Genomic DNA, 144,179 nt, shown 5'->3' with positions numbered 1-144,179 from the left:
CAAAATAGTGCTTTATTTTAATGGCAAACTCAATAGTAAATAATTTTCAGAATATAAAAATAAAAAAACAACACTAAATTGGTCTCATGATCCAACTCTATTAACACAGTCTTATCAACTATCAGCAACTCAACATGTTTGAAATATATTGTGTGAGCTTATGTGTTGCAGACATCTAAAATGGAGTGAATTATCTTGTGGTGCATACTTTGTGTTCACAAAACAAACTTCAGAGTATTCAAAGCATTAGGGAAAAATAAAATGGTACGATAAACATGCTGATTTCAAATGCTAATATTTGGTTCAAACAGATGACATATTGTCTGTGAACAACTTTGTGCAAAAACGGTCACCTGAACCAAATAACTTACAAATACATTTCTTTGTACAACTCTCCCAGACATCTTCCTTTTCCAGATAAACACAATTCCATAAATTCCATCATCTTCCTCTCTGACTTCTTCATCATCAAATTGGACCATCTTTTCTTCTTCATCATCTTCTGTATCAGAACTGAAAAAACGATTTTATAACACAATCATATAACACGTCTGAGATTTAAATATCACTAAACCAAATGACTGTAATAAACAATATCAAATATAACTACCAACACATGCAACAATGTAATAGTTACCTTTCACTGTCGGAAGATAGCACAACGAGGGTGAAGGATAGAAAAACACTTAGAAATGGGGGGATTGAATAAGTGTATCTCAAAAACTTAGAAGATAAAAACAATAAACACAATGATTTTTATCCTGGTTCATTGTTAACCAAACTACTCCAGTCCACCCCCTTAGAGTGATTTACCTCAACTGAGGATTTAATCCACTAATTCAACTGATTACAATGGTTATCCACTTAGAAACACTCTAAGTCTTCTAGAGTATCCTGATCACAACTTGATCACTCTAGGAATCCTTTTACAATCAATGTAAAATAAAGTTTACAAGATTTTAAATGCTTCTAATAAAGTTGTAATCACAACTGTGATATTTCTCTTAAGTTCTAAACTTAACACTCACTAAATATTACAAGAGTTTGTGAGGTTGAAGATGAAGTTCGTAAGCTTTTGAATTTGACAGTGTTTCAGTATGTTTGTGCAAGTGTGTTGTATTCAGCTTCTGATGAGAACTTCTATTTATAGGCGCTGAGAGGAAATGACCGTTGGGAGCATTTAATGCTTTGCATGAATAGTACAATGTTGCATTTAATGTTTCACACTTTTGTCAACTACCTCGAGCCTTGCTTTTGCTGCCTTTACTGACTTTGCCTTTTGTAGCTTCTAACGTTCCTTTTGTCAGTCAGAGATTAGACGTTACAGCCTTTCATCTTGTACTTTCTTCTGGACTCAGATTTTGTAGATAACAACGTTTGAATATCAGTGTCATCATCTTTGATGCAGAGCATCTTCTGTCTTCTGACTTTGAAGAGCTTGAGCGTGATACCATCCGAACTTCAGAGCTTGTTCTTCTGATTTCCATTCTTCTGATGTTTTCCAGTTCATGTTCTGATTCTGCATGACCATCTTCTGATGTCTTGCCAGAGCATGTTCTGATGAAGCCATCCAGAACTTTCTGAGTCAGTTGCTTATGAGCGCTGATTTGTGCATACTCTATATATATTTCCTGAAATGGAAAATGCAAAGGATTAGAGTACCACATTATCTTATACAAAATTCATACATAATGTTATCATCAAAACACAGAATATTGATCAGAACATTTCTTGTTCTAACAATCTCCCCCTTTTTGATGATGACAAAAACATATATAATTGATATGAATTTGTATCCATAATATCAGATGAACAAAGACAATTACACAGATATAGCATAAGCATATAATCAGAGTGTGTGAATATGTCTCCCCCTAAGATTAACAATCTCCCCCTGAATTTAATACTAGAAGAATTTATAAATAAAAGACTTCCCTGAGTATTTTTCCATTTCAGTTGAGACTTTTACTTTGAATAGAACTTCAGAACATTCAGAGCTTCTCTTTAGAGCTTCCATTGGACAGTTGCAGAGCTTTGAATTTCTCTATGTGATCACTTGTATAAGAGCACTTTATGACTTCAGTCTTCTATGTTTCTGATCCATCAGAACTTTGAGACTTCAGCATTAGAGCTTCTTGGTTTGATCAAAGCATTTCTTGCTTCTGGACTTGAAGCTTCAGAGCACTCAGCTTGCTTCAAATCTTTAGGAGCTTTAGAATTGTTTTTCCCTATGTATTTGCTTCTCATTTTTAGCTTTGTCCAGAATGTCACATTCCTGCAAAAACTATCAAAGACAAAAAACTTGTAATATATTTTTTAGGAATGTTGAGACTTAAGCCCAGCAACTGATATTATAAATCAATTCAATTATCACATTTCTCCCCCTTTTTGTCATAACATCAAAAAGCATAAAAGATTCAGATGAAAAAGACATACAGAGTGAAGAAAGAAAAAGATAATATTTCATTGATTAATCATCAGAAGAAAACAATACAGAAACAAATGCAATTCAAGCTGATGCAAAAAACAAAGAAAACAATCTAAGACACAAGACAGACTATGACTGGCTAAACTTAGAAGCTAAGACGGTCAGAAGGTTCTTAATCTCAGAAGTGTCCACAACTTGCTTCTTAGTAGCTTCTTCTTGAGTATTCATAAATGATCTGAACTCAGCATTTGTGTCATCTTGCTTATCCAGACGACTAGCCAGGGTTGCTTGATTCTTTTGGAGCGCCTTCATAGTGTTCACCAGAACAGAAATAGAAGAACCAGCAGAAGCAGCATCAAAGTTGTTGTCCAGAACAGGATGATTTGCATCAGCTTCAACCATGAGAACATCTTCATGATTTTCGTCAACAGGAATATTTTCAGCAAGATGTTCTAGGCCTTGAAGAATGGCAGCCAGATTCTCTGGAGCAGTAGGAGTCTTAGGCTCTGGAGGATACTCCACTTCTAGGTAAACCATTTCAGGAGATTTTTTAGAAGGGTTCTCCCTGAACCAGTTGAACAAAGCCTGAAAATCTCCAGTCAGAACTTTGTATGGATGTGGCTTCCATACAGCAATTGCCAGAGGATTTTCTTCTTCAAGTTCATCCACAAACTGCTTCTCTTCTAGAGGCTTCCAGTTGGTGATGGGGTGATAGTACTTGCCATCATCATACTGCAGAAGGAATCCAGAAGGACCAGGAGCAGCAGCTAAGCACTCTTTCTAAGGATCCAGAAAGTCAGCTTGAACTTCTCTTCCAAAAGCTCTCCAGAGCTTCCCAGCAGCTACATGATCCATCTTGGAGTCATGAGCAACCTTCAGAGCATCTAACCCTGTCCGTACCTTATACTTTAGTAATTCAAAACACATATCAACAGAGGGTTTAGGAGGGTTGCTTCTAAAATGGGTGATAGGGGAGTCTGGGTTAAGAACAAAATAGGGTTCAGGTTCTCTAGAGAACAAAGCAGAGGTGGTAAAAGAGAATAGAGAAAATGATGAATCTGCTGTGGAGGTGGTTGAAGGGTCAATTAATTGTGAGATTGCAGAAGTAATGGAGGTGGTTGAGAAGATATTTTCAGATGAAATTAGTGGAAAGACAACATTTAGAGGTTGGGGGTCAAGAGTTGGTTCAGAATGAAGTGGACGGCTTCTTTTAGTGGTGGTGGATGAGGATGGAAGATCAGAAGGAGGTGGTCTTTTCTGAGGGGGGAGGTCAGAGGAAGAATGTAAATTGGAGGTGTCTACATTATTTATATCTTTTATGAGCTTCTGAAGCTGTTCAGAAGTTCTAGGAACTTTGAGGGAATCTGTTGATACGTGTTTAGAACTATTAACAGGTACAAAGTCAGAGATAACAATACCTGAAGGTTTCTTCTGCTTCTTGGCTTTCTTATCATCAGGACCTTCTTCTGTGACCTTTCTCTTCAGCTTCTTCTATTTCTTCTTCTTATCCTTTTTCCTTAACTCATCCAACGAGGGAAGAGTTCTTCCACGAATCCAAGCAGGATTAACAGTAGATTATGCTCTAACACAGGATTTCAGATAGCGTTTAACTGATTTTAATAAATCTTCCTTGTACAATTGATAGAAACCAGCAACAAGGGTTCTTCTGATCAGAATATCTGGAAACACCTTTGGAGGGGTGGTCACCTTCTCAATCAACTGCATTCTTCTCAAAGACTGAGCAGTCAGAATACTCCCACGAATAGCAGTCAGATATTGAGAAGAGCCAACAGCTCTCAGAGTATCTATCAGACCACTCTCAGTCAGAATATCTGATATCATTCTTCCAAAGGGAATATTATTCTTCTTAAGCTTGGGATACTTCAGGCGTTCCTCTTCCCTTGATTCTTCAACATTAGTTTTCAGATGTTGAAACAGAATATGAGGAAGGTTGACTCTCATACCTTTTCCAATGCAGAACAAAGTGAATTTCTGATCTTGACTGATGTAGGTTACAGAGTTTGTTGATTTTTTGTGATATAGATATCCCAGAATGATCTTTGCCCAAACTCTATAGGAAGGCTTCAAATATGTGGTGTGAGGAGAACTTTTTCCAGAAGTAAACAACTCTGGGTCAACTTTATCCCAATCAGTTCTACCAGGGAGAGCACCAGTGATTCCACCCATACCTTCAAGACTGTACAGTTTCCTTAACATTTTCTCAGAGATAACCACTTCATGACCTAGCACGAAGGAGATGATAGCAGTTCGAGTAATAGTGGCATGAGTCCATAATTCATTAACCAAGATAGGGTAAACTGGTCCAATTAAACGTTCAAAGAAGTTTACCCATCCTTGTACCAACATTTCTGTTTTTATTTTGAACTCATGGGCTAGAAGATTTTCAAAATCCACCATAGTTTCACAGAGAACTTCCAGTTCGTCGTAAGGAATCAAACACGTCTTCAATGGAGTATTTGCATATTTCTTTTGATGTTCTTGTTTTGTAGACGAAACCTTGCGTTGAACATTTGATGAAGAAGCCATTGATTCACAACTGAGATTACTGGGTTACGTAACTAGGGTTTGTGAGAAGAGAGGAAACGAGGCACAAAAAAATGCAAACACAATGAACAGTGAAGATGAATGGAAAGAGATGAAATGATGGAGAGATGCGTTTATATAGGCACGGATTTGAAATGATATGCAATAAGATTTTGAATGAGAAAGATTACAGACAATGAATCAATTTGCATTTAATGTTGAGTGACGTTAGGAGAAAATGTGAGATTTGAAATGATTTGCACAGTTACCTAGGGCAGCGTCTCATCAACTGCACGCATGCTTGTCCCTTCAGAATGAACACGTGTTCATCATCTGGAATAGCTGGTGACAACTGTTTTGCTTTAAAAGAAATTCTGAATCAACTTAGACATATGAAACGTTAGCAATAACAGAATCAGAATATCTAAATGATAAACAAGTCCAGAATATCTGCTAAGAAAAATAAATAAGCATTTAAAATCTAATCCATATATCAGATCTTCTCATCCTTTTATTCTGGGCATAAATCCATACTGATATTCTTCAAAATGAACTTAAACCTATCTTCAGCAAGGGGTTTTGTGAAGATATCAGCCCACTGATGTTTTGTATCCACAAAGTTTAAAGAAAGAACACCCTTCTGAACATAGTCCCTAATGAAGTGATGTTTAATCTCAATATGTTTAGCTTTGGAATGTAAGATAGGATTCTTAGATAAACGAATAGCAGAAGTATTATCACAGAATATAGGAATGTTACTCTCATATATCTGATAGTCTTCTAGCTGACTCTTCATCCAGAGCATCTGTGTACTACATCTAGAAGCAGCAACATATTCTGCTTCTGTTGTAGAGAGGGCAATTGTGGCTTGTTTCTTGTTGTACCAAGAGATCAGATGACTTCCCAGAAACTGACAGCTTCCAGAAGTACTTTTCCTTTCAACTCTATCTCCAGCGTAATCAGCATCACAAAATCCCACTAAGTTGTAATCTTCAGATCTTTTGAAGACTAAACCAACATTAGTAGTACCTTTTAGATACCTCAGAATTCTCTTAACAACAATTGTCATACCCCAAAATTTGGCCATCATATTCACTCATATTTCAGTCCATCTGACTTCCAAATGCTCAAAAATACACAAGAAGGAAGCATGCAGTCTCTCTCCTAAACAATAACCCACAACTAGGGTTTTGATTCTCTCCAAGTAAAATCAACTTCTGGTGCCTCAAGTGGACTCCATGGCCTATTATATGATTCAAAGGATCCTCATGCCAAGTTTCAAGCTCTAATTTATAAGATTGCTCAGTCAACAGTTCAAATGGTCAATAGTCGACTAGTTTGACCTAAAAGTCAACCATGGTCAAACTACAGTCGAAACTCCTGATTTTTGGTTAACATCAACATCTTGAAGTAAAATTCATCATTTTATCAAGGGTTGATCATGATACATCAAGAAAAGATCAGAAATCCACAAAACTCCAAGTTTCTAATTTAGAGTTTTAACCTAAAAGTCAACCTAACTTTGACTGATTATATCTCTTTCATACTTTATCAGAAATTCTCCATCCAAAGCTTATTCTCAAGGAAATTCAATTCTCTACAACTTTGATGTTGGACCCGAGGTCAAGAAATGCTTCCGCATAAGAGATATAAGTCAAAACATTACAGGTCCTTCTAGAGGTTCGCAAAAAGCTATTTTTTGACAGGAGCCATATCTTCAAGATAAAATCTTCAAATGGAAAAAAGGTTCCAAAGTGGCTTGTATAGGACATCTTGGGCTTTCCAAAAAGTCCTAGATCATCTCCATATGATAAATATTGAGAGAGTTATGCATCGTTGAAGTTGGGTAATTTTGTGAAAATGCATGAAAGTCAAAGTGGTGAATTTTAAGTTTTTGACTAAATGGGTCCAAGACTTTGATTCCAAACTTGATCCATGGACCATCCACGACCCATAAGGCCTTTATATTCATTTTTATTATTTTTATTTATTTTTATTTTGAATTTAGTTACTTAAATTCAATTTAAACTAAATAAAATAGTAAAAATAATCAAAGATTTGAATGGGATTACATTTGTACCAAATATTGAGAAATATATGGGGATCAAATCAAAGGAAATCGTGTGCAAGGAAATTGGAGCAAGATTGGATACAAAAAAGCAAGTTTTCAATCAAAGATTCAATTAAATCTCTCATACTCCAATCATCTCCAATTATCAATATTCTTCCATATATGTTAACCTAAAAGCTTCCCCTATTTAAATACAAGAGAAAGAGAGGCTGAGGACGAAAATTTGAAGGAGGCAAGGGTTATTGAAGGTACAAAGTTTTCAAATAAGAGGCATAATTCATTTTTGAACATACAGCCAGATTGAAGTCCAAACAGCCATCATATCCTACTCATAAGGTAATATAAGGTAGGAATAGGTCATTAGACAAGCCCCATGCTATATAGATTTCGTGTTTCACATTCACCATAGTCATTCATGTTCTTGAATTCAATATTATGAGTTTTAATATGTTTCCATGGAATATAATCGTTTGCATGAGTTTCTGACATGATATGGAAGAATTTTGGATCATTAGACTAGCGCTTTGAGGCACATAGTGTGAATCACCATGGCTAGGGCATGGAGCTTTGGTGACTCGGTTTGCAAGACCTAGGCCGTTACAGACCAAAACAATGGCACCATTAGATTCGTGGACCTCCAATCAGTAAATCTGGGCATTCATATGTTTTGGATAACACCGTTTTGTATAGTTTTGAGTTTGTTGCAGAATTTGAAGGAAAAGTGGTAGCTAAATCCGCAGGAATCGTGGAGAAGAAGATGAATAGTGCATGGGAGAGAAAGGAATTCACGCGTGGCTTTTTGGTGCAGTGGTATTGGTCAGTCAACAATGTCTATATCTCTCCCCACGCGTGTCGCACGTCTGTTGGCCAGTCAAAGTCTTAATTTCCTCTCTCCAGTTTCTATTGGCTACGGCAGAGTCCCAGGGTCCCACTTGGACTTTGCTTTTGACTGACGCCCTCATTACACTTTTTGTTTGTATTTCATATTTTGCAGCCAATTCATTTATAGTTCAAACGCAAAGCTCAGTTGGCCAGCCCTCTTCTTGCAACGTCCAGAGCCTGTGTTCGAATCCAGACAAAGACACCTTATTTTCTTGACTTTTTCTTTCACAGGATCCCACGCACGCAATCAATACAAGACCATGATACACCCTCACGTGCCAGCCTTCAGATCTCATCAAAGCCAGATCCAAGGACACCCAGGCGCTAGTCCACCATGGACACTCAAGGATGCGCTGCATGGAATCAACGCCAGGTTTTTTTTAGTTTTTTTTCTTTCTAATTATATGAACCTCTTTTATCTTTCTTTCCTTTTTTCCTTTGTTTTTTTAAAAATTGTTTTTTTTTCTTTTAAAATAACTTTTTATTCTTCATACAACCAAAACCTTTTTTTTATAAAATTAAAATTAACTTCTTTGTAATTAGTCTAGTTAATTTAAATTAATTCTAATTAGACAAAATAATTAATTTAATTAGGTTAATTAATTTAAATAATTAGAATTAATTCAGGATAATCATTTTTAGGTTTAAGTTAATTTAGTCAAATTAGGTTTTTAGACTAACTTTTAGGTTTATAATATTTAACCTTGATTTTTATTTTTAGGCTTGTTAAAATTTACTATAATCATAATTTTAGGTTTCCTCTTAACCTGTAAGATTTAAGATTTATCACCTTTTTAAACATTGAATTTCTTAATTACCTCGCGAATTTCTCTTCTTATCTCATACTCTGTGATTGTCGCATATTTGTTTATTATTTTGCTTTTATCTTAATTCTGCCTTTTTTAATTATGCTATTTATTTATTCGCTTTCTTTAAATTCTATAAATTATGTATAGGTCGCAATAAGTTTTCTTGTAATAGTAATTAGGTTTATTTTCTGCCTTTATTTTTCGCCTTTTATTTTTCTGCCCTACAGGTGTTTATTGTAATAGCGTAGGAACTTTTAATTCTGCCTTTATTTTTTATATACTGCGTGGTTAGTAATGCTAGAGAGTGCAAGCCTTGAATTAAATTAGAATAACTAATTACAAGATAAATATTCGAACTTAACCACATGATTGTGCCACACACACACCTTTAGGGTAACCCTTCTTATGCTTCCTGTTGCCTTTTAATTGCGATTCTAAAATAGTCAAGTCCCTCGATTCCGAGGATACCTAAAGCAAAGGTTGTCTTTAAAGATTGAAATCATCATATGAGATCTAGTCCCTCGATGTTGCCTCGGAAAAACATGATGATTTTCCCAATTGCTAAGGTATCCTCGCCTGTTGCCTAAAAGATTAAATGACTATTATATCCTTCCCTAAACACTACCTACCCTCTATATGGTAGGGACAGTTTTATGACAAACGATATTTCCTCGATGACCCTTTACATCCAATGAAAGGACTTCCTACCCTCTTATGGTATGGATAGACTTTTCAAACCGAAAAGCTTAAAGAACAGAAATCTTAAAATTAGGGTAGTTGCTACTAATTGCTTGATCTGATTTAAATTCAAAAATATTTTTTTCACACTCTCTTCAAATACTTTCGAGCAAGGCTACGCTTATTTACAAGCTAAAGTCCTTAACAATGTTTTTACTATTCACACACTACACTTCAAACATTTTGAAAACAAAGTGAGCTAAGAAATTAAGAGCCCATGGATAACCATGGATACAAAGGGTGCTTACACCTTCCCTTTGTATAACTTACCCCCCGAACTCAAAATCTTTTTAAAAGGTCTTTTCCTGTTCTTTTAGCCTTTCTATATATTGGATAAAATAAAAGTCGGTGGCGACTCTTGCTATCCGCAACATGTTCTAAAAGTCAGTTCTCCCACTGTGTTACAGCAGTTAAGTGAGATTCTCTAGGATCTGATTGGAATCTAGCACAGAGGCATACACTAAATAAAATATCAGGTCTAGAAGCAGTAAGATATAGAAGAGATCCAATCATACCTTTGTAGAGCTTCTGATATACCTTCTTACTTACCTCATCCTTACCTAAAACACACGTTGGATGCATAGGAGTCTTTGCTTCTTTGCTTTCTGAAAGATTAAACTTCTTCAGAAGTTCTTTCACATACTTGGTCCGATGAACATAAGTTCCTTCAGAAGTTTGATTGATCTGGATCCCAAGGAAATACTTCAGTTCTCCCATCATGCTCATTTCAAACTCTGCCTGCATAGACTTAGCAAACTCCTTTCCAAGTGTAGCATTAGATGTTCCAAATATAATATCATCAACATAGATTTGGCAAGTTAAAATATCCTTTTTAAAGGTTTTACAGAAGAGAGTTGTGTCCACTTGCCATCTAGTGAAACCATTATCCAGAAGGAAAGAACTTAATCTTTCATACCAAGCTATGGGAGCTTGCTTCAGGCCATATAATGATTTCTTTAATTTAAAAACATGTTTTGGAGACTTAGAGTCTTCAAAACCAGGAGGTTGGTGGACATATACTTCTTCATCTATATAACCATTTAAGAAGACACTCTTAACATCCATCTGATACAGAGTGATGTTATACTGAGCGGCAAATGAAATTAATAAGCGAATAGATTCTAACCTGGACACTGGTGCAAAGGTTTCTGTATAGTCAATGTCTTCTTGTTGACTATAGCCCTGAGCAACCAGTCTGACTTTGTTTCTTACAACTTCTCCTTTTTCACTTAGCTTGTTTCTGAAGACCCACTTTGTTCCAATGATGTTAAATCCTTTTGGTCTTGGAACCAGATCCCAAACATCATTCCTTGTAAACTGATTAAGTTCTTCTTGCATGGCAATTATCCAGTCAGCATCTTCCAGAGCTTGATCAACAGAAGTTGGCTTGATCAGAGATACTAGACCAAATTGACATTCTGCATTGTTCTTAAGGAATGCTCTTGTTCTTATAGGATCATCCTTCTTTCCAATGATAACATCTTCTGGATGAGCAGAGTTAAGTCTATAAGATCTTCTGGGTGTTGGCTCTTCAGATATTCTGAGATTCTCTAAAGAGGCAGCAACTTGATCTTCTGAAACTTTGCTTCTGGGTTCTTCATGAAAAGAGTTAGAGATTTCAATATCTGCAAAATTCTCAAACTGCTTTGGCTTTTCAAGACCAAGCTTATCATCAAATCTGATATTGATTAGTTCTTAACCTACAAGAGTTTCAGTATTGTATACTCTGTATCCTTTTGAGCGTTCAGAATATCCAAGTAGAAAACACTTGTGAGCTTTAGAATCAAACTTATGCAGATAATCTTTAGTGTTCAGAATATAGCATACACATCCAAATGAATGGAAATAAGAAATGTTGGGCTTTCTGTTCTTCCATAATTCATAAGGAGTCTTATTTAGAATAGGTCTTAGAGATTCTATTCTGAATATAATATGCAGTATTAATTGCTTCTGCCCAGAAATGCTTAGCCATATTGGTTTCATTGATCATGGTTCTGGCCATTTCTTGTAGAGTCCTATTCTTTCGTTATACAACTCCATTTTGCTGTGGAGTTCTAGGACAAGAGAAATCATGGGCAATACCATTTTCTTTGAAATAAGTTTCAAAGAATATGTTCTCAAATTCACCACCATGACCACTTCTAACCTTTATAATTTTGCATTCCTTCTCAGATTGAATCTGAGTGCAGAAGTCAAAAAACACAGTATGAGACTCATCCTTGTGTTTCAAGAACTTTACTCATGTCCATCTGCTATAGTCGTCTACGATGACTAATCCATATTTCTTCCCTCTGATTGATGTTGTTTTGACTGGGCCAAAAAGATCAATATGCAGAAGTTCTAGCGGCCTGGAGGAAGAGACAACATTTTTAGATTTGAATGCAGGTTTTGAAAACTTTGCTTTCTGACATGCTTCGCAAAGAGAATCTGATTTATATTTCAGATTAGGGAGTCCTCTGACCTGATTAAGTTTGTTAATCTGAGGAATCTTTCTCAAACTTGCATGACCTAATCTTCTGTTCCATACCCACTGCTCTTCACTAGCAGACATAAGGCAAGTAACCTTTTGATTCTTAAGATCTAGAAGATCAATCTTGTAAATGTTGTTCTTTCTCTTGCCTGTAAATAGGATAGAGCCATCCTTCTGACTAATAGCTTTGCAGGACTTTTGATTGAAGATAATGTCATAACCATTGTAACTTAATTGACTTATGGACAATAAGTTATGAGCTAATCCATCTACTAAAAGTACATTAGTTATAGAGGGAGAGTTACCAATGCATATGGTTCCAGAACCAATGATCTTGCCTTTTTGGTTCCCTCCAAACTTGACTTCTCCAACAGATTTAAGCTCCAGGTCTTGGAACATAGACCTTTTTCCTGTCATGTGTCGCGAGCACCCAGAGTCCAGGTACCATGACATGTTTTCCTTTGTCTTTTGAGCCTTGAAGGAGATCTGCAACAGGGATAATCTTTTCCTTAGGTACTCACATTCTCTTGGGTCCTTTTGGGTTAGTTCTCCTCAAGTTCTGATTGAACTAAGGTTTAGCAAAAGATTTATCATAAGATTTTCTGGTGTGTGCAACATATTTCTTGGTGTGTGTTATGTGGAAACTCTTAGAGTTAGATGTGTGCTTTATATCATGAGAATGACCAAACTTGAACTGATCATACAAAGGTTTGCATGTAATAACCATCTTATCAACTGGTTCAAGTTTATATGGGGTTTCACCCTCATAGCCTATGCCCATTCTCTTGTTTTCACTTACACCATATATCATAGAGGCTAGCTGACTTCTGCCAATACCTCTAGATAGAAACTTCCTGAAACTCAAGTCATATTCCTTAAGAATATTGTTCACACTTGACATAGACTTTTCTGAACTTGAAGATGATTCAGCATCTTTAGATAGTTTTAAAACTTTTTCTTTAAGTTCAGCATTTTCTATTTCAAGCTTCTTACTTTCAGATGCAAAGAGCTTTCTCAGCTTTTTGTATTTGATACTAAGTTTAGCCTTGATTTCCAGAAGTTCAGTTAAGCTGGAAACTAACACATCTCTAGAAAGTTCAGAAAATACCTCTTCAAAATCTAAGTCTGATGTAGATTCTGATTCTTCATCAACAGTGGCCATCAGTGCTATGTTTGCCTGCTCATCTTCAGAGTCTGACTCTTGATCAGAAGAATCTGAGTCATCCCAAGTAGCCATGCCTTTCTTCTTTTCAAATCTTTTCTTTGGCTTTTCCCTCTGAAGCTTTGGACACTCATTCTTGTAATATTCAGGCTCTTTACATTCATAGCACGTCACCTTCTTCTTGTCACATCTTCTGTGTCCAGAAGATTCTCCCTTCTCAGGTATTTTTTTGAAGTTCTTGAAGTTCTTGAACTTTCTCTGCTTGCTCTTCCAGAGTTGATTTACTCTTCTGGAAATCACAGACAGTTCATCTTCTTCTTCTTCTTCTTCTGATTCTGACTCTTCAGAATCTTCTTCTTCAGCCTGAAAAGCGTTAGTGCATTTTTTATTATTAGATTTTAATGTAATGGACTTACCTTTCTTCTGAGGTTCGTTTGCATCCAACTCTGTTTCATGACTCCTCAGGGCACTGATCATCTCCTCAAGAGAAACTTCATTCAGATTCTTGGCAATCTTGAATGCAGTCACCATGGGTCCCCATCTTCTGGGTAAGCTTCTGATGATCTTCTTTACATGATCAGCTTTGGTGTAGCCTTTATCTATCACTCTCAATCCTGCAGTCAGAGTCTGGAATCTTGAAAACATTGCTTCAATGTTCTCATCTTCCTCCAACTTGAATGCTTCATACTTCTGGATTAGAGCCAAGGCCATTGTCTCCTTTACTTGAGCATTACCCTCATGAGTCATCTTTAAGAATCCAAAGATATCATGAGTTGTTTCTCTGTTTGTTATCTTCTCATACTCAGCATGAGAGATATCATTTAACAATATAGTTCTAGACTTGTGATGATTCTTGAAGTCTTTCTTTTGAGCATCACTCATGGCTTGTCTAGAAATCTTGACACCTTGAGCATTTACAGGATGTGTATAACCATCCAGCACTAGATCCCATAAGTCACCATCTTGACAAAGAAAGTAACTTTCGAGTCTATCTTTCCAGTACTCAAAGTTTTCACCATCAAAAACTGGTGGTCTATTATAGCCATTAAAACTATTGCTTCCATTACCATTGTTGTTTTGTTTAGGAGTAGGAGTAGATGAAGTTGTTTCAACCATTTTGACTTTGTGTTTTTCTCCCTGAATCTTTTATCTAACACGGTTAAGTGCTTGCACCTAGAACCGGCGCTCTGTGTAACGCCCCAGACTGCTTTCAGGATGATCGACTGACCCCACAAACCAACACGGGTCTTTTCAGCATGCTTTGACCTCACTCGCATGCTTTCCGGGAAACTTCCTAGAAGGTCACCCATCCCAATACTACTCCAAGTCAAGCACGCTTAACTGTGAAGTTCTTATTGAACGGGCTCCCGAAAAAGAAGATGCATCTTGTTGGTATATGTAGTACCTATCAATCCTTATAAGCTTTCCTTCAACCATGCAGTCCCATACCTGCACGGCTTTAGGATCCCTCTCATTCCGATGTGGCGACCACCCTAGCCCCAATTGGCCCCAGGTGTTCCATGCGGTGCAACCACCCCTCGCCTTCTTCGGCCTCGGGTGTTACATGCCCACCAGCTTCCGCATGGTTCGTCCTTGAACCACATCATACTGGGAGAGGTCTGGCTCTGATACCATTTGTAACGCCCTAGAATACTTTCAAGATGATCGACTGACCCCACAAACCAACACGAGTCTTTTCAGCATGCTTTGACCTCACTCGCATGCTTTCCGGGAAACTTCCCAGAAGGTCACCCATCCCAATACTACTCCAAGTCAAGCACGCTTAACTGTGAAGTTCTTATTGAACGGGCTCCCGAAAAAGAAGATGCATCTTGTTGGTATAGGTAGTACCTATCAATCCTTATAAGCTTTCCTTCAACCATGTAGTCCCATACCTGCACGGCTTTATGATCCCTCTCATTCCGATGTGGCGACCACCCTAGCCCCAATTGGCCCCAGGTGTTCCATGCGGTGCAACCACCCCTCGCCTTCTTCGGCCTCGGGTGTTACACTCTGATGCCAATTGAAGGATAGAAAAACACTTAGAAAGAGGGAATTGAATAAGTGTATCTCAAAAACTTAGAAGATAAAAATAATCAACACAATGATTTTTATCCTGGTTCATTGTTAACCAAACTACTCCAGTCCACCCCCTTAGAGTGATTTACCTCAACTGAGGATTTAATCCACTAATCCAACTGATTACAATGGTTATCCACTTAGGAACACTCTAAGTCTTCTAGAGTATCCTGATCACAACTTGATCACTCTAGGAATCCTTTTACAATCAATGTAAAATAAAGTTTACAAGAGTTTAAATGCTTCTAATAAAGCTGTAATCACAACTGTGATATTTCTCTTAAGTTCTAAACTTAACATTCACTAAATATTACAAGAGTTTGTGAGGTTGAATATGAAGTTTGTAAGCTTTTGAATTTGACAGTGTTTCAGTATGTTTGCGCAAGTGTGTTGTATTCAACTTCTGATGAGAACTTCTATTTATAGGCGCTGAGAGGAAATGACCGTTGGGAGCATTTAATGCTTTGCATGAATAGCACAACGCTGCATTTAATGTTTCACACTTTGGTCAACTACCTCGAGCCTTTCTTTTGCTGCTTTTACTGACTTCACCTTTTGTAGCTTATAACGTTCCTTTTGTCAGTCAGAGATTAGACGTTAGAGCCTTTCATCTTGTACTTTCTTCTGGACTTAGATTTTGTAGATAACAACGTTTGAATATCAGAGTCATCAACTTTGGTGCAGAGCATCTTCTGTCTTCTGACTATGAAGAGCTTGAGTGTGATACCATCAGAACTTCAGAGCTTATTCTTCTGACTTCCATTCTTCTGATGCTTTCCAGTTCATGTTCTGATTCTGCATGACCATCTTCTGATGTCTTGCCAGAGCATGTTCTGATGAAGCCATCCTGAACTTTCTGAGTCAGTTGCTTCTGAGCGCTGATTTGTGCATACTCTATATATATTTCCTGAAATGGAAAATGCAAAGGATTAGAGTACCACATTATCTTATACAAAATTCATACCTAATGTTATCATCAAAACACAGAATATTGATCAGAACATTTCTTGTTCTAACAGAGGGGACGCTTTCTACCCCGATCAGACACAAACATATGTTCCTTGCGACCATGAGCACCTTCAGCAACTACGCCTTTTCTCTTTTCCTCCTTAACCTTGCCAAGATCTCCATGCAACTGGGGTTTTGCAGAAGGGCCGCCTTTTTCTGTCACACTCTTTTTCTCCAGAAGAGGAGATGATCGACGCAATTCCTCATAAAACAAATAGACCTGATCCAGCCTCATCCTCCTCCATGCTGCTTCTCGATCCATCTGGGCTTTGAAAGTGCAGAAAGTCAATAAACAGTAACTCAGGGGTACAGTTGTTGCTACCGAAGATGGAAGAACGAAACCCTAAAATATCAAATATGTAAAAATCAAACACACCTTTCGACTGGAGATGTTGAATCCTTATCGTTTGACATGTTTGCCGAGCGTTGAAGTTTTGGTAAAGATTGGCTACACCGTTCAACTTCTGCAAAATAACAAACGTTTAGGTATCAGCAAAATAAATGTGGGTTATATTTTTCTAGTCCTGAACTTTTATGGAGTAAAAAAAACGCCCCTTCAATTACTTGCTTTTACTTAATGACATTGGGCCTTCACATTATGGATCTTAAGGCTGCAATGTTATAATTGGGCCCAAATTTCATTGGGCCGTCCATTATATTAATACATCTATTTTCTACTCAATTTTATAAATATCAATTCTCCTTATTATAAAAAAAAGGGTTAAATATGTTTTAGGTCCCTGTAAATATCCCAAAAAATGGTTTTCGTCCCTCTAATGTTTTTGTTCAAATAATGGTCCCTCTAATATTTTCCGTCCCTATTATGCATCCCTGCCATCATTTCCACTTAACAGATGCTTATGTGGAAAATGACTTGGCATTTTTTTTAATTAAACCGTCAGCTTCATTTTCCACGTGTGTAATCAAATTACCAGCATAAATGTTCATAGCCCTATGCCATAAACGATATTGCTTTCTTCTTCCCCAAATTCGTTACCATTTTCCTGTGCTAGGGTTCCTAATTTCTCCTTGCTTTCTTCTTCTCCAGAAAATTAAAGTCATACAAAGTAACATTCGTCTTCTTCGCTCAATATTCACTGATGTCTTATTCCAGAACCTCAGCTTCAAATCCCATGAACAGTGGGTCTCTTCTGTTCGCGGCAAACGAGGAAGGAAGTGTGGATGTGAAGCACGAATGGTTCCATACATTTGCAAGAACGATCGAAACAAAGGTAGGCTCTTCTGGAGGTGTCCATTTTGGCAGAGTGGAGATACCTGCGATTTATTTATATGGGACGAAGATCTGGCTGAAGACGACAGTGTTGGTGTCGAATCGGTAGATGTCAACAAGCTAAAGGAATTGGAGATTGTTGAATTGATGAGAGAGTTGTATCAAGCTTCCAAGAAGAAGAACATGAAGCTGCAAGGGAAGTTGAAATTAGAGGCATGGACTAGAAAAATCAAGTTGATGCTTTTGTTGGTTTCTCTTCTGATTAATGTTTACCTACTATGCAAATGTAATTGTTGAAAAACATCAGTAATGTAATCATTGTGTCATTGGCAATGTAGTAACTCTGTTATTGTGTAAGATTTTGCTATGTGAGATTGTCCTATAACTAGATTTTGTAAGATTTTGTTATGCTTAATGAATTCTTGGTTATGTTCTTCATGCTAAAATAAGCTTTAAATTATAAAGTCTCTTTGGAATGTGGACATAGTTTGTACTAAATTCGTGAAATTATAGCTAAGAATTCAACAATAGTGCTCAAAATGACATTATAGGTTTATCATTTAATCCAAAACAGATCCATTAAATGGACTCAGATTGTACATTGACCAAAATAAGAAAGTTTGCAACTTAAGACAGTATGGTGGACATAGTTCCTCCTTGCCTCTTTTAGAGCTTCCACCGAAAAATACATACCACAGTAGTAACCATAGTCAATACCAGAAATAAATTACAAAACAAAAAGAATGTAACAACATTAAGTAATTATAGTAACCATAGTCACTTACAGGATCTTTGAAAGCTAGTTTCACATGAGATTTTTATACTTTTGGTACAGACCCAAAAAAGGTTTTTGGTCCATATTTTTGTGCAGCCTGATTTTTTATAGGACTTAGGTCAACATTCAGTGGTGGAATGTCAAGGACAATTCCTTCCTCATTAATGATATCATTGAGAATTGCATCCAAAACATCTGGATCGATTTCATCAAGGTATTGTCTTCTATCTGGGTTTGGGAAGCTCAGTTCCAGTTTGACTTGCTTGTGTGGGAAGCTCAGTTGTATTGACATTTGGGTTGCTATCTAGAACAATCTGTTTGTTCTTCTTACATGATTCTACCCTTATACCTAACAACTTTTTCCCTTAAGGCTGCAAACCTACCCATTAGATATGATATAATCCATTCAAACATAGTTATGATTGACTTATCCCTTTGAAGCAAGATAGTTGCATTAAAGGATTCACTTAAGTTATTCATCAAGACATCACATTTACTATACAGAGGAAAAACATGCTTACACCACTTAGATTTTGGGATTGCTTCCAACCATTCAAAAGCATCATTGCTGGCCTCTTTGATCTTATGCATGTATTGCTGATGAGCCTCCACATATGTAGCCTTTGCTGCAGCCAGTATGAGATCCCTAAATAGGGTTCCACCTCCAAACTTTTTCTTAAAGTTAGCATACAAGTGCCTTACACAAAACCTATGTTCAAAAGCTGGATATTGCTCCTCAAACACTTGTACAAGACCCTGAAAAAACAATGAAACCATTAAAACATTTCATTAATAATGAAAGCCAATAAAAGGAGTGATAGCCAAAAAATATACATGCCTTTTGTTGGTTAGAAATGAAGCACCATCTTTTTTCACCAATATCCTAAAGTAGAAGCTCCATAAACCAACTCCAAGTGTCTTTTTACTCAGTTTCCACCACTCCAAAAGCTAAGGGTAAATACTGGTCATTTGGATCTCTCCCAACAACTATTACCAATATCCCACCATACTTGTGCTTTAGATGACATCCATCTAGTCCAATAAAAGGCCTACAAGCTAACTTCAGGGCTTTCTTTGTTCCATCAAAGCACAAATAACACCTTTCAAACCTTGGTAGCAAACCTGATCTTGGAGATTGTATGTTCATCTTGAAGGTGTTTCCTGGGGAAGCCCTCCTCAATTCAGCCCTATATGACCACAGTAGATTGTACTGTTTGCTAGAGTCGCCTTCCACAACCCTTTTGGCAATCTTCCATGCCTTAAATGCCCTACATCCAGGGATTTCAGTTGCATATCTCACTCTTACATCTTCAATTACATCATTCAATTTCATTTTGCTGCAATTTTTCATCCTATCAACAATTACTTTTGCAACCCATTCAGCTTTGGCACTCTTGTTAAAAAATTGTCTTCCACACTTGTGTTTAGCAAACAATGTCTTGATTTTAAATTTAGTTGATGTTAACACTTTACTACACAGCACAGTGTAATTGTACTGTCCCTTCTCCATAAATGTTGCATCCCCTGTCACATGAATCAAAGAACGACCATGACCAAGTGTCTTGACCAGTAAAAGCATAAACTTCCCCACCCTCATAGGTTAGATTTGGATCTTTTGCAAAACGGCCCTTAGTGTAAAATATTACCTTAAATGTACCCATCCCTAAAAAAAACAGTGAAAACGACAATAAACATTGGACCAACAATGAACATTTTTTATAACAAACCAAGATTTTTAAAAGGGAAATATAATAATAGACAACTGGTCCTACCTCAGATTCAATATCGAGGGACCACAACACTATCACCTTTCAACCCTTGTCTAGGACCACAACACTATCGTGAGCAGCAAACTGTAGATTCTGCAACCATGACAAACTTAATCAAGTTAGCATATATAGAACAGAGATTGTTAATGTTGGCGAAAGTGAATGGAAGTGTGGAGAGCAATTTCACCTTCTCTTGGGAAAAAACCCTAGCAGAGAAATCTGGGAAAAACACAAACCGTAAAAGAGGAATGAAGATGAAGAGATTGTAACTTTAGGTTTTTTTTTACTAAGTTACTCTTCTAATTAACAGCTCAGCATATGTTATTTAAAAAATTAAAAAAAAGAATGTCAAATCATGATCCACGTAAGCGTCTGTTAAGTGGAATTGATGACAGGGATGCATGATAGGGACGAGAAATATTAGAAGGACCATTATTCGAACAAAAATATTAGAGGGACGAAAACCATATTTTTGGATATTTACAGGGACCTAAAACATATTTAACCCTAAAAAAAAATTCTCAATAAGTCAGACCGGATATTATTTTCGCATATTTCCTCGTGTTAATTTTAATTAACATGGTTTTTTTCTCTATTTCCATTGCTTTAAAATTTGTTACTATTTTTTTCTTTACAATTTCTTTATGTTTTTTATAAACAAATTAGTATAATTATTTATTTTAATTATTTTTATTAGACAAAATTATATTTATTAATTTAAATGTATATTTGCATCAAATGCGCGTCCCGTATCAGGACCCGTGCGAACGCATGAGTTTGTTACTAGTTTATTTTACGATTGATTCACATATATTATAAAATAAATTCCTTATATCCACCATTACAGCCCGAGTCACATGCTCCAGCTTCCTTTGTATCACACTGCACGAATTTTACCCATTAATTCATAATTATATTCACCATATGATTGAGAACACATGGAAATACAGGAAGCAAGGGACATGAAAGCAAGGACACCCATGTTAAAATTTAAAACATGAAGACATAGTTACATTACAAAATTGTTCTTACAAGTTGTTTTACTTTGAAGAATATAAACAACTAGTAAAGTGCGGCAACACGGGTACATTTATTTGATATTATATGTACAATTTGTTTATATTTTTATAATATTAAATAATAAATATAATTATATAAAGAATAATAATATTCATGCATTTGCATAGGTTAAAATGATTTTGTATGGTAGTTTTATTCTCAAATGTATATTAAAAGTAATATAAAAAAATTGCATAAATTTAAATGATCTTGTCCCGTTACATATTTGTTTAATATGATATAAATTTTATTTAAATAAACATGTATATATTTTATTGATAGTGCCCCGTGAGAAAAATAAAAATTTTGACATTTAAAAATAAGAATTTTGTGTCTCAAATAAAAACAATTGTTAATTAAAATAAAATATGTATTTTACTAATAGTTTACAATGAGAAAATCGAAATAGTGATATTTGAAATATTAATAGTATGATAGTAAACTAAGAAAGATACAAGTCATGCCAAGTGGTACAACTCCGCCTTCCAAGATAGAATAATATCCATATAATTTATTCACTGAAGAATGAAATATAAACTAAAATGATATGTGAAAAATTATGTTTTCGGTCAAAAATGAAAACTAAATACTTATACTCTTAACATAATCTTTTAATTTACATTTTATTATGAGGATGCATATTTTATAATCGTAGAATTTTCAGCATTTAGACAAGAACACGTTACTATCCATATAAATTACATAATCCAAAGTGAAATATAAGTAACAATAGTATATAAAAATGTTGATTTATTTAATTAAGAGCTAAAACCAGTAAAATCTTCTTCTCACATAGTTTTTTTATATATATATTTCATTCTAAAACGTGTTTATTTTATAATCATAGAAAATTTCTGTTCCAAAAAAAAAAAAAAAAACTTTTACAAAGTAAAAAAAATTATGCTTACAATTTCCAAATCAATACAAATTATTAGGTTTGATCTTCTTCGAATTATAAAACTTATTTCATCACATCAAAAAAATAACCAAACTTAATCAAGAGGTTGGCTCAATTCAATTCAATCTAACGGGTGTGTATAAAATACATATATCCTTGTACAACATGAAACCAAAAACATAGAAGGAATTAATTTTATAATACACGAATGATTTTTAAAATTAGGGGTGTTCAAAACCAAACCAAATCAATAGAAAATTGTAAATTAAATCGAAACCGTAAAAAACTATATTTGGTTCAGATTTGTTTGAGTCATCTTTTAACAAAATCGTATGGTTCGATTCGGTTTGCGGTTTGTATTTTGTAAACCAAACCAAACCGCATTATGTTACAACCTAACTTTTACTTAACTCACATCCAATCCAAACTTAAACCTATTATACCCTAGCCTTATGATTACAAACAATTTTCTCATCCTTACACATATAAAAAAATTATTAGGTTTGATCTTCTTCGAATTATAAAACTTATTTCATCACATCAAAAAAATAACCAAACTTAATCAAGAGGTTGGCTCAATTCAATTCAATCTAACGGGTGTGTATAAAATACATATATCCTTGTACAACATGAAACCAAAAACATAGAAGGAATTAATTTTATAATACACGAATGATTTTTAAAATTAGGGGTGTTCAAAACCAAACCAAATCAATAGAAAATTGCAAATTAAATCGAAACCGTAAAAAACCATATTTGGTTCGGATTTGTTTGAGTCATCTTTTAACAAAATCGCATGGTTCGATTCGGTTTGCGGTTTGTATTTTGTAAATCGAACCAAATCGAATCAAACTGCATTATGTTACAATCTAACTTTTACTTAACTCACATTCAATCCAAACTTAAACCTATTATACCTTAGCCTTATGATTACGGACAATTTTCTCATCCTTACACATATGATTTCAATTCTGATCTTCTCAAATCTCTAATAGCATTATCGCGTCTTCTTTGCCACATACATCTTCCCTCTTCTCTAATCTCTACTCTCTTATATTCTTTCTTTTTCACCTTCTCATTTTTATACAAATGTTCCATATTTCAGTTTCGTTTTTATCGCACATCTTCTTCTCTAACCTCTCAACTCTTTTGTTTTTTCTTCTTCATCTTCACTAATCTTTCGTCTCTTCTATTTTTTTCATTATAATTTTGGCTTAATTGTAACTTTAGTCCCCCCATTTTGTCTTTTTCTTGATTTTGATCCTTCTATTTTAAAAACCACTATTTTAGTCCCCTTTTTAAGTTTTTTGTGCAATTTTCGTCCCCCTATTTTGCTTTTTTCTGCAAAATTAGTCCCTATTGTTGTCCCTTTTTCAACGTAAAACTCAAAAGGGGACCAAAATCGTGGTTTTAAAAATAGGGGGACCAAAATAATAAAAAACATAAAATAGGGGGACCAAAGTTGCAATTAAACCATTTTGGCTTAATACAAAGTTAAATATGAAAAGTTGTTGTCAAAATATGACGAGTTTTATTGTTATTTGATAGTGTATGAATGTCTAAATACAAAGTTATGTTCTCATCTATATGTGTATGTATGGTTCAATAAAATATTTGTAAAAAATCGAACCAACCGAACCGAACTAAACCACATTGATTTAGTTCGGTCCGTTTTTTTCTAAAAGTCAACCGAATCAAACTAAATCGTACGATTTTTTCTCTTGCAATTCGTATAATTTTTTTCGTCAAAACCGTTCAAACCACACACGAAGACCCCATAAAACTTGTAAGGAACATGATGTAGACAGGTTGTAAATTAATTTCTAAGCAACCATAGAGGTCATGGTTCGATTCAGTCTAAAGACCAGACTATAAAAGGTATTTTGCCTTTTTTTAATTATTTTTCTTTTACTAAATAATATTATTATTTTTATTGCATCACGTTACTTTGCAAAGTTTGAGTTCTTCCCATTCCGTTTAACCTAGCAAAATATGCAGCAGCCTCTGTAATTCAAGCACTCAGGTTAGTATTCTGATTTCAATTCCTTCTTCACCGTCCCTCCTCCTTCTACTTCAATTCTTCATACTTTTCCGTCTATTTCATTTTAATTTTCAAAAAAAATTCCATTGTTGTTCTCGTGAAACGCATCTGAGGCCGCCGCGACAGTGATGCGCGCCGCACATAGCATCACTGGCCGCTCCCCTCCGTCCCGCCGCGATTGCCTCACGATTAACCACCTAGCTTATAAGTTATAATTCTGAAGTTGATAATTTTTTTTTTGCAGGAAATTATATAGTAAAGAGTGTTGATGATTTGGCAATATGAATAAGTTATTGGACTTTGGGAAGAAAGCCCTGTTTTATGCCAGGGTACTTTCTGGATATGAAGAGCGGAGAATTCGGAAATTTAGGATGCAGCTTGAACAACGGGTTCAACAGGTTTAACATCTTATCTTATGAACCGTTTTACATTCTTGATTGAGTTAGTTTTGTTAACATATGAATGTTGTTAGTTGGGATTAGTTTTGTTCTCTTTTAGAAATCATATGAGATGATAACATATGAATGTTGTTAGTTGGGACTTGGGGGTTTCATATGAATATGAGGCTCTTTGCAAATTGCAATAGCTAAGAGGAGAGTCTCATTTTAGAGACAATGGAAAAACGAAGGAGAATCTACATTAGTGAATTGAAGTTGTAATGGATTTAATGGAGTAAGTTGGTGCATTTTCTAGTTTCGGGAACATTTTTTATGTTTTGCGTTGGATGTGTGGTAAAATTAGACATCATAAAATTAGAAATGACAATATTAGAGAGAGTGTTGGGATAACAACGTATTGTAGAAAAGATGATAGAAAATAGACTTAGGTGGTTTAGGATGCAGATAGAAAACATGTAGCTTTGGTAGTAAGGGGAGTAGATCAGATGAATGAAGAGGAGTCAAAGAGTTAGAGGTAAAAGAAGACCTAGAAAAGCTATTGAGAAAAATTTAGAAATTAACATTGTGGAGAGAAGCATGATTCTAGATAGAACATTATGGCGGTAGTTGATTCATGTATCCGACCTCACTTAGAGTTAGCGGGATAAGACTTGGGTGTTGTTTTGTTTTTGTTTTTGTTTTTGTTGTAAGCATGTGTGATCAGTTAGAGTCGTCACAAACATCTTAACCCATCATCATTTTCATCCATAGTCTGATTAAGGATCAACTTTTGTTTGAGCTGCTCTAACAATCTTATTAAATAGATATAAATAAAACAGGGTAGTTAAGATATTAACTCATAATATGTTTCCTCCTTGTTTCGAAGTTCCTACTTACTTACCTTGGGAAAATATGAATTTGACCTCATTTTTTGCTGCGGTGAAATGGGATTTCCTAGTTCATGACCATCTACATGAGCTCTAAGACTTTCTTATATTTGTTGTCTTACTTGATCAATTTCTGATGTGGTATGATTTTCTCTGATCAAAAGGCACAAGCAAAGAAAGCAGCCATAAACAAAGTACCTGAGCAGATCATATTATCTGAAGTTCGTCGTATGGTTGAAGAAATGCAAGCTTTGAACAAGAAGCTGGAAGAAACGGTAAGTTGTAATCTCATGAAAATCTGAAACTTTAAGCATTTTTTTTTTTAATTTGGAAATTTTCTTTGAAAATTTCAATCTTTTTCCTTCACTTGCGAATATGAAGGCACAATGTCTTCTAAACAAAAACATTCATTTGTTCTTGAGAAGATCTACTACGCCATTGCAAACTTCAGGATGAAATTCAATTTTTCCATAGTTATGCTGATTTTGAATTTGGATTATTCCTATTCTTTCATTTTGATTCTTTTTAGGGGTTAAAAATGGCATATTGTGATCTTTAGCAAAGTGCATGTTGTGATCTTAAGCTGTTAAATTAAGTTGTCATGTGGTATATGGTTTCGGTTCCTTAATGTACGCACTGCGATTGGTTCATCTGTAACAGGAGGTAGCCATTGAGGAATACTTCAAGCCTCTTGACCAGGAGGCTGAGTTTTTAATGAAAATGCAACTACAAGGGGAAGAGAAAACGTCGGATATGATGATGAAAGCACTAGAGGAACAAGCTATGCGTCGACAAGCTGAGGCAGAAAAAAGTACAAGTGTGCCTCAAATAGAAAATGTTGAAACCAACCTGAAGGAATCTGAGACTCTGGTGCAAACATGTATAGAAGAGGGAGAAAAAAATTTGAAGGACAATACACATTAAGTAGAGAAAGAAGAGAGAACTTCGAAGAACAATCTATTTGTATTATTTAAAATCGCATCTTGAGGTGCGATCATGTTAACTTCAACATTTTTTGAGGTAAGGAATGGTTAAATAATAAATTTCATGCATGTTTTAAAACATTTAAATTTTGTCACAGTACCTATTTGAGTTCCTGGATGAACATGGATATCGTAAGAATTCAACTTCAAGTCTCGTCCGATTTACAACTCTTTGAGACATTGGGCATGTAGAGGCATGGCATAGCATTTTAACTTTGAGAAAATGGCAATAGCAATCAATCTTTGAGATCAACATGGGGGGATAACTTTGAATTTTGGTGATTTAGCAACTTTCTCTCCATCTCTTTCTTAATCAATTAATTTTCCCATTTAAATAATTTATTTTAATTACACATCTACCTTCTGAATACATTACCAAAGTTACCCAATGCATTTCCCCATCCTTTAGAATTGGTATTGGTCTTACCATAAACATGGAGTTAGTCTTCTCAATTTCTCAAAAGTTATAGGGATCTCTCCAGAATTGGTATTGGTCTTACCATCAACAAGGAGTTAGAGTCTTCTCAATTTCTCAAAAGCTATAGGGATCTCTTCAAGTTTTGATAGAGAAAAATACACTTCCACTTGGTTCTCATCCTAACTATAAATTAGATTGGTAGTATGTAATGAAGTGATAAATAATTAGATTTCAACGTGGAATGAAGTAGAATGTAAAATAATTTAGTAAATTAAATCTTCTATTTCTGTTTCATCCAATTTGAGACGTAGGTAATAGAAGAAATATTTAAATTTTAAAATTTTAAATAATGGAATGAATTATTGTTCGGTTCTGCAATGCTCCACTTCATTTAATTATGCTCCATTTTAATTTATTAATCCAAACACAACCTTACTCTCAAGTGACTGTTCCAACACCCAATCTAGAAAACACTAAATTTGTCACACTCATGAGTCGTGAAGGAGATATGTTTAAAGTAACAGAAATGATATAGCTACACCAAATTATGACACATATACCGTAATTTATACTATTCAATATACTTTTTTTAATTATATTTACCTGCATTGGTTTTTGAGCCACACTTGAATTGAAATTGAAATTATACAGTGTAAATCATACGGTGTAGCAATCTAGGTGTAAATATAGCACACTTGTTAAACTAACGATGGTAATTACATTTAGTGGAAGCCAATGATGGAAGACCACTTGTATTTATATGATTCGCATGAGCCAATCACTTAGAAGGATAAATCCGAGGAGAAGACCGACAAAGATTGGGTGACATGGAATCAAAAAGCAGTAGTTGTGATAAAGAAATTGCATTGATTGAAGCTTGTTCGAGCATGTATCAACATATATTAATTCATATGCGTTATGGACAAAGTTTGAATTGTTTATTCAAGAGAAGATGTCTAAAAATAAAATTCGCATTGTTAGACAATTGGTGATGGTTGAGTACTAAAATGATCAAAACATGACTGAACATCTAAATGTGTTTAAAAGTATTGCAAATAAATTGAAGAAAATATAAATGGAGATAGATGACGTGTTAAAAACACTTCTACTTCCTAGTTCCTTACTTGAGATTTGGGACATCCTAATGGTCACTCTCCGTAATTCTCTTTTAGACAGAATGATTAACATGTATTTGTTATTGATTATTTTTTAAATGAAGAATTAAGACGAAGGGAAAGAGTCTTGAACAAAAAGTTTGAAGCCAATGTCATTGTAAATAGACGAATGATTAGGAATTTCAAAAAAAGTGGTCATAAAAAAATAATGAGGTAGATCAAAGTTTCACACTAGACTAAGTTATTATTATCATGACATAACATATCATAGAGAGTTTGAGTGTAGATTCTTAAAAAGATTAAGATACTAAAACACTCCATCCTAACTATATCAGCCCAACAAAGAAAGAATATGAGACCGTTATTGGAGTTGTACCAATTAACGAGGATATATTTATTAAAGATGAAAGTTATATATGTTTAGTGTTGAATTATTGTATTTCAATAATTGACTTAGGAGGATCCTTTCAAGTAACTTCTCATGAAGGATTATTTTCATATAAAAAATGAGACCTTGTCATGGAAAAGACATGCAACCATGTCACAAGCAACATTGTTGGCATTGATGGGGTGACTCGAGTTCTAGAGAATGAAAATAAGCTCGCGTTGAAGGATGTGATACATGTTCCAGACACGCATACAATTCTTATATTGGTAGGAAAGTTAGATGATGTTGGAATGACAAATCAATTTGAAGCTGGTATATGGAAGCTCAGCAAAGGAATCATGATCGTTTCTCATTGGACAAGTAAAAGTCTATGTACATTATGCAGGGAAAGATAAATAATGTAAAGACCAACATTGCTCAAGACATAAGAGACTAGGTCACATGAGCAAGAAATGTTTAGAGATTCTTACTAAATGCCAACCACTTGAATCTCGTGAAGATTGTTTAAAAGGAAAACAACACATAATATCTTTTCAAAGATTAGGCAATGCAAGAAGAAGAAAAAAAAGCATATTATAGATCTTATTCATTCATATGTATTCTCAACATCTAAAAGGTCCCATGGTGGGACATAACACTTTATTACCTTCATTGATGATCACTAATAGCCTTATTTTGGTGAATAATGTTAGTTTTATGTGTTTTTAATCAATCACTGATAGCTTATAGTTGATAATAATATGTGCCTTGTCTATGCATTTCACTTGGTTTGTATAGTGTAATATCAATTCTTATGACGAGTGGTGTCACGACAATGCTCGAGTGTTGATTCTTATTAGAATTAAGTGCCAGAAGATGTTGTTGAAATCGCGACACTTGAGAAATAGATGAATGTTGGAAGATTCTGGGATACATGTTGCGCTGGCAAGAACAATTAAGGATGAAAAAACTTCAAGAATAACGAAATTTGTCACTCATGTGCAGTGTACTATCATAGTACTCCCTTAAAAAAATGAATATAGTTCATTATTGGATCAATGTTATTGGATAAAATGAAGTTGGACCAAGGACCAAAAAGAATAACTATAAAAAGAAAGGAACCTCTATAATGAAAAAGACATTGAAAGTTGAGAAGGAATCCACCTAAAGAAAGAAATGGTAGAACAAGAGTTGTTATCATTATCTTTCCCCCATATCCAATTTTGTGCAATCTGACGATAAGAGGGGTGAAACCAAAGATCACATGTAGTTGGAATGTTGCAAGGGAATTTGGTTTCTTCTTTAGGTTTGTCATTTTTATTCTTACTTGTTTAAGAATGTGTAACTTATTATATCATTATTCTATTTTTTTATGCTCACTTTAAGTTAATCCTATTTTGTTGGATAATGTAAAATTCCATGAACAAGTAATCTTTTGACTTTGAATTAATGTGGTTTATGAATTATTAATTTAGTTCTTGTAAACTATTTCCATATGTTTAATTTAGATTATGATTATCTTAAGGTTAAATAAAAGTTTATTAAGATGTGTTAATGCTTAGTAAATGGATCTCAAGAACTAACATGGTAAAATAACGAGTGAACACACGTTTCTAACTTAATCACTTTTGACATAAAAGATTAGGGTTAGAAGGGTAAACATGACAAGTTTTACTTGTAGTGCAATGATGCTAATGAGAGCTAAAATATTAGGTAACCTCAGTGATCTATTGCATATTTTCACGTTATTGGAAAACACCACGAAGTTAAGCCCTAGCTCACTTGACATGACGCCACTCATCACCATAGGCACTAGATGAACTCATGGGATGAATCACTGCCAACATATTCACATACTATGTTTCACACTCAATATACATTTTTTTGTTCTACAACCTAGTTACATGATACTTAATAAAAATATTTATTTTATCTCATGGGTTACTTTGTTAGTTTAAAATGATTTATCAAAATGTATAATGTAAATTCTCGTGGGATTGATACTTTTCTTATCATTTGATACTAGTTTGATTGTATGTATATACTTAACCATGTGAAATTAACCCAAGAGATTTTTGGCGTTGTTATTGGGGATTATGTCATTAAGCTTTGATTTTTCATTAAATATAGTTGGACAATTCATCTCATCATTTTATTTGTTTTATATCCTATGTGAAATGACAAGTTGAATCAGAATGTGCACGTAGATTTCCCTTAAATATGGAGTCGACTCCAAGCCATAAAGAACATTCAGAATCCTAAAGCTAGTTCAACAAACTTACTATATGTTTGAGGGACACATTGTTCCTAAGGTATAGCAAGTTGAACAAGAGGAATTAGAGGATTAAGTAGTTGAAGAAGTCATGAAAAATTAAGACATCATTGGCATCACCAGTAATAGAGCAAGAAGCATCAATGACTTCATATTTTTTTTATCCTAATTCCATGAATACTTATATCATTAGACTTAAGATTGTTGCATCACAAATCTAGTTTAAACCCATGATGCTTCAGATATTGAAAACTATTGGACAATTTTCGTGTGATGTTATAGATGCCCCTCATTTAGACACGGCAACATAACTCGTACCCATGGATACTCACTTGAATCTTTCCCGAGTTTGATAGGGAAAACACGATTTGATTGAAATTGGATTTAGGTTTTCCCCAATTACAAAATATAGATATGAGTCAAGTAATGGAGACACTAGTACTCACCCAAACTTGCCCCTAAACTCGCCATATTTATATTAGTATGTATTTTATTATTTAGTTTTAATATTTTAGAATATTAGTTGCATAATCAACGCTTTGATATTTTGGTTCGTATGTTATTATTTAAAATATTTGAAATGTATGTTTAGAATTTTTTGGGGATTGTTTTAATTTGTTATTTGTAATATAATTTAATATTGGAGAAATATATTATTTTTTATTAAAAAATTGATGATGAGGATGGGGATACCCGAACCTAACCTCAACCTACTTGAGAAGGGTTCGGGGTTCAATTTTTCATCCGCGGTGAGGATTGTGGTTAGTAACAGAGATTGATTAGGGATTCGAGCTTGGGACTGGGTGAGATAAAAATAGTCTCCACCCTACCCCATTTCCACGCCTACTCTCATTTGTATTTGAAACAAATTTAGGAAGTTGAAATGAACATCAAAGTGTCCGGGATCACTAATGACGCCTTCATAATCATATTATTTTCTTATTCTCTACGGGATCATGATAAAAGTTAGATAGAGGGGGAGATAAGTACTTCTCTCATGTCCAGAATGTCAATATGAGGAATGAGGTTGCTTTATTTCGATAAGGGGGAGATTAGTCATTATTTAACGCTTTGGTAAGATTCAAGAAGTTGTTAAGGAAATGCCTCACCATGGTATTCCAATTTGCATATAATAAAAAACATTTTTCAATGATTTAACGCCATCTTCACAGAATATATCTTCATAGAATATGTTGGATGCATCCTCGAATGAAACCTTATTATACAAGTCATATACTGAAGGTTTTAAAATAATCAAGAGTATATCGACAAACACCTACCAATGGCCAACAACAAGAACTAGACCCAATACTACTAACAAGACGCCAACTGGATATCATGAAATAAATGAGAAAACATCTATTACAACTCAGGTGACCAAACTTCATAACAATATCAAAGGAAAGTGTAACCTTACGACTAGTGCTCTTTGTGGTAGTTTCTCTACAACTGATGAAGGTGCACTTTATTGCTTAAGGGATTGTTACTTTTTCTTATTCTCTTTGTGATAAAAATAATTGGGTACTAAGAAGAATTGTCGAGGATACTTGTTCCCTATCTCTACAACTGATGAAGGTGCACTTTATACACTAGCATAAAAATTATAATTACATTCTAAAAAAACTTCTATAAAATCTAAAGAAATTTTCAATAGACACGTCAAAATTAAATCTAAGAGCTCAAAAATTCAATAATCAAATTTATAAAATGTAAGGAGAAACTCGTTTCTAATAAACGGTATACAAAATCATTACTATATAACATTCAGCAAAATTAGCCAAACAAAATAACAAATAATAAATACAAAAGAAAAATGTAACATCAAGATTGAATAATAATAACCTCAAGGTAGATGAAATAAATAATTTCAACACCATAAAAAAATTGAATAACAACAAGAAGTAATCTATGATAAATAGAAAAATTGATTTTAAAAGTAAAGTTTCTCTAAGGTAGATTAAGGAATGCGAGGGGAATTCTTAGGATTTTCAAAGTTTCATATTTCGAGTTGAGACATAAAGGATGTAATAATTTCAATTTCAATTTTTTCCACTTCTACAAAATGTGTTAGTAAAAAAAGTGCATTTTACATGTTCAAACAAATCAACCAATACACTAGTTTGTCTGGTAAATCGTTTGGGTCATACTAGTTGTCATACCCCAAATTTGTCCTACCCCTTTATTTCTATCTGGCTTTAGCTTCTCATTTCACATGCATTCCCCATTAGGTCATCTAACACTTTGCATCCATTCATTAAATAAATTCCTAAGGCATGGGATCAAGGATCATGGAATAAAACAGTGTTTGACTTGGTTTGAAATGTCCATATCATGCAAGCTTTAATTCCAACGGAATTCTCTATGAGCATGGATAAGAGGAACTGAGGTTATGGCTCAATGATCAAGAATTGGGGTTTATTTCCTTAAACTTGAGATTGACTAATCAATTGGAGTTTGGTCCTAAAATCATCCTGAACTCCTTCTCAATACTTGGGCATAGTCGCCAGACAAAAAAAATTGGTCCATGTTGTTACTTGTGTTGCAAGACATTCAAAAGAAAACATTTCATAACATGCCTAAGATTTTTGAGACATCGAAAACAAAAAACGGCCATACAAGTCACACCTATCCAAACAAAGCATCACAAACACCCCAAGCTTTAACATTCATTCATGAACCATTCAAACAATTTCCTTTCAAGAACTCTACAATTTATCAAAAATACAATGTCCATCATTTTCCAAACATTCGTTCAAGAATCCATATTCCTATTACACAATTCATATTACATTCGTTCAAATACCGTTTCACAGTCCATTACAAAGAAAAATTCCAAGATTCAACTACAAAAGAACCACACAAAAATTACTCTACCCTATTATTTTTAATCCTAAGCTTCCATCAATGGTGTGCTTGCCTCCATGGTTCATCCCGTAAATGCACCGTCAGCTTGCAAGACAGTTGAGTTTCCAGACCAATCTTCAATAAGTTTCCTTATTTCACCATGTATCATGATCATGTCGCTTCTTAGTTCCCAAGTATACCATTCTTGCATCATAACCATACTCCCGGCAGCTGCACAAAACCAAACAAAAGGCATTCAAATTCAGCCATCATATTTCAAACCCGCATTCTGTTTAGCAAGATTCATAAACCACATGATCAAAACCATCATCAAACCTACAGTTTCCACCACAAATGCATTCACATACATAGCTAATTTCAAACAGTCTCGCACATACCATAGACAAACCGGTCCCTGCGTCAAACCCGCCGTAATCACATCAATTGTGCAGATCCGTGGGGAAACCGTTTCACTGCTAGCCTTACACGCATCAGCCCTGCAATTACATTCAAAATAAAAACTCAAATAAACCTGCTGCATCATGTACCTGTATACACATAAAAATTCAAGCAGCATCACTACCAGTTCAAGACATATTCACTCACTGCACACACATTATCTTAGCCTGTTCATTCAAATTCAAGATACATCCGCAGCATACTCACCATGTACAAAATATACCAAACAGCAGCCCAGCTAATACACATACCTACAGTATTTAAATCCCATTTTTAATTTCCTTCCAAGTTAATTTTAGGTTCTGCATTCTAGAAAAAAATCAAGTTCAGTCCAGAGTATACCAAAATCCAATTCTACATACATACTAACAGAAGCAACTACTCAAAACTGTCCTAACAAAAAAAACTTTCAAAACCAAAACAGAATTCTCATAACCACCAAAACAGATTCGTAACAGAAAAACTGAATTTAGTAACTCGCCCCTTAACTAACCACAACAAACTTCAACCACTTTTCAAACCAATAACCAATAAGTAACTAGTTCAGTTACAAACCTAAACCACTTCTTAACCAATTGCAACTGACAGTTAACAGAAAAAGAAGAAGAGTAACTAACCTCAACTGAATTCTCCTCTTCGCCTTCAACTATAAAAACCAGTAGCTCCACCACTCTCAGAACTCTCTGTCTCCACTTCATTATCTCCAATTCTCCACAAAGCTTCTTCACCATTGCTCACAAACTCAGAACCACCATCACCTTCAATCTCAGTTCTTCTTCATCTTCTCCATACTCTTCTTCAATCAACACCTTCATTCATCCCTGCAATTTCAACGTCTTCATCCTCTTCTTCAACCTTAACCACGATTCATTCAACCATCATCTTCTTCAATCCTCTCTCCAATCTTCATTCACCCACGTTTCATCATCTTCAACAATAACAACGCACCTTCTCTGCATCAACGGCAACGATTCAGAAACGCAAACGAGTGTGAGAAGAGAAGAGATGAAGCTGTAATCAGAAAAAAGAAAGACGTCTTACCTGGATTCACCGAGAACCTCCGAATTTCTATTTGTCTTCGTCATGTTGAAATCGCGTCGGACGAACTCCAGTCGGTATCGCATTTCAAATTCACGCTCGTGTGTTCGTCGGTAAATTCGCATTTGAAAGATTATTGAGACGGAGAATCCTAGAAGGTTGACGTCTTCCGCCGCGCACCGTCAAAGCTCAGGTGAGCCGTCGTCGTCTGTTCGTGATGCAGAAGAAGAAGTTCTTCGAAGGACTCCAACAGCCATATTGACAGGTAAACCCTAATTCCCTTTGTGTTTTAATCTTTTCTTTTTATTTTTTAGTAAAGTCTGATCGAAAACTGAAAAATCTGAATCCATGGATCAAGCTTTGGGCCATGTACGAATTGCTTCCACACCCCCCATAGCCCAATGCACATCTTTCATTTTTATGCTGAATGTTTGAACAAAAAAACAATACAGATGGGCCAGCATCCATGGGCCCTACGCCTGTTTCTAACCTCACCACTATTTTCAACATTACACCCCTCTGTTTCTTTTCTTCATGACTAGAATTTAGGTTTTGCTAGACTTTGTCCTATTTTCTTTTAGGTGATAAAATACTAATTTTTCTACTATCTTTTTAGGCTTCGATACTAATTTTGACATAAAAAATGTTCATAAAAAACATTAGTTTTAGGCTTATTATTTTAGTCTCCTTTTTGCTTGATTTAGAGTTCATTTCTCTTTCGTAAAAATCAACATAAAAAATAGTAGGTTTTTAGGTTAGCTCTGACATTTAATTGATTGAATTCTCCCTCATAAAAATTCTATAAAAGAATAGTAGTATTTTCTAGTTTAATTTTGCACTAACACTTGAACCGTTTTCTTCATTTTTTACCATTTCCATGCTATATTTTGTATAATTGATGTGTGATTTTGTTACTTGTTTTTGGCCATATTTTTGGCCTATTTTGTTAATATCTTTTATATGCTCCTTTTAGATTTTATTCCATTACCATGTTAACATTAGGTTCAGATTTCCTCTTGTACATAAATAGGGATTAGAACAACTTAGATTAGAAATAGGCTTAGTTCCCGTTCGCATTCATTTTCTTTTCAACTTTTAAAATACTTAATAAATACCGATGAAGATCATACCGTTACTATATTTCATAGTAGGAAGGAAATGATTGGGGTGTAGGCCCCGATGTATGTTCTTTTCTACTTAGCGGAGAAGAAATGATTGAGGTGTGAGACCTCGGTGTATTTCTTAACCGTTATTTAGAGAAACGATTGTGGCGTAGGCCTCGATGTGCATTCTCTAAATATTCATAAAAAACTTCTTTTTGTATTTCCTTTACTTAGCGGAGAAGAAATGATTGAGGTGTGAAGCCTCGATGTATTTCTTAACCGTTATTTAGAGAAACGATTGTGGCGTAGGCCTCGATGTGCGTTCTCTAAATATGCAAACCAAACTCTTTTTGGTATGATCTAAGTCACAAACAAATTCCCTTAAAAAACACCAACCAAAAACACTTCAAAAAAACCTAATAGATGGTCAGATTTAAAGCAAAAGTAAGGAAGTGATGCGAGACCTTGTAGTGGGTTCTCGTCATCATGGAATTACCCTAAAAGACACAAACCAATCTCTCTTTTTCTTCTTTTCTTAAGGGCAAGTTATCTCCGCTCCATTGCATCCTAGGCTGTCCCCTTGTGCAAGAGCGTGAGCGTTAACGCCGCCCAACTAAAAAACACAAAAACAAACAGAAAATCTTTAGCCGAGCTACGGTAACTCTGATTCCTGAAAAGGATACGTAGGCAGCGGGGTAGGGCCCGTGCGAGTACAATTCTTTATTTTCCCTACATTTTGCATTCATTCGCATATATAGACATAGACATAGATATACACCCTTTAGATAGAAACAAACATAGGTGGATACCATCGAGTACGATGGGCGTGAGGGGTGCTAGTACCTTCCCCTCGCGTAACCGACTCCCGTACCTTGATTCTCTGGTCGCAAGACCCTGTTCCTTCCTTTGTTAGGTTTTCTGATATTCCTTTCCCTTATGGGATAAATATATTGGTGGCGACTCTGTTCATTTTTTGCGAGCGTGCGACAGCTGGCGACTCTGCTGGGGATGTTGATAGACCTGTTGCTGGTCCATCCTTAGCGAGTCGATCCTAGCCTGCGTTTGTTTGTTTATTTACTGGGTGTTCATTTGTTTTTATGTCTATACCTTGTATATATGTTTGCATGTTTATTCTTCTGCTTGCATATCATGTTTATTTCTGTTTGCACATCATGCATATGGATTATATTCTGTGTTCCTTGGGGTCTTCTGTTCTGTTTTGCAGGTTGGGTGGGATGTTCTATGAGGTAAAAGGCCCAATACCCAGGCCAGAGTGACACATAGGATACCTAGGATAGAGTGGATAGTCATGACGCCGATGAGATGTCAGGTCTTGTCTAGTGCGATCATGAGACCCACGCCCAGTCGAGGTCCAAATGGGGTATCATTGTTGGCATGTAGATGCAACAACATTGGTGCCTCAGGAGGACTGATAACGCTGGTTGCCATTTTGACCTACCCTGACCTAGACTACACCTGTGAGTGGGGAGGGATATACATGACAGGTACCGTTGGTGACTATTCTGTTATGATGGTGACTATTGTTCCTATGGTTCCATGATACAAGGCCGAACCTTTGATCTCATGACATCTAATCTATATCAGTTATTCAGAGGATTGTACAGTGGTTACTAAGATTATGTGGACCGTTGACCCCATGCTGTTGCATCGCATAACATCATTTCTTTATCCACTTCATTTATGGGGGATCCAAAAGTCTATTTCCAAAAAAGAGAAAAAGAAAAAAGGAAATAGAAGAATAAAAAAAAAAAGAAAGAAAAGATATTCTATACAAAAAAGGAAAAGCTTTGATTCCAAAAGAAAAAAAAGAAAAAAAGAAGGACAAAAGTGTATGGAAAGACTTTAGGATCCCTTGGAAATGAAACATTGCATTCATATCATGTTGCATGTCATGGTTCCGTATCAGAAGCTAATTGGGGTCCCTTTCAATCCAGATTTCTGCTTCATCAACAAATTTGACTTCCCTACATCTGTATCATACAAGGATTAATCAGAGGAGAATCATGGACCGTCTTGAACAAAACCAGGCTGAACTTCGTAAGGACATGGATGTTATGGGTGAGAGGATGACCCAACTCTTGGAGACTCTCAATGTTGTTACTCAGGGGCAAGAAGAGCTCAGACAAAGTGTTGCTAAGCTGATTAATGATACTCCGACCACTGTTGCTAATGGGGGATCAAAACTTGTGCCCGTGGAAGTTCCTAATAAGGATGGTTCACATCATGAGAACGATTCTGAACTTGAAACTTTCAAGTTCCCGATCGAGGAAAATGAGAGAAAATTCCATCTCCTGGAAGAAAGATTGAATGCTTTAGAAGGTCGAAGCTCCTCTGGTTTGAATGCTATTGATTTGTGCCTAGTTCCTGATATCAAGATTCCTGCTAAATTCAAAGTCCCCAGTTTTGAGAAATACAAGGGTACCACTTGCCCGATGAGTCACATCAAGGCATTCTGCAACAAGATGGCACCATATGCAGAAAATGATAAGCTTCTCATGCACTTCTTTCAGGATAGCCTAAGTGGGACATCCCTTGAGTGGTATACACGACTTGAACGAACCCATGTTCGCACTTGGGATGAACTAGCAGAGGCTTTTCTCAAGCATTACAAGTACAACAGCGATATGGCTCCTACTAGACTACAACTCCAAAGTTTAACTCAGAAGGTTGATGAGTCTTTTAAAGAGTATTCACAAAGGTGGAGAGAATTAGCTTCCAGAGTCCAACCTCCTCTTTTGGAACGAGAGCTTGTAGACATGTTCATGAATACTCTGAAAGATCCTTATCTGAACATGATGATTGGGTGTGCTTCCTCCGAATTCTCAAGTTTGGTTGTCGTAGGAGAACGAATTGAAAACGCCTTAAAGATGGGTAAAATCCAAGATATGGCCAATGCTTCCGAATTCACAGAAGAAGAGAAAAGTGAAACAAATGCAATTTCAGAGAATAGAGAAGAAGAACTCCCTGCTTATCCTCAGGTTCATGTTCTTAACTATCACCAAAATTACCAACAACAAGGTCCACGAAGGCCGAGAAGACCACCAAGAAAGATTGACCCGATTCCTATGACCCACAGTCAACTACTCTCTCATTTACTCAATGAATCCTTGGTCGAACTAAGGGAGGCTAAGCCCCCTCCAACACCGATTCCTCAAGGATATGACTTAAACGCCAAGTGTGAGTACCATTCTGGGGCATCTGGACATTCAACTGAGGATTGTAATATTTTGAAACGCAAGGTCCAAGATCTCATTGACTCCAAAGCGATATCATTCACTCCAAATGGTCTTCACATAAATTGAAGGGTTCATGGGGCTCCCGCACGAGGGATAAGCAAGACATACTCTTATCTTGAGCATTGCATCACTCGCATTGCTCGAATCCCTAAAGTAAGGCAAAAGTTTACAACTCTTGGGTGACTTCGTCGGAGTTTTCTTTTGAAGTAATCTGAAGTGTTTGTAAGGAACTGCAGAAAGTATTCAAGATCAACAAGTCCAGACGGAGTCAAGCCTCCTCAACTATGGCAATCATCAATTCATTTTTGCATTTTCATTTGTAATTTTCCTTGTTTTGTTAAATGTTACTTCCATGTAAAACTTGTTTGTTTTTAATAAAAATAAAAATGCACTGCATATGCTAGTGTCGAACCAATCCATTCGTGTTCACTCATATCTTTCTGTCTATCGATATCAAACTCTTGACCAAAGCAAAAAACATCAAAAGGAGAATGATGAAAAAAAATAAAAACGCAAAATCTTTAATCATGTGCTTTTGAATAAAACCCCGCTGAGGATGTACAGGCATTGTTTCAAATCCCCAAACACTGGAGATATAAGGGAGATAGACCATCGTTAACCCCTTTGAGCCTTGAAGTAGGAGTTTCTTTTCTATACAAAAAAAAAAACCCTCACATTTAACCCAGGGGCAGGGTAGCATTCAATTAAGCTGATCGAGCATTCAGAATTCATCAGGAGTATACATCCAAGGATACAACAATGGTTATCTTTCAAAAGGTTGAGGAAACTCAATACCACGACGGTACTCCCTCATCAATCAAAGAATGAGGCAGTCACAATCACCTCCAACAAATCAGAGATCCAGGATCACACGACTTATTCAAAAAAGAAAGGATTGAAAAAAAAAAAGAGCCCGCTAAGTCAACAACTTGAAAACAAGTGACTTAGGCAAAATTAGGGCATCCCGCTGGACTCCAAAATAAAATTCAAAAAGAATTTGTCCAGGCAAAAGTTAGGGAAATAAAAAAGAAAGGCAAAGCAAAAGCAAAAAACGAGGATTACAACATAAAGATCCTCATCAAAGGAACGAAGTCGTGTGATCAGACACCAAAAAGAAAGTGAGTGACTGCCATGTCCAAGAAGGCTTCATTGGTTCCTCAATCATTTCAAACTCCTCTTGAAGGATGGACGCTCATATCAGGTTAAATTGAACTTAGGACTGGAGAACATCACGAAGAATGGGTGGGTTAGGTTAGACTTTGAGCCTTAAACCCTTTCTTTCTAAAACCGTGAACCAGGCCACGTTACAACCCTTAAAAGACCTAATTGAAGCAGGGTTTATTTCAAAAGCAAGCTGTGTAAAAACTGACTCCTAGATATTGCTTACCATTCATGTTGATATCGATGTGACAAATAATTCAAACACTGAATGTCACAACTTTGTTTCAAAAACTTTGATCTCGAAGCTAGCATAAGCATTGCATTAGGATTATCATCTTCAAAACAAATATCTTTTACTTGTGAATAAACACTTGACATCAAGGAAGATCCAACAATGAACAACTGCAGAAAAAGTTGATCGATTCCATGAGCCTTTCACTTCAAAGGCTAATCACTCCAAGGGGCAAGTTATGTGAAGACTCTGTCAACTGAGGCATCCATTCACCGTTGGTCAATCTGGGGCAATCAAGTCGAGGAATCTCTCTTGAGTTCAACCAATCTGGGGCATTTACGTCGAGATTCGACAGATCTCTCCAAGGATCCCTTGGGGCAAACTCCTTAGTTCACGAAGCTTGGGGCACAATCTTCTGAGTTTTATTGTCTCTCCATGATCATAGGAGTTAATTCCTCCTAGAACCTTGGCCTCTCCCCAAGCACATGAGTTTATTTCTCATGAGAGTTGTTCCACTTCCCCAACCTGGTCTCCTTGCCTGTATTTCTCATCCTCAACATGGTGAATCGAGGGAATCTCCTCAAACTCACCATCCCCAAGCAGTTCAAGATGTGGGGAAAGTCAGATGAAGTCACTTCCTCCCCAACGAAACTACATTCCAACCCTCAGTGCAGTTGCTAAAGATCTTTGGTACTGCATGGTTTCCAACACCGATTCATATTGGCACCTCAAGACAATAAGCAACGGACCCCAATGATCCTCCTCCTATCACTAATGCCTTTATTTGGCACTTTGCATATAGAATTCATTGCATATAGCATTGCATTCTCAAAAGCGTAGCATTTCCATCAAGGTGGAGCATTACGCCATACAGAAAAATTCAAACATGCATACAAAGCATAAGCCAGATAACACAAATCAACATTCAATCAAGACGATGATACATCCCCACAGAAAAGTTGTCCTTACAAACTCTGATTGATATCTGCTACTACATCACAAATCTCCTCAAACCATGGTGCCAATACCTGGTATTCTCAATCCCAAAAAGAAATCTTATCTTCTCTCTCCTGGCCTTCTTCGTCAGAATCGTTGTCTCCGAGGTTATTTCCCGTGTGCTGCGTGAAGATTAGAGTGCGAATGAGGGTGGGCATTCAACCCATCTCATTTTTCAACCGTTTGAATAACCATACTTGGTGTGTGGCAATTCGAACGATTGCCACTCTTGATGAGTTACACCCCGCCTTTGGCCTGAGGGATTAATGTAATTCTTATGCTTCGCAAGCATCAACATCTTCGTGATTATGTCTTTTGATCGAGTCTAGTCGTCACTAGTCTCCGTGGTCCCTTCCCCTCGTACGGAAAAACTTTTAGATCCAACCCCCGTGTTGCGTATCCTTTACCTTCCGTCCCGGCAAACCATTTCAAAACCAATCCCCAACCTCAGTATTGATATTAATTTTTTCTTCCCTTGACCTCAGTGTCGATACCTTTCTTTCCCAACCCCAGTGTTGATGTCTATCCTTTGCTTGTCCAACCTCAGTGTTCATGCCTATCATCCCTTCACCGACCTCTGCGTCGATGCCAATCGTCATTCACAACCTCAGTGTTGATGTTTATCTTTTCTTGTCCAACCTCAGTGTTGATGTCCTCGACCTCAGTGTCGACGCCTTTCCTTTCACAACCTCAGTGTTGATGTCCCCCATCCTCAGTGTTGATACGCTCCAACCTCAGCGTTGATGTCCTCCAACCTCAGTGTTGATGTTCATCACTTCTTTCAATTCTTGTGGATCGTAGGTCTGTCAACCTTATCCTCGTCTTTTTCATTTCTTGTGGATCATAGGTCTGTCAACCTTATCCTCGTCTTTTTCATTTCTTGTGGATCGTAGGTCTGTCAACCTTATCCTCATCTTTTTCAATTCTTGTGGGTCGTAGGTCCGTTGACCTTACCCTAGTTTCGAGTCACAGATCGTAGGTCCTACCTTTTCCATCAAACCCGTATTTTCCAACCACAGTTTCATACAACAATCATTTCCATTGAGAACCTTGTATTGGCACCTTGGCTACGTTACAAGCTATCACCATCCAACCATTGCTTACCATAAACTTTTCCACCAAAAAAAAAAAACATTTCTCTTTCCCCAGCAGATATCAAAACAAAAACAAAAAAAAATAAGGATAACACTCATACCATCTTCTCTTTAGGACAAATTTCGGGTACTTTGATATTTAATCTTCTTCTACCTCGAATGTTCGAATGGCTAGCGCCAATCTCACCTTCAGGTTTAAGACGATTAAATAGGGGCAGCTGTCATACCCCAAATTTGTCCTACCCCTTTATTTCTATCTGGCTTTAGCTTCTCATTTCACATGCATTCCCCATTAGGTCATCTAACACTTTGCATCCATTCATTAAATAAATTCCTAAGGCATGGGATCAAGGATCATGGAATAAAACAGTGTTTGACTTGGTTTGAAATGTCCATATCATGCAAGCTTTAATTCCAACGGAATTCTCTATGAGCATGGATAAGAGGAACTGAGGTTATGGCTCAATGATCAAGAATTGGGGTTTATTTCCTTAAACTTGAGATTGACTAATCAATTGGAGTTTGGTCCTAAAATCATCCTGAACTCCTTCTCAATACTTGGGCATAGTCGCCAGACAAAAAAAATTGGTCCATGTTGTTACTTGTGTTGCAAGACATTCAAAAGAAAACATTTCATAACATGCCTAAGATTTTTGAGACATCGAAAACAAAAAACGGCCATACAAGTCACACCTATCCAAACAAAGCATCACAAACACCCCAAGCTTTAACATTCATTCATGAACCATTCAAACAATTTCCTTTCAAGAACTCTACAATTTATCAAAAATACAATGTCCATCATTTTCCAAACATTCGTTCAAGAATCCATATTCCTATTACACAATTCATATTACATTCGTTCAAATACCGTTTCACAGTCCATTACAAAGAAAAATTCCAAGATTCAACTACAAAAGAACCACACAAAAATTACTCTACCCTATTATTTTTAATCCTAAGCTTCCATCAATGGTGTGCTTGCCTCCATGGTTCATCCCGTAAATGCACCGTCAGCTTGCAAGACAGTTGAGTTTCCAGACCAATCTTCAATAAGTTTCCTTATTTCACCATGTATCATGATCATGTCGCTTCTTAGTTCCCAAGTATACCATTCTTGCATCATAACCATACTCCCGGCAGCTGCACAAAACCAAACAAAAGGCATTCAAATTCAGCCATCATATTTCAAACCCGCATTCTGTTTAGCAAGATTCATAAACCACATGATCAAAACCATCATCAAACCTACAGTTTCCACCACAAATGCATTCACATACATAGCTAATTTCAAACAGTCTCGCACATACCATAGACAAACCGGTCCCTGCGTCAAACCCGCCGTAATCACATCAATTGTGCAGATCCGTGGGGAAACCGTTTCACTGCTAGCCTTACACGCATCAGCCCTGCAATTACATTCAAAATAAAAACTCAAATAAACCTGCTGCATCATGTACCTGTATACACATAAAAATTCAAGCAGCATCACTACCAGTTCAAGACATATTCACTCACTGCACACACATTATCTTAGCCTGTTCATTCAAATTCAAGATACATCCGCAGCATACTCACCATGTACAAAATATACCAAACAGCAGCCCAGCTAATACACATACCTACAGTATTTAAATCCCATTTTTAATTTCCTTCCAAGTTAATTTTAGGTTCTGCATTCTAGAAAAAAATCAAGTTCAGTCCAGAGTATACCAAAATCCAATTCTACATACATACTAACAGAAGCAACTACTCAAAACTGTCCTAACAAAAAAAACTTTCAAAACCAAAACAGAATTCTCATAACCACCAAAACAGATTCGTAACAGAAAAACTGAATTTAGTAACTCGCCCCTTAACTAACCACAACAAACTTCAACCACTTTTCAAACCAATAACCAATAAGTAACTAGTTCAGTTACAAACCTAAACCACTTCTTAACCAATTGCAACTGACAGTTAACAGAAAAAGAAGAAGAGTAACTAACCTCAACTGAATTCTCCTCTTCGCCTTCAACTATAAAAACCAGTAGCTCCACCACTCTCAGAACTCTCTGTCTCCACTTCATTATCTCCAATTCTCCACAAAGCTTCTTCACCATTGCTCACAAACTCAGAACCACCATCACCTTCAATCTCAGTTCTTCTTCATCTTCTCCATACTCTTCTTCAATCAACACCTTCATTCATCCCTGCAATTTCAACGTCTTCATCCTCTTCTTCAACCTTAACCACGATTCATTCAACCATCATCTTCTTCAATCCTCTCTCCAATCTTCATTCACCCACGTTTCATCATCTTCAACAATAACAACGCACCTTCTCTGCATCAACGGCAACGATTCAGAAACGCAAACGAGTGTGAGAAGAGAAGAGATGAAGCTGTAATCAGAAAAAAGAAAGACGTCTTACCTGGATTCACCGAGAACCTCCGAATTTCTATTTGTCTTCGTCATGTTGAAATCGCGTCGGACGAACTCCAGTCGGTATCGCATTTCAAATTCACGCTCGTGTGTTCGTCGGTAAATTCGCATTTGAAAGATTATTGAGACGGAGAATCCTAGAAGGTTGACGTCTTCCGCCGCGCACCGTCAAAGCTCAGGTGAGCCGTCGTCGTCTGTTCGTGATGCAGAAGAAGAAGTTCTTCGAAGGACTCCAACAGCCATATTGACAGGTAAACCCTAATTCCCTTTGTGTTTTAATCTTTTCTTTTTATTTTTTAGTAAAGTCTGATCGAAAACTGAAAAATCTGAATCCATGGATCAAGCTTTGGGCCATGTACGAATTGCTTCCACACCCCCCATAGCCCAATGCACATCTTTCATTTTTATGCTGAATGTTTGAACAAAAAAACAATACAGATGGGCCAGCATCCATGGGCCCTACGCCTGTTTCTAACCTCACCACTATTTTCAACATTACACCCCTCTGTTTCTTTTCTTCATGACTAGAATTTAGGTTTTGCTAGACTTTGTCCTATTTTCTTTTAGGTGATAAAATACTAATTTTTCTACTATCTTTTTAGGCTTCGATACTAATTTTGACATAAAAAATGTTCATAAAAAACATTAGTTTTAGGCTTATTATTTTAGTCTCCTTTTTGCTTGATTTAGAGTTCATTTCTCTTTCGTAAAAATCAACATAAAAAATAGTAGGTTTTTAGGTTAGCTCTGACATTTAATTGATTGAATTCTCCCTCATAAAAATTCTATAAAAGAATAGTAGTATTTTCTAGTTTAATTTTGCACTAACACTTGAACCGTTTTCTTCATTTTTTACCATTTCCATGCTATATTTTGTATAATTGATGTGTGATTTTGTTACTTGTTTTTGGCCATATTTTTGGCCTATTTTGTTAATATCTTTTATATGCTCCTTTTAGATTTTATTCCATTACCATGTTAACATTAGGTTCAGATTTCCTCTTGTACATAAATAGGGATTAGAACAACTTAGATTAGAAATAGGCTTAGTTCCCGTTCGCATTCATTTTCTTTTCAACTTTTAAAATACTTAATAAATACCGATGAAGATCATACCGTTACTATATTTCATAGTAGGAAGGAAATGATTGGGGTGTAGGCCCCGATGTATGTTCTTTTCTACTTAGCGGAGAAGAAATGATTGAGGTGTGAGACCTCGGTGTATTTCTTAACCGTTATTTAGAGAAACGATTGTGGCATAGGCCTCGATGTGCATTCTCTAAATATTCATAAAAAACTTCTTTTTGTATTTCCTTTACTTAGCGGAGAAGAAATGATTGAGGTGTGAAGCCTCGATGTATTTCTTAACCGTTATTTAGAGAAACGATTGTGGCGTAGGCCTCGATGTGCGTTCTCTAAATATGCAAACCAAACTCTTTTTGGTATGATCTAAGTCACAAACAAATTCCCTTAAAAAACACCAACCAAAAACACTTCAAAAAAACCTAATAGATGGTCAGATTTAAAGCAAAAGTAAGGAAGTGATGCGAGACCTTGTAGTGGGTTCTCGTCATCATGGAATTACCCTAAAAGACACAAACCAATCTCTCTTTTTCTTCTTTTCTTAAGGGCAAGTTATCTCCGCTCCATTGCATCCTAGGCTGTCCCCTTGTGCAAGAGCGTGAGCGTTAACGCCGCCCAACTAAAAAACACAAAAACAAACAGAAAATCTTTAGCCGAGCTACGGTAACTCTGATTCCTGAAAAGGATACGTAGGCAGCGGGGTAGGGCCCGTGCGAGTACAATTCTTTATTTTCCCTACATTTTGCATTCATTCGCATATATAGACATAGACATAGATATACACCCTTTAGATAGAAACAAACATAGGTGGATACCATCGAGTACGATGGGCGTGAGGGGTGCTAGTACCTTCCCCTCGCGTAACCGACTCCCGTACCTTGATTCTCTGGTCGCAAGACCCTGTTCCTTCCTTTGTTAGGTTTTCTGATATTCCTTTCCCTTATGGGATAAATATATTGGTGGCGACTCTGTTCATTTTTTGCGAGCGTGCGACACTAGTTTCCATCAAATCAATTGTATTTTTCAATTTTTTATCTTTCTAGTCGTTCTACTTGTTAGGGAGTCCGATGAAGTCGGGAGCACCAATATGACTAATGCTCCAAAACCACACGAGAGGGAGACACCACATCTCCACCTAAAACCTTAAGGTGATAGGTGAGTGGGTATTCATAGACAATGTGTGATTTTAATCACCCACACTTGCACCCAACGTTCTGCCCCACAAGTGTGACTCTCCCACATCCTATAAGTGGATCCTACAACGGATCCAGCTCCCGCTCTCCCACAAAGCCGAGTCATAACTCTGATATCACTGTTAGGGAGACCGGTGAAGTCGGGAGCACCAACGAAACCAATTCTCCAAAACCACAAGAGAGGGAGACGCTACATCTGAACCCAATACCTTAAGGTGTTAGGTAAATGAGTTATCTCTCTTATAAATCCAACATTTCACCCATTCATAGACAATGTAGGACTTTAACCACTCACACTTGCACCCAACATTCTCCCTCACAAGTGTGAGTCCCCCACGTCCTAATAGGATCCAACACCAGATCCAGCTCCTGCTTCCTTGAGAGCACCAACAAGACTAATGCTCCAGGACCACAAGAGAGGGAGACGCCACATCTCAACCCAAAACCTTAAGGTGTTAGGTAAATGAGTAATCTCTTTTATAAATCTAACATTTCACCGTTCATAGGAAACATGAAACTTTAATCACTCACATTTGCACCCAACATTCTCCCCCACAAGTGTGATCCCCACATCCTATAACATGATCCTACACCGGATCCAGCTCCTGCTCCTCCACAAAGTCAAATTACGACTTCGATACCACTGTTGGGTTGTCCGGTGAAGTTGGGAGCACTAACGGGACCAATGCAACTCTCGCTCCCTACACCAAACCGAACCACGACTCTGATACCACTATTGGAGAGTCTGGTGAAGTCGGGAGCATCAATGAGACCAATGCTTCAGGACCACAAGAGAGGGAGACACCACATCTCAACCCAAAACCTTAAAGTGTTAGGTTAATGTGTTCTCTCTCTTATGAATCCAATATTTCACCCATTTATAAATAATGTGAGACTTTAACCACTAACACTTGCACCCAACACTAATCTCCTTGCCCGATCAAGCTGAATTTTAAAATATCTGTTTTATGCATATAGTTTACTACTTTTGATGATAACTAGTCCGGGGAATCATTTTCCAAACTTCGTCCTACATCATATATTTTGAGAAACCAATAGCCGTGCCAATTGGTTAGAAAAGTATGAGATTTCTTCTTCTACGGGGGTAACCACACACATGTCCTCTCAATCATAACTGCTTAGATAAGGTGTTTGGAGACGTCTTAGACACTTAATGCCCCAATTTTCTTTTCCACTTTTGTTTTGTATTAAATTAAAACACAAATATTAATAAATGATGTTATAACTAGGAACGAAAACAGCAGTGAATAATCTTGCCAAAGTCAAATTCAGTTAGGCCTAATTATGATTGCTAGCATACTTTTCTAATCAATGCAGAAGAATCAGGTAAAATAAACAGTGATTGACTAAAAAGCCAAGGAATTGGAATATGAAGTTGTAAACAAGTTAGAAAATAACACCCATGTTATCATGTGAAAATGGCCCTTGATTCCTAATAAGTTGGCACCCGTTATCATGTCTGTTGTTGGAATTTGTACATTCAAATCTTTGGGCTCACGTATATTCAAATCTAAAGAATGGAATAACCAATGAAATTTGGGACCAATCTTTTCAAATTTGAATCCAATTGAATCACTTAAACTCAAGAATTAAGATAAACCTTTTAAGTTGAAATGAAAATAAATCAAATCAACTAACAGAAATTTACGATCTAATCTACCTAGACTTAAGTCAAGTCAGTTTTTTTTAAAATTAAAAATAAAACATAAATTTTTTAATTTGAAAAATCTATTTATTTAAAAATATTAAGCCTTCCGCTATAAAAATAATTATTTAAACTTATCAAGCCCACATATTAAAATAAATATGATAATAATTATTATATTATATATTGAATTTTGAATTAAAATACAAAATAAAACTTAATTACTTTAAAAATTTTATACTAATAAACTAAAGCACTTTATGAAAAGTATCATAAACTATTTTTATAAGTTTTCTTAAATAAATACACAAAATTTATATAGATAAATTCATATAAATGAATGCAAACAAACTATAGATATTTTATATATTAATTGAATTTTTATTCACGTATATTTAAATAAAATAAGATTTTAAGTAGGATGATAATTTGAACTTTAAACCTAAAAATAAGTCTATATAAGCTTCATATCAGACTTAGGCATTAATATTTTTAGTAGGCCAGACTTAGACTATAAATTATATCTCGGCTTAGCATATTTTAACCCCTCTCCATGGTTAAAGACAAAACTGGAATTAATTTGTCGAAATAATTGATTTTCAATTTTCTTTTTTTAATTTATACCATTTTAAAAGTTCAATGATATATTTATTATAAATTCATCAATAATATTATTAATTATTTGTTATATAAAGAGAAATTAATGAAATAATAAAAGAATAAAAATATTATAAAAAAATAGTGAATAACTTATAAACTATCTCATTGCAGATGAACATTTAGCTGATAATTTATAAATTATATAATATCAGAAAACTTATAAATTACTTGATTGAATTAAAATATTTTCAATTGTTTGATAAATTTTTATAAACATAAAATATTATAAAAATTATTAAAACTTTAAATTCTGATAATAAATATAAATTTGAGAGAATCGTTCTGGACCATTCGAAATGGCAATGACGAAATGTCCAATAGTAAGTGTCGCGCAAAAACGCACATGGAATAGAAGAGAATCACCCAAATTAAGGGCATCAAATTTCGATCTCCAGATTTTGATCAAACGACCAACCAATTAATGAGGCGTGTCTCATGGAAATGGTTTTAACCATTTGTCGTATATAAAGTACAACGTGCGTCATTTCATGTATTCTCTCATTCACATACGTAAACTAATTTTTCTCTCATTGATTGACTTGAGTGTTTGAGTGTTAACCTTACAGGTCTACCTCTGCTTTACCGTACCTTAAGTTCACTCCACCACATCAGAGCTCAAGTCTGTTTGATCTACACATATATTTGGTTCTAGTACAGAACAATGACACTGGCCATGGGAATCGACTTCTAATTCTCACAAATTCTCATGAAGAACCACCATCTCTTCACCATGATCTTAGATCATCATTCTTGTCCCTTTAGAGAATCTATCTCTTCCTATCAAAGGTCATCGATTAAATCTCCGTTGTCATAGTAGCATTAAAAGTGACCTACTCAATCGGCATATGCAACAGGAGTTCCATATCTCGCAAGGAAGGTTCCACTTCTCCCATAGATTAAAAATTCTTTGCTTATAGATACCCCTCTTACGGTTCCAACGTCGCAAAATTTAACACCGCCAACAATGGGATAAGGAGCATGTCAAGCTCTTCCAACCTTTCAACCTCTTTTACAACCTTTCTAAGGTCATACTTTGAAGTAGCATTTGTCACAACCTATAGTTCCTGGTGTCACTACCGCGAAAAACACAGAGTCGCCACTAAACTTTTTTTATCCCAATAAGGGAAAGGAAATATCCAGCAAACCTCAAAAAGAGAAATGATGATCTCGCAACCAAGAGAATGGTACGAAAGTCGATTATGCAAGGGGAAAGTATTAGCACCCATCGCGTCCGTAGTAATCTACGGGATCCACTCTTGTTGTTTCTAATCAAATGGTGTGTTATTTGATGCTTACTTGCTAAGGGAATGCATGCAGTGAGTTATGAAGGGAAATAAAGGGTTTTAAATAATTGAGTTCGCCAAGATTGTTCGAATCCCGTGCCTACGTATCGCTAACGTGCAACAGAGAAATCAGAGCTACGTAGTTCATCCCTTCAGTTTTTATTTTTTAATAGGCGGCGTTAATATTCGCACTCTAACATTTGGCACAATCTTCGATGCGGTAGAATGGAAATAACTTGTCCCGAAACGAGAAAAATCAACGAGCCAGAGAGTTTATGTTTGTTGGTATTTTTGTTAGGAAAATACCTCAAGTGGTTCTCTTAAGCAAGAGATACATTAGTACTTTTTCTTTAATTGTGAAAGAGTTTGAATTTAGTTAAGTGTTTTAGATTTGTGATTAAGAAAAGAATTTTAGTTTTATGTACAAAAGAAAATAATGTGAAAAAGGAAATTTCTAGCTTATTGTTGTCATGTACAAGTTCTGAAGGATAGAAAAACACTTAGAAAGGGGGGGATTGAATAAGTGTGACTTAAAATCTTGAGCGATAAAAATAAAATGCACAATTATTTTTATCCTGGTTCGCTGTTAACGAAGCTACTCCAGTCCACCCCCGCAGAGATGATTTACCTCAACTGAGGATTTAATCCACTAATCGCACGGATTACAATGGTTTTCCACTTAGCCGCAACTAAGTCTTCCAGAGTCTTCTGATCACAACCTGATCACTCCAGGAACAACTGCTTAGTTCACTCCTAAGACTTTTTCTAGAGTCTACTGATCAACACGATCACTCTAGGCTTAGTTCACTCCTAAGACTTTCTGCTCAGCCAACTGCCAAGACTTCCTGCTCAGCCAACTGCTAAGACTTCCTAGAGTATACTGATCAACTGATCACTCTAGTTCCTTACAACTTAATGTAATCTATTCAAGAGTTTACAAATGCTTCTTAAAAGCGATAATTACAACTGTGATATTTCTCTTACAATTTAAGCTTAATCTCACTAAGATATTACAACAGCAATGTAGTGAGCTTTGATGAAGATGAAGATTCTGAGTTTAGATTTGAACAGCGTTTCAGCAAGTTTGATATGAGTTGTTTTGGTGCAGAATCGTTAACCTTGCTTCTCATCAGAACTTCATATTTATAGGCGTTGAGAAGATGACCGTTGAATGCATTTAATGCTTTGCGTGTTCCGTACAGCTTTGCATTTAATGTTATACGCTTTTGTCAACTACCTCGAGCCTTGTTCACGCTGTGTCTACTGACGTAGCCTTTAGTAGCTTTAACGTTCCTTTTGTCAGTCAGCGTAGTCTGCCACGTGTACTTCCTTCTGATCTGATGTTTGTGAATACGACGTTTGAATATCATCAGAGTCAAACAGCTTGGTGCAAAGCATCTTCTGATCTTCTGACCTTGAAGTGCTTCTGAGCGTGATACCATCTTCTGATCTTCAGTGCTTCTGATCTCATGTTCTTCTGATGCTTCCATAGACCCATGTTCTGATTCTGCTTCGACCATCTTCTGATGTCTTGCCAGACCATGTTCTGATGTTGCATGCTGAACCATTTGAGACACATCTTCTGAGCGCTGAATTATGCGTACTCTTTATATATTTCCTGAAAGGGAAATTGCATTGGATTAGAGTACCATATTATCTTAAGCAAAATTCATATTATTGTTATCATCAAAACTAAGATAATTGATAAGAACAAATCTTGTTCTAACAATCTCCCCCTTTTTGATGATGACAAAAACATATATAAATGATATGAATTTGCGATCAGAAAGAGTAGACGGCAAAAGACAAATTACACAGCTATAGCATAAGCATATGAATATGTCTCCCCCTGAGATTAACAATCTCCCCCTGAGATAAATAATCTCCCCCTGAAATAAATACTCGAAGAACTTTGATAAAAGACTTCCCTGATTATTTCGGTAGAGACGATCATATAAGCTTCTGCCTTCAGAGAATTCATAGCTTCTGACTTCTGCTTCCATTGGACAGCTTCAGAACTTGAATTTCTTTAGATCCTTAGAACACTCACAGCTTCTGATTTCTGCTTCCATCGTGGACAGCTTCAGAACTTGAGTTTCTTTAATCTTCAGAACATTCACAGCTTCTGACTTCTGCTTCCATTCAGGACAGCTTCAGAACTTGAATTTTCTGGATCTTTTAGGACATTCACATCTTCTGATTTCTGCTTCCCTCGGATAGCTTCAGAACTTTGAATGTCTACCAACATCACTTCATGCTAGATTTGTATCAGAACATTGTTGAATGTACCAGAGCATCATCTGAGCATCTCTACATCCTGAAATGTTACAGAACAAAAACTAAACGACAAAAGTCAGCATGAACGAGTTAGAACATAAAATGTATATTCAAATACATGATATGTATCAGAGCCAAATGTATCAGAGCATTTTAGGCTAAAAACATGTATCAGAGCAAATAATGTATCAGAGCCATAACATTATATGTATCAGGGCAAATAGAATTTTGTCATAACAGGATAGACAATGATATTCAAATTCTATTATCAGTGCTTCTGATTCATTCTTCTTTCTTGCTTCTGATCTCTGAAGCTTGACAGCACTCAGCTTGCTTCAGTTTCCATGGTTTTGCTTCTAGTGTTTGCTTTGAAGATTCACACTTCACTTCTCTGTACCTGCAAAACACTTAAACCATATAGAACTTGCAGTTCTTGTTAGTGAATGTGTGGGAACCTTTACCCAGCAACTGATAGATTTAATCAAATCATTTATCATTTATCTTCTCCCCCTTTTTGTCATAACATCAAAAAGAATATAAAAAAAATTCAGATGTATAAAACAGAACACATGGAGGAAGAAGATGATCTCATTAAGGTTCAACCAATGGGTACAAAAGTACAGGATGAAAAGATCAGATGCACAGAAACAAAACAGATGCAAAGAAAAGAAAGAAACAACACAGACTCAATCTAAGATGGCCCTAGTCTTGATAAGATCTTGGCCAGCATCTGTTTAACATCGTTGTTGTGTCCTTCTTGCCTCTCAATGAAAGCATCATACTTCTCGTTGAGTGAGCTTTGTTCATCCTGTCTCCTCTGAATTTCTTCTAGAGTCCTTGCAAGACGAGAAGGTTCACCAGAGGAAGCTTCACAGCTTTGATTCACAGGAATGACAACTTGATCTGCAGCTTCCATAGAAGTATCATTTGCTGGGATATCCTCAACAGGGTCTGATTCAGCAACATGATCTTCAGCATCTGCTTCTTGCATAGAAGCATCTCCATACTCTGCAGCAGGAATTTCAGAGTCTCCATTCTCTAGAGCCTGAAGAATGGCAGCTAAATTCCTGGGAGCAGAAGGACCTTCAACTACTGGTGGATCAACAACTTCTGGAATGACCAAGCTTGGGTCTTTCACAGACGGGTTTTCCCTCAGAAAGTCAAATAAGGTCTTGAAGTCTCCAAGCAGAACAGGATACTCAGGAATCCAGATAACCATGTCCCTACATGGGTTTGCTTCCATTGCAGCAGCCAGTCTCAACTGTTCCAATTCATCCACAAAGGGCTTCTCTTCCAACAGATATCTGCCTCTGAGACGAGCAAACCAGAAGTCTTCGTAATTCCGCAGAATTCCACGAGGCCGTGGGGCAGCAGCTACACAGGCTTCCTGAATTTCTAAAAACAGAGCATCTGATTCTCTGCGAAAGATCCTCCAGAAGTTCCGCATAGCAACATCATTCAATCCAGAACCTTCAGCGAGTCTGAGAGTATCAAAGATACTTCTGAGATTCCTCTTTATGTTTTCAAAAACTACACCAATAGGATATACAGGGCGGGATTTTATTTGGGTTTTTGAAAAGGCAGGATTGGAGGTGAAGTATGGAAGAGGTTCTCTATCCAACCTATAAGAAGATTCTGCTTCAGTATCAGAATCTAACACTACCACTTCAGCTTCAGGACGAGGCTTGGGAGTGTAGTTGCAATCACGGAGCAGTTGCTCATGTGATGCAGAGGTTGGAAAAGGAGAATCACAAGGATTGTTTTGAGAGGTGGAGGGAGTATGTTCAAGAGTGGTATTGGGAGAAGGTTGAGATGGAAAGAGAGTTTGAAGGGGTTGTATGTTCAGAACAAGATTGTCAACAGCTTGGTCAGAGACAAGATTAGTGGAGGGTGAGGGAGACGGAATGGATTGAGGAGATGGTGGAGATTTTGTGAAGGGAAAAGGTGAGGGAGGAAGAGAATTGGATTTGTTTGCATGTGAAGAAAGAATGGGTATAGGGGAAGACGGTGGTGTAAGAATATGGACAACAACGGGTGATTCTGATGAGGCTTTTTCTGGTTCAGGGGTAGGTACAACCTCTATTGGTGTAGCTTCTGAACAAACAACAGGAACAGAAATAGGTTCAGAAATGCATATACCTTTTGAACCCTTCAGAAGCGCTTTGGTCACATCCTTCGTTTTCTTCAGCTTTTTACTCTTTGGCTCTTCAACAATCTTTGCTTTGCCTCTAGAGATTTCTTTCCTTCTGACATAAGCCTGAACTTCTTGTTGGTTTTCAGCTTCTTGAGGAATATTGTCTTCATCAGAGCTTTGAATAATCATCTTCCTCTTCTTGGTTATCTTCTTTTCAACAACTTCAACCATCTCATTATTTTTGTTTGACTTCTTCTTCTTTTTCTCTTTCTCAAAGTCATCAGATACGGCCTTAACAACATTAGCAATCACCTTTTTAGAAACCTCTTGTTTCTTAGAGACAGCAGAAGGATAATCATGCTTTCTTTTAGTCCTTTCTTCCCTCTTGCGATTTACTTTGAAAGGGGCACCTTTGTCTTGATCTTTAAAACTCTTGTTCTCTTCAAGAGATTTCAGATAAACAGTTTTGACTTCAGGTACCTCACTATTGAAGAAGGTTTCAAAGTCAGCCAGTACTGGTTCTCTTATGGTTCTTGTTCCAGCTAGAGGTTCAGGAACATTGAGAGCAGTGTCAATGATTTTCATCTTCTTTAAAGAGAAGGCATTCAGACAAGCCCCAGTGGTGACAGCAAGATCTTTGATGATACCTTCAGACTTCAGACTTTCAACAATCTTGGAATGTACCAGAAGGTTTGTAATAATCCTACCAAAAGGAATGGTTGTTCCAGCATTTTCCTTTCTGAAAGCATTCCTGGAATCCTTTACTGCTTTCCACATATGGTTGAAGATAATGTAAATCGCATCAACCTTCTTCTGAGTGGCAATGCAATAAAGAATATACCTTTGATCATTACTGATGAAGTCCGAGGCATGAGTTGATTTCCTATGGTAGAAACACCCGAGAAGGATCTTTGTCCAGATTCTGTAGATATCTTTCAAATTCTTGACATGTGTAGTTTTCTTGACATTTGAATAGAGAGTGGATAGAATATCTTCCACATCTTCTCTTTGATCAGACTCAAAAGCCCCTTCAGGATTTTTCAGATCAAACATCACTCTTAGGATGTTTTCAGTAACAACGACTGACTTTCCATGGACGAAGGAGAGTATAGCTTTTGGTGCAACCACAGCATGTACCCAGAACTCTTTGACAAGATCCGGATAAACAGGGCCAACGAACTCAGCAAACAATGAGGTCCATCCTTGAAAGATGATGTCTTCTTTAAGATGAAATTGATTTTCTTCAAGGTTATCAAAGTCGACCATGAGTTCACACAAAACTTCCAATTTATTTTTGGGGATGGAGCATGCAACAACAGGAGTGAGTTCCTGGTGTGTTTCATCGTGCATATGAAGAAGAGTAGATGACCCAGCAAAATGAGATGAAGAAGCAGCCATTGAACAGAATGAACAAAAAAACGAGCAAGAGAAGCGAACTGGGTTTTCGATTAGGGTTTGTAGAAAACGGCTAAGAACTTTTCAAACGAGAGAATGCAAGGGGAGAGAGAGAGACAAAGGAGCGAAAAAGATGTATGATATGATTTGAAAAACATATATAGAGACGAATTAAAAAAAATTGAACAGTTCCAGAATCAAGGAAATCAATTTTATTAAATGATGAGTGACATGAGGAGAGAGAGAACGTGGTAAATGACATGATTCAATACAGTTACCTAGGTCGGCGTCTTTTCAACTGCACGCTTTGTACTAACCGTACAGATACGTGTTCATCATCAGATAATAGATGACAGCTGTAAATATCAGAGAGATTTTACGCCTTCGAATTCTGATTACTGCTTCTGAGTTGATCAAGTTTCTCTTCTGGAAATACTCCTTCTGAAGTGTGTTGATATAAGTCTGAATGATCTTCTGATCCATTACCTCTAATGTACACAGCTTCTGGAGGATCACTTCTTTGTTCTGCAACTTCTGATAAGACAAAACTGTATCTGCAGAAATTCTTAAGCTCTTTGTCTCATCAGAGACAAGTTTATCATCAAAACAGATGTTTATTGATTTGTCCACAATCAATGTTTCAATGTTGTATATTAAACATAGTTTCTTCAACAGATTTAAGAACCAGAACTTGAAAGACAATCTTTCTTCCCTTCAAGTGTTGAGACCAACTTGAATCCAGGTGTCATGTCATGTTGAATGTTGTCTTCTTTGTTATCAAGAGAATCTGCAAAAGAAATAATCTTTTTCTTTGGTACCCACATCTTCTTGGGTCCTTTCTTGTTAGATTTTCTCAAGTTCTGTTTGAACTTGGATTTAACATTGTAAGCAATAGGAGGAACAGCATGATAATTCTTAATGTGAGTTTCATGATATTTCCTAGGTTGTGTCACATGCTTCTTAGTGTGTGTAATGTGAAAACTTTGTGCATGTGAAGTGTGCCTAATATCATGAGAGTGGCCATACTTGAACTGATCATACAATGGCTTGTATGTGAGTTTCATTTCATCAGCAGGTTCAAGTTTGTATGGGGTTTCACCCTCATAACCAATGCCAACTCTTTTGTTTCCAGATACAGCATATATCATAGAAGCTAGTTGACTTCTGCCAATACTTCTAGATAGGAAATTCCTGAAACTTAAATCATATTCTTTCAGAATATGGTTCAGACTAGGAGTGGATTTTTCTGAATCAGAAGGAGATCCAACATTATTGGATAATTTTAAAAGTTTTTCTTTTAATTCAGAATTCTCCAACTCAAGCTTCTTTGTTTCAAATTCAAATTGCTTTTTCAGCTTTTTGTATTTGAGACTAATCTGAGACTTGAGTTCCAGAAGTTCAGTTAGACCGGAAACTAACTCATCTCTAGTAAGTTCAGAGAATACCTCTTCAGAATCTGATTCTGATGTAGATTCTGATCCGTCATCTTCTGTCGCCATCAGCGCACAGTTGGCCTGCTCATCTTCTGAATCATCTTCTGACTCATCCCAGGTTGCCATAAGACCTTTCTTCTTATGAAACTTTTTCTTGGGACTTTCCTTCTGAAGATTTGGACATTCATTCTTGTAGTGTCCAGGCTCATTGCATTCATAGCACATGACCTTCTTCTTGTCAAATCTTCTTTCATCAGAAGATTCTCCACGTTCAAATTTCCTTGAACTTCTGAAGCCTCTGAACTTCCTTTGCTTGGTCTTCCAGAGTTGATTTAGCCTTCTGGAAATCATGGACAGTTCATCTTCTTCTTCAGATTCTGATTCTTCAGGATCTTCTTCTCTAGCCTGAAAAGCGTTAGTGCATTTCTTGATATTAGATTTTAATGCAATAGACTTACCTTTCTTTTGAGGCTCATTTGCGTCCAGCTCAATTTCATGACTTCTCAAGGCGCTGATAAGCTCTTCCAGAGAAACTTCATTCAGATTCTTCGCAATCTTGAATGCAGTCACCATCGGACCCCATCTTCTGGGTAAGCTTCTGATGATCTTCTTTACATGATCAGCCTTGGTGTATCCTTTGTCAAGAACTCTCAATCCAGCAGTCAGAGTTTGAAATCTCGAAAACATCTTTTCAATGTCTTCATCATCCTCCATCTTGAAGGCTTCATACTTCTGGATTAAGGCTAGAGCTTTGGTCTCCTTGACTTGAGCGTTTCCTTCATGAGTCATTTTCAAGGACTCATATATATCATAGGCCGTTTCCCTGTTAGATATCTTCTCATACTCAGCATGAGAGATAGCATTCAGCAAAACAGTTCTGCATTTATGATGATTCCTGAAAAGCTTCTTTTGATCATCATTCATTTCTTGCCTTGACAGCTTCACGCCTCTGGCATTTACTGGATGTTTGTAACCATCCATCAGAAGATCCCATAGATCACCATCTAGACCCAGAAAGTAACTTTCCAGTTTATCTTTCCAGTATTCAAAGTTTTCACCATCAAATACCGGCGGTCTAGTATAACCATTGTTACCGTTGTATTGCTCAGCAGAGCCAGATGTAGATGCAGGTGTAGGTATAGTCCTTTCACTTTCATCAACCATCTTTTAAATGAAGCGTTTTTCTCTTCCTGAATCTTTTCTAAACACGGTTAAGTGCTTGCACCTTAGAACCGGCGCTCTGATGCCAATTGAAGGATAGAAAAACACTTAGAAAGGGGGGGATTGAATAAGTGTGACTTAAAATCTTGAGCGATAAAAATAAAATGCACAATTATTTTTATCCTGGTTCGCTGTTAACGAAGCTACTCCAGTCCACCCCCGCAGAGATGATTTACCTCAACTGAGGATTTAATCCACTAATCGCACGGATTACAATGGTTTTCCACTTAGCCGCAACTAAGTCTTCCAGAGTCTTCTGATCACAACCTGATCACTCCAGGAACAACTGCTTAGTTCACTCCTAAGACTTTTTCTAGAGTCTACTGATCAACACGATCACTCTAGGCTTAGTTCACTCCTAAGACTTTCTGCTCAGCCAACTGCCAAGACTTCCTGCTCAGCCAACTGCTAAGACTTCCTAGAGTATACTGATCAACTGATCACTCTAGTTCCTTACAACTTAATGTAATCTATTCAAGAGTTTACAAATGCTTCTTAAAAGCGATAATCACAACTGTGATATTTCTCTTACAATTTAAGCTTAATCTCACTAAGATATTACAACAGCAATGTAGTGAGCTTTGATGAAGATGAAGATTCTGAGTTTAGATTTGAACAGCGTTTCAGCAAGTTTGATATGAGTTGTTTTGGTGCAGAATCGTTAACCTTGCTTCTCATCAGAACTTCATATTTATAGGCGTTGAGAAGATGACCGTTGAATGCATTTAATGCTTTGCGTGTTCCGTACAGCTTTGCATTTAATGTTATACGCTTTTGTCAACTACCTCGAGCCTTGTTCACGCTGTGTCTACTGACGTAGCCTTTAGTAGCTTTAACGTTCCTTTTGTCAGTCAGCGTAGTCTGCCACGTGTACTTCCTTCTGATCTGATGTTTGTGAATACGACGTTTGAATATCATCAGAGTCAAACAGCTTGGTGCAAAGCATCTTCTGATCTTCTGACCTTGAAGTGCTTCTGAGCGTGATACCATCTTCTGATCTTCAGTGCTTCTGATCTCATGTTCTTCTGATGCTTCCATAGACCCATGTTCTGATTCTGCTTCGACCATCTTCTGATGTCTTGCCAGACCATGTTCTGATGTTGCATGCTGAACCATTTGAGACACATCTTCTGAGCGCTGAATTATGCGTACTCTTTATATATTTCCTGAAAGGGAAATTGCATTGGATTAGAGTACCATATTATCTTAAGCAAAATTCATATTATTGTTATCATCAAAACTAAGATAATTGATAAGAACAAATCTTGTTCTAACAAGTTCTACCTAATGTTTAGGGTTTTTTTTAAAGAGGATTATCTACTTAATATTATCATGTTAGTGATTGATAGAAATTAAGCTAACATACTATACTAGACCTAATCCCAAGATTCTAATGGGAGCATGTAAATTGGAATAAAATTGCAAAATTAAAGTTATTTGAATTAACTTATAAAAAAAGAAAATTATTATCTAAGAAAATTGCAAAAATTGACAATTTTTCTCTCTATAAAATAAAAATAAAGCATGATATCATAGAACATAAAAAAAAGGAAGTAAATTAGCATTTTGGTTTTCAAAGTTAAGATAAGACAATTTAGTCTTTTAATTTTGTCGTTGTATTTGTTATAGTCCTTCAAATTTGTTATACGAAGAAAATCCACTCCTATAATTTAAAGTCACGTCTGCTTGACATTTCTTGCACACATTTAAAATGATTATGACCATAATTAGACATTTACATCACGATATTTATAGAATTTTTGTTTTCTTTTCAAAAAGTCTAATCATCATAATTTATCTTTTAAAAATAAAGTAAATGAATTAAATTAAAGAGACGTCCTAATTAAATATATAAAAAATAATCTATGAAAAAAATGGCATATGAAATTGATTTACCAACCTCGTGAAAAAGTAACATATGCATTTTCGAACATAAAATCAACATGTTAAAAAATACAGTATGTTTTAAGACTCATATTTTTTTCATAATAATTTAACATTCAATTAAGAAATAGTGTCTAGATACATTATTTATTCAATGTATCTAAAAATAGAATTTTTTCTTATAAATGAGATTGGAGTTAGTAGTTTTTAAGTTAAATTACAGTTTTGGTCTTTCTATTTTTGTATTTTCACAATTTTAGTCACCCTATTTTATTTTTAAATATTTTTGACCTCTCATCCTCACTTTGACTACAAAAAACGCTTATGTTTCACATTTAAAAATATATTTTTTTGGTCCTTCATCTTCACTTTTGATTCCCAGTCCCCACTTGAAAATGAACTACATATTTTAAAAGGTTATATATAAGTGTTTTTTACGCCAAAATGAGGATGAGGAACTAAAATTGTTTAAAAATAAAATACGAACAATACAATTGTGCAAACACCAAAATAGAGGACCGAAAGAATAATTTAACTTATTTTTTATGATAAAATTTTATTATGTTATTAGTATAGTACTGGTTCATATTACTCAATGTTATTGCTTTTTATAGTATATGATTTATACAATAGAGAAATTGAAACTTTTTATTTGACACTATGTTATCTACAAATTTGTGTTATAGTCTCAATCACTAAATCATTAGTTGAATAAAAAACATAATTGTGATGAGTCTAAGAAGAGATATCTAATTTAGTATTCAAGTAAATATTGTTTTTTAAATACCAATTATTACTTTATATATATATATATATATATATATATATATATATATATATATATATATATATATATATATATATATATATATATATATATATATATATATATATATATATATATATATATATATATATAACATTTATTCATATTATTTTTATATTTGCACCTCTAAAATTAAAAATTCTTCTCCTTGTTTATGATCTTACTTATCTATTACATTTTACAACATTATTTTCTTAAATATTACTAATTATTAGGATTAATATCATTTTACCCATTATCATATAGACGAGTTTTGATTTATCCCCCTGTAAATATATAATTTTTTTTTTGCAAAATCAATTCCGCCATATAAAGATTGTGTGATGCCTATGTGTCATGAAAAACTGTTTTTCTTAATTTTTTTTAAGTGACAGTTGGACAAAGTTATGCCACCTCAGAAAATTGTTTTTATGAAAATGTCTTTTCCATTACATCCTCGTCTCTGACTCGTCTTCTCCAAAGGTCATTGCAAGTAGTCTTTTCCATATTCCACTGCAAGTAGTCTTTTCCATAGGTCACTGCAAGTCGTCTTCTTCATCCTCTTCTCCGAGTCATTTTCATTGGAAATTAGGGTTTGAAATGGGGTAGCACAAATTCTTCTATCGGGAATCCTATTGGAAGAGAAATATCCAAATGTGATTGCAATCTATCAATGAAGATGTGGGTTTCGAACACCCACGAAAACACTAAGAGAAAGTTCCGGAGAAGCAAATTTTAGAAAGGTACATATCATTGGTTCAAAATAATTGATATTAGTTATTGTAAATCCACTCTTCCCCAATTTCTTCTTGTTTCAATTGTTTGATTTTTTTTGTAGAGTGATATAAGTTGTGAGTTGTTCATTTGGGATGATGAAGTTGATGAACTATTATTGAACACTCGATATAAGGAAAGATTCACAAGTGCAGATATTAAGTGCAATAATTGTGAAGTAATACTTGGCTATCTTAAAGACTTCAGAAACAATTTCAGAAAAGAGTTTGGAAAAGAATATGGAAAAGAGTCAAGCTTAAAGAAGGTTGAGAAATAGAAGAAGCTGCTACAAATTGAAAGGAAAAAGACATTTTTATTATTGGTTTCCCTTATTGTATCATAGATGTTGTTAGCTATTGTGTTGAAAATGAATTAGCTGTCAATGTAATGTTCAAGTTTGTTTCAATGTAATGTTATTGATTCGCTTTTGGTTTCAATGTAATGTTCTATTGTTCAGGTTTGTATCATGGATGTTATTAGATAGGGTTAATACCTATTTTCACCCCAGTCATATGAGGTTGGTTCGAAAAATCCCCCTGCCAAAAAAAATTGCAAGAGTTCCCCTAACATTTGAAGATTCTCTCGTTTTAAACCTTGTAAAAAATTTATTTTTGAAACCAACCTTGCCACTTGAAGGACTCTATCATTTTGAACCCTGTAAATTATTTTTTTTTAGTAAAACCAACCTTGCACGTCATATTCTAGAGGGTTTAAAATGACATAATCTACAAGATTATAGGGTTCAAAATGACCGAATCTTCAAATGGCAATGTTGGTTTTAAAAACAAATATTTTATAAGGTTTAAAACGAGAGAATCTTCAAATGTTAGGGGAATTCTTGCAACTTTTTTTTTTTGCAGGGGGTTTTTCAAACCAACCCCATATGGCAGGGGTGAAAATAGGTATTAACCCTATTTGATATTGTATCAATGTAATGTTCAAATTTGTTTCAATGCATTATTGTTGGCCAACTGTTGGTTTAATAAATGAGATTGAGACGCTAACAAACATATTGTGTTCTGCTTAGAAGCCACTGAGAAATGAAGTATAGTCATTGTAATGCTAACAAACATATCATAACATTATGTCTTAAAAAGTTCATTACATAAGCATAAAGCAACTGTCTCAGCAATCATTACAACATGATTCAAAAATTTAAATTTGCAACTATCTTAGCAGTAAAAAGGATTGCAAAATCATTGTTGCAAGTATTACAAATCCATCGATCATTATATAAGCCTAATCAACTGTCTCTCCAATGTCATCCCAAGACCTCATTGTCCTGAAGCAAGTCCCTAGCCTAGGGTCTGCTACCACCACAACAGGTTCCTGTGTCAAAGTACCATATTCATTTTCTGGTATAATCATTGGTTCATCATTGCTTGCACATGGGCCTGTAATTGACTTGGTTTTCATTTTTTCCAGCATGTCGCTTAATTTTCTTGGACCTTCATATTTCTTGACAGAAGTAGGTTCAGTTATGCCACAGTATTTGGTTCCGTTTATGCCACACCAGCTGGTTCAGTTTGTGCTACCATTTGCTTGTGCTTTACTTAGTCTTGGAGCCTTTCTCTAAAATAAATCAAATCAAGATATTTACCAAATGAACCATTATACTACAATCAAATCAAGAAATTTACATAATAATCAATTACCTTTCTTTTTAAACTTATGGATTTTGAGTTGTTGCCTTGCATTTTTGGGAGTTATGACCCATTTTATCACATTTAGTACACCCGTGGATCACTCCAACTCTCCTCATCCTTGTACCACCCTAATCTAATTCCCTAAATATAAGATTTTTTGGTCTACCAGACCCTTTCTCGTACAAAGGAGGGAGTAATTCATCTACATCAACTGTAGGCCATATATCCATCCCATTTATTGAGCTTATAGGAAATTTATAACAAAGTATATATTTTTCACTAAAGTAGCAATCATCCACAAAATCCACAGGTTTTAGTTACCTATAGCTAATTTCTGCACAAGCATGTCTACATGGAATGCATACCAAATCCCAAAACCTACAGGAACATGTTCTTTTGCTTATATCAACAACAAATTGTTGAGTGTTGTATGCATGGTTTACCTCCCGTACATCATTCATATACCAAACATGGAGTCAACTGCACACTCATATAAACCATCTTATCTAACCTCTTCCTTGGAATATGCATTTTCCTATGCTCCCATCTTTCTGGAAACATCCAAAGCACGATCATCCCTGTTAACTTCAAAATAACATTCATCTATACCTTCAAGTTTGCTCAAACCATAAACTCATTTCTTTTGTGTCCGCAGTCAAGTACCAGTTTTAACACGTCAGAGACACCCCATTTTTTGTTATCCAGATCATACACATGCGTTGAACCTCGCCCCTATAAAACATTATATCCTCTCTAAAAAACTCCCTTCCATGATGAACAATAACAGTGAACTTACCCATGGAATAAATTGAACGATTTCATACCTTGATCAATGATGTTGCTAATGCTTGGAGTTGCTTGAACGATTGGTTGGAGCTCCTCTTCAATGGCGCTTCCACTTAGGAAAAAAAAATAGAAATGACTAAAATAGAACTTCTATTATAATTTTATAAAAACAATTTTCTGAGGTGGCATATCTTTGTCCAACTGTCACTTAAAAAAATAAAAAATAAAAAGAAGTTATTTTTCAATAATAGTAAACAATAACTCGCCTATATCACAAAAGTAAAATATTTTTAATCGATATTATTATTTAACTATTACTATTTTAAAGAATTTTTTAAAATTGTATTTATTAATATTTTATTAAATATTTCTAGTCTATACCAAATCATTATATTTAACTGTAATTATTAGTTTAATTTATTATGTTTTAATAATAATGTTTCATTATTTATTTATTCTATTTTTTTAACTGCGTGTTGTACGAGTCTAAAATTAGTAATGTTAAATAAATAAAAACATAATTATTATTATTTTAAAAGTGGTTATGCAGGGAGCTCTAGTTTTTTTTATTTTCAAGAACTAATATATTTTCAAACTATAATAATGTATCTTCCTCTTTTTTTTCTTAGAAAACATATGAATTCTATTTTGATAATTAAAAAGACATATGAAATAAAGTTGTAGGAATTTATGTTTTTAATTAATTAATATAAAAATTTATAGTAATAACTCAACAAAATAGTGGAAGATGAAGGAAACGCTAAACCCAACCAAAACGAAAAGCAAAAACAGAAAAAAGATCCAAAACCGTGAACCCTCCCTCTTGTTCCAAACTCACAAAGATCTTGTTTCTTAGTGCCCTTCTGCTTATTATAAAACCCAACCTGAAAATCTCAACATTCCATTCTTCCGCCGTTCGCTCTCTTCTTCCACGTCCCTCCGATAACTACACCTCCTTGCACTTCACCAGCTGAGGGTTTTGTTTCTCTCACCTTTTCACTCTAAAATCTTCTTTTTCTTTTGCTCAGATCTTCATCTATCTTAAACCCTGCTATTTCCGGTACGTTTACTTCTACTTTCTACAATTCACTGTTTCTTGTTACTTCATATCCTTCTTTTTTGAAGGAAATTTTTAGAAAATTTACGATCCTTTTAGTTATTAATAGTTACAGTTATTGCTATTTCATTAATGTTTGATAGTTGATACAATTATGATAGTTTGATTGCCTGATTTTGTTTCTAAATATGGCAATTTTTTTTTTTATGGTTTCTTTCTTTTTGTTTATTTGAATTGAATTGAATCTATCCTTTGGTGGTAGTTCATGTTTTTTATAGAAACTTCAACATGGTTTTGTAATTGGGGAGCTACTCATTTGAGATCATTATCATGTGGAAGGCATTTCATGTTTCTCTCATAGATCACATGAGTTGTCTAACCTCTTGAGCTAGTTTTGGAGGTTGTTTTCTTGCTTATGGTTCATTTCACTAGTTGGTTTTCATCGCCGACGGTGCTATATTCGGTTCTTCTGTTGTTGCTTCTAGGAAGCTTCTTGAACATTTATAAACCGTGCCTTTTAAAGGCGCTCTTGTTTTCTTGATAGTCGTGTGTTATGTTGGAATAGTTCAACAGAATGTCACTATGATTAGAATTAAACTAATCTGACTGTGATTATCCCTGCGAAACTGAGGATTATTAGTCATATTAGGAGATTCCACATGCTATACATTATATTATTATCGCTTATGCTCTTAGAAGTTTGAACCATTATCTGGTTCCGATTATTAATGTATATTTTTCTTTATTATTTATTTCTTTTGCAGGGATTTTTCTTCTTTAAACAAGTATAGTTGTTTCTTATACGGAGTATATGTTCTGGTTGATGAATTGTGAGGTGTGACTTCTGCATATAGTTTTATGAGCATACAGCTAGGGAAGTTTGGGTATAAATGGGGACCGTTACACGCAGGTGTGATCAATGGTGATCTTTTTTTTCTCTGACAAAAGCTGTGTACGCTTGCTTATTTACGTTAATAACTCCATTGTGTGACATTTCTGTTTCATTGGTTTTAGTTCTACTGGTAGAAAACCAAGTGAAATTATGAGGCTTATTGTGACAACTTTTATTGGAGCAGTTTTTGGCTTCTTTCTAGGAGTGTCATTTCCCACATTGTCATTGACTAAGGTACAGATTTAGTATCTTTTTTTTTTTTACTTTTACCTTGTGCTATAGTATATTTTTTTTCCGGTTTTTCTTATTAGACTAAATAATTCCAATGCTTATAGTGCATACTGCATAACCTTTCGCAGTTCAATCTTCCATCTGGCTTGCTTCCCTCAATTGATCTCTCTTACATTGAAGACAGATATTCAGGTCGTCAAGCTTGGTCTTTTATGAACAATAATAATAAAAGAGCTTCGCCAAATCACTTATCAAATGATACATCAAAGGTACACATTGTGCTCTACCATACTTATCAAAAGCATTCTACTTTCCCGGGTTTATAGGAATCAAGTTAGTCGACCGCTCCATGCCTTCTAGGATTAAGAGGAAAGAAATAGTGACCTTTCGATATGCTTGTTCGTTAATCATTAATACACTATTTATAAGGGCTTCCAAAAATGATTTTGTTTTATATAATGTTGGGAAGATGGATAATTTAAAGTCTGTATATTGATCGATCGCATGTTCCATACTTTATTGTTTCTCTACAGATTTGGGTTCCATCGAATCCAAGAGGAGCAGAAAGTTTACCTCCTGGCATTGTTGAAGCTGAGTCGGACTTTTACTTGCGTAGATTGTGGGGCAAGCCTAGCGAGGTATGTAAATACCAAATGTGATAATAAAATTATGTTAGATTTTTCTTCCATTTAAGGAAAGCATATAAAACCTGCAACTGTACAAAAGATTTAATTAAGTTGGCACTTGCAGGATTTAACGTTCAAGCCAAAGTACCTTGTGACCTTCACTGTTGGCTATGATATGAAAAACAATATTGATGCAGCTGTGAAAAAGGTCTCTTAGTCTCTTGCTCTCTCTGTTTGAGTGTGCTTGTTGATGTGTCTTTTAACTAAATATTTTCTTGGAACAGTTTTCAGAGAACTTCACCATCCTTTTATTTCATTATGATGGCCGAGTTAATGAATGGGATGAGTTTGAATGGTCTAAGAAGGCTATTCATGTGAGTACTCGCAAACAGACCAAATGGTAAGAAGCCACCGTGTGTTATTAGCTTTTGGATAACATATTTTTCGCTGTGACTTTGCAGTTAATACTCGAGTGTTTAACCTAGTTAAAACTGAGTTACTATTCCAAAACCTTGTTATCGTATTGACCATTTAAGGTTTTATCCTTCTAGGTGGTATGCTAAGCGGTTTCTGCATCCTGACATCGTGGCTTCATATGACTATATATTTATATGGGATGAAGACCTGGGTGTTGAGCATTTTAATGCCGAGGAGTGAGTATTTGATATTGGAAGGATATTTTTAAAAGATTTTTTTAAATTAAAGTTTCATACTCCCCTCTCATTTCAAGTGCAGGTACTTAAAACTGGTGAAGAAGCATGGCCTTGAGATTTCACAGCCTGGTTTAGAACCTAATAAAGGGTTAACATGGCAAATGACAAAGAGAAGAGGAGATAAAGAAGTGCACAAGTAAGAATAATTAGAGTAGCAGTTTCTCGTGGTTCATATTGTTTGTGATAATGTGCATTAACTATTTTTTTTTGTGATTTTTATTAGAGTGACGGAGGAGAAACCGGGCTGGTGTTCAGACCCTCATCTACCTCCTTGTGCAGCGTAAGTAACTTCTGATGTAATAAATATTGTATTATCTGGTCTTCTGGATTGTATCTAATTGTGTATTCTCTGACACACGAATGCAGTTTTGTTGAGATTATGGCTCCAGTCTTCTCACGAGAAGCATGGCGTTGTGTGTGGCACATGATTCAGGTTGAATGATTAATCCTAACCATGTTAAAAGATTCCCGCTAATTAGTTGTTTAATGATACTTTAAGCACGCTATAAATTGTAACTGTACAACTCTTGGCATTGTAGAATGACTTAGTCCATGGGTGGGGTCTTGATTTTGCTGTTAGAAGATGCGTTGAGGTAAGTTTATTCCCACATTCTCTATATTCATGACTCTTACTTTTGCGAGCTTTAAGCTAACTTCTTTTTCCTGATATAGCCTGCACATGAGAAGATTGGAGTTGTTGATGCTCAGTGGATTGTTCACCAAGGTGTTCCCACACTAGGCAATCAGGTAAAAAAATTTCCATTATTTTTGTATATCAAATTTGATAATTTTAGTCACGAAAGACACCATAAGATTCTCATCAATTTTATATTCTTTGCAGGGTAAAACAGAAACCGGGAAAGCACCTTGGCAGGGGGTATGTTTTACATGTTTCATCCGATACATTACAAGCTGTGATTTGAGGTAGTCTATATCTTATGAATTTGATTACAAATTTCGTTTAATGTTTCCATGTTGTTGATGGCAGGTTCGGGAGAGATGTAGGAGAGAGTGGACCATGTTCCAAAGTCGGTTAGCGAATGCAGAACATGCGTATTTCAAGTCTGCAGCAAGCAATCATATGTCGAATTCTACTGCTCATTAGGAGACAAAGATGGAAACTTGACTTGTACACAGCTATCGCCACGATATCCGTAGACTCCCACTCCCCTATTTTTTCTAAGATTTCTTATGTAACATTTACCTGAAAGTTCTAGCTAGGGACTAAACTTAAATCCAATGTAGAACTTAAGAGATAAAGGTGATAAATTGAGGAAAGTTAATCTTGTGTTGTGTCTCAAATAATATGCAGTAGAGATTAGAGATTGCTTAATAGTGTGTAATCTTGAGAGTTGGCTGGTTTTATTTTCATGTAATTGACCTTGAATCATAACATGCTCATAAAGTTTACGAAAATGATAAATAGTCTTCAAAGTGTATCAAAACCAACCTCAAGTATTTTTGTTAAGGACAAATGAATTCTTTTATGCATATTTATTTAATTACTGATTTTTTGTTGTTGTATATTTTAGAGCTTAAATAAGAGATAATGATGCTTAAAAATTAAATTAGAGTTTCACTCAAACACAATGTTTACTAATTACTATTACTAGACAATTTTAGTACACATGTCGAATTTCCTTGATTAGATACCTATAATTGTGAAAGTATTCAATTTAACTTCAAACTGTATAGATGTTTTGGCTTGGAACATATAGATAATTGTGTCCTTATCTGAAATTGACTTTAATTGTGTGTCTGAACATAGAGTGTACACCACCACAAAACACACTAGCATAGGGATTGTCATTCCATATCTCTATCATCGTGACTTGTTAACTTAGGTCACATTTCAAAAATAGTAGACGGTTGACGCCCCATCTTGACCTAGCACACTCATATTTCTATATAATGTTTATGTTGTTCTCTTCAAAATTTTATAAAAAAAAATTTGTAACAAAATATTTAGTAGAATAGTAAAAAGAATTTGGTAGTAATTAAAAAGTTCGATGTATTTAAAAAAATTTATTGTACTGGATATTTCAAAAATCTGGTGTATGTTGTGGGGGCATACCGATTTTTTAAAAAGTATCTATCTTTACTAGGTTTTTTTATCCAGTAGTTCAACACGTATTTATTTTTTTAAAACATCAATTACTTACCATATTCTTTCTGGATAAGTGAAAAATCTAGTAGTGTTGATTGAGTTTTAATTTAATGATTGAGATTTTGCTGACAATTTTCTACAGTTGTGATTGCATGATTATTTTGTGTGATCCAAAATGAATCCAAAGTTGTATAAATAAGGGTCATGTGTTTTTAAGAAAAATGTCTTACAATGCCTCAATTTTTGTTCAAGGCATAAGTGTACTTCAACAAGGTAAAACTTTCTGTAGATTTTCGGTTCCCGAAGGACACCACATATCTACTCGTTCTAAGATCCAAGTTGAATAATATGTTGTCTGACACTGAAAACAAAAAGGTGAGTAAGATCAAGTTTCGTGCTGACTGGATTCTTACTGATGGAAGTGTGAAATACGACCTTATGGAGTTGAAGACCGATGAAGATTTGAAATTTATGTGGAGAACATATCATCATAGGCTAACTAAGGGCCGATTGAATTTGATGTGAGAATTACTAGATTTGCCGAGGACATAATCAAGATGTTGAAACGTCCAAAATCATTTGGTAGTGTTTAGATTTTCTTATTTATTATTGTTTTGTTAAGTTATGTAAGTTGTTTGTCTAAGTTATGTAAGTTATGTAAGTTTTTAAAAATGTTAAGTTATATTTTTTAGATTATAAAAGTAAGAATACTCATCGCTCGACCCTCTCCGGATTGTTGCGCTAACACGCACCCTCAACTATGTCCGCCCGCCCCACCCTATTTTCTCGTTGGACAGACTCAAGCAGGACGGACATGCCCGTTTGCCACCCATAACATAAATTCCGTATGAGTTTATTTTATAACAAAATTCTTAATTTCAATTTTTAAGTCTTTCTTCTTCCATCTTCATCTTGAACCTTGTGTACAAATAACTTTAATAAATAATTACACTGAAGTTTGGAAAATAAAAGAGAAGAGCTAGCAGTCTAATAACAACTTCCACAAATTAATCTTTCATTAACATTATCGTTTATTTTGGAGAAAATATCTACACTAATTATCATAATCAAAAGCCAAAGTTCTTCGTTTCATTATGGTGTACTAGTACAAGTCAAGTCACGTCTAACCCTTTAGAGAACAACAAAATAAGCCACATACGTCACACAACAAATATGTGTTACATTTTCAAGTCACACAAGTGTACACGGATTCACAAAGCATCAAAACCATTCATCACTAAAACACTTTATAAACAAAAATCACACACTCACACACACCATAATCGACACAATTATATGTGTTAGTGATAACAATATGATGATTGATTGAAGCATTTACGTTTAAAACATTACGCGTCGTTAACCGAACCAGAAATCTAGAAACCTCGTAGGCTCCAATGCTTGTAGGGCTAGGATGAATGCCATCAGTCACAACTTCTGTGGCCACCGCGTACACGTGGCTTTCTCAAACATGCTATTTTTGTTTTTTGTTTTATCACTTCAGTGATGCACTTAAAAAACCCTACACGTGTCGCCACGTGTATATGTGAAGATGGTTTGTGTCTTTGTAGTCATAGATTTGTGACCATATATATAGATAAAACTATATAATAATATTATTTATAATATGTCCAAATGAGTTTCATGTTTTTTTGCTTGCTACAATAATTGTTGCTGATGTTATATATTTTTGTGTTGCATTTTCTCTATATATTTAATTGCTTCTCCTTCTTCTTCTCTGCTCAATAACCAGCAAACGAGTTAAGTGAGAATTATGGGACTTTCAAACTTTCCCTATGCAGCAGAAGGTGTTATGCCTGTGATTGTGATGAACACAGTTTTATCTGTGGTTTTATTGAAGAACATGTTTAGATCGATTCTCCAAGTAGTTGGTTGCACATCAAGTACTATTACTAATTCATCAAATCTTGAAGAAGAAGAAGAAGAACTCTACTATCAAGAGAATAGTAGTTCGAGGGAAAGTAGGGTGTCAATAACACAGTACAAGTCATTGTGTTACAACAGGTCCAACGTAGGTAGAAGTCATATGGTGGAGTGTTGTGTATGTTTGTCTGGTTTTGAAGCAAATCAGGAGGTGAGTGAGTTGCCTTGCAAGCATTTCTTTCATAGAGGTTGTTTAGAGAAATGGTTTGATAATAAGCATAGCTCATGTCCTTTATGTCGTTCTATGGACTAGTTAGGTAAGTTTGTTTGAGGTTAATTAGAGTTAATTGTTATTAATTTGTTGTAGTGTTAAAGAAGAAGTTAATGCATGGTTCTATTTACTTGTTCTGTGAATCATGTTTAATCACCTCTCTAATTCATTCAAATTTGTTGTACTTTTAACTAATAAACAAAATTATACTGAAATAACTTTGCCTAATTGCAAAGTCAGCTCACATTCCATTAAATGAAGAGTAGTAGTTAGGCATAGTCTCTAAGTACAGTTTAGAAGGCAGCTCAACTCAAACAACAGCTGCCTTCTCAACTATTTGATAAATACATAAAAGAGCAGCTCAATTCAAACAACAGCTCAATTAGACATTATTGCCACAAAACTATTTGATAAATTCATAAAAAAGAGCTATCAAATTAGGCTTGACCCAATTAGTTCTTTTTCATCATTTTCATCATAAGTTTGAGACTTTTTGGCTTCGAGATGCATCTCACTCTAAAAATGTTAGATTTTTCTCATTTTTTGGGTTAGAAGTGTTGCAACATTTGCAAGGCACATAGAGAAAGGTCCAAGACTGAATCAGGTAAACTTTTGTTAAGACTTTCAGCTCATCAATAACCATCTGATTCAATTGGATGGTTATTTGCATAACTCGGTTATTTGCATAACTCGCCACATCACACACGAGCAATTTCAACCATTCTTATGTGTCATTTTAGGTATTCAAATATGTTTTCACACACTTTATTTATGATTTCTGGTTTTGGCATTGAGTGCTAACTAGTAATATTGTAGGTTCTCGCTCTCCACTGTTTCGAAAGCATATATCCATCATAGCAAGACATGATTTCATTATCTCACATTTCATTTTTAGTTTTTAATTAAACAGTGGTGCCGCCTGTAGAGATAACTTCCGATCTCCTTGTCCAATATATTTATCATCAAATTCATCAAGTATAGTGATATCTAAAGTTACTAGATTAGTCGTTCAACGGTGAGCTATTTCTGCATCCACTTAAGCTGCTAAAGTTCCGAAAACGATAGATTAAAATAAAATTACTTTTCAAATTGGAGTTTTAAAAAATATTTTTTAAAAAATGTTTGGATATATTGTAGCGGAAAATCTGGTTAAAGAAAATAAGTTAAAAGAAAAAAAGTTAAGGGAGATGGATAACATCGAAGATTTATAGAGGTTTGGTTTTAAATAAATGACCTATTCTTTTTTTTAAGAACTGATTTTGAGAGTATCATTGTTTTAGAGTTTTTAGATGGTTAAACTCACGAATATCTTTATATAAAAAAAATGAAGTTTCGAGTTAATTTTTAATCAAGCAGTAAACAGAGGAATGAAGCGGATAATTTTTCCCTCCAAACAACGGACAGAGTTATGAGCGGTTAGTCTCTAGGTCAATTTGAGATTTTGCACAGGTTGTTATTGAACTAAGATCGAGTTTTGAGTTGGTCATTTTTCAAATCCAACCTAAGTTTTACACGAGCTGATCATGAACTAAACCGAAAATTTCGCCGAACTGATCTCAAATCTAGTGAATTTTTACATATACCGAATTCAGAAATCAAGTGAAATTTTAAAGTAGGTTGATCTCCAACCGATAGAGTTTTTTTACCGGGATGAACTCAGGAGCCACTATGAAGTTTTTATCTTGTTACTCCTCACGAATCTAAAAAGAGAGTTTTTCTTCTATGACGAAGTTCACGAAGCAAGCAGAGACTTATACTAATTTTCAAAAGAGCTTTTATATTAGTTTAATTTTAAACCAAAACAATTATTTTATAAGGAAAAATGATTTACTCAAGAGAAAAAACAACTCTTGTTAAATTTATTATATGCTCTTACCCAGAGTAATTTCTCCATTAAACGATCTTAAAGCACTATGGCTAAAAATGTGAGAGAAAAGAAATAATTTAGAGAGATTGAGAGAAAGATGAAAATTTAGATATTTCATGTTTTTATGTTTTTATGGATTGTTTGAAATGAAAAAGAAGCCTTTTATTTATAGGCTATGAAATTGTGTATTTTTAGAAAATAATCTATCGGAAAAATAAATTTTCTAATCGATAAGTGAAGATGCATATCTCCGGGGAGAGACTAAAGTTGCATGTCCCTAACACATTTAGGTGGAGCACCTCCAATACGGTAATTTTTTTGCTTGTTTTATCGCTTTTGTTTATTATCATTTATTGAGTCTCCTTCATGATTGCACATCTTCGAATCAAGTTTGAATCAATTCGTTTATTCATTTTTTTAGCATGCATAAATCAATTGTTATATTTGAGTTTTGATCATGATGGTTTAATTCAATAGCCTGAGTTAATGAAATAAGAACCATAGGTAATATCAATTGAATTCATGTGGAGAATGAAATCTCAAACTATTTTGAAAAACTTAAAAAAAAAAGATTTCTTGTGTGTGATTTGATTTTTGGTGTCTATGATTTGAATCACAGATTACATCTGATTTGAATTATGTTACTCTGTGATTGGAATCACAGTTTATGCACGACTCGAAATTTCCTGGTAGCCACTGACTTCTCTGATTTGAATCAGGCTTAATACATGATTCGAATCACAGTCTAATCACAGGAAAATGAGTCACTTTCTTTATGAGATGTTGTTTCACACTACTTGCTCGTTTAACTCAAATCATGAAATGCACTTGACTCGAATCTAACAAACTTTTTTCATCCATTTTTGTACTTAATCTCAAGCACATATAAAATCACATTGTCATCATTTTTCATGAAACAAATCATAAGTGGAAAACATCTTTCATTGTGATTTTATTGAAATCAACACCCTCTTATTTTTGAAAGTGTAAAAACTCTTGCAATTGAATTTCTCTCATATTTAACCTGTATTTTTTATTTCAGATCTTGATCATGAAAGATTTAGGGAGACACCGTCTTGAAACTAATCATTCTTGAAGATCGGGTAAAGTTTATCTCATCTTTAACTTGTATTTTTTATTGTAATTGATTGGCGTTACGTTGTATACAAGTCAAGATCTATATAGGAGATTTATTTTTCTTGACATTATTGTAAATAAGCGATTTTATGAACACTTGCAATATTTGTCAAAATAAAAAAAAAGAACAAAGCAAGTTCCAATGAATAACCATTGAAGAGTGCAGTAGGCAAAGCATGGATGAACGCCAAATTATATTAATTTTGGTAGGATATTGCATGCTAAGATTTTTCAATTCTTAGCGTAGTTTATAACTTATTTAATTGGTAGCAATTTATTACATAAAGTTAGATTATTTTTAGAATTGGAACCTATCCGAGCTTTAGTGGTGATTAAATTTTGTGTTACTAGTGCTGTTAGAATCCGATCAAAATTGAAATATCACAAAAGACACATCTTGTGTAACATACAATAGTTCAATTACTTATTGTAAACAATCTTTGAGTTTTGTGAATTGTGTCTTTTTTGAAGTAATCAAAAGTCAATAAAAGTATAATTCTCATATTTTAGCTTTAAATCTTCTGCGTGCAACTTTGAAAAACCTATACTATTCTAATTTTGGATAGTTAGTTGAAACTTTGTTTTTAGTCTATTCATTCCTCTATACTGTTTTCCTACTCTATATTCTCACCCAACAATAAGCTAATCAATTAGGTATTTGTAATAACCAGTTTTTGGTGCATAAATTGGAACGTTTTGATAGACACCCGTTACAACTCATTAAGATACTGTTACAATTGATTATTGACTCGATTATCCCTTATCTATAATCGATTAGGATAAATATCTAACTAATTAAACAATTAAAAAACTTAGGATAAATATCTAACTAATTAAACAATTAAAAAACTTCTAATCAATATAACAATTTTCTAGTTAACTGGCTAGACTCCATAAACATGTTTGGCGATTTTAATTGAAACATAAAGGTTTAAAAATAGTTTTTAATATGTGTGCAACTTAGCTAGAATACTTCCAGAAATGCCCTTGTGTTTTTACAATACAATGATCATTCAGATGGACATGATCATACATGCTTTTACACTTCCTCTCTTTCACATTCTAAAGCTTCAAGTCTTTTTTTGCTGATATACCAATTATACGAGTGTTTCACTTGAATATTCTCATGGATGAGGCTTGATATAACTTCAAGTCACTCACCATCATCAAAGTGTTGTAAAGATATCACTAGTGATCATAAACCTTAATTGTTTAGCTTGATTTAGAAGAATAGCTTGATCAACCACCTTGTGCATCTTTAATCGCTTGATCTAGCTTTAGTAGTTGCCTTTTTCCCATGCGTTGATAACATAACTTCAAGTGTTGTTACTACTTAGGGTGTTGTCATCATCAAAATCATTACATCACCAGGGCTAAATAAATTCTACTTATCTATGAGTTTTGATCACTTCTTAATTCCTGCAAGCAAATAATTCCACATATTTCTTCTCATTCCCCTTCAGAAGAAAATCTAGTTATGGCGGCGTCTTCTTCTAGGCCTACATAACAAGATTATGCTCCTCTACGATTTGAAAAATGAACATTCTAGGCCATTGCATTCTTCAATTTCACACAATAGCCTTACCGAGGAAAAAATTGAATTGACTTCCTCCTTTGTCTGTTATACTAGGACAAAAATGTTCCAAAGCCTTCAGCTTTTGCAAGAGAACCTTAGAGTCCAGGGAGCAATAAACTTGAAAAACAATGTCTACTCTACTATCTGATGCAACGACATAATTCATGGGTCCTAACAAAAAGAATTCTAAGGATTGAAGAGAATCTTTAGTATGATCCACCAAGAGACAATACTGTGTGGAAGGAAGTCTTCTAGCGCGATCAAGCCACCATGACAGAGTCGGTTCCTGTTAGCATAGCTACACCACATAGGGAAGTCTTAAAGTCAACAAATCTCCACAGGTTCCAAGGACAAAGTGGAAGTCATACTCCTCCCGAGGTTCTCCGTTCTCATCTCTCACCGTCACGTCATCCTCAAAGGACGATAAGATATGACACAAATGCTCCAGCTTCGAAATGAAAGAAGAACCCTCTTTCGATCCATATCCTCAACAATAAAATCCTAAGTCTTTGGAAAAGTTTCAAAAGTTGCAGAGCCTTAACGAAACTAAAGATTCAAACAAACATGTTGAACATGTGGATAATAGGATGGATTACTACCATGCCTAAGGGGCAGTAAAGTGCAAGCTTTTCGCACTAACCCTGATCAGAGTTACAATGACTCTATTCAAAATTCTCATGAATTGGATCGTAGATTCGTGGAAGGACTTCTGTGAAACCTTCACTACTGTTAGAAAATATAGGATAAGTATTTTTCTATTGTCTCCTCAGGGATTGATGCGACATTACCGTCGTTCTACAGTTTAGTATGTTTTGAGTTAAGTTTCTGGTTTTGTTAAGTGACATTAAAGATAATTAGCATGAAAAGAAAAGAAAGACGATAAAATAAGGTTTAAAAACGGTTTAGTAAAACTGTGTCAAGATTAGTTTTCGCTAGCTTGCTTTTGTATATACTTTAATGATCATGTATATGAATATATCAATGATTAATACAATCACGTATCCTCTTGACACCGTTTATCTCTAAAGCAGTATCGTGATTGTTATTATATTAACTGTCAGATGATCTCTCATGCCGACAATTGACATAATAACCTTTAAAGTTTGATACAAGTGATTATCAACTCACAAATCTATCTCTAGAGTTTGATTATTGATAGATGAATACCCTTTTGGTCAAGATTTGAAACATATCTCTCAATAGTGTATCAAAACAACATATAAACATGAATACAAAGATATTCACCATATATTAATCATCAACAAGGTTCATATACAAAAGATCAAGCCAAATACATACTATACAAGCTAACTACCTCTAATCTTGACACATGTGAAGTTTAGCTATCCATAGCTTCAACAACAAACATCAACACAAGATCTCCTAGCATAGAAATCCAAAGATGATGAAGAAATATGCTTGAGAAATCTTGAATACTTAAGAGTTTTTCTCTCCTCTTCTCTTGCCCTAGAGTGTGTGGTTGGTAAGAATGGAAAGAACAAGATAAGATTCTCCCAAAATATCTCTAAGTGCCTAAAAGTAGTCACTTGAAAAAGTACCTCCGCTTAGCGCCCAGACGGCCGTTAAGCGGACCTCACAAAATATCTGCTTCCACGCTGGAGGCCGCTTAGCGGAACTTGCTGAACAAAATTTTCCTCTCGCTTCTGGAAAGCGCGCTTACACGCCGCTGAGCGGCCCTTGCTGAACAAAACTTCTTCCCTTGGCCTCCAAACTTGCTCCAAAATGTCTCAGTACCTCCTAATACTTCCCAAAATGCATAAAACCTACAAAAAACATAAGAAAAGCTTATAAATAATATATTTACTACTAAACTCGGCTTTATTTATTTACACGATTACGAACCATAATTAAATGGAAAAGAATTGAGAAAAGTTATCAAAATACCACAAAAGTTATCAACAATTATCCACATTTTGGATTCTAACAACTACCCAATTTAATGCTCGAAAGAGGCAATCCGTAACTATGAACGTGCTTTATGGGGATACTCAAGGAAAGAAGGATACCTTGCATATTTTCATTGACTACTTCCCAAAAGCGGAAGGAGAAGCGAATGGGGGGGGGCATATATGACAAACTAAAACACTGAATGTTTAAGATGGGTTTGAGATAGAGTGCATGTTTTGGAAAAAAGTTGGATTCGAGGGAGCTTGTAATCTAAGTGATTTGTTAAATACAGCTCAACCCTATATCGAATATAAAAAGGATCTCCTCGATGAAGCGGGAGATACAGACCGAGAAGTATAGAACTTTAGGCATGGCCAAGCACAAAAAAGAGATAATGTTAGGTGTAGATAAGATGGGGACCGCATACCCCAATCCAAGTTCAACACCTACATTCTTATGAACACTTCAAGGGAGAAATTCTAGAAACAATGTGCAAATTAATACTGAGTTCAAGGAATTCGATATCATAAGCCCCTAATAGGTCAGAGAATCATCTAGGATAAATAAATCCAAATATTATCGTTTAATTTTCACAAGATTCACGGTTACAACACACATGAATGCATCCATCTAAAGGATGTGATAGAAAAGACGATCAAGAAAGAATGATCGAACGAGTACACCAAGAATGGTGACCGAAAGGGACGCCGATACAATAGGAGAAGACATAGGATACGAGAAAATTCAACAAAGAAGAAACATTCTCTTTGAAGAGAAAACTCATTCCCCAAGATAGCTATTGAAGCTGTCACTGTGAGAAAATGGGGTAAAAGACAACAATAGTGAAGATGAGGAAGGTCAGAAGGGAAAGAACCAGTTTATTGTATCTATTACTTGCATTCTTCCAAGGAAAAATAATCCCTTTAAGGGGATGATCAAAAGGATAATAGTCGAGCTCATGACCACAAGCAAAGAAGAGAGGAAGATGTTGACCGGGGAACCAAAAAGACCTATCCTTTGGATTCTGGGATAGTAAAAAAGTTGTCGGGATCCCAAGCAAGATCTTTCTTATGGTTATCACAACAATCATTGTCAGTTTTGACATCTCCAAGATTCTCATTGACGGGGCAAGCTATTGCGACATTATGTATGCAAAGTTCTTTGAAAACCTAATACTGAAGAGGGAAAAGTAGTGACCATTTGAAGGATCCGACTTGCAAGTTTTCAATGACATAGTAAGTTGTTCCTAGTGATAATTTGAGCTTATGGTAAACCTAGGATAAGGAAGAGATACCAGGACAATGAACTTGTAATTCCTAGTGGTTTCTTGCAAAAGTGTCTACAATTGTATTTTAGGCATGCCTTTCGCAGCAACTCTAGATGCGGTGACTTCTCCGTTCCATCTCAAGCTAAAGTTTCACAACATCCACGACCAGCCAGTGAAAATATGCGCTGACTTGTATGGGGAAAAAGGATATACAAGAATCTGTAATGTGACCAAAAGAATGATAAAAGAGGCAATGAGATTAATGTAGCCTCTCTCGTAGTAAAGTTAAGTGACATGACAATTAAGTCTCTAGTAGTTAAAACAAATTATTCTGAACTGACATCTGTAGAGAAAGACTCATGACGAAGCTAAAGCCAACCAACACCTACCTCACCAAGACCAATAAGCAGCGACTATGCCTCTTGATTAAATTTACATTACTATTTATGTAAAATGCACGAGCTATGGAGATCAACAAAGAAAAAAATCTTCACGAAACTCCCTCTTCATTGAGATTATAAAAGGTTACAACGTGCCGGGCACCTGGCTTATATTTAAGGAAGTCTCATAACTTGATGACGTAGTCCATGTGCTGATCGAGCACCTGATATAACTCACTAAATTACATTTAAGATATCTCGTGCATTCCACATGACTGCAACTGAATAGACTGAGATCATTGATATCATGTATACCTACCACGTGGACCTGGACTATAATATTCATGATGGTCTAAGTTACTTATAAATATATTGGTGCTTTACGTAAAAGAAACATATTTAAACTTTTGGCAGAATCATGCTTTTTAAATTTATCACATTTGCTTCCGAACATATAACTTCCTTGTTTTCCAAATTTAAAAGTTATTTGGTGTATCATAGATTGAAACTCATGTTTTTGTTTGTCTTATATTTTTTTGACTCAGATCTTAAAAAATAGCTGATTACATTTTGGATCTGGATATTCTATTCCATCTCCTTGATGTAATTTTTTATACTTCTTTTTATTCTACTTTTTTTGTTGGTTTTGTGTTTTACATATTTGAGGATCAGAATCTTAGGAAAAAATATTCTGCAGATCTCTTTATTTGATTATTTTTGTTGAAAATGAAGTCTGATCAATATTCTTTATTGTGTTTATATTGTTTTAAAAAAAATTATGTGCAATTTTGTTTCTATTTTAAGATTGATTGTTATTTGTTCCTGATCCTTTATTTATGTTTTATTTAGAGTGAATAATAATTATTTATTTTGTTTTAAATAATCTATGTATCAATTTGAAAAGGGATTGAAATATGTGTGCAGGTTCACATTCAAGTCAAAAAAGGTCACACCAAAATGACAATGATAATGATGTTTATGTAGTGGTAGGAAATATCAGCATTAATGATAATATCAAAAGGAAATCTCTTATCTATTTCTTCCATAAATTATAGATCTTCTATTTCTATTTTTGATATTCATGCCACTTTTTTTTTTTAAATCTTTTTAACATCTTTTTTATTTGTTTTGTTTTTTCAGGTTACTGATAAGAAAACGAAAAAAGGTTAAATAACATGGACAATCCCTTAACATTATTTTCACTTCTTTTTATTTTTATTAGTTGTTCTCTCTTATTTTTTGGAATTTGTTATATATTTTTTAAATTTTATAGTTATGAAATAATGTGACTATTTTTGTAATTTTTTTAAATATTGAGATTGAAAAAAATTCTATTATTTATTTTAATTTAATGTCCTTTATCATTATTATTATTATTATAATCATTATTAATATTATTGTCATCATCGTTATAATAAAACAAGTCAAAATTGATCGTTGTTAAAATATGTTATTAATAAGAAATATGAATTCTACTGGATGTCATCATATCATGTTAAAATAGTATATATACTATTTTTTTTAGTAAACAAGATAATATTAAACGGAGAACTAAGAGTTCTCAAACTTGTTTACAAAAGAGCGGCACAAGGCCGACAAAGAAAAAACAAAGAAATTACATACCAATTAATATTATGACAAGAACCGCAAAGGTTCCCTAATAAAGTCATAATAAGAATAATTGGAGTGAGTAATATAATAGTTTATTATTGTATTGTATCCTCTTAACTTAAAATATTATATATATATATATATATATATATATATATATATATATATATATATATATATATATATATATATATATATATATATATATATATATATATATATATATATATATATAATATTTTATCATTTCATATTATAAAAATTATTTAATATAATATATGATAGATTATACTCGTACAAGTCAAATCTACGGTGTCTCTTGCAAGTTCATACTGTCTCTTGCGTATGTATTTTTTTCTTTCATTTTCACTATATCAATAGTCTTTTCATAGTGTACTAAATATAGTGTGTTGGTACATTAAACTAAATATATTAGAAATCTTGTGCAGTGTGATTAAGGCTGTTTTTAGTCCGGTTCGGTCTGGGTATTTGCTATCCCGAGAGCCGGACCGAAATATATTAGAAATCTTGTGCAGTGTGATTAAGGCTGTTTTTTTTAGTTTTAAAATATCTTTTAAATATAATAACTACTTTGAAAAAAATATTTTGCTTTTCTTATTTAGATTATAAGATATGGTATTCTTACTATATTTTTAGGTCGTTAGCGTTGTTGTTTATAGTCTTAAATCAATGAATCTTAAAAGCATAAAAGGTAGTATGTTCTGAAAGAAAGATATGGAGGGAATTAAACATAATTCTCATTGATTTAGAAAGAAAATTCCATAGTGCTTGTCTGTATATATTTTAATTCGTTGATAAACAAAAATGAGATATTTGACAAAAATTATTATCTTGAAGAGAATATGAAATAATAATTTGTTTACCTATAATTACACATATTTAAAAATGATGATTTCGATGTTGAAAATAGTATTTTACTAAGATGATAATTTTTATTTTTATCTAACACCAAATTAAAATAATTATAACTGAACATAAAGTGATGGTTCAAAATATTGAATTTAACGGATTTGTCAAATTACAGATCAAAATATTGAACATTAATGAGAACATAAAGTTATTTTTTAAAATATTTAATTATTATTTTACCACGGGTATTAAATATTTTTCTATATATTCAATTATTTTTTTCACGGATATCTGACATTTTTCTATATATTTAACTATTATTGTTCACGGGTACCAAACATTTTTCTATACATTTAATTATTATTTTTTCACGGGTACCAAACATTTTTTTATACATTTAATAATTTTTTTTTGGCAAAATACCCTTTTTGGTCCCGTATGTTAACCTCGGGGTTCATTTTGGTCCCTTAACTTCAAAAAGTTTCATATTGGTCCCTCAACTCTTCAAAAGGTGTCATTTTAGTCCTTTTTGGCATACTAGCGACGGATTTAGCGACCGATTTTTGAGTTTTTCCGTCGCTAATATGACAAAAAGGACTAAAATGACACCTTTTGAAGAGTTAAGGGACCAATTTGAAACCTTTTGAAGTTAAGGGACCAAAATGAACCCCGAGGTTAACTTACGGGACTAAAAAGAGTATTTTGCCTTTTTTTTTTATAGATATCAAACATTTTTTCTATTTAAAAAATGTATATCTGAAATAAATGCGCGCCCCGAGAACTCGTGCGAATGCTAGTTATAACAAGTTATTCAACACATAATACAAAAGTAAGAACTTGATGTATTATTTCATAAGGTTATTTCATAGGAATACATAAGGTTGAAATTATTTCATATTTTTCTTATGCGTATAAATGATAAACCTCGACATGACCTTGTATGTTGTAGCTAACACCTAGCTAGTAGCTACAAATAGAAGGTATCAATCAGGCAACGCCCAAAGACCTGAGTCTGGCCAATTCAAGCCTCCTGTGCTCCATCCTAATAAACGCATCAGCTTTATTATCAATACTCTGAAATGAATTCACACGCTCAATATTATTCTCAGTTTCTGCCACAACTTGTTGTTGTTCTTCTTCTACTACTGGCGTTATAGGCTCCTCTAGCACGGTTTTGAATGCCACATGACCTTTCTTATGATATCTTGGGCGATCATTGCGCTTGCGAAGCATAGGCTCGGTTACTTCATGGACTTCGTAATTGTAAGAGTTTGAAGGACACCATCCTCGGTATACAATGTTTTCGTTTTCCATTTGCTAGTGGTTGATTGAGGCTGTGTTTGTGTTACTGCATACTAACTCTTCATCTTGTATTTATTCAGTTTTATTCTTACTTGAGTGATTGATGATTATTCGTTATCATTATTTTATCCTTTTTCTTTGGTGGATATTTGTTCCGTGTGGTTTATTTTCAACTTATATATTCAGTAATTATATGGTGGCGGATCTGATACTTCACTATAAATATTAAGATGATTTAATCAAGAGAAGATTCGGAGTTATGGTCTTGAAAACGAATCCTAGACCACCACCATCATTCAGTTTTATTCGTGTAGCATTTTTGGTGATGGTCTATGATAATGATTAATTTTGTTTTTGCTGAGAATACAAAACTTGTGCTCATTTGTGGTTGTGGGTCATATTTTGTCTTTAAGCTCTTTAGCATTTGGAATCAAGTTGTTTCACAAAGATTTATATGAACTTATTGGAGACAAGAATGGTATATATAAAGGAAAGGAAAAGATAAGAAAATGAATCTGAAACTTTTGAGTACAGGACTAAATTGATTAAATGAAATGGTAATATGTGATTCATTGTGGTTATGTTGGGCAGAAAAGTTGTTATACTATTAATCATTTCCTTAGTTTTAAATTGCGGTTTGATCGTTGATGCGGGTGTTGTGATTGCAGTTATTGCAATTGCTGCGATACGTATTGCGGCCGTTGCAGTGCGAATTTTGATTGAGAAGAGTTTGAAATATACCATTAAAATCACTTGATATTAAGATTTTTCAGAAATAAATTAAGTTTTGAGATTCTAATATTTGAGTTTTGACGAAAATACTTGAAGAAATCCGGGCGAAGTTATTTGATACGCTTCTTAAGGTAGAAGGATCCGAGATTTCAAGTCACACCGCAATTACAGTCTGATGCAATTGTCGAGACTACCGCATCAGCAATATTGCAGCTGCAATTTAAAACCATGGTATGTGTGAAAGACTCAGATTTGCTGCTGTAGCATTTTCACACGATTTTAGCTGAGCTGTTGATTTGAAATTAAACTACTCCTTGATTCTTAATTCTTATACCATATTATGTTCTTATATTTTGTTTAACTTATTCTTAGAAACCTGTTTGTAAAATGAGATATGCCTCTCTCGAGCCCTATTTTAACAATATGTGAAACTAAGGTTTTTTTTCCAGTACACTCTTGTGTTCAAGACTATTGGATATTTGAACATGATGCGTGAATATAAGCAATAAGTGATCGTGTTTAGGCTAATGTAACTCTTACAAAAATCAGATTGTAATGTACGAATGACGGTTAAGTGAATAATGCAGTTTGGTAAGATGATTTTTCAACAGCAGACTTATGAAGGCATCACTAGCATTATTACACCAAAGTGATGCAAATAAAAAGCAGAAAACATACAGAAGGCTTGAAGCTCCATAACAACTCAGAAGGACAGTATACATTAGTTTCAGTTGTTGTGAAACATGTTCAACTAACTTTCTATATATATTGAGCCGAAGAGTTCGATTTGAAGCAAGCAAATAATTAAACACCATCTAGTTTCTAGTATATAAGTCCACATATATCTTATTATAACCTCATAATGAGTTACAGATAACATTGATCATATATATGAAGCGCCATGCATAATCAAGGCAACTTATTACAACAAAAAACAGAAAACAAAGCACACATTTTATTAGTACTGGATCAAGAGGTAGTAATAGCAGTAACCAAGCATATTAGACTCCTTTCAGTGTCCAATTGGCTTTGTTTGCTCCATGAGCAAGAGGATTATTCCTGTTATTATTGTATCCATATGGACTGGCCGGACGAACATCTCCATATGTTCCACGCCTCTCATCATATCTCATTTCATCCCTCTTCATCGCGCCAGAACCAACACGCTCCTCCTTGTAAACTTCATACTCATTCTCCGACACATAGTCATTTTGGCCACGACCACCGTGATTGAATGGCCTTACACCATTACCATGCTGAGGTGAGTGATTAGCGGTAGCACCAAAAGGGAATATCTGGCCATTGCCATTGCCATGACCATGGTTGTTATCATAGCCATAACCATTTCCCAGTCCGTGAGGCACCTTATCCTGGCGATGATACACATCATGGTTAGAGTCAAGGCCATGAGGCTTGCTGTCCTGATGATGATACATATCAAGGCCATGAGGCTTGCTGTCCTGATGAGGATACATATCAAGGCCATGAGGCTTGCTGTCCTGGTAATACATTTTGTTGTTAGAGTCAAGGCCATGATGTTTTGGCATCGAGTAATCAGAGTCATTGCCATAACCAGGTTTCATGCCTGGATATTGCTGTGTCTGTGGATAACCCTGGCTCTGTAGCTGTTGAGTCTTAGTTTCCATCCATCTGCTATCATCATCATAGTATTGCTGTTGTGGGTATCCATTGATGTTCCGGCTTTGCATCTTGTTGGAGGAAGGGAAAGTATCAATTCACACAAGTTTTGATGATAGCTGTTTGAATGGTGAATTTGTTGTGATCTTGGATTTTCCTTTTATAGGCAACTAGCAATACACTAGTACTATATAATATGAATATATGCTTCCAGAAATATCAAGACATCACTTTAAAGGGACTTTACACCTGTTCTTTTTTGTTTTTCATCATAGTGGGAATAAGTAATAACTACTCACCTTCTATGAAGGGTTGTAGAGGGTTCACTTTGTCATTTGCTTGAAAGCTAGACCAAAACAATACATAGTCTTTACATCATCACACCTTGACCTTCTTAAGCAGACTACAAGTTAGCATACTACTAACCTAAAGTCGGCCCTGCTAAGGATTACAGGATAACTGGACCCGCATAATATAATATGTTCCTCTTATAGAGCATTATTCAACTTTGTCCAAAGCAATTAAATTATGCAAATACAGTAAACCAGTGCAGTACATCAAATCAGAGGTTAGATAAACACATAATGAGAGCATCTCCAATGGTACAACTTACATTTGAGTTTTTTATGGGACCCATTAAGCCACATCATATTAAAAAAATTTATTTAATTTTAACTTTAATAAAAATCTGATATGGGTCCCACAACTTTACCTCATAACTTGATTTGATTAGGTACTACAATCTTTTAGTTGTTGCATTGCAATGCAACTCTACTATGACATGGTAAATTTTTTAAATATTTAATTATTAAATTAATGGTATATGTGGAGAACTCAATAGAAAAAACTACCATTGGAGATGGTCTAAGTGTGTTAAATAAGATGATTTTTTATTTTATACTCCGATGATCTATAATATAAGAGTATGATGTGGGATTTTTTTTTTTACACATCTTCAATGCAAGGTTAATTGTTGTCCATTGTCCCCTTTTTTCAATCATTAATTTTAGCAAACCCAATCAACCACTTTTTCTAAAATTCAAAATGTTATTTTGACACCAAAATAATTTAGGTTAATATAATATATAATTTGGTTAATTTTCTCCCTCCAAAATAATTTTGCTATGAAGCAAGCCACCTTTAAGAGTAGGCGTGTCGCGGTGTCCGACACGCGTCGGTGTCCGACACTTGTATGACACCCGTACGACACGTGTTGGAAAAGTCAGACAAGTGTCCCCTAAAAAATGGTTATTTTCTTTGCTTCAACACTCTTTTAATCAGTGCCCGACACCCGACACTCATACCACATATGTCCGACAACTCAGACAAATGTTTCAAACAAAAATTTGTTTTTTTCTTTGCCTCAACACACATTTATATATTTTTTTGGACAAATCTCACGCACATCTAAAAAGGATTAAACATGTATTGAAACAATGTTATCAATAAAGAATTAAAGACATTAATTTTGATCAATATATGGATAAATGAAACTCAAATATTAACTTATATGTAGCGGTGTCGGTGTCCTAAGTTTTCAACATTATCGGTGTCGGAGTGTCCATGTCGTGTCGTGTCCCGGTGTCTGTGTCGGAGTCTGTGCTTCATAGTAATTTTGGTTAATAGTGGTGTAAAAATTTGGTTAATACAATATATAATTTGGTTAATTTTCTACGTCGATCAGAGGCCCAAATAATTAAAGTTCAATTCATCTCAAATTCACTCCCCAGGACCAATGGAATAAAATCAATTCACACACAAAGAGCAAGCTACATTCTCTGATCTCCACTTTCACTACACTCATTTTGCATCTTGAACTGACTTGGGCGTTAGAGTGCTAACCATGCAAGTCCACCCTACATTGTCGTGATAGAGACCAGCACCTTCATTCAAGATCAGCAATTCTCCTACTACATCTATTTTTGGTTCCTGAATGTAATAGTGGTGTCGTTTGTGAAAATTTACCACTTCATAACCTACTCAAATCGTCGAATCAAGAATGTTTAGAAGAGAACATAGAGATCTTTCGTAATCGATTCAATCAATTATTATTTCAACTTCGATTCATAGGATTTCAGATCTTTGATTCCCTCAAGAACTCTAGAAAGCAATGAAAGAAAGGAAATCTTTAGGCCGAAGGAAATCCAGATCTAGGTCTACACCAAAAACCGAAGGAAATCTCCTTGAAGTTAATACCGAAGGTTCACGATACATCTTCCTATCTAACGTCATATTTACTTCCTGTTGCCAACATTGTACTCACTGTGGAGAGTGGAGACATTGAAAATACGATGAGTTCATAGTTAATATCATCGAGATACGACGAGTTCATAGTTAACATCGGATGCAAAACAAGTACCTGGGGCCCTTCTATTGGTAACAATGGATCTATAGCCCATGAATGGAGACCTCTTTAGGCCGGATCCAACATGTCGTTATGAAGCTCGCATCACAACTGAAGCTACATCTCCTCGACAAAGCCATGAGGTCTACTTCAGAACATTAAAGAAATTTGATCGATTTTAAGAAAGGATAAGATGAAGAGAGTTAAAAAATAATTTCAAAAATTTTAAAGAAATTTGATTGATTTTAAGAAAGGATAAGATGAAGATAGTTAAAAACGAAAAAAAAAACAATAAAATAAACGATAAGGAAAATGAAAGAACACTAAATTTAAATGGGTTCGACCCAAAACCATCAGCTCTACTTCAGTCTCAAGGATCACTCCTTGAATTTTACATTATCATATACTCCCTTCAGTCTATAAGAAAAAATAAGTATTTTCACACTGATTAAGAAAATCAATTAAGTGTTCTTGATTTCATGTACAATCAAAGTAAAATTTACTATAATATCATTTGTTATATTTGATGAATCAACTAACAACATTAAATGCTTTATGGATCTTTGCAAACTCCACCATTACAGACCGGTTTTCATCCAACAACCTTCACAATTCGCGGATCCGAAATTGCTTAGCATCACTCTTTCGCCACTCTCCAGCAACAACAATAATGTCTTCAACATTTGACACCTCATCCGCTCATCAATAACACAATTCGCCTTAACAGCTCCAACAACAACTTGCAACTCATCTTATAGGTAAACGATTCAGATCCAATTTTCTTTTGTGTTGACTACTTATCTGCTGTTGGGACCGTAATTAAATACCGATTGCGTTTTGTTTATTTTTTATGCTAGTTGTGCTATATTTTGATGTTATATGGCTTTTGTGATGATTGTAAACATATCGGGATTGTATTGTGCTGCTTATTTTTTTCGTCATGACGAAGCCAAGCTGAACATTGAAATCATGACAGAATGTAGGTTTTGTGTTTTTGTGGTTAACTTGTTTGAATGAATGTTTGCTGTTTTGGTATTGTTATTTTGAATTCGTTTCTTTGGTAGCTCCGCATTATGTAACACCTTAACGTATCATTACATTGTGTTAAACCACAACTCGTGCGTTACACGGCTTCGTGTGTGTTAACTATATGCGCGTTATGAGTTGTATGCTTTTGATTTGATTACAATAAGTGCGTCTTGTGTTAGCAGTTTGCTGTTTATTCTTCTTTTTATGCATAAATCAAGGGGTTTCCATCTTACTTGGTGCGCAGGTAAGCTAATAAATATGTGAAATCAATAGTGATAAATAGGTAAAATGCACACTTATTAGGTGATATTAGAAATATTTTGACACTCAACTCAAGTCAGTTATCATTGGAGGTAAGATGTATTTTAGATTAGAAAGTGTGTATCTTGTTGTGATGTTTTTATCGGCATTTTATAACTAGGTTCTAGGGTTTTATGGACCTTTCACCTTTCACCTTAGGCAACTATCAAAAGAGGGACACATGCTATTAAATCATTAGTTATATGGTCCAAGAGTCCTGCTCTAATTGTATACGCTGATTCCTTCTATGGAAAGTTCGTCCGAAGTCTCGCATGTTTAGAACCTTCTAATGGATTACAACTGAGAAGAAGATATCATGGCAATGACATCATCATTTGATGAGTATCTCAGTTGACGTTTTGTAGGCTCTTCGAAAGTTAAAGTTTATCGAGAACTCTGCATTGGGTTGAATCACAACTAATTAAGCATTGTGGTTGGGCCTAAATATTATCCATTAACTTATCGGTAGTCAAATATCTAATTATTTTAAACTATCCACCCCGTACTCGTTGGTAATTTTATCTGCGAATGTCCTGAATTTTTTACTATCCCAACATAGAATATTTAACATCCCAACATAGAATATTTAACTTTAAGAGCTACACCATTTAAATCTTAAAATCTATACTCACTCTTGAAAAATTATTTTTCTTAATAATAAAAAACTAATAAAAATCAATCGACACATATGTGACCGTTCAAATGAATTTTGTCTCGAGAAGTCTTTCAATGTCAACTTTATGATTTGCTTCTTTCCTATTATCAAGAATTTATGCTCTACTAAGCTTTGTTGTATGACGGGGACCACCATTCATTTTGATTCGTTTAGCATTTTTTACGATGGTCTAAGAAAATGATAAATTCTATTTTTGCATGAATACAAAACTTGTGCTCATTTGCTGGTCATATTTATTCTTTAAGCTCTTTAGCATTTGGAATCAAATTATTTGAATAAACGATTCATATAAACTTATTGGAGACAAGAATGGTATATAGAAAAGGCAAAGATAAGGAAATTATTGGAAACTTTTGACGCGACTAAATTATTTTAGACTTCTCAATAAAAGCATTAACACAGTAATTCTCGAGGTTAAACTTGAATGTCAATGGAGGGTTGCAAGAGAGAAAATAAAACCAAAATACTACTTAATATATAGATATTCTCTTTAAAATTTTCATACTTTTTAAAATAATAATTATTTGTGTTGATTTAAATGATAAAACAAATTTTATTTACTTAAATACTCTTATTCAAAATAGATAGTGAAATAGTTACATGATTAAAATAATACTGTAATAAATAACAACAGGTTAGTAGAAAGAAATAATAAAAATTACATTGGTATTTTAAAAAGACAAATAATTTGAAACAAATAAAAAAAAACATATATTGTGAAATGGAGGGAGTAATGACTTTCAGAAAATTTTAATCATTCATTTTGACTAGTAACCACAAAAAGTATTTCTATTAAAATGATATAATAATAACTATCAATTTAAATTGTGTAAAAAATAAACTATCTTTTTTAAAGAAATACTTGCATGAAAACAAACATAAATCCATATTTTTAAAAACAACCAATAAGGAGAGAGAAAATTTAAATTTATTTAAAATTTAATTTCGTATTTAATTGAAATTATGAGATGGTTAAGATAATGGAGTAGAGAAACAATTTTATTTTAATTTTTAATTGATAAAAAACATAATTAGTTGTGTGTAACATCACGTGTTATGATTGTGCCAACCTAAATAATTTCTTCCATTTAAATTTTTTATTGATGTAAAGAGAAGAAAAAAAAAACTCAAATTACACCATGGAAAAAAAACCATGTTTAAAAGAGTGACTAACATTATCATATTGATTTTGTAAGGATAAATTCATTCAAAATATTAAAAACCTAATATTCTAATATGTTTACAATTTACAATTGATAAAGTTTGTCTTATTTGCAATAAAATATACCTAAATATTTTTAAAGAGTGTTTGAATGAAACATTTTAATGAAAAAAATATATTTTTTGTTTGCAATAAAAACTATCTATTTAAAGTGATTGGATCAAAATCTATTGTTTGGATAACAAATATAGAGAATTGTTAAAATAAGTTTGAATTCTCTAACTTCAGTTCTCTACATTTTTCTAATTTTCTCTCTACCTCTCTCATGATTTATTTTCTTTCACATTTTTTTTCTTCTAAAATAAATATTATATCTCTTTATTGGGATTAGATTCTCTAACTTTCAACTTTCTACCTTTTTCTAACTTTCTCTCTATCTCTCTCATAATTTATTTTCTCTCACATTTTTTTTCCTCCAAAATAAATATCATCTCTCTTTTGTTTTATTCATATTTTTTTCTAAAGTTACTCTACCTTAAAATGAGATTGAATTCTCTAACTTTCAGTTTTTTTACCTTTCTCTTTATCTCTCTCATGATTTACTTTCTCTCAAATCTTTTTTCCTCCAAAATAAATATCATCTCTTTTTGTTTTATTCATATTTTTTCTTAAAGTTACATTTTCCTCTATAAAAATAGAGAATCCTTACTCGTTAAAATGAGATTAAATTCTCTAACTTTCAATTCTCTACCTTTCTCCAAATCTCTCTCATGATTTACTTTTTCTCACATCTTTTTCCCTCCAAAATAAATATCATCTTTCTTATCTTATTCATATTTTTGCCTAAAGTTACTATACATTTCCTTCCATAAAGGTAGAGAACTTTTACCCGTTAAAATGAGATTAAATTCTTCAATTCTCTACCTTTCTCTCTATCTCTCTCATGATTTACTTTCTCTCACATCTTTTTCCCTCCAAAATAAATATCATCTCTCTTTTATCTTATTCATATTTTTGCCTAAAGTTACTCTACATTTCGACCCCAGTAGCGGAGCTAGGACGAAAATGTTGAGGGGGCCAATATTAAAAACAATATAAAATAAAAACTGCGACAAGCAAGAGTGCTCTTGCCCTTTCTTCCTTTTGCCTTCTTTTTTACTCTATTCCAATATATTCTAAAGCATAGCAAATTAACAAAAATAATGATAATTTGTATTACAAATCTTATTCTCATTTTATTTTCTTGTAAGTAAAAAATAAATTTTTAAAAGGTATGTTTAAAACTTTTTGTGTGAAATAATATGTCAAATTATGATACAGAGCTTATTGATATATTTTGGAAAGTCACCGAATCATTGTCAACGCGGTATTATTTTTTATATTGCAATATTTTGATTTAAGGATGGTACTCTTTATGTTGTAAAATTTTCCTTTTCATGTATTATTTATTCTTTGATTTTAAACGGTATACCAGGTTGAAAGCAGTTAGTGTGAAAAATATAACAATCAAACAATTTGTGTGTATAAAAAAGAGAAAAAACTAATAACTAAATAATTTACATGTATGAGAGTTTAAAAAAATTATAGTCAAAAGTTATTTTTGAGAAATTTTTAAAAAATAGTTTTTGTATAATTAAAATTGAAATTAATTGAATGATGAATGAATGTGCATCCGTTAAAATAATTCTAATTATTAGATTAGATATAAAGAAGAATTCTAATTATTAGATTAGATGTAAAGAAGTTTGAAGAGAAATTGCCAAATATTAAAAAAATAAAATAAAAAAGTATGAAGAGAAATTGCCAAATATTTAAAAAATTTTTGAAAATGAACTAAATTATACATGTCAGTGGGAGTTGATTCCGTGAACCCAAGGAAGATTAAAATGGCAATTACCACTCAGCTAAGATATCAAATATGCAATTAATTTGCATTAAATTAAATTAATATAATGTCTGGTAGAAAAAAAAAGTCAATTACACCTATTTAAAAAAAAATTTATCAAAACTTTGGGGTGGTCATGGCCACCCCTGTCCTAAGGTAGCTCCGCCCCTGCATTTCCCTCCATAAAAGTAGAGAATCCTTACCCGTTAAAATGATATTAAATTTTCTAACTTTCAATTCTCTACCTTTCTCTAACTTTCTCTTTATCTCTCTCGTGATTTACTTTCTCTCACATCTTTTCTCTCCAAAATAAATATCATTTCTCTTTTTTTCTTATTCATATTTTTGTCTAAAGTTACTCCAACTTTCCCTTCATATTTTATTCAAGTTAAATTTAAAAAATTTAAAATATACCAAAAAATAAAGAACTTGAAATTGCTAAATTTGTTTATTATTATTTTTTTTCGAATTTTGTAAGATGTTCCTTATATTTTATGAAAATTTTAATATCCTTAAATTTTTTACAAAAATGGAAAATAAATTTCTAATAATTTTCAATTTTTACAAATTGGTCTCTTGAAATTTTTAAAAATTGTAAATTGGTCCCTATTTTTCATATTTTAAATTTGGCCCAAAAATCTTAAAATTTATTAAAATGACCTAAACAATTTAACAATAAATTATTTTAACAATCTATCCGAACAAAAAAAATATAAAATTGAATAAATTTCAACTAAATTAAATAATTTAAATTGCTTATAATTTTGAACTGGTTAAAAGAGTGACACTAACATTATTATATTGATTTAAATTGAATGAATTTTTAGTGTTATGAATAAAAGTAAATCCTCCAAAACATTCCTATAAAAAAATTTTCAAATCTTTTCACTTAATTCTTTTTTTTTCAAAGTCTCCCCTCCCTTTTCCTCCGATCTCCCAAACAGACCTTATAAAACACACAATTTGCTAGGTGTCCTTGATGATTTATTCAGCAAAGGAGTGTATATTTGAAAAAGATACACCCCGAACTTTCTTGACCGACTCACAAGTAAGAAGATCAACAATTGGTCTGTAAATGTTTTGGTGTACGATTAAGAGAAAAATATGTATATGTGAATCTAATTGGAGTTTCCTCACTCGTAGAATTGAAAAATGTATACTTATTATAAAACAGACAATACTCAAAGTCGCTTTAAGTATAATGGTCATAAAAAACGTTCGATTTTATTTATAAAGAATTCATATATTCATGCATAAAAAATTGGCATCTTTTAAAAATCTATAGATGTAGTTTTTGACAGTATAATTTTTCCATCGAAAAAGAGTTAACGACGCAGTTTATTGTCCTTTTGCCGTCTATTTCTAGAATAAAGATTTTTTAACAGCAAACTTATGGCAGTATCACTAGCATTATTACACCAAAGTGATGCAAATAAAAGGGAAATAAAAATACAGAATGCTTGAAGCACCATCATAACTTAAAAAGATATAGATCTGTTTCATTCATTGTAGAACATCCTCAACTAACTTTATATGGATACTGAGCTAAAGATTTTAATTTGAAGAAGCAAATTAATAATTAATCACTATCAAATATATAAATTCACATACATCTTATTATAACTTCATAATGAGTTACAGATAACATTGATCATATATATATGAAGCACCATATATTATATGGGCCATAATCTTATTACAACAAGAAAATAGAAAACAAAGCACACACACCATTTATTATTACTGGATTCAGATGTAGTAATCATATTAGAATCCTTTTAGTGTCCAATTGCCTTTGTTTTTTCCATGACCATGAGGGTTGTTACTGTATCCATATGGATTGGCATCTCCTCCATATGTTCCACGCCTCTCATATCTAACTTCATCCCTCTTCGTCACGCCGGAACCGGCTATACGCTCCTCCTTGTAAACTTCATACTTATGCTCCGACACATAATCATTCTGGCCACCACCATATCCATGACCATGACCATTGCCATGGCCATAAGGCTTGCTGTCCTGATGATACATATTGTGGTTAGAGTCACGGCCATGATGGTTTGGCATGCAGTAATCAGATTCATTGCCATAACCTTGTTTCATGCCTGGATATTGCTGTGTCTGTGGATATCCATGGCTCTGTAGCTGTTGAGCCTTAGTTTCCATCCACGAGTTATCATTATCATAGTATTGCTGTTGTGGATATCCATAGATATTCCTGCTTTGCATCTTGTTGGAGGAAGGAAAAGTATGGATTCACACAAGTTTTGTTGATAGAATGATGAAGTTGTTGTGTTCTTGGATGTCCCTTTTATAGGCAATTACTAATAACAATATCATATTAATTTATTTAAGCATCTTTGTGACCGAATCTAATTTCCTAATTACACTGGAATTTAGAATGCAGGGTGTTGAACTTAAGAGTGCGGTTGTAAAATATTAACATATACATAGCTTTGATATTATTAAAGCTCTGAGTTTCTTCCATATTAACTTTTTTGTTTATAAAAATTTTCCAAAGATGGTTCAGTTGTTGTCTATTAAATAATGAACATATAATTACCAGTGAATTTTAGGATGGCACATTTGAAACTACCTAATTAACAACTGTTCTTGCTAGGGGTGTTCATGGGTGTGGGTCGACCCACGAACCCGCAAACCCAAACCGAATCAACCTATAAGTTATCTGAACTCATTCATTTATGGGTATATCCAACCCAACCCGCAACAACCCATATTATTTTGGTTCGGGTGTCGGGTTTGAGTTTTGCAACCCACGGACCCGTTGATCCAACCAATTGATGTTACATTAGTAATTTTTTGTTTTTTATTATTAATTTAAATAGAAATATAAAATTATTATCTCAGTACTAACCATTATTTTTTCAAAAAAACTTTATTTTCCACCAATAATACTACTAAATCAATAAGTTTACGTAATTCTAAGACTAAATGTTGTTTCTTATTTTCTTTTGTATCATTTCCAACTTACATATTTTATAAAACTAATGTGTCTTGTGTAGTTTTATACTATTGTCTAGTGTTATGTCATGTTGATGAATATTATTAGATATTATAGGATGTGTTTCATCCATTTTATGTGTTAGAAATGAGAATAAATGTATTGAATTGTGTGACAATATTTTTAAATTAAAAAATATATTATTTTTTAATTTGAAACACAACCTACTAATCCAACCCATAAATGAATGGGTCGATTCAGATTGGTTTTGATAATGAAATTGCGGGTTGGACGGCGAATCCAACCCATTAAAATTTGAACGGAATGGATAATGGTTTAGGCCCAACCCATGTACATTGCTAGTTCTTGCACAATCCAGCCAGAGAATTAGTGACTATGGATCATGCTATTAAAGATGTCATAGAGGCACGTTCAAGAGAGTTAGAAAGTTAGTTGTAATATGTATTTAAATATCAAATGAGAAAAGAGTAGGAAAAAAAAATAATGCTAACTTGTGCTCCAAGGGCACAAGTTAAGAGATAAATATAATAAAAATTATTTAAAAATTGTGTGATGAATTTAATACAAAATTATAATTAATGATATTATTGTTTTTTAATACAAATTTACTATTTATGAATTTTTTTTAATATGTGTCCTTAGGGCATAAGTTAACATTACCCTAGAAAAAAAAACATATTTCAATATTGATAAATTTTGGAGTTTGTCTGTGGATTTGTTTGTTATAGAATCATATGTTTGAAACCGTTTTATTTATTTATTTATTATAAAACAACTCTACACTACCATAACCAACGACAAATATCTGTTAGTAAAGATCTAAAAACGGTTGATAATAGTAAAAAAAAGTAAAATGTGTTTGGATGAAGCATTTTAATGAGGTAATGTAATGTTTTGAGGGAATTTAAAATGATTTACACAAAATTTATTGTTTGGATACAAAAATGAAGAATTGTTATAATGATGAAAATTTATGGAGTATTTTATCTAAGTTAAATTTAATCATTTTGAAATGACACCAAAAACCAAAGAATTTGAAATTCCTCTCATACTTCGTAGAATGTATTTTTACTATTATTTCTTCAAATTTTGCAAATTAGTCCTCATATTTTCCAAAATTACAAATTTGACCCCAAAAATTTTCAAAAAATTATAAATTGGTCCTTAATAATTTTTAAATTTTACAATTTGATCCTTCAAATTTTTAAAAATTGCAAATTAGTCCTTATTTTTTAATTTCTTATTTAGTCCAAAAATATTTAATTATAAAAAAGACCCCAAAATTCTAACATAGAATTATCTTAATACTTTATCCAAACAAAATAATTTTAAAATGCAAAATGAGAAAGATGACGCGACAACCTTGGGATTTAAAGCGATCCAGATATGGAATGACTGGTTTCAAGCTCAAGATAATTCAATAACTAATGCTCGAGCACAACAAGCTTTAGTTTGGAGTGCTCCATCTGTGGGCTGGCTTAAATGTAATGTGGATGCGGCTTTTAATAACAATAACGGTACTACTAACAGGGGGTGGTGTGTGCGTAACCACCTTGGAAACTTTGTCTACGCAGGTACTTCATGGGATCCCAGAATTCTTCCCGTTTTTGAAGCCGAAGCTTCGGCTCTTAAAGAAGCTATTCTTGGAGCTATTTCCTCACATTTGGAGTTTGTGACTTTCGAGAGTGATTCTCAAATAGTGACACAAGCTATCCATTCCAATAGGAAGGGTAATTCCGAGTTTTATCTTATTATTGAGTCCATTCGTAGTTTACTGTTTTCCTTTCCAAACTTTGAGGTGAAGTTTGTCAAACGTCAAGCGAATTCGGTTGCTCACTCTCTTGCGAGGGCGGCCAATTCTTGGGCTCGACGTAGTATGTTAGTTTCGGTTCCTCATTGTATTGAATACATTTTGATTAATGAAGTATATTGAGTTTGTGGTGATAAAAAAAAAATGAATGCATTTCAATTGAATCATTTAAATTGCTTTGAATTTTAAATTCTTTAAAAATTTCCAATTACCTCATCCAAACACACGAAATTGTCGTTGAATTCAAGATATTCTACAATAACAATTAGGTCAAGCTCCCTTGATAGTTCATACTCAAAATACTAAAAGAACATATAATCTTAGCACATTAACATCATACTTAGAGCTTTCTATGAATTTTAATCACTAACTAACTAGTTTCATAAAGCTAAATACTCTTGAATAGACTACATTGTAAATTGATTCCACATAAAACGGTTTTGGTGAAACTATCCTCAAGAAGACTCTCTAATCACTGCTAAACATTCTATGATTTTGAAATTAACAGTGCCCGAAAAATAATTTATTAAGCCATAATTACTAATTCATAATTTCACCAAAAAAATTGCCTCGAAATTCATATTGGCAGTGCAAATAATGATTACCATTTCTTTAGATATGTTTAGGTGATCATTATAAATTCTCTCAAAACATTAAATTACCTCGTTAAAGTTTAGAAAAAATGACCCCAAAATTCTAACAATGAATTATCTTAATACTTCATCCAAACAAAATAATTTAAAAATGAATGGATTTCAATTGAATCATTTAAATTGCTTTGAATTTTAAATTTCTTTAAAATTTTCAATTACCTCATCCAAACACACTCTTAAAAACATTCTAAGTTTACTAATCAGTGATGAACACTCTAAGTCACTGCTGAAATTCGATGGTTTTGAAATTAACAGTGCCTGAAAACTATTTACTAATACATAAATTACTAATCCATAGTTTCCCAAAAAACATTGTCTAAAAATTCATGCTAAGTTTACTAATCCATTAAAGAGATGAACCATAATTAACAATCCAAAATCAAGAAAATTCAAAGCAAATACTGTCAGCACATTCCATTAATTTCACACACCAATTCAATACAAGTCACAAAATCAAAAAGGCATGAATGAAAGGAAATCTTAAGATCAATGTTCCAGCCTTTTCATTAACAACTGAATCATCTTTACGAGTGCGGGTATCAATGTAAACTCTTTGCATATGGATGACACTACTTTGATCAATTTTGGGAGACTTTTTATACCCTAAAATGAATATCTTCATATTTGGCATGACTCTGACTATTAGTTTTACTTACTTTTTGTAATTGATACAAAATGTTAGTTGAAATATGAGATAATCTCTTTTTAATTTGACTTACTTGTACTTCTTTAGAAAATCAATGATGAACTAATTCACGATATTGATCTGGGTCAACTCGACGATCTAGTACAAAGGATACAACAACTTTTTTCCGTTTTATTTGGGTCAAATGCCTTTTTTTTTTCAAATCACACTTCCATTGTTTCCACTTAATATTCATCTTAAATTTCAACATTTGTCTTGTAGTGTCATTCATAGGAGGAACAAACTCAAATATGGTATAAACAAAAAGAGATGTGTTGAGTAAATACAATATTAGTGATTAAAAGAATGGTTCATCATGATATAAATATAAAGTTGTATATATAATACCTCTATTTGTGCCAACATTTCATCTTTTTCCTTGTCAAGCATATCTTTCCAAGATTTGTATTTAATGGAAGTATATTGTTTCCCTCGAACCTAACTCCCAATGAAACGAGTAAGAATCGTACCTCTAAGACCAATGGATCGACCATACTTGTAAAGATTAACAATTATGCAACTCTCAGTGTCCAATTCACATACATCTAACATTTTTGCCGGAACTTTTTTTTTAGGTTGAACATCTACAAGTAAAACATAAGACATTAAAACATAATTCAAGCCTCTATTAATTTGTAGGTCTTCTTATGCTTCTACATAAGAACATAAGAACATCTATATATAATTGAAACCTTTATTAATTTATAGGTCTTCTTCTGCTTCTACATAAGAAGGAATATAGTAGGAATCTTCAGACTCGTGTATGTCAACTTCCACATAACTTGGATTGTCTAGGGATGACAATGAGTAGGGTATAGGTAGGGTACTATAGTACTTGTCCCTATACCCGTAATTTGAAAAAATCCCCGTACTTAAGCCCATATCTACGTGGAAATCAACCTTTATACTCGTAATTTGAAAAAATCCTCGTACTTAAGCCCATATCTAAGTACCCTCACCCGTACCTGTTACCCGCATAGTTCTAGTAAAAGTAAATCTATTAAATGAAAAATATAATATCATTTTATATAAATAAACTCTAAATTTATATTATTATTCTAGAAATAACACATAAATAATCACACAAGATATCAAAATTTTTAATAAAATTTTAAATAAAATTTCGAGGTGTTACATGATCCAACCTTATATCATGGAGCTCCAACAAGCAACCTCTTATTGCTAGACTGAGTATTGAGGTCGAGTATCTTGTCTTAGTACACACAACCTCTAAGTTGGTCTAGTTATAGTCTCTTCTCATTGAATTTTCAGTCTCTTTCTAGCCTCTCGCACTTCTTTATGACAACTTTATTGTTGCACTTCTATCCCACAACCACATATTTCATTCACGTACAAAACATATTGAGCTAGACATACATTCTGTGAGAGAGATGATCATACCTAAGAAGATAAAGATTCTGCATGTTACTAGCAGGGTTCAGGTTGCAGATACTCTTACAAAGCCCCTCGACACGATAACTTTCCATGATCTCCGTACAAAACTCAAAGTCGGTGCTTACATTCCTCCTTGACTTTGTGTGTGTGGTAGGGGTTATTAGAAGAAGAATACCATATATGTAAAACAAAATATTTGCTAATTTATATGAAAGGTTCTTGTACGCAAACATATATATTTTTTTAAATTTACACTCATCTCTAGGGGTGTTTGCGGGCCAGTTTGGTTCGATTTCAAAAGAATCCAATGTCCAAACCGATCAAAAATATACTGACTAGTTTGAATTAGGAGTGGCAAACGGGCATGCCCGCCTCACAAAAGCCCACAAAAAAACAGGGCGGGTCAGACATAGTTGAGGTTTCGGGCCTAAAACCTAGGCCCACCCTGCAAAAAAGTGAGGGTGAGACGGGGAAAGCCCGCGGGTACTGCAGTACTATTAAGTCTAAAAACACAAAAAATTATGTAAATGATCGCGCCCGCAAAAGCCTGCGAAAAAATGGGGTAGGCGCGGCGAACACATTAGAGGGTGAGTGTCTAAATCCTTGGCCGCCCCACACTAAAGTGCGGGCAAAACGGGCATATCCAAGAAGTTGTGCCCATTTTTTCACCCCTAGTTTGGATTGAATTTGTACATTTTAACAGTAAAACCCAAACCGAACTAAATCGAAAAACAACATATTGGTTAGAGTTGGATTGATCGAATATATTAGAAACAAATATGGAAAAATATTTTAAAAAATATCTAATTTACATCAATGAATTTTTTTTGGAAGAATAAGAAATTATTTATATTATTCCAAAAAACAGTTATGTACATAAGCGGCCCATAGGGCCCAGCTCAAACCAAAGGGACCTAATCAAGTCAAAGAAGGAAAGGAACAAGTTTCCCTCTAAGCTTAGGTTTATTCCATACTCTTTGTACTATTTTATCTATGATATCTTTAGAGATATTTCTATGAGTATTCCTATCTATATCATCACTCTTAAAAATCAAGCTATTTCTATACAACCAACAAGCATGAATAGTCTCTGCAAATGCTGTTTTCAGCAAGGTCGTTTTCCAGCCTTTGTGTTTACATCGATCCACCATCCACTTCATCTCACATTCCAATTGCCTGGAACATGATCTTCATGGAGCCATAACAGAATCTCTTGCCATACACTCCTGGTCCTGTTACACACAAAGAAAAGATGATTCAAATCTTCCCTATCAGAACACATACTGCATCGATCATTGTCTAAAATACCAAATTTCATGAGCCTAGCTTTGGTTGCAAGTCGATCTAGGCAAGCCATCCACAAAGTGAATCCTGCTCTAGGCCTTGCCTCATTGTCAAAGAACAATTTTTTCCAAGGCACATCTTGCCTATTGCTGAGTAGCTGTTTGTATATCTTCCTCTTGCAGAATTTATTCTCAGTCAACATCTTGTTCCAAACAGCCATTTGACTCACTTCTTCTCTTTGGTTGAGTATAGCTTTTAGCATCCACGAGCAACTAGGCTTCAGCTGCACCTCCATAACATTTGCTCCTTTTATGTAGTAGGTATGAACCCACCTAATCCACAAACTATCTCTTTCTCTGCATAAATCCCACAGAAGCTTACTCATGCAAGCCTTGCTCCATCTACTCAAATCAATGACATTCAGCCCTCCAAGGTTTTTGGGCTCACAAATTTTACTCCAAGCAACAGGGGCTTTTCTGGAATATTCTCCTTTCCCAGACCACAAGAAATTTCTGCACATGCTATCTACCCTCTGAATGACACCTTTAGGAAGAGGCAAGCATTGAAGCCAGTAATTTGCAGTGCTAAAGAGAACACTTTTAATCAATTGAATCCTCCCAGCATAACTCAACATATGTGCAGACCAGTGATTTATTCTTCTACCAATCTTCTCAGCCAGTTGGGTACAATTTCTAGCAGATAATCTCTTGCTCTCCAGAGGAATCCCCAGATATTTAACAGGCAAAGTACCAGTACAAAAACCAGTGATATCTACCAATTCCTTCTCATGAATGCTGTCTAAACCACTGCAAAACAACTTACATTTAGCAGGGTTAACAACCAGCCCTGTTGCCCTAGAGAACTTCTAAAATTTCTTCATAAGACTCTGAACAGAACTCACATCACCCCTAGAGAAAAGCAATAGGTCATCTGCAAAACTCAAATCAATCAGACCTATATTTTTGCATTTGCTATGATACCTGAAGTCAGCATCTTGTTTCAGATCATCAAGCATCCTATGAAGATATTCCATCACAATAACAAATAAGAGGGGAGAAATGGGATCTCCCTGTCTTAATCCCTTCTTAGCTTGCACTCTTCTAGATAAGGTCCCATTTATATTGAATTGATAGCTCGCAGTGGTGATAGCCAACATGATCCAGTTGATAAATCTCCTAGGTAAACCCATTTCAGCCATAATAATCTTCAGGGCTCCCCAGTCAACAGAATCATAAGCTTTTTGAATATCCATCTGTAGCATACATCTAGGCATTCCTCCCTTTCTACCATATCCCTTCACCAATTCATAAGCTAATAAAATGTGATCATGTATGTCTTGACTTGGAACAAACCCAGCCTGGTTCCTACTGATGATATTGGGCAGGATAGCACTCAGTCTTCTAGCCATGACTTTGGCTATAATCTTGTACACAGTAGTGCAACAAGCTATAGGTCTATATTCTTTGATGGATTTTGCTGCAGCATTTTTGGGAATCAAGGAAATGAGAGTTTGATTCCATTTACTATCCAACTCCCCTTTGTCAAAAAACTCTCTAACAGTCTTGATAACATCTTCTTTCACTATACTCCAAGAAGCCTTAAAAAATTTAGAATTATATCCATCCACCCCAGGGGCTTTGAGATCACTGATACTATTTAAGGCTTTAACAATCTCATCATTAGTAACATCTTTACTCAGGTCAATTCTACAATTATGAGCAAGTTGCTTACCCTTTCTCAAAACTGGAATGTCAACAGCATCAAGATTTGCATGAGCAGTTCCCATCAGCTTTTTATAGAACTGAATTACTTCCTCAGTGATGTCAGTTTGAGTAGTAAGTATTCTCCCATCCTCAGTGCATAGGCTATGGATCCTCATATTACTTTGTTTACTCTTTAAGGTTGCATGGAAATATGCATTATTCCCATCTCCTAACCTTATCCAGCTAACCTTAGCTCTTTGCCTCATGATTTGTTCTTCTATGGCAAGAAGCTCCATCAGTTTATCAGTTTTATCCTTCTCCTCCTTAGTCAGATCCTTATTCCCTCTATCATGCACAATGCTCTTCTGCACATCTTCCAGCTCTCTCCTGGCTCTCTCAATATGCATGTTGATGCCTCTGAAAGGCTTGCTTAACTTCTTTATTATAGGCTGCAGCCTTAACAATTTATCCCACAACTTGACATGAGAATCATTCTTCCCTCTCCTATTCCAGTTCCTCTCCACATGCTCTCTGTACTCAGGCACATCAGTCACCTTATTAAGAAACTTAAAAAGCCTCTTAGGCTTGCTATCCTGCTGCCTGTTCCTGAGACACAACATAGCATGGTCAAAAATATTGGGCTCCAGCACATGCAGTTCCCACTGCATCCTTTGATGAAACCACTCCTTATTAGCTAAGGCCCTATCAATGCAAGAGTAAATGGTTCCACTTACATGCTTGTTACTCCAGGTGTACTCATCTCCTATCTTATCCAGCTCAGCTAAACCACAATTAGTCATCATATTAGCCAAGTCACAAAACTCACCTTCATGGACCTCTTTCCCTCCAATTCTATCATTAGTATGAAGAACATTATTATAGTCACCCATGAGGCACCAAGGACCTTGCTGAGTGCTGTTGATCTTCTCTATATCCTTCCACAAATTCCTTCTTCTTTCCAGTTTATTATCAGCATAAATGGCAGTAAGCTAGTGTTGGAAGTTATCATTTTTGTCATAAACTCCACAGTGTATCATCTGCTCAGAACTACAGATACTCTTGATGTCAACCTTATTATTATCCCACATAACCCACACCCTACCATTAGCATGCTTATTATAGTTATCAAGGTAATTCCATTGGCCTCCTATCTTCTTCCTAATATTCTCAGCTTTATCTTGTTTTACTCTAGTTTCAACTAATATAGCAATCTCAGGACTCAGATTAGAGAGACGGGAGCTAATCTCTCGATTCCTGATCCCTTTCTTCAGCCCCCTAACGTTCCAGGACACAATCATGTCACCCCCAAGGGTATATCTCTAGGGTCATTCAAAACACCTAAAAACTCAAAGATATTAGAACATTGGAGTGTTGTACCTGAGTTATCACATGTTACTTTCTTCCCATCTTCTTTCCTCCGCCTAATCTCTGTCCATGTACCTTTGTCCATTATCTCTTGCTCCTCCTGAGTGCTATCTTCCTTCTCTAATCCCTTATCACCAATCACAGAGTCACTAACTTCATTCACCTCATCTACCTTTGTTGTCTTAGCTTGCCAAACTTTGATAGGAGGTTTCTTATCAGTGGAGCATACATGGCCTATTTTTTGGCATCTTTCACAATACTGAGGCCTCCATTCATATTCAACCTTCTGTTTTCTTACTCTCCCTTCATGGTCTCTGATGGAAATTTCTTCACACAATTTCTGCGTGACATCCAACTCCACCAGAAGCCTAGCATAACTCACGAAGTTTCTCTGCTGTGCACTCATCCGTGAACAAGGGTATTCCCACAGCACTTCCAATCTTCCCTAAACTTTGAGCACCCCACATAGGTAGAGGAAGACCTGGTAGTTTAATCCAAATTGGGATCGATCTGAGCATATCCTTTGCCATGGTAAAATCATGCCTCCATTCCAAAAGAATCATTGGTTTGTTCTGAAAAGTGTATGAACCTTTCATCAGAACTTCATCTCTATCATCACCATTCTTGAATTTGAGTATGAAATAGCCTTCATCATTGTAGAACATGTCAGGCAGCGCAACAAAGTTCCACATACGACTCATGTAATTCTTCATCGCATTCATGCTCAAATTGGTACCAATCACATACATGATCAACGAGTTCTCCCAAAACCTAATTTCCGCTTCCACATCTTTTTCTTCAATTTCAACTTCAACAATTCCCTCCTTTATCTTTGGAGCAACAAATTGAAGTTGCTTTCCATTTGTTGTTTGCCTATTACCACTGATAACATCAACCCAAAGCTTGTTCTGATCCCCAATAGGTTTCGTCTTCATCTGTTCTTCCACCCTAGGTTCATCTTTGCTTTTCCCTTTTCCATCACTATCCGTCACTTGCTTATCAAGATTCGATTCAGTAATCACCGTCCCATGTTCTTCCGGTATTGCTGCAGTCACCGGCGAGGTTGTTACCGGCGTAGTTGAGCCATCTCCATGTTTCGTTCCCGTCGATTGAGTCACCTTCTTCGGCGGTCTACCCCTTCCACGAGAGCTTCCCATAGTTATTTTTTATAATAATATAAAATCTCTAATTTTTTCATGTCTCCATATAGATTGCGAATGTCAAAAATGGTGTTTCATTTTTTTCTTGAAGTTGAATACTTTATACTACTTTATGTGATAATGATGATATAAATTATACAAATTAATTACGATTGGTTCAGATAGACGAGCTCACAGGTAAATATTTAAAATCTATTGTCTGAACCAATTAACATTGAATTTTATTGGTTTGATTGATTTTGGTCCGAACTAAAAAAAGTCCAATCCAAACGCCATGATTTAATTTGGATTATAGTTTGGTTCGGACTTGTCCAAACTAATGAACACACGTATTCACCTCCTCCAAGGTTTGTTAAAATGAAACTGACATTCCCTCTAGTTTTTAAAATACACATAAACTTCCCATAAATTTATATTAATAAAAAATTTTAATGACAAACAAAGTCAATCCATTACAAATTTTTTACTATCATTAAAAATCGAAGGAAGTATTTATGTCATTTTTATTAGACCTTAGGAAAGATTAATAAATATTTTTAAATTAAAAATAATGTGAGTGTCATTTTAATATATCTCGAGAGGGTGAGTGTATTTTTCTTTTTAATTTTGATTTCAATCTAATAATTTATGTTTGTTGAATGTATAATTTCAGTTGGCTCAATTCATCAATATTTATCCTAAGTTGGAACATTAGGTGAATTCAAAATAATTAAAATAAAGACCATCCAAAAGAATAAATTGAGGATAATCAAAAGAATACAATAATGAGAATTCTGTATTTCTAGTTTTTTTCTTTCCTTCACTTTGTGATCGAATAATCTCATTGTTTAATAAATTTGAAAATCAATACTACTTTTTTATTAAAAAAATTACTTCTTTAATTATATATCGCACATATTTGAGCACTATCAACATAATGGCTACTAACATAATGGCAGGAACCAAATTCCATATATGGAGTGGAGAATAGGGGTCCATTGTAATTCTGTGAACCCTTATAATAGGAATGTGATGCGTATTTTTTGGTTCTAAAACAGAAATTAAGAATAAGATTTGTCTTGTTCATTATTAAATTTATATTGGTGTGTCAACTACAAATTAAAATTTTCTCATCAGATGTTATGCTTCATAAAAGTAAAATGATTCGTGTACTGATACGGCCTAAAAGACACATTATGTTCAAAATTATACTAATTCTTTTTGCTAAGAAAAAAAGAAAATTCCAAATTATAAGTATTATAGTTTTTTTTTCTCAACTTACTTTTAATTTTGTTGGTGCACAATGAATAAAGATGGTGACAAAGAGAATAATAGAATAACGGCGCAAAAGAGATGAGAGAATAAATGTTGTATTCTACTATTAATGATAGCTATTACAAGACTATTTATAAGAAAAGAAAATCTTGCCACATAAGCCCTAAAACAGTAAACTTAGTGAACAAGTCTAAGGTACAAACAGTACAGTACTACAAAAATACTAAAGTACCCTTACTACTAAACAGCTAAGCTAATGGGACCCAGATAACATCTTCTGGTCAATACTATCTTCTGAGTAACCATCAGAAGATCAGTCCATCTTCTGAATATTGAATTACTCTTCAATACCATCCCTTAATTCATATTCTTCAATCAAAACAGACAACGCCAATTCCATCCCTCAAGAGCAGAAATTGATCCGTCTTGATCGCCTTCGTCAGAACATCTGCCACTTGCTTCTGAGTGCTACAGTGCACAACTTCTAATGTTCCATTCTGGACTTGGCTTGTCAAGAAATGATACTTAGTCTCAATATGCTTGCTTCTTCCGTGTAACACCGGATTCTTGGCAAGATTGATTGCAGACTTGTTATCAATCATCAGCTTCAGAGGCTTCTTCACCCTAATCTTCAGGTCTTCTAATAGATTCAGAAGCCACACAGCTTGACATGCAGCTACAGCGCCTGCGATGTACTCAGCTTCACAGGTTGATAGAGCAACAACAGGTTGCTTCTTGGAACTCCAAGAGATAGGGCCTCCCAGAAACATGAACAAATATCCAGAAGTACTCCTTCTATCTACTCTGTCTCCACACCAATCAGAATCAGAATAACTCAATAACTCTGATTCTTCCTTTCTCCCAGAAGGAAACAATATGCCAAACTTCAGAGTTCCCTTGACATATCTCAAGACTCTGACAGCAGCTTGGTAATGGGACCACTTAGGTTTACTCATGAACCTACTAACCAATCCAACTGCATAGCATATATCAGGCCTGGTATTACACAAATACCTTAGAGAACCAACCAGCTGTTTGAATACCGTAGCATCAACATCTTCACCTTCAGAATCAGAGTCCAACTTCTGATTCACTTCTGACGGTGTAACAACAGATTTGCAATTCTCCAACTTGAATTTCTTCAGAAGTTCTAACTCATACTTCAACTGATGCAGAATGATACCATCTTCTGAATACAGAATCTCCATCCCTAGAAAATATGACATTTTCCCAAGGTCTGTAATCTCAAACTCATTCATCAACACCTTCTTGAACTTCATCAGATCTTCTGGACAACTCCCCGTAAGCAATATGTCATCAACATAAAGACACAACAGAATCATATTACTTCCAGAATGTTGCACATAAACTCCATATTCCATCTCACACTTCTGAAACCCTTGCTTCTTGAAAAATGAATCAATTTTCAAATTCCAAGCTCTGGGCGCTTGCTTCAATCCATACAGAGATTTGTGTAATTTGTACACCATCCCTTCCTTATTCTTTTTCACAAAGCCAGGGGGTTGTGACACGTATACCTCCTCTTGTAATGAACCGTTCAGAAATGCAGACTTTACATCCAGATGCATCAAGGACCAACCTCTGTTCGCAGCTAACGCAATCACCAGTCTGATTGTTTCATGTCTAGCTACAGGAGCAAACACCTCAAAGTAATCTAGTCCAGGTTTCTGAAGAAAACCTCTAGCCACTAGCCTTGCTTTGTGTTTACCAACTGATCCATCTGGCTTCAGCTTTACTTTGAAAACCATATGACGCTGATGGCTTTCTTCTTCTTTGGAAGTTCTGTCAGCTTCCAAGTTTTGTTTCTTTCTATAGCCTCAAGTTCTTCTTTCATGGCATTCAGCCAAACCTTCTTCTTGAGCGCTTCTTCTATACTCACTGGTTCAAAATCTACTAACATGGCGCACTGAATGACCTCTCCTTCTGAGTCAACTTCTGTGTCTTGCAACATGTCAAAATCTGCAAACCTTCTTGGTATAGTTCTGACTCTTTGTGGTCGCTGAGCTACTTCAGAGTCAGCTACTCCAGAGTCATCACCTCCATGATCATCTCCAGAAGCTTGTCCTCCAGACCCTATGTCTTCAGAGTTTTCCCTTCCAGAATCATGACTACCACCAGACTCTAGATCATCATCAGAATCTGGATCAGAATCAGATTCTCCATCTGACTCATCTTCAGAAGATGCTTCATCTTCTGACTCGTCTTCAGAAGATTCTTCATCTTCTGACTCTAACTTTTCTTCAAAAGTTATCTCTACATCAGAAGTTGGTTGAGACTTTCTCCAATCCCAAACTTCTGATTCCTTCACAATGACGTCTCTGCTGACTTCAACTTTGTTAGTCTCTGGACAATAGAGCTTGTATGCACCTGTACTGTGGTACCCCACCAATAACATCACTTTGCTTCTATCATCCAGCTTCTTCCTTCTAGCTTCTAGAACGTGTTTGTAACACACAGAACCAAAAACCTTCAGATGACTAACACTCTGTTTCTCTTTAGTCCACTTCTCTAAAGGAACAATTTCCTTCAGCCTCTTCGTTGGACACCTGTTGAGCACATATGCTGCAGTAGCAACAACTTCTCCCCATAGATTATGAGGAAGCTTCTTCTCTTTAAGCATACTTCTCGTCATATCAAGCAAAGTACGGTTTCTACGTTCAGCAAGACCATTGTGTTGAGGAGTATAAGGAGCAGTAACTTCATGCTCAATTCCATTATCATCACAGAACTTCTGGAATTCTGTAGAGTTATACTCGCCTCCACCATCCGTTCTGAGAATCTTTATCTTCTGACCACTCTGCTTCTCAGCCTTCACCTTGAACTTCTGGAATTCTGTAAACACCTCATTCTTAAACTTAATGAGAGTTACCCACGCCATTCTTGTGAACTCGTCCACAAAAGACACAAAATACCTATTTCCTCCAAGTGAAGGTTCTGGAAATGGTCCACACACATCAGAGTGCACTACTCCCAGAGCATGCTTTGCTCTTGGAGCAACTTCTGATACAAATGGCAATCTGGGTTGTTTGCCTTTCATGCATACCTCACATGACTTCTCAGGCTTTACAATCTTAGGAATGCCACGTACGAGCTTCTTAGAACTTAGATGCCCCAGACTTCTATAGTTCAAGTGCCCCAACCTCTCGTGCCACAGCTTACTATCACCTTCTGAGCCTTCAGCACTCAGACACTCTGTTTCAGCTGTTTCTACATTCACCTTGAATGTTCTGTTGATTCCCTGTTCAGATTGCATAATCAACTTCTGATTGGAATCATACAACTTCAAGAGGTTGTTCTTCATAACAACTGAGCAACCTTTCTCAATGAGCTGACCCACACTCATCAGATTGCTTCTGATTCCAGGAACATACCAAACATCCTTGATCAGAACAGTCTTTCCATTCTTCACTTTGGCTTTGACATTTCCTATACCTTCTGCATATAGGTACTTATCATCAGCACATCTGATCTTTGTCCTCCTTTCAGAGTCAAAGTCTATCAGCCATTGTTTGTTTCCAATCAAGTGATTTGAACACCCAGTGTCCATATACCACCATTCTGACAAACATCTTTTGTCCGACTCTGAAGCCATCAATAGCACAGGTTCATCATCTGATCCTCCTCTGGCTATATTTGCTTCTTCTGATCTCCTTCCTTTGTTTGCCAAAAAGTCTCTAGCAAAATGGCCAAACTGTTTGCAACAGTAACATTGAACTTTCTTCTTATCCTTTCCCTTCTGATATCTCTTCTCATCAGAAGTTGAGGCTTCCTTCTGGAATCTATCACCACGTCTATGCTTCTGGTCCTTCTTGACAAAAGAAGCCTTCAGAGCTTGCTCAACTTCTCTCTCAGAAGTTCTCTCAGTCAGACGCAACTCTTGTGCTTCTAAACTGCTTTGCAACTCTTCTATTCTCATGGTTTCCAGATCTTTAGAATGTTCAATGGATACAACAATATAATCAAATTGAGGAGTAAGTGACCTCAATATCTTCTCTATGATTACTTGTTCAGAAAGAGTTTCTCCACAAGCCTTCATCTCATTAGTGATCACAATCACTCTAGAGATATACTCAGAGACTTTCTCATTGCTCTTCATGTTGAGATTCTCATATTGCTTTCTCAGGGATTGAAGCTTCACCTTCTTCACTGATACGTCACCACCGTAACACCTGACCAGTATATCCCACGCCTCCTTTGACGTCATAGAATCAGCAATCTTCTCAAACACATTCACATCCACACACTGATAGATGAAGAACAACGCCTTTTGGTCTCTCTTCTTCGTCTCTCTCTACGCTTCTCTTTGTTCTTCCGTTGCATCCGCTGCAACCGGAATATATCCTCCAGTGACAAGATCTAGAACATCTTGAGCACCAAATAATACACGCATTTGAATCATCCATCTATTCCAGTTTTTACCATCAAGAACTGGAAGTTTGGTATTCAAGTTGCTTCCACTCATCTTTAAACTTGTGCAGACAAAAACAGATTTCACTCACACTCACACAGTGTTTCCCAACCCACAAACAATCAAGAAAAAATGTGATTCAACACAACTTTGTTTCCCAGAAACAAAATCAATCACACAGTCACACAAACTCACGTTCACTCGTGTTTCCCTGTGTTTGGAACCGGAGCTCTAGATACCAATTGTTGGTGCACAATGAATAAAGATGGTGACAAAGATAATAATAGAATAACGGCGCAAAAGAGATGAGAGAATAAATGTTGTATTCTACTAATAATGATAGCTATTACAAGGCTATTTATAAGAAAAGAAAATCTTGCCACATAAGCCCTAAAACAGTAAACTTAGTGAACAAGTCTAAGGTACAAACAGTACAGTACTACAAAAATACTAAAGTACCCTTACTACTAAACAGCTAAGCTAATGGGACCCAGATAACATCTTCTGGTCAATACTATCTTCTGAGTAACCATCAGAAGATCAGTCCATCTTCTGAATATTGAATTACTCTTCAATAAATTTATTGTTCTCTTATTCAAAATATTTGAATTTTTTCAATGTTATTAATAATAAAATACTTATAACTTCTCTCATAAGTTTTCTTTTTCATTTAAATTAACTACATTACTAAAAGGGAGTGAAATGATAAAACATTATATAATTTACAATAAATGAAAAATAATTTAAATATTATTTGGATCAAATACTTAAAAAACTCAAATATTGTGATCTAATAAAATATGTAAACATACTACTACAAAAACATATTTTATCTTTGACACAAAAGGGATTTGACCTCGGTTACACAAACGAGGTAACGAAGGGCGTTATAAAAACTCTTCATTTTATCTTTTAATTTTTGATAAACTGATGTGATAGTTGAAGTGGTCATTAGTCCGATTCTCATCAATAATATTTTTATGTTTTCAAAACTAGCGCCACATACCTCTGAGTCAGGGGTGTTTTAAATAATTTGGAGGCTCTATTCTAAAATTAAAAAATATATATTCTTGATTAAAAAAAATCTAGAAAGCACCAAATGCATACAGAAAAGGGGTTACTTTCCCCATCCTAATGGGTAGAGGACTAGCTTTTGAAAACTAGAATTTTCCCTTCCCATATTTCAGAAGTGCATATACATACGCCCCAAATGCATATAAAAAAGAGGTTGCAAGTGAGACACCCCACTTTTTGCCAAAGAAAAAGTCCGGAAATGCATTTTCATAATTATCCTTGAATGTGTATTTATTCCTAGAAGGTGTATTTATTCAATACTCAATGACAATTCTGGAGACGCATTTCTAGAATTGTCAAGTTGGAAATTGAATAAAACATCACCTTGCATGTTCTTCTTCCTCATGATCAAAGTACATTTTTCTCTCAAAACCCTTAAAAAACACTCTTCTATTCTCAATCAATTTTTTCACTCCAAAACATCATTCTTGTGTTTATCACATCAAAAGGAGCAAACAAAGTTGGAATTCAAGGTAATGTACATGTATTTCCTTCTTCATTCCTAGTTCTAATATGGTTTTGCTGTCAAAAAATGAATGTTGAGTTCGGAGATACACATCTGAATTAGATTGAATGTGTTCTGGATATGCACTTCTTGATTGTTCTAAATTTGAATTTGAATATTAAATTTGTTTTCTTTGTTATGATTGGTCGTAGATATGATGCCCTCTGATACTTTCCCCAGATCTATTATGCATATGGATGTTATCCCGGGTGAAGTGGGGGTGATGTTTAATCAGGTGATGCCAAAGATGGCGTTAAGCTTGTTGATGTCAATGTAGATGTTAAGTCGGTAAATGTTGAGGTAGATGTTTGTGAATAATTTGCAAGTGAATAGGAGTTTGTTGTCTGTGAACTTATGCTACAATGGATCTGCACGAAGGTCGCCAAACTTGGGTTCTCCGTTGTAATCAGGAGGTTTAATAATGGTTTTGATAGAAATATGCATTTGTAACAATGAGATGCAAAAGAAGTGCCAAGTGCTAACAACCTATTCAAAAGTGCAAACAGGATGACACATGATAGAGAAAGTGTGAGCGTCCTTTTAAGGTGGGGGATACCTTTTGAGTGTGAATAGTTCATGGAAATTTGATGTGGTTTTTGGTATACATAATAATGATTTGTGTCACAAGTTAGCTGACCATCCCATTGCATGTTTCCTTAATTCTGAGGAGAAGGAACTTGTTTCTGACATGACATTGAATATGGTGCCGCCCAAAATCATACGTTGAAATGGAAAACACCTTAAGATGTCTCAAATATTAAGCAAATATACAATTTTCGTGTCGGAAACAACAAGGCCGTAAGAGGAGCAAGAAATGAAATGCAAAAACTGTAGAAACTTTTGGATGATGATTACTATGTTTTTAGGTACAAAGTGTGTGAGTATGGAGTCATTGTTCGAGATATATTTTGGACTCATCCTGATTCCATCAAATTGTTCAACATATTTCCCATTGTGCTCATAATTGATTTAACATAGGAAACCAACAAGTATAAGCTTCAACTTTTGGAAATTCTTGGTGTTACTTCGACAAAGATGAATTTTCTGTGGGTTTTGCATTTTTGGAAAGAAAAAAAGAGGAAAACATTTCATAGGCTTTGGAAGTGTGTAATACTAAGTTGAAGGACCAAGAAAATATGCCAAAGGTCATTGTTACCGATCGTGATACCACACTAATGAATTCAGTTACAAAGTGTTTTCTACATCTTATGCATTACTTTGTAGGTATCATATAACCAAACATGTGAGAAGCAAACTTAAACCTATAGTAGGGACCAAACAAATCAAGGGTGAAGGTGTTGACAATTCTACGAATCAGTCTCGTTCCTACTTTGAGCATGTTGACTCACATTTTCCGGATTCTCCAACTCCTAATTCTCAAAAAATAAATTCAAGGATGCTCGTATTAGCAAACCACTCCATCACCATCATTACCAAAAATCATATATTTTATATGTTAAAGGTGATGGTAACTGCGGTTATGGAGCTGTTCCGGGTTTGTTCAGTTAAGGAGAGGAGAATCATACATTTTTCACCAATAACTTCTTTAATAGTTGAAGGCGCATATGGAATGACACGTATCCCTATACGGGGAAAAAGAAAATTTCGATGCAATTCATGATGCTCTTATTCCTTGTGTTAGTAGTTCGACATCAACGGAAAAATGGATGTGCTTCCTCGAAATGGGTCATTTTATAGTAAGTGCTTATAATAGGGTGTTGTAATACGGTGAACTGACTTTTTACGATCGAAATGTCGCGGTTAAGCATGAGTCGCCACCGACTTTTATTTTATTCAAACAAATTCAGAAAGGCTAAAAGAAACAGAAAAAACCTTTTAAAGAAATCTAAGTTCGGGGGGTAATTTATGCAAATGGAAGGTGTAAGGCACCCTTTGCATCCATGGTTTTCCATGGGCTCTTAATTGCTTTGCTTGCTCGTTTGTCTTTAGAAAAAGTAGATGAAAAAAAAAAAAGTGGACTTTAGCTCGTAAATGAGCGTAGCCAGTTTTTGAAGAATTGTGAGAAAGAATATGAAAATTGAGCATTGCAAGGCAATTAGGGGCAATTACCTTAAACTCAGATGATAGGTCTCTTTTTAGCCTTTCAGAATGAAAGGGTCAATCCTTGCCATAAGAGGGCAGGAAGCCTTTCGTTTGGAGATAGAAGGGTCATCGAAATATCCTTTGCCATAAGACTGTCCCATGCCATAGGAGGGCAGGTAGTCTAAGGTAAGGATCAGAATAAGCCTTATTCGTAGGCAGCCAGAAGATACCTCAGCCTTTTTCCGTAGGCAACTTCCGAGGGTCGAGGTCATATTTGTGTATCGAAGGCATCATCATTTAGGGTCGCATGACCTTTAGTTATCGAGGCAGCATGGCTGAGGTATCCTCATATTCGAGGGACATGGCTTATTCTGCAAAAAACACAAAGGCAACAGGCAACAGGCAACAAGGCAACAAGGCAACAAGGCAACAGAGAGGTTACCCCAAAAGCGTGCGTGTGTGCACCAATCATGTGATTATATTCAAATATATTATCTTGTAAATTTAGTGATTCTATGTTCAATTCAAAAGTTACACTCCCTAGGATTACTAACCACGCATTTAAATAATATAATCAAAACAAATATGGGGGAGGGAAATTGTAACCAGCGGATCCCTTAATAGGGTTTGACATAAGTAATAATTAAACAGAAAAGTATTAAAGGCAGGGTTTAGGGTTACCAAACATTCGTAGCTTTGGCAATCATCGAACCCTGAAAAGGCAAACAAAATAAAAATAGGGTGAGTGTATGGCTAATTCAGAGGCGAACATCTCTAACCCTAAAATAAGAAGGTCGAGACAACAAATTGAAATGAGTAAATAAATGAAACAACAAATTGAAATGAGTAAATAAATGAAAGGTACTTAGCTCTGATTTGATCTGATATGGTTGGCGGGAAGCCTCGAAGGTAACCTGAAAAGGCAAAGGCAAAAAATAAAAAAATAGATGTGAGTGTATGCGGCGTTCAAAAGGTAAATCTTAAAATAAGAGGAAACAAAATAGACTTAAAAATTAAATTGAATACTTAGCTTCAGATCTTGGTCAGGCGCGTAGTCGATGTGTACTCGAAGAATAACCCTGAAAAAAAACTGCACAAAGAAATATTTTTCAGTGTATGGCTAATCCTCGTAAACCCTGATTAGGGCACAAGTTAATCATTGTTAATAGAATAAATAAAAGCCAAATTAATTAATTATTGGTTTTCAACCCAATTAATTAAATCGGTGCAAAGAGGATTTCGATTAAACATCCTAACCACAATTTTTATTTTTAAACAATTAAAAAAATCTTTATAGTCGATTAAGTAATAATTTAAATTAACTTAAATTAAATAATCATATATATCAAAAAGATTTAATAAATAAATTAAATAAAACTTTTTTTATCATTTTTATGCCTTTGTGAGAAAGAAAACAAAATTAGAATGATTTTATTAAAAGGAACTTTTGGAAAAAAGAAATATATAAACCAAAAATAAAATAAACAAAATAATGTTGTATAATAAAAAGTAAAAAAAAAAAAAGAAAACTCAGCTGGATCAAGTATGGTGCATGCATGAGAGTCCATGATGGAGCTGCGTCCTTAGGCCTTTAGATCTGGATCTGAGAAGAACAGACGGTGTCGCTGAGAAGAGCACCATGGGGACGCGCTGAGGTCATACGCACTGGATCTTCCTGCAGGTTTAGGCAAGAAAATAACTCAAAAAACAACGCAAGAGGCAGGGATCGAACCCCTGCCCTTGCACACAAACGACTTAAGAGACGCACCTTCGCCACTAGACCGCTTCAATCACACTGTAAACAAGGCACTCAAAACATTAAATATATGAAAAGTAGTTTATGTGCAATTTTAAAACCAGAAGGCCCGCGCCCTTGGTCTTTCTTCTTCCTCGTTGGTTTTTCCAGAAACTCATAGGCTTTAGGCAACGTTTTACGAGCGTGGCTGTAGCCTTTCTTCCATTCGACCTGCAAATCGTTTACGATAAACACAGAAAAGCATTCCAGAATGATTGTAAGAAGCCTCATGAATCCCATGGACTCATTAATTTGGCCTGATTTTACCTGTTTCAAGAAAACCCAAAACACAAACCCTAACCTTCATCAATGGTGATTCGCGATGAAGTCACGAAAACACCGAATTAACCGCCCAGAAACGCACTATGCATCAAGACTAACAAGATTATGTATTCAATTTATAGGTATGCTCAAAGAATCAATGGAATCGAAGAACAAAAAAAGTAAGAACAAACCGATGGTTTTGACGGGCGTTCTTGATGCTTTTTGACCCGAGAATGATTGGGAGAGCTCCAGAATTCTTCAAGGAGTGTATAGCAATGCTTGAAACACTCTGAATTCCCACCAATCCTTGAAACCGAATTGAGTCCTCTTTCTCAAAATCAAGCTTTTTCCTGGTATTCTTGGATGCCACTCCTTGTGAAAAATCCGACCCCTATTCTTCTGTGCTTTCTCAGTATATATAGCATAAACAATTAGGTTAATAATCTTCACATAAATCTCTTGAAATTATGGTGAAATATTTGATTGAATATTTGTATGCTAATCTTTCCAAAATTGAGTTCAATCTTCCATATCTCTCTCCAATATCTCTTGCAACGATTCATAATCAGAAATAAGATAATTGGATGCTTAGATTTGATTGGAAAATAAAAGTCATGCATATCTTCTATATTTCTTATTATTTATTTAATTAAATTTTGAATTTAATTGAACAAATTTCAAAATAAAATAAATAAAAAATAAAAGAAAATAGAGAATGGCATTATGGGCCTCGGATAAGTTCATGATTATTTTTCAAAACCAAAACTTAGGCCCATTTGTCAAAAAAAACGTCAAATTTGTTCAAATTGACTTTTACGTATTTTCTCAATTCTTGTCAACTTCAACGAGTCATAATTCCCTCAATATTTATCATATGGAGATGTTCTAGGACTTTTTGAAAATCTCAAGGTGTCCTCTACAAACCCCTTTGGAACATATTCTTCAATTGGAGATTTTATCTTGAGGATATGGCTCCTGGAAGAAAACGGATTTTTGCGAGCTTCTAGAAGGACCTATAATGTTTTGGCTCATATCTCTTAGGTAGAAGCATTTCTTGACCTTGAGCCCAACATCAAAGTTGTAGAGAATGAAATTTCCTTGAGAATAGGCTTTAGTTGGGGAATTTTTGATAAAGCATGAAAGAGATATGACTAGTCAAAGTTGGGTTGACTTTTGTTTAAAAACCCTGATTTAGAAACTTAAATTTTTGATGATTTTGGAGCTTTTGATTCACTGATTTTCCTTTGAATGAGCCAAACCCTAGTTTTAGAGTTTTGTATAGGAGAGTGTGTCTTGAAGCTTTGTGTTTTGATTTGAATTTGAATAGGAGAAATAGTATGGGCAAATTTTGGGGTATGACAGCTGCCCCTGTTCAATTATCTTACACCTGAATATGTAGAGTGGTTCGTATGCCAGTCGGTATCTGAAGGTGGGAGATGATTGAACACTAGAATACCAAGAAATTTGCCCTAGCTGAAGTAGGGACTTTTGTCGGAGATGGGCTTAAAGATGCCATCCGGGCCTTGAGAGAAAATTTATTGGAGATTGATCATGTCAGCACCGTTCGTAGTAACTGAATTAGATCTAAGTCTTTTGAACTATTCATGGAGGATGCTCGAAACTAAGTATCAGAACTAAATCGTCGTCTTGATTATCTCTGAACTATTTTTGAAATAATTGTCACAATTAAATCTCTATCTTGATTATCTCTGGACTATCTTTGGAGGATACCCAAAATTAAGTGTCAGAATTAAATAACTATCTTGATTATCTCTGAACTATCTTTGGAGAATACCCAAAATTAAGTGTCAGAATTAAAGAACTATCTTGATTATCTCTGAACTGTTAAGTATCAGAATTAAATCTCTATCTTGATTATTTCTGAACCATCTTTGGAGGATACCCAAAATTAAGTGTCAAAATTAAATCTTCGTCTTGATCATTTCTGAACTATCTCTGGAAGATATCCAAAATTAAGTGTCAGAACTAAATCTTTGTCTTGATCATTTCTGAACTATCTCTGGAGAATATCCGGAACTAAGTATCAGAATTTAGATATATGTGTTGATTATCTCTGAGCTATCTTTGGAAGATATCCAAAATTAAGTATCAGAACTAAATCTCCATCTTGAATGAGCGTCAGAATTAAATCTTTGATTTGATTATCTCTGCACTATATCTAGAAGACAATGTTTATTTGATTGTAGAAGTAGGCTGAAAAAGGAACATCAGTTTTATGCAATGTTGTGATGCATGTATTGTAATGTTCATGAATGGAAGTGTTATGCATAGGCAATGAGGCGTAGGTATGTTATGTATGAATTTACTATGACACATGACGTATGAAAATGATTTATGCTATTTGGAGTATCTTGAGAAAATAAATCTCTGTGTCATTGTGATTTCGTCGTTTGATCTTGTCTTTGAAGAAGTACAACTGGGGATTTATGATTCTTGCTTGGGGATGATCAGTAACTTGATGTACCCTGATTGGGAATAAAGACATTAATAAACCATGTTGGCGAAGAGCAAAGTGTTGGAGAAACAACAGTGTTGAAGATGTAAACTCTGTTGGAGATCCATATCTGTGTCGGGACGAGAACTTTTGAAGATGTCTTCTTAATGATTACTCTGTGGGGATATGATCTTATGAACGTGGCTCTGTGAGGAGATGTGGATGTCTTGAAAGTTTCCCCCCAGTATCACAGTAACTTACTACTTGATTCAGGACACGCCACTGAGTATTGATCAAGATGTCAAAGTGGACTTTCATAGATTTGCCCCTGCTAGTAGGAACTTGAAGAGATTCACCTCGCGAGGACTTTATGAAGTGTATACTGTAGGCGACATGTCCCTGGTAATCGTAAACTTAGGATGATGCTCCAGACTGTTTGGCTTTTTTGAGAGATTCTTGGAATCTTGACTTGATTGCCCCAGATTGATTGGGCAAAACGTGCCGTGCCCCTTGTATTCATTGACTTCTGATTAATTGAATTGATTGTAAGAGATGTTGTTACCAAGATAGTTTCGTCTGTCGGGATGATTTTTAACCATTAGTTATACCCTGTGCAGATTCTTTATGTTGCAAACATTTGAAATTATGTAGCAGAATTTGTTTAATAATGAATTCATGAGATGCAATGCATACGTTTGTCTTGAGTTTTTTTGAAAAACAGTAAAACAGGAGATGTAAAAGCGTGACATTTGTAAAAACATGCTATTTTTGTAGAAGCGAAATATCGACTCAGCATTTTAGTAAACCTTAAGGAGTCGGGATACCTTTTTGGTGACAGTATGCTTTCGAACTAACCATGCTTCAATTAGGACTTTCAAGGGTTGTAACGTGGCTTGGTTCACGGTTTTAAGAAACAAAGGATAAAGGCTCAAAGTGTATTTGTACCCACCCCTCTTTGTGATGATCTTCAGTCCTAAGCTCAGTTAATTCAACTTATGTATTCAGGTTCCAAGAGACTTTTGGATTTGCACCTTTGATAATGACGATGGTTCACAAGCAAAGAGAACTTTTGAGATGGCAGTCACTTCTTCCTTTTGGTAGTCACAACATTGTGTTGTTCAGGAATTTATTGACTTCTCTTCTTTCATCTTTTGATATCCCTAACTTTTGCCTGAACTGTCTATTTTGAGCTTACAGTCAGCGGGACGCCTTGATTTTTGCCTAAGTCTTCTTTTTGATTTTTGACTTAGCAGGCTTTTCTTTGTATATATGTTTTTTCATTCATTTTTTTTGAAAGATATTGACTGCCTTGCTTAATGATTGATGAACCATTATTGGCTTTTGATTGACATCTCCCACACTTCTTTGATGTGTGCGGATGGACGCTTGTGATTGAAATCTTTGTTGAAAGGTGTACTGAATGATTCTCTTGAAATAGAATGCACAGCCAATTTAACTGAGAACTACCCTGCCCCAGGTTATGATCAAGGTTTTGAATTATTCAAGAAAGAAAAACTCCTACAACTTAGGCTCAAAAAGGGGTTGACGAGGGATTAACATCCTTATATCTCCACTGTTTAGGAATTGAAACAATGCCTGTACATCGTCAGCATAGTCTGTTCAAAAGCATGCTGTATGAGGTTGCGGTATCATTTTCGTCATCCTTCCTTTAAAGGCTTACGGCTTAGCAGGAGTTGAATATCACAAAACACATGCAAAGTAAAGACATAATTAAGAATGAGTGATAGCGAAATAATTTATTCAAGACAAACATATGCAATGCACTGATGATGATTATTAAAGCAAATAATGTCTATCATAAGTCAAATGTTTATACAAAACAGGAAAGAAATTGCAAATGAAAGTAAATCTAATGATCTAAAAGTCTATCTTTCTAGCCATCCATAGCGTTAGCAATCTTGTTGTGATTAGGCATGGGAGCAGTGATCACATTAGGAGTTGCAGGAGGGTCGAACTCAATTTCACCAGCGTCGATCATATCTTGGATCTTATTCTTCAATGGCCAACAATTCTCTGTGTCATGTCCAGGACTGTTAGAATGATATGCGCACCTCGCATTGGGCTTGTAACTAGGAGCAGAGGTGTTAGGATTCTTAGGAGGATCCCTCAGAGTGATCAAATTTGCCTTTAGCAGATGTTGTAAGGCTTGAGCTAGGGACATCTTGATCTTTGTGAATTGACGTCTGGGTGTATCTTGTTTGTTTTGACGACCTTGTTGAGGCGCCGGTGTGGAGCTCAGGACTGCCCCAATAGATTGATCATGGCTTATCCTTTTCTGCCCATACACAGCATTGGAATCTGACCTCCCATTGGAATGCTTCTTTGTAGTACCTGAGGATGTAGCCATTTGAATCTTACCACTTCGAATACCACTCTCGACACGTTCCCCAATCAGTATGAGTTCAGTGAATCCAGATGATGAACTTCCCAGCAAATGACTATAGAAAGGACCAGTCAGTGTACTCATAAACATATCGATCAATTCTCTGTCAGCTAAGGAGGGTTTGACTCTTCCAGCTAGGTCTCTCCATTTTTGTGCATATTCCTTGAAACTTTCCTTAGGTCCCATAGACATGCTTTGTAGTTGCATGCGAGTTGGTGTGAGATCGGAATTGTATTGATATTGCTGGTAAAAGGCAACCATCAAATCTTCCCAGGTACGGATGTTAGTACTTTCCAGTTGATAGTACCATTCGAGTTGAGTTCCAGATAAGCTCTCTTGGAAAAAGTGGATCCAGAGTTTCTTATCGGCAGTGTGAGGTTGAATCTTCCTTACATAAGACCTCAAGTGTAGTTTAGGACAGGAGACTCCATCATACTTAGCAAAGGCGGGAGTTTTGAATTTTGGAGGAATAACGACCCCAGGAACAAGTCCAAGTTCTTCAAAATCCAGCCCAGGTACCTTCTGAATTTCCACACTTCTCAGACGCTCTTCTAACATCTTGTATTTGTCATCGGGATGTTCGTCCTCATGGTAATAGTCCTCTTCTTCTTCGGAGAGTTTGGCAGAATCATGGTTACTTTTTGCATCAGTTTTGATACTAGCATCATCATCTTGCTCATCCTCGTCACTGTCTTCAGAGGCTTCGGCATCCCTGAGTTGCAAGATCGGTCTAAGCTTTTTCACCTGAGTCTTCTTACCCTTCTTCTTCTTCTTTTTAGTCAGCATGGCTTTCAGCTCTTCTTGCCCCTTGGACAAATTCAGAATCAAGGCTTGGAACTCAGTGTTTTGAGCTTGGAGATCCTTAACTGATTGTTCGAGATTCATGATGCTGAAATAAACAGCGAGGAAGGATGAGAGACCTATTGTAAGAAACCTGTTATGCGATATTATGAATGTAAATGCAATGCTTTCTAGGATCTATAGGAAATTTAGTTTGCAACGTTTAGACATTGAATCAAACACAGCTATGTCTAGAGAATTCTGGCTTTCGTCTTTGGACGTCCTTCTTTGAGAATCAAGCTCACCATATCGAGTGGGTCATCGCCTCTAATTCGGGATACTTCTGAATTTGAAGGTACATGGCTAGAGGAAAATAAATCCTCTTGCCCCTTGATAGGTATCGAGTCTCTGAATTGGAAGGCACGTGGCCAGAGGAAAATAAATCCTCTTGCCCCTAGATAGGAATTCAGTCCTTGATAAGAGCACCTGAAATTGTGCGCCCTAAATTCCTAAGATCCTTGAAAGGGTTAGTTGATCATGTTATGCTTATGATGTCATGATGTCATGATGTTTTGCGAATGCAGTTCATTAGTCATAGTGTGAGATAGTAAGGACAAACAAGTCCTTTCAACAAAACCTGCGAGAAAATGAAGGTTAGTAGCAAACACAAACAAGTCACACAAGTCACACAATTTTGCCTTATGGTTAGGCTTGCACGTGGTTCACAGGTACGTACCCTCCCCCTGAAGTTTAGTTGGTTCAACCTGTCCTATATAAAGATCGGGTTCTAGGGAACTCATATCATTGACCTTTCTCGAAGGCGCTTATCTCAGTTTGGCAATCGAATCACCAACCGAGAAGGTCCTGAAAGTCCAGTCCATATGAGTGTAGCTTCGAGTATCAACCAACTTCAGTCGGAACCAAAGCCAGCCATCTCGCTACTTTCTAATAGGCCAAGGTCAAGTTCGACTAAGGTTCTAAGGGCGAATTAGTGCTTAATGACACCACGCGGCAGCCAAGCATTTCCTCAGGTCGGATCCCAAGGAACACCAGGACAAACCAATGTGTCACACTAACGATGGCCATCAGGTCAACCACATCAGTATACGCTGTGCAGTCTCATTGATCTCATGCCATTTACCTAAGGTACTCAGATCCGGGTTAGGATCTTTCACACAGCAGAATACCCAAGACAGCCCTTCAAAAGTAAAGCAAACAAAGCAAACAATAGAAAACATTTAAGTGATTCCTAAACTTTTAAGGTAACCCCTCTTTTATCGAAATTTATCCCCAGCAGAGTCGCCAGTTCTGTAATACGGTGAACTGACTTTTTACGATCGAAATGTCGCGGTTAAGCATGAGTCGCCACCGACTTTTATTTTATCCAAACAAATTCAGAAAGGCTAAAAGAAACAGAAAAAACCTTTTAAAGAAATCTAAGTTCGGGGGGTAATTTATGCAAATGGAAGGTGTAAGGCACCCTTTGCATCCATGGTTTTCCATGGGCTCTTAATTGCTTTGCTTGCTCGTTTGTCTTTAGAAAAAGTAGATGAAAAAAAAAAAAGTGGACTTTAGCTCGTAAATGAGCGTAGCCAGTTTTTGAAGAATTGTGAGAAAGAATATGAAAATTGAGCATTGCAAGGCAATTAGGGGCAATTACCTTAAACTCAGATGATAGGTCTCTTTTTAGCCTTTCAGAATGAAAGGGTCAATCCTTGCCATAAGAGGGCAGGAAGCCTTTCGTTTGGAGATAGAAGGGTCATCGAAATATCCTTTGCCATAAGACTGTCCCATGCCATAGGAGGGCAGGTAGTCTAAGGTAAGGATCAGAATAAGCCTTATTTGTAGGCAGCCAGAAGATACCTCAGCCTTTTTCCGTAGGCAACTTCCGAGGGTCGAGGTCATATTTGTGTATCGAAGGCATCATCATTTAGGGTCGCATGACCTTTAGTTATCGAGGCAGCATGGCTGAGGTATCCTCATATTCGAGGGACATGGCTTATTCTCCAAAAAACACAAAGGCAACAGGCAACAGGCAACAAGGCAACAGAGAGGTTACCCCAAAAGCGTGCGTGTGTGCACCAATCATGTGATTATATTCAAATATATTATCTTGTAAATTTAGTGATTCTATGTTCAATTCAAAAGTTACACTCCCTAGGATTACTAACCACGCATTTAAATAATATAATCAAAACAAATATGGGGGAGGGAAATTGTAACCAGCGGATCCCTTAATAGGGTTTGACATAAGTAATAATTAAACAGAAAAGTATTAAAGGCAGGGTTTAGGGTTACCAAACATTCGTAGCTTTGGCAATCATCGAACCCTGAAAAGGCAAACAAAATAAAAATAGGGTGAGTGTATGGCTAATTCAGAGGCGAACATCTCTAACCCTAAAATAAGAAGGTCGAGACAACAAATTGAAATGAGTAAATAAATGAAACAACAAATTGAAATGAGTAAATAAATGAAAGGTACTTAGCTCTGATTTGATCTGATATGGTTGGCAGGAAGCCTCGAAGGTAACCTGAAAAGGCAAAGGCAAAAAATAAAAAAATAGATGTGAGTGTATGCGGCGTTCAAAAGGTAAATCTTAAAATAAGAGGAAACAAAATAGACTTAAAAATTAAATTGAATACTTAGCTTCAGATCTTGGTCAGGCGCGTAGTCGATGTGTACTCGAAGAATAACCCTGAAAAAAAACTGCACAAAGAAATATTTTTCAGTGTATGGCTAATCCTCGTAAACCCTGATTAGGGCACAAGTTAATCATGGTTAATAGAATAAATAAAAACCAAATTAATTAATTATTGGTTTTCAACCCAATTAATTAAATCGGTGCAAAGAGGATTTCGATTAAACATCCTAACCACAATTTTTATTTTTAAACAATTAAAAAAATCTTTATAGTCGATTAAGTAATAATTTAAATTAACTTAAATTAAATAATCATATATATCAAAAAGATTTAATAAATAAATTAAATAAAACTTTTTTTATCATTTTTATGCCTTTGTGAGAAAGAAAACAAAATTAGAATGATTCTATTAAAAGGAACTTTTGGAAAAAAGAAATATATAAACCAAAAATAAAATAAACAAAATAATGTTGTATAATAAAAAGTAAAAAAAAAAAAGAAAACTCAGCTGGATCAAGTATGGTGCATGCATGAGAGTCCATGATGGAGCTGCGTCCTTAGGCCTTTAGATCTGGATCTGAGAAGAACAGACGGTGTCGCTGAGAAGAGCACCATGGGGACGCGCTGAGGTCATACGCACTGGATCTTCCTGCAGGTTTAGGCAAGAAAATAACTCAAAAAACAACGCAAGAGGCAGGGATCGAACCCCTGCCCTTGCACACAAACGACTTAAGAGACGCACCTTCGCCACTAGACCGCTTCAATCACACTGTAAACAAGGCACTCAAAACATTAAATATATGAAAAGTAGTTTATGTGCAATTTTAAAACCAGAAGGCCCGCGCCCTTGGTCTTTCTTCTTCCTCGTTGGTTTTTCCAGAAACTCATAGGCTTTAGGCAACGTTTTACGAGCGTGGCTGTAGCCTTTCTTCCATTCGACCTGCAAATCGTTTACGATAAACACAGAAAAGCATTCCAGAATGATTGTAAGAAGCCTCACGAATCCCATGGACTCATTAATTTGGCCTGATTTTACCTGTTTCAAGAAAACCCAAAACGCAAACCCTAACCTTCATCAATGGTGATTCGCGATGAAGTCACGAAAACACCGAATTAACCGCCCAGAAACGCACTATGCATCAAGACTAACAAGATTATGTATTCAATTTATAGGTATGCTCAAAGAATCAATGGAATCGAAGAACAAAAAAAGTAAGAACAAACCGATGGTTTTGACGGGCGTTCTTGATGCTTTTTGACCCGAGAATGATTGGGAGAGCTCCAGAATTCTTCAAGGAGTGTATAGCAATGCTTGAAACACTCTGAATTCCCACCAATCCTTGAAACCGAATTGAGTCCTCTTTCTCAAAATCAAGCTTTTTCCTGGTATTCTTGGATGCCACTCCTTGTGAAAAATCCGACCCCTATTCTTCTGTGCTTTCTCAGTATATATAGCATAAACAATTAGGTTAATAATCTTCACATAAATCTCTTGAAATTATGGTGAAATATTTGATTGAATATTTGTATGCTAATCTTTCCAAAATTGAGTTCAATCTTCCATATCTCTCTCCAATATCTCTTGCAACGATTCATAATCAGAAATAAGATAATTGGATGCTTAGATTTGATTGGAAAATAAAAGTCATGCATATCTTCTATATTTCTTATTATTTATTTAATTAAATTTTGAATTTAATTGAACAAATTTCAAAATAAAATAAATAAAAAATAAAAGAAAATAGAGAATGGCATTATGGGCCTCGGATAAGTTCATGATTATTTTTCAAAACCAAAACTTAGGCCCATTTGTCAAAAAAAAACGTCAAATTTGTTCAAATTGACTTTTACGTATTTTCTCAATTCTTGTCAACTTCAACGAGTCATAATTCCCTCAATATTTATCATATGGAGATGTTCTAGGACTTTTTGAAAATCTCAAGGTGTCCTCTACAAACCCCTTTGGAACATATTCTTCAATTGGAGATTTTATCTTGAGGATATGGCTCCTGGAAGAAAACGGATTTTTGCGAGCTTCTAGAAGGACCTATAATGTTTTGGCTCATATCTCTTAGGTAGAAGCATTTCTTGACCTTGAGCCCAACATCAAAGTTGTAGAGAATGAAATTTCCTTGAGAATAGGCTTTAGTTGGGGAATTTTTGATAAAGCATGAAAGAGATATGATTAGTCAAAGTTGGGTTGACTTTTGTTTAAAAACCCTGATTTAGAAACTTAAATTTTTGATGATTTTGGAGCTTTTGATTCACTGATTTTCCTTTGAATGAGCCAAACCCTAGTTTTAGAGTTTTGTATAGGAGAGTGTGTCTTGAAGCTTTGTGTTTTGATTTGAATTTGAATAGGAGAAATAGTATGGGCAAATTTTGGGGTATGACAGCTGAAACTTGGCTGAATCACTTCCTGGAAAGGATGGAAGAGTTCACCAAGTTGAGCAAGATTGAAAGAGAACCAAATAAGAAAAAATCAAATGCATCACCATCCATAGAAATAGATTTAGGTGGTGACACATGTTTTGATACTTTTTAGTTTTTATCTAGCTATATATTAAGGTGGTAACTTATTTTTTGTATGTATTGTTTTCACTAATGTAATCTTGATACAATTTGATACATATGTAATGTATATTCAATATTAATTGTATAACAATTCAGGGTTAGTTTTAAAAAAAATTATGTTTTAAACTATTAATAACTTTGTCTCTGTGGGTTTGTGGGGAAATTCTGGAGATGCACTTTTGGATTAGCCTAATTTTAATTGCAAAAACTAACAAATAGGGGTAATTCTGAATTGCATCTTTGTAGGAACCCCCATTTTGGAAAATATAGGGTGAGTCTGAAAATTCTTATTTGAAATATCCTCTGAAACAAGATAGAGTTTCTATGGTCCATAATGATATAAAACTTGTATAAATATGAAGTCTTTTATCTCATAGTGTTTACAAAAACACATTACTCCATAATAAATACATATTTCTATCTTGCATTTGTGTATTTCAATGGCGTAAAGCCCCCACTTCAATTTAGGGTCATCGATGACACACCTCTCGTCGATCTAAAATCCAAACTGAATAATCTCCTGCAATATCAAGACAATCGAAGAATTGTCAAGATCGAGTATCATTCACCCTCGATTGACGACGAATGGAAGATATAATTCAACAAGTTTGGGTTGAAGACATATGATGATTTAAGAGTTATGTGGAGTACATTTTACCATTACGAAACAATGGTTTGATTGAAGTCGATGTGATGATTGCAAGATCAACCAAAGATATTCTAAAGATGTTGAAACGTCTTCAACCATCTGTTCATGATGAAATATAATGTTAAATTTATGTTAAGTATTATCTATGTAATGTTAAGTATTTTAATGTTAATTTATGTTGTTCTTCCAAAATTCTACAAATGTTTCTGGCGTGATAAAACAAGGCATATTCTAGAGATCCAGCTCCGGAATAAATCTAAGGAAAAATTGGAGTGACTCACTAATGAAGTGTTAAGGTGTATTTTATGAGTGCGTTCAAAAATGCATTTTCATAAATCAGAGATATTTATGGTTTTTCACTAGGGTGCGCTAGCACCCTATGGGATGTACAAAGTAGTCCCTAGATAAAAACTACTAAATAGATCAACATGTAAGAACTAACTCTAATAAATGTACTAACCAACTCTATTGCAAATTATTTTAAATAATACATATATAAATTGACAACTATAAAGATCAACATGAAGATGGTTCAATCCCTACTACTAATAATATATTTCGTGACAAAACTTTCACCTATCTAATGAAAATCTGAGGTCAAATAACCTCAAATGTGCCATTATATATATTTTTAAGTTAAATATTATCCCCCAGTTTTGTAGAAAATCGACAGGAAATATAGCTCAGGGTTTGAGCTTCGATTCCCAACTCATGCAAATTTATGCTTTATTTAGAACCAAAATACCGCTTTTATTTTATAAATCATCTTATCCCCCAGTTTTTCAGGAAAACCAACATGACATGTTGACAAATATTTTATTTAATTAAATTGAACGCAGTTTTTACCTCAGTTATGTTCCGTTGATTTTTTTATAAATCGAGATGAAAACTCTAAACAATATTTTATTCAGTCATCAAAATGTTAAGTTTCATTCAGTTTTTGCGCCCTAGTGAACAAAACACCATTCTTCTCCACCTAACAAAGTGAAACACCATTTTTCTCCACCTAACAAATTGAAACATCATCTTCTTCAAGGAGGAAGGAAGCTTGAACCTTAAACCAACACTTTTCTTTGACTCTGACATCACGTTTCTGATATGTAAAACTCTCTCCATAACTGTATCATCAATCTTGTGTTGATGATGTATTTGTAGTAGTTGTTGTTGTTGACGCCATTGTTGTTGTTATTATTGATGTTGTTGTTGTTGTTGTCGTTGTTGTTTTTATTTTTGTTTTTGTTTTTGTTTTTGTTGTTGTCATTGTTGTTGTTGTTATTATTTATATTATTATGGTTTTTTAGACTTAGGGTCTAATTAATGTAGTTTTGTTTTCAGGTATTTATAGTTGTTTTAGTTTATTTTTATTGTGGTTTATTTTAAAAATTTCATTTTTATTTTACTTTCACAAGTTGTATGTGATTATGGATCGTAGTTGGATGAGAAACAATAGATTAAGTAAAGAGTATGAGAATGGAGTGATTCACTTTCTTGAATTTGTGGAAAATATCTTCCTAATGATAATGAGATTTTTTGGTGTCTTTGTAAAAAATGCTGAAATATGCAAAAACACCTAAGGGATGTTATATTCAATCATTTAGGTTGCGATGGAATTATTCAGAATTACACAAAATGGGAATGTCATGGTGAAGTGACAAAAAAAAGACCAGTGTTACATAGAGTTGAAGATGATGAATTTATAGATGATACTCTAGAAGATATGATTCATGATATTAGAGTAGATGCTTTTAAGTGAATCCATGTGGAAAATACTTTGCAAAGAGACATGGAAGAGTCGTTTTCTTCGGGATGCAAAAAATTTACAAGATTTCCAGCTATGTTAAGACTATTTAATCTTAAGGAAAGAGGTGGGTGGATGGATAGAAGTTTACTAAATTGTTGGAATTGTTGCAAGAAATGCTTCTAGAAGGTAACACATTGTCGAATCGTAGTTATGAGGCGAGTAAGATATTGTATCCAATGGGTTTGAACCAGGTTAAAATACATGCATGTCGTAATAATTGCATATTATACAAGAAAGAGTATGAAAACTTGAAGGACTGTCCGAGGTGTGGGGAGTCACGCTACCAGCAGAATGACAGTGGTGCTGAAGATGATGATTATGTAACTACAAAGGGTGTTTCTTCCAAGGTGATGTAGTACCTACTGATAATTCAAAGGTTCAAGAGATTTTTTGCTAATGTAAATGATGCAAAAGATACTAGACGGCATGCCGATGAAAGATTATGTGTTAGAAAAATTTGTCATGTAGTTGATTCATTGCAATGGAAGAAAATTGATTCCTTGTTTCTAGATTTTAACCTTGAGCCAAGGAACTTTAGGTTTGGACTTGCCACCGACGGAATGAACCCGTTTGATAATTTGAGTACTAACCATACTTCATGGCATGTTCTTCTCATAATTTACAATCTATCTTCGTGGTTGTGCATTAAGGGAAAATATATGATGTTTTCAATGACGACTTTTGGTCCAAAACAACTAGGGAACGACATAGATGTTTATTTAACGTCATTGATTGAAGATTTAAAAGTTTTTTGGGAGGAAGGCGTTGATGTTCATGATGTGTATATGGGTGATAGCTTAAAGATGCATGCCATGTTGTTTTGCACAATCAATGACTTTTCTGCATATGGTAATTTGTCTGGGTACACCACCAAGGGACATAAAGTTTGTCCGGTAGAGCGATAAGTACAATCAATGACTTTTCAAACGGTATTAACAAAAGTATCGATAAGTGCCACTATTTACATACACAAAATAAATACATTTTGGTACTTTTCAAAATTAAATCAGGCAGAATATAAATGTCTTTGCAAAATAATAAGGATATTCCAAGTTGGGAGGTATGTCATGCTTGTTAATGCCAGTTACAGATGTGCCGCCAGAAAAAGTCAACAGGAATTTGTGATCAGAAGGCTTGAACAACAAATCATTCAAGGATACTTGGAAGTTTGATATTGTAAAAGTGCTATTGACCGTCAACAGCGAATCAAAAGCTTGTTTATACATTATAGGAACTCTACAATGTATATCATATCCCTGAAATGCAAAAAACAGTTAGTTAAAATCTAGCCATGGGAGACATGTACCATTAACATAAGAAACCCTATCAAAATAAGAACTCCATAATTGCCTGCAAATTTGAACTTGTTAGGTTACTGAAACGAAAACATAACAAACTTGTTAGGTTATTGCAAATTTGACAAAAGCAAAAAAAAACCCATCAAGGTGTTAATTAACAATATGAATATAATAAACCCATGAAACGAAAGAAGGAGACAACTTTAAGTTGCATGCAAACTCATAAACCTGATACTACCAACTATAAGTTATTTTTCTTGTCTGCAAACTCATAAACCAAAACAACAAAATACTACCAAGTCTATGTTATTTTACTTGTTTTGAGTTGGATCTCTTCCTCTAAATCCATAAACTCAGAAACGAAAACGAAAACATAAATAAATATCGAAATAATAAAAGGAATAAACTCAGAAACGAAATTGATTTCATAAAACTCATAAACTGATAAACTTGGAAATGAAACTTATTTCACAATAAAAAATGAAATCAAAAACATTTCTATTACCAAAAATATTTCACATTTCCATTAGCAAAAACCAGAAATCATAAACTCATAAACGAATCTTTTTTCACAAAAGCAACAAAAAGTAGATCAAGAAAAGTTACTTACTTCTTTATCACACAATAACATCTCAAAATGTTCCTTATTCTTGGACACAACAATCCATTTGTGATGGACTCTCACAGCTATTTTCCATAGCTCCTTTGTGTCATTAATGTCTTTCACCAGCTCAAACGGTCTTGCCATATTCGCAGTTGAAAGCCGCTGAAGGAACAAAGTTGTAGAGGTGAAGAACAGTTGAAGCGTTTTGGAGAGGTTGTGGTGTTTGCAGAGAGAAAGTGGTGATTGAAGGAGAGAGTATAAACGGTGAAGAAAGAGAAAAGAAAGAGGAAGACTAAGAGGAAGTGATAGAATCAGATGGTACATGAAGCGACATACCCATTTAGGTGATTATTGGCACGAAAAGGATAATCTGGTGGACAAAAGGGTTCCAAAGCTGATTAACCTGGTGGACAAAAGGAAGGGCGGTCTAGATGTGTTTTCAAAAATGCAAATTTTTTTAAAAAGTTCAAATTTCAAAAAAAGAGATGCACCTTGTATGCTTTTTCTCTGTACTTGGACATCTAACTTTTTCAAATATTGCAAATATCAAAAAGAGATATGTCTTTTGGTATACCATTTTGTACTTTTGAGAACCAACATTTTGTCCCACTATAACTATTAAAATCAAATATGCTTGCAATTTGTAACAATTATTAGTAAAGACATTTAAAGTATAACCAATAGTAAAATTTAATTACAAAAAGTAAATTTTGAACACATTTTACCCCAAATTAATGAGGTGGAAGGTAAAGAATAAAGATTAAAATTGTGTTTTCGTCGTTAATTTTCTTATATTATTGATTGAGTATCAGTAGCATGGAAGACATGGATGGAGTGATAAGAATCTCAACGTCATTCATAAAAATAAATGAGAGGTTTACTAATTTACACTCGTTCATTTTTTAGTTTCTGTAAATTATAGTAATGCGCACGATTTCATATACTTCTTAATTTATTCTTATCTCATTATACTAAATATTTGTTTCCCTCTCTTCATAATTGAAAAGTTAGATTCGGATAACGTTACCATGTTATAGTAATATGCCTATATAAGAGGCACCCAAGAACACAACAACTTCATCATTCAAACAGCTATCAGCAAAACTTGAGTGAATTGTTACTTTCCCTTCCTCCAACAAGATGCAAAGCCGGAAGATCCATGGATACCCACAACAGCAATACTATGATGATGATAGCTCGTGGATGGAAACTAAGGCTCAACAGCTACAGAGCCAGGGATATCCACAGACACAGCAATATCCAGGCATGAAACCAGGTTATGGCAGTGACTCTGATTACTCGATGCCAAACCATCATGGCCATGACTCTAACAACAATATGTATTATCAGGACAGCAAGCCTCATGGCCATGGTCATGGCTATGATAATAAGCATGGTCATGGTGGCAATGGCCAAATGTTCCCTTTTGGTGCTACCACTAATCACTCACCTCATCATGGTAGCAGTGGAAAGCCATTCAAACATGAATATGAAGCTTACAAGGAGGAGCGTGTCGGTTCTGGCGCGACGAAGAGGGATGAAGTGAGATATGAAAGGCGTGGAACATATGGAGGAGATGTTTATCAGGCCAATCCATATGGATACAATAATAATCCTCATGGTCATGGAGCAAAGAAAGGCAATTGGACACTAAAAGGAGTCTAATATGCTTGGTTACTGATATTACTACCTCTGAAACCAGCTAGTACTATAATAAATGGTGTGCTTTGTTTTCTATTTTCTTGTTGTAATAAGATCATGGCCCATATAATATGTGGTGCTTCATATATATGATCAATGTTATCTGTAACTCATTATGAAGCTATAATAAGATGTATGTGGATTTATATATTAGATTGTGATTAATTGTTAACTTGCTTCATCAAATCAAAATCTTTAGCTCAGTATCCATATAAAGTTAGTTAAGGGTATTCCATTACGAATGAAACAAATATATACCTTCTTTCTAAGTTATGATGGTGTTTCAAGCATTCTTTATTTTCTACCTTTTATTTGCATCACTAGGTTTAATAATGTTAGTGATGCTATCACAAGTCAGCAGTTAAAAAAAAAAAATAGTGAATTTAATTCTCCACTAAGACGCTGGATCAGATTTAATGTTTATGGTCCCTTCACTGTTATAAATGATATATTTTAGGATGAAATTTTTATCTCATCCCACAAACAATCCACGTCTAAATCATAGATGCGTCACATCTAAATTATTTTTTTAAAAGTACCATATGTTCTCTCGGTTTTGCTGAAAACCGAGGGGTTTAAATTATTTTTTTTTTGTAAAAGTACCATATGTTATCTCGGTTTTGTTGGAAACCGAGGGGTAAAGTATTTAGATGATATGTCTTCGAATCCCAACAACTATATTTTATCATTTTTTATTTTTTTTTAAAATTCTTTTATAACCTAATATCTCGATTTTACTAAAAAGCGAGGGGTAAATTATTTAGAGGACACATTTTCAAATCCCAGCAACTACACTTTATCACCTTTTAATTTTTTTAAAATTTTTTATGACATATTACCTCGATTTTGTTGAAAATCGGGGGATAAAGTATTTAGATGATACATCTTTGAATCCCAACAATCACATTTTATCACCTTTTAATTTTTTTTATGACTTATTACCTCAGTTTTGCTGAAAACCGAGGGATAAAAAAACGTATTTTTTATTTTTTTATTTATGATCAATTTGATGAAAAAAATTAAGTAACGAATCTTTGTCCTTCACTTATAAAGTAATAATGGTCAAGACATTGTCAACTCATCAATCCACATGAAACATTAGTGATCCGCGTGAAACTCTCACTAGCCAATCAAAATGTAAATGCCACAAGTATCCATCTTGGATGCAAAGTGGTGAAATTTGAACTTAACATATTGAAAACAATGATAACGAAAGTAAGAGCATAAAATATTTCAAAGTTAATTTATTACTAATGTTTAATCTTTTTTCTAATTAAGAAAGCGTGAAAGTAACATATTAATGCTAGTTGTAGTAAAATTGTTGTTGTTGTTGTTGTTGTTGTTGAAATTAAGTATTTAACGATTCTATTGATTTTGTTTATTTGTTGTAGTTGTTGCTGAGATTTAATATTTAAAGATTCCATGGATTTTGTTGTTGTTGTTGTTATTGTTGTTGTTGTTGTTGTTTTGCTGTTGAGATTTAATGTTTAAGGATTATACTAATTTTGTTTTTGTTGTTGTTATTGGTGTTATTATTGATGATGATGAGGTGGAAGATTTATAATTTATCACCAAATTTGATGCTTTGGAGATTAAAACGAAAAAACAGGTTAAAACTAAAATTTTGTAAACAGGACTTTACCCCCACAGTTATTTTTAAAAACCAACGTAAAAAGCAGCGCAGTTTTGAAAATCCAAAAAATGTAGTTGTTGGAGATCAAACCCAAGACCAGTGTCACTTTTTCCCCACAGTTATTCAAAAATCAAGGGGTAAAGTGGCAGATTGTCATCCTGCCTTTTGATACCTCGCATGTGTAACCAAGATTATATCCCCTTCGCCTCTGAGGTAAAATTGAGTTATTGGTAGTAGTGCTTTTATAGAAAAAAATTAGGGTTATTGGAGCCTAAAAACTTCTTTTGGAGGATCATTGTTCAAATAGACGAGTGTTAGAATATAATTTGTTCTGTTATCTAAAGATCTTCCTTTAATCATTTGTCTAGATCTAAGTGTTTTTTCATGGCTGGTTCAAGCTTGTTCTTAAATGGGCAAGAATGTAGTGAGCCAATCATATTATGGGGTCATGGAATACCACTTAGGTGTGGCTTGTAATTTTGGACTATATATGTGTACACCCATGCAACCTTTGTGTCTTTAACTCTTCTCGGTATTCGTTATCCTGAGTCTTTCTTTAATCTTATACTCTTCTTTTCCATTTTGAAACAAATTCCCTTCGATACTTTGTTATAGGAAATAAGTTTGGTCTGTTTTTGTATGGTCGGGTTATGGTTGTTGTAATCTAGTTTCAATCTATGGTGTCGCTGATTGGCTCTTGCTGGTTTAGTCCTCTCAATATGGATTGGGTTGCAATGTACCATTTTCCACAAGTTCGAGGACTATTCTAGATTAATTCTCTTTATGACTCGGCATTTAGAATGATGTAATGTACATTCTGGTTTTATCCCTGGGTTTTCTAGATGTGGGGCATAATTATTGAGCACTATTTTCCCTATGATGTAGATATGATCATTTCAGCATGGAAAAATGTAGTTGCAATGATTCGCTTGGGTCATTTGTGATTATCATTTCATGTCTGGGTTCGTATATAAACTTATCTTTCTTTTAGGCATAATATTTTTAAAATGTGAGGCCTAAAGCCCTAACCTCACTAGTCTTGGGTTAGGGTCGGCCCTACCGGGCCATTTATTGTGGTCTAGAGGGTTTGCGTCATTTTGATACTCAATCTTTATTTAGAAAACTTGAGGAATGGGTCATGGTTCTTCATGGTCCCAACGATTGAATATGCATACAATATCCCTTGCGCCAACATCCCATGTAAGATATTACATTCATGGATTACGGCTTCTAGTTGCCGTTTACATGCTTTGAACATCACTTGTTGTAGATTTTGAGGATAACTCCATCTATGATCTCACCCCCATATTGGAATCTTATTTGAGATTTCTAATATTTATATGCTTTCCTTCAAAAAAGACTTCAAGTGTCAGTGTTCTGTATTATATTCTAGATTACTTTGAAGTTCACTGGCAGTAAACATGGATTGGTGATGTTTATAACATTTTCTTCGATCTTTAAACCATTTCCTCAACCATTTGAGGTTTTCATTGTCGCTTTGTGGTTCTTTACCCATTGTTCAAAGTGTTTCACAAGCCGATGTGTTTTATCGGCAAATCTTGTTAACCACATTTCTTTTATTATTGTCAAATGATCATTTTATGTAAAATTCAACGGAGCGGCGTTTCAATCCAAAAAACTAAAGCATGTATAGTTTGATTCTTAAAACAAAATAATGGATTATGTTGATTCTTTGAATGGGAGAATCATGCCATGTCTCATAGATTATCTATGTTTACTTTCTGTCGCGAGATAAGGTACTTTGGTTTACTCAAGTGTGTTTTAGGCATGATTTGTGATTCTTTTTTCTTCTGCCACTCACTATTTCTCCTAAGCTTTTTACAAGCTGATATGATTGTTGAAGTGTTCTTAAAGAAATGATAGAGCACGGGGCATGATCTTCGAGTTCTAGTCTGATTCTAGCGTATCTGAATTGTCCCTTCATCCTTGGAAAAAGTGGAATGCATAAGACGGTGTCCATGAGAGGGGAAGGGGTTCTCCACCTTCCAAATAAACTAATACCGACATACTTTTATCTGTCGAGGAACATCTTTACTATGTTCTCTCTGGTGACGACTTAGTATGATTATAGATTTCTTTCCTCTTTCTACACAACCGACAAAGATTCAGGCATTCGTCCTTAATGTTAATTCATAATAGGTTGCTGACTTGGAGACTCTGGGTCGTTAATATGTGCTTTTGGAGTGTACTTACTATATGGCTAGGTTGATGGAATAAACATGTCACTTCCTTGTCCCTAATGGTACTCTAAGGTGAGAGATGAAGATCTTAATAGTGAGTTAGAACGAGCAAGATCAGAGGCTCGGAATGATATCAAAACTCTTTTTTTGGATTCATGTCAAATAGGATGAAGCTAATAATATATTAATGAAGTGTGGTCAAGAACTTCATCGTTCTCCATAAGATTTGTAAATGGCTAACAAGAATCATGGGGGGTTTGATATATATATATATATATATATATATATATATATATATATATATATATATATATATATATATTAATAATCAGATCCAATTTCTAAACAAAGAGAACAATATGGGTGAGCTGCTTCCGTTATTTTTCTTTGGTGTCGACTCTTTCATGGTGGAGCTTGAGCGATGATAAGATGCCTTTGGTGTCGATTCTTTCATGGTGGAGCTTGAGCAATGATAAGATATCTTTGGTGTCGACTCTCATGGTGGAGCTTGAGCGATGATAAGAAATAGGATTGACAAACTTCCAAATATACTTCTATAATGACCACGTCATCGTCAAAATGATACTTTAGTTTTAAGTGGACCTCTAAAGATATGACTTCAAGAATAACTAGTGTAGTGTAGGACAATTATAAATGGACTTGAAAAAAAAGTTTTTAAAAACTATTTCTATATTTTACTAAATATTTAAGATTTTAAAAATTAAAATTATAATATAAGTTGACACCATGAGAGAAAAAATGTTATTACCTCTAAAATTATCTTTCCAAACACACACACATAACTTAGACAAGGGCACCCTCTTTACTTTCAACTTCAATCAAAACCATCACACAACATTGTGAATTCCTACTTCAATTTCTACTATTTATACACTAAAATTTCTACTTAAAAGAAAGAAATTCACTATCAAAAGTCAAAACATTAAAACCTATTTCTACTATCTCTATTCACAACAATTTCAAAATTAAAAGAAAAAAATAATTAGGTAAACAAAACATTACAATGAAATCAAAACCGAAGAGACTCAGTTCCTCTGTCTCTTCCAACCGTTCTGTAAACCTTCCCTTCTTCCCTAAACACCTTCATCTTCCCAACCTTTTCCTTCAACTCTCTCACCAAATTCCAAAACCTCTTCTCCTCCATCACCACCACCATTCTCTCTCTACAAATCTCCAATCTCTTCAAAACACAAACCAACTCCACAACTTCTCCAAAACCAAGACACCCCAATCTCTCCCTCTCCCCAAACTCCTTAACTCTAACCAAAACCTCACTCACAACCACAACCTCATCATCTTCCACCAAATCCATTATCTCAACAACCACCTTGTTCTTCTCTTCCATTGTCGGAGTATTTGGCCTTTTTCCACTCCCTTCCATCATCGCCACCAAAGAATCTATCTCTCTCAACAAATCACCCGTTACAATACCCGAAACTCTTTCCTCCTGCGTCTCCTTAACCGTTGTCGTTTCGCCGAGGAAGTAACCTAGTGTTCTACAAGCAAACAGAAGATGTTCCATGTATTCTGCGTACCATCGAACCCAAGAAGAGAGTTCCCATGAGATAGAACTTGTTTTGTCACGAAAGTTGGAGAGGTTAAGATAGTTTCTACCACCGGTGTAAGGGTAGACCGAAAGCTGGTCACGGAGGATGAACGTGCCATGTTTGATAATATGGTGGACGGCGATTAAGCATTTGAGAGCCACCGCTGAGTTGTGAGTTGTTTGGAGGCGGTCCATGAGAAGCTCAACGGCGGTAGATGCGGTGGCGCGTGAACCGTCGCCAGCGGAGAGAAGGGTGGTAAGGTGTTTGTGTGGTGGAGGAGCGAAAGAGTCATGGGTTGTGGCGCGTAATAGAGAAAGAGTTTTCCGTTTTGATAATATTGCAGCTTTGCTTTGTGATGCTTTGTCTTTCATTTTTCCTATCACCTCTTTCAGTTTCTTCATTGAAAGGTTCAATGGTGTTTTAATTTCTCTTCTATTATAGATTACTAATTTTTATTTGTATCTTGTTCTTAGTGTGTGATGAAGATGAAGTATGACAATATGGAAGAGAAAATGAAAGTGTTTGACTTTGATTAGAATTTAATGTTTCCTAGTACATTGTTTATAATCAAAAGTTATGAAGCTGGGTCAACCCTTCAGAAACTTTGAACAAGTTGATGCAAATTGTGAATTACTACCTAATATGGTTGACTAATGTTAATCTCTAAATAATGGATAAGAAACATAATCACTGACGATTAACCAATGTAAGCAATTGGGAATTTATTGGTTATTTTATGTGTATTTTAATAATAATAATATAGGTTAAGTTGAAATCTATAGTTTCTTTTTCATATAGTAAACATGTAGATGTAGTATTACACTGTATAGATGATTTGTTATGTGACAGACACTCTCCTAGGAGGCAACTCAAGCTTATGTGTAAAAATTAGGATGCTGGGTATCAGTTTAAAGACTGGTTTCACAGCATGTGTTAAAATTGGTGAGGAATCATAGACTTTAGTAATTTGGTTTAGAAATATAGTTTTTTGTTGGTGGCAGAACCTGAGACTTACTACTAGAGCCAATAATAATCTTTAATAAATTTGACAACAAACTACTATATTAAACTGACCATACTAATTATTTATTTTTTAATTATTTAACAATAACACATGTAATTAGTTATTGCAAAAATGAATGTTCGTTCATATATATATAAAATAACTTTTTCATGGTAAAAATTGGTTCTAAGATTGACCAATTCAAACAATTGATTGATCAATCCCCTCATTTTCTCTTTATCAAGAACATAACAATATTGATTCAAGGGATGTATTTCCTCACATTTTTTCTGAGTTTTTCTTCTCATGGGTGATACACACTTTCACATTGAAAAAAAGGAGAAATATGGATAAAGAGGGTTGACACACATTCTTGGAATGATCTCCATTAAAAAAAATGAGATAAAAGGTTTTTATATCAAATCATAAGGCAATGATTTGAATCTAAGAAACAATTAACTTGTACCAAAGGTTGGAATGACGGGAAAGAACTCATGATTCGAGTCATGTATACCTCATCATGATTCAACTCAAAGAAGTTGTGATCCGAAGCAGACTTAACTTTGATTCGAATCAAATGAGGGAGAGGAAAATCCCACTTTTCTTGATGCTTCATGATTTGAGTCATGCATACCTCATATGATTCAATTTAAAGAGGTTGTGATTTGAATCAGACTTAACTTTGATTTGAATCAAATGAGGCAGAGGCAAATCCCACCTTTCATAAGGCTTAATGATTCGATTCACACATGTGTATGATTCGAATCATATATCCCTACGACCTTGATTCAAGTGTTACAACTTGTGATTCAAGCAATACTCATTATTTTGATAGAAAACCAATTGCTATGTTAAAAAGGAGACACAAACATGGATACCTCAATTAGGTCAATGAGTTAAGAAGTTTCTCAATGGTACAAATGAATATGAATATATCATATTATTTCAAGTGAATTACAGCAACAAAGCTACAACAACAATGCAAATAAATTCACATAATGGAGAGGAATATAAGCATGCGATAAATCAAATGATGCATTATACACACAAATTGATAAACAATCAAAACTAAAAGTGATACTGACAATGACTATAATTTCACCCAGGTTGTTTAAATAATGCTTATATCTGATAAAGTTATGGTTGAACGCGTCAAGATAACTACATCCATTAAACCTCTAGTTATGAATCTCAATCAAAGTTCATCATACTCACAAATCTCTTCAATCTCCAAATTTGAAATAACAATTAGGTCAAATCATAATCAATATTTCAACAACCATCACTCTAATCACGGTGAAAGAAACAACCACTTACGAGGTTATTGAGGCTGCTATGGAGGTCCCTTTTGCTCTTAATGCTATATTTTCTTTAAAACTGGACATGATGCTAGCGTCTCCTATAATTGTCACTCAACACAGACATTGTAATCAAATTAGTGGCTCAATCCCATGCTTCATTCCAATCAAGCTAACTATTGATGTCAATGGTTGAATCCTGTGTAATCTACACAATCATGTCAAACATAGAACCAATGGTTGTATCATGCCTCTACCGATTTTTCTGTAAGTTAAATATTTTAACCTTAACTTGTCAAACCTCTTTGATTTGGACATCCTTCTATGGTCACTTCCTCTTTCCTCTTAAGATACTTAAGCCTTTACTACTATCGTCAATCTTCAATACTTTCACCTTTGAAAATTCCTTTGATCTTACAGCATGTGGACTTTGTCTAAAGTAATAGTACATTCCTCTCTAGAAAGAAAGTC

General features: G+C 34.8%; 8 protein-coding genes and 1 long non-coding RNA gene across 15 annotated transcripts; 4 read left to right on the top strand and 5 right to left on the bottom strand.

Annotated features, from left to right (window-relative positions):
* Positions 1–23,846: 23,846 nt before the first annotated feature.
* LOC131627105 (uncharacterized) lies at positions 23,847–26,164 on the top strand. Its single transcript, XM_058897934.1, has 4 exons — positions 23,847–23,946; positions 24,209–24,362; positions 25,393–25,503; positions 25,889–26,164. Exons 2-4 carry the CDS (start codon positions 24,246–24,248, stop codon positions 26,150–26,152), a joined length of 492 nt encoding a protein of 163 aa, XP_058753917.1. The 5' UTR covers positions 23,847–23,946; positions 24,209–24,245; the 3' UTR covers positions 26,153–26,164.
* A 6,238-nt stretch (positions 26,165–32,402) lies between these two features.
* Positions 32,403–45,257, bottom strand: LOC131627125 (uncharacterized). Of its 5 annotated transcripts, none has more exons than XR_009291400.1 (5): positions 44,980–45,257; positions 44,556–44,891; positions 33,894–34,639; positions 33,626–33,724; positions 32,405–33,458 (listed from the first exon to the last, which is right to left on the bottom strand). It is a non-coding gene; the product is annotated as an uncharacterized LOC131627125 (long non-coding RNA). The 5 variants fall into 5 exon arrangements; XR_009291398.1 differs by having other exon boundaries at positions 32,407–33,458; positions 33,626–33,995; positions 34,304–34,639; XR_009291396.1 differs by having other exon boundaries at positions 33,626–34,639.
* Positions 45,258–65,973: 20,716 nt separating this feature from the next.
* Positions 65,974–70,194, top strand: LOC131627103 (uncharacterized). 3 transcript variants are annotated; one of them, XM_058897933.1, is made up of 15 exons: positions 65,974–66,290; positions 67,052–67,197; positions 67,302–67,413; positions 67,539–67,679; positions 67,944–68,048; positions 68,161–68,244; positions 68,321–68,436; positions 68,588–68,689; positions 68,772–68,885; positions 68,973–69,029; positions 69,116–69,182; positions 69,289–69,342; positions 69,422–69,496; positions 69,591–69,626; positions 69,738–70,194. In XM_058897933.1, exons 2-15 carry the CDS (start codon positions 67,178–67,180, stop codon positions 69,852–69,854), a joined length of 1,200 nt encoding a protein of 399 aa, XP_058753916.1. In that variant the 5' UTR covers positions 65,974–66,290; positions 67,052–67,177; the 3' UTR covers positions 69,855–70,194. The 3 variants fall into 3 exon arrangements, with proteins under 3 accessions (XP_058753916.1, XP_058753914.1, XP_058753915.1); XM_058897931.1 differs by having other exon boundaries at positions 67,052–67,209; XM_058897932.1 differs by lacking the exon at positions 65,974–66,290 and adding an exon at positions 66,537–66,687 and having other exon boundaries at positions 67,052–67,209.
* A 2,328-nt stretch (positions 70,195–72,522) lies between these two features.
* On the top strand, positions 72,523–73,154 carry LOC131627102 (probable E3 ubiquitin-protein ligase XERICO). Its single transcript, XM_058897930.1, has one exon. It carries the CDS (start codon positions 72,631–72,633, stop codon positions 73,051–73,053), a length of 423 nt encoding a protein of 140 aa, XP_058753913.1. The 5' UTR covers positions 72,523–72,630; the 3' UTR covers positions 73,054–73,154.
* An 11,303-nt stretch (positions 73,155–84,457) lies between these two features.
* On the bottom strand, positions 84,458–85,000 carry LOC131627101 (uncharacterized). The gene has a single exon (XM_058897929.1). The coding sequence runs from the start codon at positions 84,939–84,941 to the stop codon at positions 84,615–84,617; it is 327 nt and encodes a 108-aa protein (XP_058753912.1). The 5' UTR covers positions 84,942–85,000; the 3' UTR covers positions 84,458–84,614.
* A 1,480-nt stretch (positions 85,001–86,480) lies between these two features.
* Positions 86,481–87,448, bottom strand: LOC131627100 (uncharacterized). Its single transcript, XM_058897928.1, has one exon. It carries the CDS (start codon positions 87,368–87,370, stop codon positions 86,663–86,665), a length of 708 nt encoding a protein of 235 aa, XP_058753911.1. The 5' UTR covers positions 87,371–87,448; the 3' UTR covers positions 86,481–86,662.
* Positions 87,449–96,267: 8,819 nt separating this feature from the next.
* LOC131627099 (uncharacterized) lies at positions 96,268–96,987 on the bottom strand. Its single transcript, XM_058897927.1, has one exon. It carries the CDS (start codon positions 96,922–96,924, stop codon positions 96,463–96,465), a length of 462 nt encoding a protein of 153 aa, XP_058753910.1. The 5' UTR covers positions 96,925–96,987; the 3' UTR covers positions 96,268–96,462.
* Positions 96,988–135,374: 38,387 nt separating this feature from the next.
* Positions 135,375–136,155, top strand: LOC131627098 (uncharacterized). Its single transcript, XM_058897926.1, has one exon. The coding sequence runs from the start codon at positions 135,445–135,447 to the stop codon at positions 135,967–135,969; it is 525 nt and encodes a 174-aa protein (XP_058753909.1). The 5' UTR covers positions 135,375–135,444; the 3' UTR covers positions 135,970–136,155.
* Positions 136,156–140,599: 4,444 nt separating this feature from the next.
* On the bottom strand, positions 140,600–142,007 carry LOC131627097 (putative clathrin assembly protein At4g40080). The gene has a single exon (XM_058897925.1). The coding sequence runs from the start codon at positions 141,806–141,808 to the stop codon at positions 140,870–140,872; it is 939 nt and encodes a 312-aa protein (XP_058753908.1). The 5' UTR covers positions 141,809–142,007; the 3' UTR covers positions 140,600–140,869.
* Between the last annotated feature and the right edge of the window lie 2,172 nt (positions 142,008–144,179).

Source organism: Vicia villosa, unplaced genomic scaffold (genome assembly GCF_029867415.1).
Source record: "Vicia villosa cultivar HV-30 ecotype Madison, WI unplaced genomic scaffold, Vvil1.0 ctg.000349F_1_1, whole genome shotgun sequence".
NCBI lineage: Eukaryota > Viridiplantae > Streptophyta > Magnoliopsida > Fabales > Fabaceae > Vicia > Vicia villosa.
The sequence above is the reverse complement of the archived record's forward strand: the minus strand, read 5'-3'. Positions and strand labels throughout refer to the sequence as shown.

Coding starts and splice junctions, on each gene's coding strand:
- LOC131627105 (XM_058897934.1), top strand. CDS start 24,246: ATGAATAAGTTATTGGACTTTGGGAAGAAAGCCCTGTTTTATGCCAGG. Junction 24,363..25,392: donor TTGAACAACGGGTTCAACAG/GTTTAACATCTT, acceptor TCTGATCAAAAG/GCACAAGCAAAGAAAGCAGC. Junction 25,504..25,888: donor ACAAGAAGCTGGAAGAAACG/GTAAGTTGTAAT, acceptor CATCTGTAACAG/GAGGTAGCCATTGAGGAATA.
- LOC131627103 (XM_058897931.1), top strand. CDS start 67,178: ATGGGGACCGTTACACGCAGGTGTGATCAATG. Junction 68,049..68,160: donor TGTGGGGCAAGCCTAGCGAG/GTATGTAAATAC, acceptor TGGCACTTGCAG/GATTTAACGTTCAAGCCAAA. Junction 69,183..69,288: donor GTGTGTGGCACATGATTCAG/GTTGAATGATTA, acceptor TTGGCATTGTAG/AATGACTTAGTCCATGGGTG.
- LOC131627102 (XM_058897930.1), top strand. CDS start 72,631: ATGGGACTTTCAAACTTTCCCTATGCAGCAGAAGGTGTTATGCCTGTG.
- LOC131627101 (XM_058897929.1), bottom strand. CDS start 84,941: ATGGAAAACGAAAACATTGTATACCGAGGATGGTGTCCTTCAAACTCT.
- LOC131627100 (XM_058897928.1), bottom strand. CDS start 87,370: ATGCAAAGCCGGAACATCAATGGATACCCACAACAGCAATACTATGAT.
- LOC131627099 (XM_058897927.1), bottom strand. CDS start 96,924: ATGCAAAGCAGGAATATCTATGGATATCCACAACAGCAATACTATGAT.
- LOC131627098 (XM_058897926.1), top strand. CDS start 135,445: ATGCAAAGCCGGAAGATCCATGGATACCCACAACAGCAATACTATGAT.
- LOC131627097 (XM_058897925.1), bottom strand. CDS start 141,808: ATGAAGAAACTGAAAGAGGTGATAGGAAAAATGAAAGACAAAGCATCA.